The 142,787-nt window shown below is 39.2% G+C and overlaps 9 protein-coding genes and 2 long non-coding RNA genes across 18 annotated transcripts; 6 read left to right on the top strand and 5 right to left on the bottom strand.

Moving 5' to 3' along the window:
• Positions 1-1,546: 1,546 nt before the first annotated feature.
• LOC103705193 (plant UBX domain-containing protein 4-like) lies at positions 1,547-9,531 on the bottom strand. Its single transcript, XM_008788828.4, has 4 exons — positions 9,016-9,531; positions 8,231-8,516; positions 2,303-2,398; positions 1,547-2,203 (listed from the first exon to the last, which is right to left on the bottom strand). Exons 1-4 carry the CDS (start codon positions 9,453-9,455, stop codon positions 1,820-1,822), a joined length of 1,206 nt encoding a protein of 401 aa, XP_008787050.2. The 5' UTR covers positions 9,456-9,531; the 3' UTR covers positions 1,547-1,819.
• A 14,035-nt stretch (positions 9,532-23,566) lies between these two features.
• LOC103724110 lies at positions 23,567-25,582 on the top strand. Its single transcript, XR_606766.4, has 3 exons — positions 23,567-23,856; positions 24,476-24,521; positions 25,275-25,582. It is a non-coding gene; the product is annotated as an uncharacterized LOC103724110 (long non-coding RNA).
• A 7,658-nt stretch (positions 25,583-33,240) lies between these two features.
• On the top strand, positions 33,241-35,088 carry LOC103724111. Its single transcript, XM_008815267.4, has 2 exons — positions 33,241-33,530; positions 34,757-35,088. The coding sequence occupies exons 1-2, from the start codon at positions 33,313-33,315 to the stop codon at positions 34,869-34,871; spliced, it is 333 nt and encodes a 110-aa protein (XP_008813489.1). The 5' UTR covers positions 33,241-33,312; the 3' UTR covers positions 34,872-35,088.
• Positions 35,089-40,622: 5,534 nt separating this feature from the next.
• Positions 40,623-56,466, top strand: LOC103724112 (homeobox-DDT domain protein RLT3). Of its 3 annotated transcripts, none has more exons than XM_008815269.4 (19): positions 40,623-40,909; positions 42,754-42,856; positions 42,996-43,256; positions 43,348-43,578; positions 44,520-44,584; positions 45,100-45,339; positions 45,473-45,535; positions 45,790-46,006; positions 46,087-46,187; positions 47,268-47,354; positions 47,466-47,597; positions 48,444-48,584; positions 49,527-49,649; positions 49,760-50,215; positions 51,574-52,011; positions 52,123-52,743; positions 52,940-53,044; positions 53,170-53,395; positions 55,833-56,466. In XM_008815269.4, exons 2-19 carry the CDS (start codon positions 42,769-42,771, stop codon positions 55,853-55,855), a joined length of 3,618 nt encoding a protein of 1,205 aa, XP_008813491.2. In that variant the 5' UTR covers positions 40,623-40,909; positions 42,754-42,768; the 3' UTR covers positions 55,856-56,466. The 3 variants fall into 3 exon arrangements, with proteins under 3 accessions (XP_008813491.2, XP_038987285.1, XP_038987286.1); XM_039131357.1 differs by having other exon boundaries at positions 40,624-40,909; positions 42,743-42,856; XM_039131358.1 differs by lacking the exon at positions 40,623-40,909 and adding an exon at positions 42,186-42,275.
• Positions 56,467-59,660: 3,194 nt separating this feature from the next.
• On the bottom strand, positions 59,661-71,960 carry LOC103724113 (uncharacterized protein At5g50100, chloroplastic). 3 transcript variants are annotated; one of them, XM_008815271.3, is made up of 8 exons: positions 71,747-71,953; positions 68,835-68,965; positions 68,112-68,219; positions 65,952-66,008; positions 64,580-64,645; positions 62,961-63,021; positions 62,308-62,354; positions 59,661-60,102 (listed from the first exon to the last, which is right to left on the bottom strand). In XM_008815271.3, exons 1-8 carry the CDS (start codon positions 71,859-71,861, stop codon positions 60,064-60,066), a joined length of 624 nt encoding a protein of 207 aa, XP_008813493.1. In that variant the 5' UTR covers positions 71,862-71,953; the 3' UTR covers positions 59,661-60,063. The 3 variants fall into 3 exon arrangements, with proteins under 3 accessions (XP_008813493.1, XP_008813495.1, XP_038987284.1); XM_008815273.4 differs by having other exon boundaries at positions 68,835-68,958; positions 71,747-71,926; XM_039131356.1 differs by lacking the exon at positions 64,580-64,645 and having other exon boundaries at positions 71,747-71,960.
• A 3,028-nt stretch (positions 71,961-74,988) lies between these two features.
• LOC103724114 lies at positions 74,989-91,717 on the top strand. The gene is made up of 19 exons (XM_008815274.4): positions 74,989-75,089; positions 75,174-75,351; positions 75,440-75,602; positions 77,387-77,523; positions 80,105-80,208; positions 80,338-80,433; positions 81,219-81,309; positions 81,735-81,861; positions 81,948-82,147; positions 85,453-85,547; positions 85,620-85,675; positions 86,291-86,380; positions 86,492-86,591; positions 87,548-87,652; positions 87,778-87,850; positions 89,007-89,161; positions 89,254-89,311; positions 90,902-90,971; positions 91,085-91,717. Exons 1-19 carry the CDS (start codon positions 75,069-75,071, stop codon positions 91,089-91,091), a joined length of 1,926 nt encoding a protein of 641 aa, XP_008813496.2. The 5' UTR covers positions 74,989-75,068; the 3' UTR covers positions 91,092-91,717.
• A 4,460-nt stretch (positions 91,718-96,177) lies between these two features.
• Positions 96,178-96,924, bottom strand: LOC103724115 (nuclear transcription factor Y subunit B-1-like). Its single transcript, XM_039131355.1, has one exon. It carries the CDS (start codon positions 96,922-96,924, stop codon positions 96,238-96,240), a length of 687 nt encoding a protein of 228 aa, XP_038987283.1. The 3' UTR covers positions 96,178-96,237.
• Positions 96,925-100,357: 3,433 nt separating this feature from the next.
• LOC120112332 (25.3 kDa vesicle transport protein-like) lies at positions 100,358-113,102 on the bottom strand. 2 transcript variants are annotated; one of them, XM_039131354.1, is made up of 6 exons: positions 112,924-113,102; positions 107,718-107,950; positions 106,940-107,100; positions 106,695-106,841; positions 104,443-104,519; positions 100,358-101,010 (listed from the first exon to the last, which is right to left on the bottom strand). In XM_039131354.1, the coding sequence occupies exons 2-6, from the start codon at positions 107,903-107,905 to the stop codon at positions 101,008-101,010; spliced, it is 576 nt and encodes a 191-aa protein (XP_038987282.1). In that variant the 5' UTR covers positions 107,906-107,950; positions 112,924-113,102; the 3' UTR covers positions 100,358-101,007. The 2 variants fall into 2 exon arrangements, with proteins under 2 accessions (XP_038987282.1, XP_038987281.1); XM_039131353.1 differs by having other exon boundaries at positions 100,358-100,967.
• A 3,970-nt stretch (positions 113,103-117,072) lies between these two features.
• Positions 117,073-125,716, top strand: LOC103713781 (protein PECTIC ARABINOGALACTAN SYNTHESIS-RELATED). Its single transcript, XM_008800808.4, has 11 exons — positions 117,073-117,507; positions 117,870-117,920; positions 118,047-118,137; positions 119,600-119,676; positions 120,821-120,909; positions 123,084-123,203; positions 123,982-124,098; positions 124,332-124,475; positions 124,571-124,694; positions 124,806-124,997; positions 125,170-125,716. Exons 1-11 carry the CDS (start codon positions 117,181-117,183, stop codon positions 125,527-125,529), a joined length of 1,692 nt encoding a protein of 563 aa, XP_008799030.2. The 5' UTR covers positions 117,073-117,180; the 3' UTR covers positions 125,530-125,716.
• A 1,835-nt stretch (positions 125,717-127,551) lies between these two features.
• Positions 127,552-138,732, top strand: LOC103713780 (probable methyltransferase PMT9). 3 transcript variants are annotated; one of them, XM_039131352.1, is made up of 7 exons: positions 127,552-128,181; positions 128,307-128,471; positions 128,576-128,758; positions 128,870-129,464; positions 133,188-133,303; positions 133,411-133,631; positions 134,026-134,082. In XM_039131352.1, coding segments are annotated over exons 1-7 (1,557 nt in total). In that variant the 5' UTR covers positions 127,552-127,905; the 3' UTR covers positions 134,027-134,082. The 3 variants fall into 3 exon arrangements, with proteins under 3 accessions (XP_038987280.1, XP_008799028.1, XP_008799029.1); XM_008800806.4 differs by lacking the exon at positions 134,026-134,082 and adding an exon at positions 134,509-138,732 and having other exon boundaries at positions 127,573-128,181; XM_008800807.4 differs by lacking the exon at positions 134,026-134,082 and adding an exon at positions 134,509-135,236 and having other exon boundaries at positions 127,586-128,181; positions 133,191-133,303.
• Positions 138,733-141,501: 2,769 nt separating this feature from the next.
• On the bottom strand, positions 141,502-142,108 carry LOC113463160. Its single transcript, XR_003386907.2, has 2 exons — positions 141,726-142,108; positions 141,502-141,607 (listed from the first exon to the last, which is right to left on the bottom strand). It is a non-coding gene; the product is annotated as an uncharacterized LOC113463160 (long non-coding RNA).
• Positions 142,109-142,787: the final 679 nt, after the last annotated feature.

The raw sequence follows: 142,787 nt of genomic DNA, 5'->3' as shown, positions 1-142,787 counted from the left end.
ACCAATAGCCTGAGCCACCTGCCGTGACGACCTGGCAAGGAGCAGACAATCATCAGCAAAAAGCAAGTGGGAAATCGGAGAAGCCCCCACCGCCGGCCTGCAGACCTCCAACTCCTGAGTAGCCACTGCCCGCCGTAGGGATCTAGACAGTGCATCTGCACACATAATGAATAATAGGGGAGAGAGGGGACATCCCTGGCGCAGCCCCCCTGAGGACATAAAGAAGCGGGACGGCGTACCGTTCACCAAGATAGCAAAGGAGGGAGCACGAACACAACCCATCACCCAACTGATCCAAGTCTCATGAAACCCGAACTCCTGCAAAGACTGCTGCAAGAAATCCCATCTCACCTTATCATAGGCCCTCTCCATGTCAAGCTTGACCCCCATCAAGCTCCTCCTCATCGGAGCCCGACCGAGATCAAACATAAACTCTTGGGCAATAAGCACATTGTCAGATATACTCCGCCCCTCCAAAAAAGCCCCCTGCTCTGGGCTGATAAGCCTAGGAAGAACCTCTCTCAATCTGCCGACAAGGATCCTCACCGTTGCCTTGTACAAGATCGTACAAAGGCTAATCAGACGAAAATAACCCGGCTCCGAGGCATCCTGCCGCTTCGGTATCAAGGTAATGAAAATCCTCTGCCAATCTCCTGCCATCACTGCTGTGCGAAAGAACTGCTGTATAGCCGCCGTCACATCTCGCCCAACTATCATCTAATATCTCTGGAAAAACAAAGGTGGAAAGCCGTCCGGCCCTGGTCCGGCCCTAAGCTTTGATTGAGTTCAAAATATGCGACTAGCAATGCATATATTAGAGACATTTTTATCAGCTATAAACAAACATCTAACCATCAGATCTCAGTCTAATGATCTTAATGTTTCAAGCTATTATTTGTTCAAGCCTAGCCCTTCTATATGGATGACAAGCTAATAGGATTTCAGGCTCCGCCAATTCCCTTTGACAGTCTCCAAACGTGTCACTTGTGAACATCCAGCGCACATTTTGGAGCTCATTCAGCAAAGCTTGAGCTTGGCCCAACCGCAGGAGCCGAGAGCTTGTGCTTACCTGGCTTATGGGGGGGTTCCTTAGCATATATATACGTGTAGAGCGTATTCCTTTACCATATAGCTATCAATGATACCATATATGCAGGAGCTCTTTACACATTGATACCCTTACTATCAAAGTTCATCCAGCAACACTTTTAACCGTGTTAATTCATAACCGAGCCAACAAAATTCCCAGTAATCCTCTTTGAAGTTGATAGTCATGCAATCTATAAGGGAATTTACATAAATTTGGATAGGTATTTAAATTATAAACAGATAAACAGCCCAAATGTAGCATTTATAGATCACAGAATAACTGCAGAAAGGAAATTTTCAGAGGTGTGCATGTGCAAATGCAAGTTCAGGAAAACATACAAGCAAAAACACCCGTTAAAGGGGGTTCCTGTTGTGTCTTGAGCATACTCGCAACCAACATTAGTTATCCTTTGCATATAGAAGAGCAACCTGCATCCAACAATCTATTCAGCTGGTTGAACCAAACATGAGCTGGACCAAATAGGCAATCGGATACACAATCCACGGGCTTCTTGGTGAATGTATAAATTTCCCGATATTAAAAATTAACCAAGTTTACAGGTGCTAACACATGAAAGTATTTATCTTGGCACGACCAATCTGAAAGGAACAAAGAAGTTTATATCCTTCACTCTATCAAGTCCAACAATTCTAGAGAGCTTGCGATAGTTTGACGACAATTTGCAAAAATTGTCCTCAGTCCATGTCTAATGCAGCCTAGTGCATAGAGTTAGAATTTCTGAATGACAACTGAATTGGCGAGCCCTGCTTCCTCAATTGTCTTGGTATCATCAGTAAGCTGCTTGGGCGGAAAACCAACGGTCTGCAGCTGGTAGTTTCTTGCTGCTCCAGGTCTTGATGCATCAATGAATGCCCGAATATCACCTATTGTATGGTGAGTATTGAAACGTGCAACCATACGAGTGCCATCTACCAACCTTAGCTGAATAGAGGTAGATGGCAAAGAAGCGTCAACTGAAAGGCCAGCAGATGGGGAAGGAACAGTACTGGAGGCAGGAGCAGCAACTGCAGACTCAGAGACTGAATTATCCGAAGATACACTGCCTATAGTTCTTCCTACACCTTGAAATGGAGCAAGACGTCTCACAGGTTCCTGCCAATAGCAAATGAACATTATAACTTGAGATATCACTGGTGGTGACAGAATGGTGGTGATCAAAGTTTAAGTTGGTAGGGGGAGTGGGGGACCCACAGGATACTTTTCTTCCCTCCTTGCAAGATTGACATGAACAGTTGTCCTCCTATCTGCTGGTTCAAGCTCTTTAGGGCATTCAGACTTCCTGATGCTCTGCACAAAAGAAAACAATATAGGTTGCAATATCTGAGGTTTAGATTTAAGGTGATAGAAATGAAACACAACAGGTTCTTATTCAAGGAATGAAATAGTTCGTGTTTTAGTGCCTCCATACTGGACAAAAACACAGTGGATTTTTCAAAGAAACTCCTTTAGCAATTTAGAAAAATCAGGAAGGACAACATGCAACTAACAGACATGACTTTTCTTGCCACCACATTTTGCCAAAGCTAAACAAGCTGACTGTTGGAATAGTTGCAAGTGCAATGGACAGTGCACAATTAGACTTGTTTACGGGCTGGATGGCCCGCTTAGCCTGCCCGAGCATAAAGCATTTCAGACGGGCCTGAGCTTGGATTTTGAGCCCGGCAGACCAGGCTGGGCTTGAAATATGAGCCTACTTGTTAAACGTGTCAGCCTTAGGTTTAGTTCAGCCTGGCCCAAGTCTGGCCCGGCCCAGATCTTATATAATATATAATATATACTTATGTCTTAGTAATCCAAATTTGGTTACTAAAAAAGATATTAGCCGCTCTCTCTTCCATGCACCAACACTCCTTATGAACAAACCATAAACACAAGTTCACAGGCCTTACCAATCCATCTCAAATATTTAATCTTTGCAAGTTTTTTTTATATATATTTTATATTGAAAAAAAAAGATCTAGGAAGCCCATGGCCCGATCCAAAAGCCCAAGGCCCAAGTACCGGGCTCGGGACTATAAAGTAGGCCTAAAGGCCGGGCCGGGCCGGGCTTGGACCTAACTAATTTTTGTTATACATTTGGTTAAGCCCGGCCCAAGCCCGACCTAGCCTACCCATTGAACAGGTCTAACAACAACAAAACAATTGGAAGTTGTTGACATTATTAGAATGGATATCAGATTAACCATAATAAGCAAGCTTTATCACAGATATTTGGACTTTATATAATGTGTACATCTTTGCCATATGGCCCTATCAAAGATCAACTTCAGATTTCAGCTAAAGGGTCTTGAAACCAACATGATAGTATGATAGCCAATATGTTCAATAATATCAAAGATAACAAATGATAGCCTTTGATCTGTGAAGCATCTTGCTATTAAGAATAAGCCAGAATTACCACTCTCAGACCTCTCCATGGCTAACCTAGCAAATTACTTCATCACATCGAAATTTCTGTGCCACAAAATATGGTATTATAAAGCATTCAAAGTTCATTCTTTTCCTTTTTTTTTTTTTTTTTTTTTTTGCTGAAAAAAAAGGGGAAGGGGGGAGGAAGGGACAAGCCCACCCCCGCGTAGCAGCCCCGACCACTGGGCCCCCACCCCGCCAGGAGAATGTTCGATGCGGGTAGACCGAGTCGTGTGTTGGGCACCCCGACCTATTTTACTCATACCCTCCCCACCCGTGGGCCGGCTCAGTTATCCGACCCGACCCTCCGTGTGAGTACGTCACACCTGGCACCACCCAGGCTACCAGCCGACCAGTAGCGCTTCCAGACCCCGTGTCCAGGCGTGGGGCATTCGGTCCCCGAATTTAATCGACGCCCGTGCGTTTCGAACCTGGAACCACTTGGTTGGAAGCAAACGCCCCGTTCCAACTGGGCTACCACCTTGGTGGCCATTCTTTTCCTTTGATGCTAATAAATTTTCCATTTTCATTTCAATTCTTTAATAAGCAAAAATAATAGGCACCGACCGGTTGCAACCATACCAGCATTCATGCACCGGATCCCATCAGAAGAATAGGTACGGACCCTTCATAAGAAATAGACGCAACAGGATCTGGTCATAACAAATCATGAAAGATAGGACTGGCCTTAAAGCCAAAAAATAATTTTAAAAAAAATAAAGAAAACGAGGAAAAGAAAAACAGAAAGGCCATTAGGAAACTACTGCCACAGAGGAGTAAAAAGATGGCACTACTCAGAAAATTACTTAGGAGAATTGATGAAATCAATTAGGATTAAGTTTAGCTTGCCTAGAAACTCTTCTAATTCTGATTTTGTTTTCAGAAATTCTAAAAGTTTTATCAGACATGAGGTTTTTTTTGGCCATTAATTCGTTACACACAGATGCCTGGTCTACAAGGGAGGTGCTGCAAATAGCTGTAAATATGTGCTTTACTAGAGTTGCAATTGAAAGAAAGTCACTCACCTTTATCTCTATTTTGAGTAAGGGTGTGGCGGTTCCCTGAAGGATATGCCCTTTTATTTTGGATACTATTCAACTTCTACAGCATTTTGAAGAATAAAAGATCACATATCTACAGAGAAGCGAATACTGTTGCTGACTGTTAGCAACGGAGGAAGAAAGAGAGCTGCTAATGTGAATTGGACACGTATGTTTCCTGTTGATGTTGCACATTTTATGTATTTTGATATGGCATAAAGAACTGATTGCCTTAAATAGTGGTTATGGCTACCCCCTTTTAATTAAAAAAAGGGAAGATTACACTCACTTAACTTTCAGCCATTTACATAGGCAACCCCCCCCCCCCCTCTCCTTTAAAACATTTCAATTAGCCCCTTTAACTTTTAAATTGAGTCAATTTAGAGAGAGAGAGAGAGAGAGAGAGTCAATTTAGAAAGTAATCCCACTTTACTATCCTTCAGAAGGATTTAAGCGAGAGCCTCCTCAACAAATAAAAGGATATCTGAAATTGGTTCTCCATTTAGGGCCCGCATAGGTGCCCAAGTAGCAGAAAGTTCTCTACAAACTATTATTGACAATAAGAAGACTTGAACAAAATCCTGTCTACATGGATGCTAAACAAAATGCAAACCCTGAATAACATTGGGCATATAGTGCAGAATAATCCATTTCAAAACCGCTTCTGCAATCAAATCTAACATTAGGTTATAAGACATTTGAGGGCAAGAAGGAACTTGTTGTAATTTGATAGTTATTTCCAGAAAACATTTATTAAAGTTAACCATCCCTACCCTTCCCAAGTGTAGCAGCAAGTAATCTTCAATTTAATATTACAAATATTATACACAAACGAAATGACTTAATTTGGAAAACCCATCCATACATCAAGACAAGAACTTTTGAGGACCAATAAAGGAGGGCAAAAGGAGCCAAGAGATTTTCCTATTTACATCTGAACAGCAGAATTTCAAATGTCAACAACAACCTGCATCCTACAGGACCAACTCTCAACACATCAAAATAAATGGTCTTAATAACGATCACCAAGGTTGTGAACAAATATTGCAAATCATTTGCCTATTTCCTTCAGAATTGGTTTCCATCAATTTCAACTTTGGGTGGTGGGTTTTGTTTTTTTTTTTGGGGGGGGTGGGGGGGGTGGTTGCAGTTAGATCCAAGGGCCATCCTATTCACATCTCAACAACCGCAGCATCTCCATGTCATTCACAACAAGCACCCAACGGAACCAACATTTATTACAACATCACAACCCTTAATGACAATCAAGTACTAAGTTTGTCAGCAAATTATGTGAATTGTTCACAAATGCCTATTCCCTTCAGATTTGATTTGACCAGCCTCATCAATAAAAGCATCTAGAGAAAGTGCTATAAAAAAGTTGATTCCGGTTTTTTCATCTGTACATCTGAGTTAGTGAGTTGTATCTCCACGGTTTCTTGTCTAGTAAATCTTGAAAACCAATTTTGGGCTTAGTAATCAAATTATCTATTTTCAGCAAAAGATCCTACTGAATAACTAATAATTGAAATTCCCTAAGATCTATCTGTCTTCGGCACATCCAATTCTGATCATCAACTTGGAGGTATGGCTGAGTGGCTTAAGGCATTGGTTTGCTAAATCGACATACAAGAAGATTGTATCATGGGTTCGAATCCCATTTCCTCCAGCACGGAAGTGGAACATGCGGCGAAATTACATGAACCATGGACTGAAAGTTCTTCATTCCGAGCCTTGCTGTCCTACCAACTATTAAAAGTAGAAGTTAGAGTTTTTCCGCTCGTCTTGTCTTTGGTGACAAAACTTCTCTCGTCCATCTTTGTCTGTGAAAAGCATTGCCATTCTCCTCAAGATTGTCAAAGATTTCTCCTTCCCAATTCAATTCTAGTGCTTAGCGATATAGATTTCTTAGCCAATCTCTAAAAAGAAGAGCCAAAATGGAGAAGTGCTAGCCTAGAATCCAGTTGACACTTGTTTCTAACCAAAAGAAAAAAAAACACAATTTATGTAAATAGAAGTGGTTACTGGTAGGTGATCAATGACCAACAAATGTTGTTAGCCTCTAAGCCTAGAACTTGGTCACAGCTCAACCACAAAATTGATAATTAAAACCTTGCCGATACAAGCAGACAGGTTCTTAATCTATTAAAAAAAATCAAATTCAAAGTGCCAGTCGAACCCTCCACCAAGAAAAACAAGACACAATTTGATATATCATTTTTTGGTAAGAGATGATGTATCATTCTCCATGTAGGTTATTCATTTGTTGTCAATTGTTTTCAAGGATGCAGACCATTACACTCAAACACAAGCACATCACAAGTCAAATATTATGTGAAAACTCAACATTTCATACACACAAACACATGATGCTTTTGATGCATTTGGCCCTAATATGCTTCCAAATGAAAACCAATGATGGATGTCAAATAAAAATCCACACCATTGATCATGATCTGCAATGTATAAAATGCCCAGAGGCTAAGAAGTACTTTTGGAGGCTGTCTATGCATCAAGCAAGTATGAAATGAATGGTGGCAATATAGCCTGTGTACAAAAGTATATCAGAGACTATGTAATTTGCAAATCCAAAGCATTTCTCAATCTAAATATTTTAACGCATATATGAACCAAATTTCACCTCATCTAGACACACCTAGACTATAGATCAAACCGAAACACAGCATCATACCACTAAATTTGTTCATTTTTATAGATTCAACGTACGGGTAAACGATCTTAAAAAATGCACGAATTTTTATTTTTAGCTAATTTGGAAGTTGTAGATCATGATCATGGGTGTGCTAAAAAGCTAAGTCCTCATCCAACAAAGACTTACTGCATCTATTCTGAATCAAATTTAGGGATCCTCTCCTACCCTTCTGTTATAAGGCTACATACTCCAAAGTGCAAGTTTATGATAAGTTCTCTTGTCCACATACTATCCAGGATTTGTTATGCCTAGCCTTGCTCTCTATAATTGTTCAAAATACATCTAAGACCTCTTTATTTAACACACTTCTACACTTTATTTAACACAATAATCTAATCTGAATTGATTCTCCATCATTCTACACCCCACTCACTTCTTCTTCTTAACTAATCCTTCCTATAGAGATCCTGCGGAGCTTGTTATCCTTACTATTTTGCATATAAATCTACTAAGGAACTAGAACTGGAATTCATACAAAAGGTATTAGTTTCATCCCAACAACCTGATGTGTTATATTACTGATCATTTATGTAATTTATTAGAAGGTAATTCGAATTTGAAATATTAACCACCATGAAACCATAATATTGCACCAACTAAATTCTGTTAAATATGATCAGGGTGGGTACATCATGAACTTTACACAACAAGTAACATATACACAAACACAACACGCAATGAGCTGCAAACTAAAATGATGAAGAATAAAAGAAGATATTTGGTAAGGTAAGTATAAGCATAATCTAATCACGAGTTCATTATTATAATTAGAACAGTCAGCAAGCAACAATAGTTAGCACTGACAAATAGAGCAATGAAACTGCTTGTGAGTCAATAGAAACAATATATAAGCTAAAAGGCAAGTTAATGCGCAGCATTTACTCTAGGAACACGAACAATGGATGAGGAACATGCCAATATTTTGTTACCATCATATAATAGAAATAATGACAGTACCTCTAGAAAGGATGCATTCTCAGGATCATCAAATCTCCTCAGTGGACCATCATTTACAGTAAACCCATTGGTCCAGAAATAGATAGTATGAACGACATTCTGAGGCTGTTGAGGAGCCGATGGTACTGTGTCACCTGATAGTAGTCTACCTGTCCCAGTAAAACTTCTTGAGCTTGAAGACGGTTGAGGCTCAAAAGGCCCCTGCACAGCTCCCATCCGCCTAGCTTGCTCAAATATTGTATCCACATCATGATCACCTTTCGAAGGATCTTGAACAAGCATTCCACTGCACAGGAATTACATTTTTACCGAAAAGAACGTATTAATAAATGAACCAAAAGACCCATTGAAGTATGCCAAGGATCTTGGAGCAAATACCACCGATACAAGCAAAGGGCAGAAAACTTAAAAAAGAGAATGGGACTGGTAGCCAGTATCCCCATCCTAGGTCCCAGGGACGAAGAATCCAATAAAACCCTATACAACAACAAACAGCCCACTATCGTTTCAATCTTCAAATAATTCCTCTTCCATCGTCTCTTACTCTCATGTATAAGTCCAAATCAACAAAGATCAACTTTTTCACAGGAAAAACACCAATCCGGATCAATAAAGATCATTTTTTTTTTATCGGAAGTCAATAAAGATCACTTGTTAATCGGAAGAGAGGGCAAGGAGAACAGCTACCCGATTGGAAATAATATAAACGACCATGAAAATCTCAATCATATGCGAGTCTATTAAAGAGAAAAAAAAATCAGCTGAAAATTTTGATCGATCATGACCTTTTCTCGCCTCCAGTATAGTACTCCTGAGGCCCATCCGAATCGCTGTCAGATCCGGGACTAGACCGCCGGTTAAGATCCGCCAGGGTGCGGATGGACGAGCGGGCCCCGGAGGCCTTCGCCGCCGGCCTCTTTTCCCCCCGCGACCCCGTGGACCGGACGACCGGAACGGCGACCGGCGGCGGAACGTCGTTCTCCGGCACATAATCCTCATCGTCGTCATCCTCTCCGTCGGCGCCGTCTCCGTCACCGGCGGGGGGTTGGGCGGGGTGGGGATCGAAGGGGGAGGAAGGGGAGGTGTCATAGAAGGAGTGGATGGCGGAATCGACGAGCCAGTTGTGGCTCTCCAGGAAGAAGCGCGCTTCCTCCGGCGTGGCGGAGGTGACGCTGATGAACGTCTCCACCAGAGCCGTCTCCTCCGCGGTGCTGCGGCTCTCCATCTCCCTCTCTCCGACTCCAAGGGCAGGGGCTTCTATCTTTCCCTTCGTACGCCACCGAGAAAATATCTCGGGCTCGGAGGGGATTCCTTCCTTGATATGCTGTCACTAGTACTCTTTTTGAGTGGCTGGGCCAGCCCATTAAACATTTGGCACCGTTGAGCCGACTGTCCAACCTCAGTGGCCCAATTTAATAATTTTGGCCTGTGACAGAAGTAGGAACGGCCACCCCAGAAGAAGAAACGAAAAAAAGAGCTCACTTATGGAACCGTACATGGTTCGTTGTTTCATTTGGTTTGAGCTCACATTTATAATTTTTAAATAACTCATGGCTCACTATTTTTTTCTTTAATATATCAAGTTTGATCGAAAGAGGCGGCACTAGAGGTGACCATGTCATGATTTTGATGCAGGTAATTGAAGACAAATTAATAGACGATTCATCATCAATTTAGCCCTCAGCAAAATGTGAATTAGTAATAGAGTAACAAAAATTAATTTTAAATATTATTATCAAGAAAATTGGTGGTATTTTTAGCCATCCTTTTCTCAAATATTATATTTTTAGCAGATTGGAGAGCGTGACCAGGGAGATATCTGTATCTATCACCTTGGTAGGTTGTAAAGTTAATGATATGGAATAATATGTTACGTGGGAGCTAAAGTAGAGGATTCATAGCTATCTTTGCGGGCAAAGATAGTGTTGTAAAACTTCTCCAGATTGATCAGAAACATCTTGATGGGGTCCTTCTACACCATCGACGAGTAGGATTAAGATTGAAATGGTTGGTCCCTGATGGGTAGAGCAGTACATCTATCTATATATGATGTCCAATTATCACTAGCAACTAAGATGTTGTCTGCTCATAGGAAAGCTTTTATTGTGTTACTCTCATGCTAAATGCTTCCAAATTCTAACCTTGCTGGTTAGCGTGTTTATGAATTGATTTGTAAAAAACCGGTTGTTTAGAGTCTCCGCCTTCTTTCATCCATACATGTTAGTAGGCCCTGATTCTTTGGTAAGAGGAGTGCAAGACATATAAAAGCATATCCGAAGGAGATGCTATCTTAGTATTTTTATCCAGGAGCTCAATGGAAGTTGTTGGGGGAATAAGATTTTTCCCCCAAGTGACACGAATGCCCCCAAGAAGCCGCACAATCGCCGACCCTGAACAGCCAAAGTCGGCGTCCGACCTCGGAACGCCCGACCTCAAGACATCCGACCTCGAGACCTCCGACCTAGGAAAATCCTGATGCTTAAGGTCTACCCTTGTCAGCCACCTACTACGGCCGTACTCCTCCGAGGTCCAACTGAGGACCATATCCTGCCGCTGCTTCAGCATTTATTGCGCATGGCTACTGTAAACCTCCAGTTCACTCAACAATCAATGCGGATCTCCGGCTTACTCCACAATTAATGCGGATCTCCGGCCTACTCTGCAATTAATGCGGATCTCCGGCTTACTCCACATTTAATGCGTATAGCTCCTGTCATCTACGGACTCTCAGCTCTCCACGGCAAGTTAGCCCAGCAGAGTCTGGTCAACCATGATAAGTCTCTGATCTCGGCCATACCTCCGACACCAATGCAATGATTCGCCTGGTAGCGTACTCGTTCGGGTCGTACGACGCCCTCACCGCTGACATCAGCACAATGATTCGCCTGACCGTGCGCCGACCTGAGCCACATGCCGAGCCGTACTATGGCCTCGCCCTGTTACATCACAGGTAAACCGACCCCCACCTATAAAAGGGAGCCTTGGCTTCTCAGGAGGGGATTGGGAAATTCCGTGCCCTACAAACATTGTTTATCTCCTCTCTACACACTTTGCCCCCTCCCTGACTTGAGCGTCGGAGGGCCGACGCCGGAAAACCCGGCCACCGGCTTGCCTGCAGGCACCCCAGACGGTGGACGCCGCCCGCTGACGGATCGCCGTCCCGCTGTGAGGACCCCCTGCTCCCTCTCTCCGGCCACCCCAAACGGAGGACGCCGCCCGCCGACTGGTCGCCGCCCCGCAGTGGTGACCCTCAGCTCCCTCTCCCTCGACCGAAGATTGCCCCCGGGTCCAATTTCCAGCAACAATTGGCGCTAGAGGAAGGGACCGAGTAGCAGTCATGAAGTTGAGAAGTAAGGGAGCCTCCAACGTCTCCCGGCGTCCTCCGCAAAGTCCTGGACGCTCCGTCCAGAATTCTCCAACTCCGGCTGACCCAGTTCCTCAGGTCCAGTCGGAACAGTTCAATGCCTTAGTACAACAAGTCCAGGCCCTGGCCGCCGCCGTTCAGGGCCTGCGACACGAGGAAGCTTTACCAACGCTTCCCCCGCGGGCCCAGGTTCCGCCGGAATTTCCTCCCAACGGCCCGGTTCTTCCCGGCCAGAATTTACATGGCTCCTCCAGAGCTAACAACGAAGAGCGGACTTCCCCCCAGACAGAGCTACCGGGGGAAGATTTCAACAGAAGACTCCAGCCTTCTGAGGCTGAGTCAGCCCCGGACCGCCGTGAGCCGGCGCAAACCGCGGCGACGATCCCGCGGGTGGGGGAGCTCGACAGAAAGGTTGAGCACTTGGAGCGCCAAATTGCAGCGCTCCACAGTAAGAAGGCGAGGCAGGAGAGAGACTTTGAGTTCACTACCAAGTCTCCCTTCTCCTGCCAGATCGAGGATGAGCCGGTTCCCGCAAGGTTCAAAATGCCTCAGGTGGAGCCCTACAGCGGAATTACCGACCCCCTCGACCACTTGGAGAGCTATCGGGCTCTCATGGCCCTACAAGGGTCCTCGGAGGCCATACTTTGCAAAGCCTTCCCAGCAACCCTCCGAGGGACCGCTCGGCTTTGGTTTTCTGGACTGAAGCCGAACACGGTATCCTCTTTTGAGCAGCTCGGCAGGCAGTTCGCCACCAATTTTGCTGCCAGCCGGCGCCAGCGACGGACGTCAGACTCCCTCCTGGACATCAAACAGAAAGAGGGGGAGTCCCTCAAAGAGTACCTGGATCGCTTCACCGCCGCCACATGGGAGGTCCGCGAGCTCGACCAGTCGATAGCTATGTCGGCTCTGAAGACTGGGGTTCGCTCCTACCGATTCCTCTTCTCCATCGAGAAGAGCTTTCCGGCCGACTTCACTGAGATGTTGGCCCGGGCCCGAAAGTATGCCAAGGCCGAGGAGGCAGTCGCCTCTAGGCGGGGAGCAATTGAGCCCGCCTCGAAGAAGCAGAAGAAGCGTCGCGAGGAACGTGGCCGACAGAGGAGCCGATCCCCCCGCCATGAGAAGAATCTCCCCCGACTGAGGAGCCCGCCCCGTCAACAGGGGCGACCTCAGCAGAGGACACCTCCCCGACCGAGGTCCCCACTACGGCCTCGGACGCACCCAGGGAGGTACGATAACTACACACCCATCAATGCTCCCCGGGCCGAGATCCTGATGGAAATCGAGGGTCGGGACTTCTTCCGAACCCCGCCTCCTATGCGAGACACGGAAATTCCCCGTAATCCCAAGAAGTACTGTCGCTTCCACCGAGACCGTGGGCACGACACGGAGGACTGCTTCCAGCTCCGGGACGAGATAGAAGCGCTCATCCGTCGGGGAGTACTCAACTGGTTCGTGAGGAACCGACGTGAGGAAAGGAGGCCGGCGGAGAACACCATACCGTCCGAAAATCCGGACGACAACAGGCCCGTTGCCGGCACCATCAACATGATTGGGAGGGCCTCGGCAGGAACGGCCGCCTAGGGAGCACCCCCGAAGCGCCCACGCACCGATGAAGTCATCTCGTTCTCGGACGAGGACTTAGAAGGGGTTGAGACCTCTCACGACGACGCTGTGGTCATCTCAATGATTGTAAATAGGTTTGATGTAAAGCGTGTCCTAGTTGACAATGGAAGCTCAGGGGCAACTTGGACCTCGTTGAAGAGACACGAGAGGTCGCCCGGGTTCGTATGGCAAGATACCAACAGAGAACGGCCCAATACTACAACTCCAGAGTCAAGCCCAAGCTCTTCAAAGTGGGGGACCTCGTCCTCAGAAGAGCCGAGGCTTCTCAACCGACCGAGCAAGAAAAGCTCGCCCCAAATTGGGAAGGGCCGTATCAAATCGTCCGGGTACAACGACCAGGGGCGTACAAATTGAAGTCCCTGGAGGGGACTCTGATCCTGCGAAGCTGGAACTCCGAGAATCTACGAGTGTACTACCAATGAAACCCCATGGGGTTTAAGACGATCGGGACCATAGATTCAATCTCTTTTCTGCGAATGAATCGCCTATTTCAATGATTACAATTCTATTCTAATGTTGGGTCGTTTCGTGATCCTCAGATTTCTCGACTGAGATCGGGATGCCCCGAGGCTCGACCGTAGAGTCCCAAACTTCCTCGACCTCGGGAAGTATCGCAGGACGATGAGACATCGGCTTGGCGCAAGATTCCCTCGACTAAGGTCGGGATGCCCCGAGGGTCGACCGTAGAGAACCAGACTCCCTCAACCTCGGGAAGCGTCGCAGGTCGGTAGAGCGTGCCCAGACCCGCCGACCTGACGAACGATCCCTCGACTAAGGTCGGGATGCCCCGAGGGTCGACCGTAGAGTCCCAAACTCCCTCGACCTCGGGAGGCACCACAGGTCAGCAAAGCGTCCACAGACCCGCCGACCTGACGCGAGATCCCTCGACCAAGGTTGGGGCGCCCCGAGGTCCGACCATAGGGTCTCAAGCTCCCTCGACCTCGCAAAAAGCTACAAATCAATAAAGTCTCCCCAAATCCTCTCAACCTCGGCGGGTGCCGTCGGGTCCGTGAGAAGCCTGAGCCCCCTTAAAGTCAAAAATGACTCCGAAGGTCGACGAGGAAGGGAGGCAACCTACTCCGCCATGTGAAGCATAACTCTGAGAAGGCAAGAGGTACATCTAACTCGACACCCTCCTTGTCAAATTTTATCTACATACTGCTAAGCGGAATCTCATCCAACGTCGGAGTCTTATCTCGCCCCAAAGCCGGGCTTCTCCAATGGGTCGGCTTAAGACCGATCTCCTAACCACATTATGCATGCTCCGCTCATCAAGTCTCCACAATTTGTACAAAGTCTTCATAAATTAGGGCCCAACACGGCCCCCATGCGTAAACTCCGATGTTTAGCTGAGAAAGTGGTCCCGGCCGCGAGTGTACCAGCCAAACACAAATACCAAGGCAATCTTTGAAAATCCCAGCCTTGCTCACCGAAATCTCGGCAGAGTCCGAGAACGATAACTATGAAAACCTTCGGCAATAACTTGATTATTAGCCCACGTTCCCCGCGAAGGGTCCGGAGTTGAGTTCGGGAACCCGACTAGACCCTCCGAATAACGGCACGCACAGACCTAGCCCGGTCTTACTTGAGGGGCTAAGGCCCGACTCTGATGCCTTAGTAGCCTAAAGGCCAGGCATGGCAGATTCTGCGATTCTAAGATCCGAGTTATAGGACTTAGAGAAATTTTCTAGAAACCTAAGCTCGGAGCTCCCTTTGGTCGGAATGACTAAAATCCGAGAAGGCCAAGATATAACCCAGGAAAAAGGGCAACTTCGTTAAGCAGCCCGAAAACTAAAATACAAAGTTAGAGGTCGTCGAGGCGGTTAGCTAAGGCTCTAGCCTCATTCACGACAAGAAAGGGAAAGACGAGCACAGAACGACAAAAGTATTTTTTCATTGACAAAGGGCCGGAAGGCCAATTACAAAATTGGAGGTCGGCCATTCAAGAGCCGACCTCGGATACAATGAAAAAGAAAAAATACGCCAAGTCTTAAGCGGCGGCAGCAACATCCGCGGGGTCGTCCACGGTGATGACCTCGGGACCTTCAGCCAGCACAGGCTCGGGGTCTTCTCCAACTGGCTTAGCACTTCCCAGATCATGCCATCCCCCTTCCCGTTTCAAGTCAGCACCTTTCTTTCTCCCTAACTTGTCTTGCCCATGCTTCTTTAGCATCTCTATCAGGGAAGGATCCATCTTCTCCGCCTGTGCCTCCACAATCTCGTCCGCTGACATGAAAAATTACGCCCAGTCTTAAGCGGCGGCAGCAACATCCGTGGGGTCGTCTGGCACAGTGATGACCTCGGGACCTTCAGCCGGCACAGGCTCAGGGTCGGGGACAGGGGCCTCGGGTGCCGCCTCCGGGACGCCGTCCGTCTCGGCCGCCGGTGCCGCCTCCGGGACGCCGTCCGTCTCGGCCGCCCTCGTCGAAGGCTCGGCGGGATCTTGTTCATACAATCCTGCCTCGGATGTCAAAATGGCAGGAAGGTCTTCCGTGTCGGACCCATAGCCCAGGTTCATCCTTGGACGAACCGTCGAAAGGTCGAACTGGGGGCAGAACCGGGCCATCTGCTGCCGAAAGTTCTCGAAACCCCGGATAAACCCGTCCACCGTCTCCTCCTCGAGCATATCGCGGAACTCCTGCGACCCCTTAAAGAGATCCACGGCGTTCTCGGCTCGCTCGAGCGCCCTCCTCTCCCGAACCTCGAGCTGCTCGATTTCAAGGCGGGAGACTCCGTCTTCGTACTTGAGGCCCGCAACCTCGGACTGGACCTCCCCCAAGCGCGCCTCCGAAGCGCGCAAGGCCGACCTGGTCAGGGCGTGAGCAGCCCTTTCCTCCTCAAGCGCCTCCGCCGTAGAGAGGCGCCTGGCCTCGGTGGCCTCTCGCCGAGTCTCGGCCTCGGCCAATGCCGTCTCCAGCTCGGCGATCCTTTTCTTAGCCGGCTCCAACTGCCGGCTGACCCGCCGGGTCTCTTCCTGACATCCCAGGGCGATGAACACCAGGGTGTCGAGCTCGTGAACATGCTGTAAAGAAAGAGACAAAATGATCGTGAGTTAAAAACATATGGATTCGCTAATAACTTTAAGGAAATCGAGAAAAGGACTTACCCGGGCGGTGTTGCAGTAGGCACTGTCAACGACCTCTTCCAGCGAAATGTTCCGGAATTCGGCCTGGTCCGCCGGAAGCATCGCATGCCGGAACACGGCGCGTGCGACCTCAGCATCATGAATAGCTGAACTCCCCTCGGGGATAGGGGAGTCCAGCTCATCCGACTCCTCTTGAAAGTACCTTGAGGAGCTCGGCACGTCCGGCCTCGGGATCTCGGGGCCGCTTGCTTCAGGGCCCCTGGTCGGCTCGGGCCCCGAGCGTTGTGAGGAACCCGAAGCCGGGCCCTCCCGCTGGGCAATGGGGGCAAGGCAAGGAGGGGCCGCTGGGCCCGCGTCGCTGACGACCCGCGCCCGCCTCGGGTCGGCTGTGGAGGCCCCCGCCTCAAGGCCACTCGTCCCGGCCGACGTGGAAGCACCGGCCGACCTCGCCTTCTTCCGAGGCTGGGGCATGGCTCCCCCGGCCTCGGCCTCTCGCCTCCTCAGGCGGAAAAAAAGTGATGTGTTGCTGGTCGGCATATGGGAAATATCTGAAATCAAAAATTTCACTAAGTGTCAGACCAGTGGCAGTAAAAACAAAGGACAAGGAAAGAAAGTAATGTAACTACCCTTACCCTCGGGGCGCGCCGAGCTCAGACCCACGCTCACCAGGGCGTCCTCCCGTAGGAGCTCGGTCAGGTCGTAGCCCTTTCCGAGGGCTCGGAGAGAGTCCAGGGTCCTCTGCTCCCTCCCCGAGGGCTCGGAGAGCTTGTTGAGGGCCTTCAACCGAGGGTGTCCCCACCTCGGATTGAACCCCCACGGCGCCTCGGACGCGAGGAAGAAAAATTTCTCCTTCCACTCATGTATAGAGGAAGGGGCCCCGTGAAAGAGCGACATACCGCCTCGGAAGGCAAAGTATAGCCACTCCGCGTCCGCCGGGTTCTTCTTTAATAAGAAACACCGACGGAAGACGCTCACGGTAATCGGGATCCCATGCCCGAGACACAGGGAGAGGAACCCGATGATGGTTCTCCACGAGTTCGGAGCGAGCTGTGCTGGGACGAGTTGGTACTCGACCAGCAAGTTGCTCACGAACTCGTGAACAGGGAACCGTAGGCCGGCCCAAAGCGTCTCGCGGTAAACCGCGATTCGACCTGGGGGCGGCTGCGTCACCCTGTCTTCCGACCCCGCAGTTTCGAGACGAAACTCGGGCTGGAAGAAAAACCGGGAGCGAATTAACTCCAACTCCTCCCCTGATAGACTTGACCCTACCTCCTCCGGACCAAGACCCATTTCACAGGAGAGCGAAATAAAATTAAAAGCAGAGGATGAAAACTGGGAGGAAAAGAGAAGAGGAACCCTAGCAATCACAGGGTAGGGACCTACTGGACATCGCCGGAAATTGCTCCGGGCACCGACGGCGAGGTTCGGTTGAGGAAGGAAGCAAGGGAGAAAGACAACAAAAATGAGAGGCAGCCAAATAAAACCTGTGGGGCAAACTCGAGGGGTTTATATAGACCCCCTTGACGGCCCAAATCGGCAGGGTCGGTTCCCATCCCCCGACCGGATTGCGCCACGTGTCGACCTCGGAGGCCGAGGCACCGTATTCACTCCGGATCAATAAAACGAGTACGAAATCGAAGCCCTGTCCCATCGGACCTTGGGGCCTCATTATGGGTCCGCAGAATCGAATCGCCTTGAAGAACGAGCGGACGGCACCTCCGCTCCCCTCACTTAATAAGGCCCTGGGGCACGTGGAGCCCCGATGTAGCCTCCACCTCGCCGGATCCATGATCCAGTAATACGAGATCGGAAGCGTCCGACCCTAGGTCATGCCGCGTGTCCGTTTTGAACCCCGTAACGGCACACTCATTGATAAGCGGGGAGTCTCGATTACGGGATCGAGGCGCCGCCTCGTTGAGCCCGAGGACCCTCATCATGGGTCCGCCGCACGAAGCGATCTTGGCGATCCAAGAGACGCCACCCCCGTTACATCCGCTCCGAGAAACGTAAGGATACGAGCTCCACCATAAGTTCGCTGAATAAAGCAACCTCGAAACGCCCAAGGGCGCAGGTCTCGCCATAAAAACTCCGAGAAACACGAGGGCGCGGACGAGATTCGCCCCCCAACTTTAATGATAGACTTTACTTCCCACGTCCGAGCCCGCAAGCCGCTCGAACTCGGAAGTCGGGGGGTAGTGTTGGGGGAATAAGATTTTTCCCCCAAGTGACACGAATGCCCCCAAGAAGCCGCACAATCGCCGACCCTGAACAGCCAAAGTCGGCGTCCGACCTCGGAACGCCCGACCTCAAGACATCCGACCTCGAGACCTCCGACCTAGGAAAATCCTGATGCTCAAGGTCTACCCTTGTCAGCCACCTACTACGGCCGTACTCCTCCGAGGTCCAACTGAGGACCATATCCTGCCGCTGCTTCATCATTTATTGCGCATGGCTACTGTAAACCTCCGGCTTACTCCACAATTAATGCGGATCTCCGGCCTACTCTGCAATTAATGCGGATCTCCGGCTTACTCCACAATTAATGCGGATCTCCGGCCTACTCTGCAATTAATGCGGATCTCCGGCTTACTCCACATTTAATGCGTATGGCTCCTGTCATCTACGGACTCTCAGCTCTCCACGGCAAGTTAGCCCAGCAGAGTCTGGTCAACCATGATAAGTCTCTGATCTCGGCCATACCTCCGACACCAATGCAATGATTCGCCTGGTAGCGTACTGGTTCGGGTCGTACGACGCCCTCACCGCCGACATCAGCACAATGATTCGCCTGACCGTACGCCGACCTGAGCCACATGCCGAGCCGTACTATGGCCTCGCCCTGTTACATCACAGGTAAACCGACCCCCACCTATAAAAGGGAGCCTTGGCTTCTCAGGAGGGGATTGGGAAATTCCGTGCCCTACAAACACTGTTTATCTCCTCTCTACACACTTTGCCCCCTCCCTGACTTGAGCGTCGGAGGGCCGGCGCCGGAAAACCCGGCCACCGGCTTGCCAGCAGGCACCCCAGACGGTGGACGCCGCCCGCTGACGGATCGCCGCCCCGCTGTGAGGACCCCCTGCTCCCTCTCTCCGGCCACCCCAAACGGAGGACGCCGCCCGCCGACTGGTCGCCGCCCCGCAGTGGTGACCGCAGCTCCCTCTCCCTCGACCGAAGATTGCCCCCGGGTCCAATTTCCAGCAACAGAAGTATTACATGCTATGCTCGTGATCTCAACGCCGGTCATTTGATTGGAAAAAATCTAGCATGAAGAAATAAATTCTATACCATAATATCATATTTGGTCCTAAAAGTAGATAAGAGATCAGGGCAAGTCTCATAACTATTTTCTAAAAAAGAAGGTAAATCAAATACCACAGAATGATAGTATTTGGGAGGCCCAAGGGGTAATGATTGCGTCCATTCTTTGCTCCGAAATATCTGGACAATGGTGGGGACTGGAGAGGCCTTACAGGCTAAGCATGTATTCCATGAAGCTAATGAGGCTGCGAACTGGGTGGCTGTTTATATAGCCAGTCACTTCGATAGTACCCTATGGGCTGGAGATGGAGAGTTACCCCGGGCACTCCGAATTATTTTGTTTTTCAATTTTATTGAGTGTATCCATTCTCGTCACGTATGATCTATCCGCCTTAGCAAAAAAAAAAAAAAATATTTGTTTTCCTATGCTCAATTACCAAATGGTGGTATTATAAAAATATCATTTTTGATGAAAATACCCTCATTTATATTATATTAATATATTAATTAATAATATTTATTGATAATAACATATTTAATATATTAATATATCTGTTAATAAGAAAACTAATTATTAATAAATATTTATTTGTTATCAATAAATCTAACGTAAGATTTATTCATGATTAATGTAATTGTTTATATACCAAAACATACTGAAATTTATTTCTAATAAAAATATATTTTTATATATATAATTAACTTGAAAATATTTGTTAAATATAGTGGTGTTTTAATATTTAAATATATTTTAATATTTAAAATGGCTAATATTAGTGGTGTTTATGTAAGTGGGCCATAAATAGCTGACAAATAAATTTAGAAAAAATGATATTAACTAAATTATTTATTTAATAATATTGTTGCGTGTTTGACAATATTTCTTTATAAAATTACTTCCAACCATACACAGTAATTTTTTTCCAATGCTATTTTTTTAGTAATTTTTCTAGAAACCAAACATAATAAAATTTATTTTTTTATACAATTATTTTTTAAGATAAATAATTCTAAAAAATTATTAATTTTTGATACATCCTAACGAAACCAACTCTCAGCATATTTCGGCTCTAATGCTGTACGATAATCACTTATTCCTCTTTTTTTTTTGGTAAAACTGTCGCTTACATTAATCTGACGTAAGTGCAACCAACTGAGCCAAGATACAATATGTGGCATAAATAAGGCTGCAAATGAGTTGGGTCGACCCGCATAGACCCGATCCGATCCAAATTTTAAAATTTGCGGGTCCGGGTCAGGTTCTTAAATTGGATCTGATTCATTTTCTGGATCGAGACTGGATTTACCAAATGGATCCAATTCGACCTGAATGGACCTGAAGAGAGAGAGAGAGAGAAAGAGAAAGGAGGAAAAGCTCTAAGGCCTAAGGGGAGTAGGGTTCAAACGCGGAAGGATAGCAACAAGCATAGGTTCACAGAATCCAAAGGAACCTCAGCCCGTCAGGATTCTCTCTCGATCTATTACACTATTGATACCTCTGGTGTCTCGGTAGCTGGCTTTTTTTTTTTCCTTCTTTTTCTTGGTTTTTGTTTCTTTAAACTTTTGAAGGGAGAAAGTGAGGGAACGCTGAACTGAATATGGGTCATGTGCCAGTTTTCTGCAATGGTATTGGGTTTTGGAGACCAAGTTCCGTCCAATCAGTCATATAGATAAAAAATAGTGTGATATGAAATTTGGCTTAAAGACCGACTTGCTTAGTAAGTCATGAGTCATCCGTTCTGACTGAAGATCAATTGCAAGTCTTTCGAGTCATGGGTCACCCAGCACCTCATAATTATCATATGACCAAATTAGGTTTACCCAAATTTTTTCCCAAATCACAAAAAAAGTGAATCCGGTTCAAATCCGAATCCAACCTGGCTTGGACCCGAACCTGATCCGACCCGATCTTCAACCGAATTGGGTCTGGATCCAAAATTAGGACTTGAACAAAAAATTGGATCGGGTCGGGGTCACTCAGGACCCGACCCGACCCGACCTATTTACATTTTTAGGCATAAAGATGGAGGTACAATCTCAGACCATGTCCATGAGACCTTTCCGAAGTGATGGGCAGTAAAGGAAGCAACCTAATCAACTGTTCTATCCGTCTTTTAGTACACATGAGCAATGTAAAAAGAGTCACAGTCTCTCACCATCCGCCGTATATCGCTAAAAAAAGGAGGGTCGTCTATATATCGCTCAGCATACCGAGTCCAATCGATCACTATATCGCTAGGAATCGCATGTTCCTTCAGAATGCTTAAAAAGGAATAAAGTCTATTTTGTTTGATCCCAACGCTATCTAATCCACCTTCCGCCGTGTATCGCTAAAAAAAGTATGGTCGTCTACATGTCGCTCAGTACGCCGAATCCAATCGATCACCATATCGCTAAGAATCACCTGTTCCTTTAGAATGTTTAAAGAGGAATAAAGTCTATTTTGTTTGATCCCAACGCTATCTAATCCACCTTTTGCTTTCTCTAAGGTTCAAATCCCATTCATACCAAGCAATGCGGCAAAGCAATGGTCCCCAAGCTGAAAACGTCGTCCATTCAACAAGTAACATGATCAGGAAGCAATAACAGAAGTCTGCAATGCGCGAATCCCGAGGAAAGAGTCTAATAATAAAAATCGTCAAGGTTCTTCCACGCAGCAGCGGCCATGTTGAAAGCATAGTAGAAGTATGACCACTTCTTCGCATCACTTTTTTATCCAATAAATGCTTTCACATTACTTTCTTTTGCTAGTCCATGCTTTCATATTACTTTTGAGTTTATGGGGCTCATTGTTAAAGTTCGAAAAAGTTTCGTGCTAATAAAAAAATATATTAGAGTTTAGCTTTTAAAATCTGACCTTTTTGCACATTATGAGAGAGTAATGTCCATCCCATGCTAGCTCAATATTTATGTGGAGGGATTAGTTGTGTCTATAAATCTGTTTTAGTTGTTCTAAAGCTCGATCATCATGATTTTAAATCACGACCCTTAAGGAACAATCATAGGCTTTGCTGTGTATAGATTCATCAATTGCACCAGTACAAACCTGTAGGAAACTCTAATTGACAGGTTGAAACTTTGGAAGAAGGAATTGAAGAAAGAAGAAGAGCGCGTTGCTGCCACCCGTATGTGCGACATCGTGTCAAAATCCAAGCTTAGAGGGATCTTTTCAAGGGTGGTTTTTGATTGGATTGCTTTAGACTATGCGTTAATTGCTCCTCAAGGTTGGGATGCATCGAGAGCGGACAAAGGAAAACGCTTTTGACTTGCGTTAGTGGTTGGAACTTAAAGAAAGAAGCACATAGTTGTGCCGATAGGAGGTTCCCTTTTGAAAAAGCTATCAGTGGCCACGGAAGGTCTCATGCACCATCTGCTTCGCCTTATTCTCAATTAGACTAGACTGCTCCCAAAAAGCAATGTCCGAATACTAGCAAAAAAATAAAGTTTCTGCTGGTAGCGGACATACAACGCGTCGAAGAATTTGAGCTGTTCGCTTACCCGCGGCGTAGAGCCTCACTTGTCGCTTTTTGCTTGCTTACAAGTCTAGCTTACGACACATACGCTTACGTAAGAAACATGACGCAATATCCAGCATGCGTCGGTACAGAATGCAGCAAAGAGCTACGTAATGTGAGATATTTCTAGAGTCTCCGCGAGACCTCTCCCAGTAGAAAGGTTTAAATTGGAAAACATATATGATAGATATTTGTTTTCTTTCAGCTATATATATATATATAGCAATTGTATTTCGAGAAATACAGATATACAATAACTATTGTAATTAATGAAATAACAACTAAATAACAATCATCTTTCAATGGATGAGAAAAAGTTAATTATCCTTGGCTAATATACTGATAATTTCGCTAGCTCGCGTGGGATCGCTCAAGTATGAGGTCATACATCCATTTCAATTAGTATCTGATACCCCGCCTTAATAAATAGGGACGTCACTCTATACCATTCCTCATCGCGTCACCCCGCCTATAAATAGGGACCCCAAGGCGCAAGAACCCACAAGACCCTTTGCGACAAGTTCGCCCTCGTGGGCATCAACGTCGTCAAGGCCGCCTCCTTTGTCCCCGTCAAGATGACTCCCGGCTCACCGCCCGGCAGCACCGCCGGAGGTCCGCCCATCGAGACTTCTCCGGGGCCGGCGCAGGATCCCAAGGATGGCCACAGCGTTGACCGCCAGGCCGATGAGTTTATACAGAAGTTCAGGCGTCAGATCAGTCGACCCGATCCGGGTGCAGCGGATGAGGTTGTCCCTCCCCGATCCCCGGCCTCTAACAGGTGGGCTACTTATGCTCCTTAGCATGGCATATATATCAATACTACGATGAATGCGCTACGGAGGGCGGCCGCGACCTCCCCTGTTTCCTCTGTTTCGCCCCCGCGACCGCGCCCCCAGCCCCTCTCCACCGTCTCTCTCTCTCTCTCTCTCCCTCTCCCCCCTCTCACGCGCTCCCCTGTTCCGCCGCTTCTCGTGCGACTCCTCCTCTCTCTTCCACCTGACACCGCACGCCGAGACAGCCCGCCGCCGCCGCCTATCACGCCCCCCCCTCCACTCACGTCCACCGAGTCCCCTCCGACCTCTCCTCCTCTCATCGCCTTATTCTCTCAAATCCTTCTCCACCCCTCGGTGCGTGTAGTGAAGGGCTGCCATGCCCTCTTCCACCTCTCACTCACTCCTCATTCTCCCTCTCTATTGATCTGTTGCCTCTCTGATCTAGCCCTAGAAAAAGCCTCCACTCTCGCCTCGTAGACAGAATCAGGGCAAGATTCGCAGCTCATTTCCTCAATCATAATAACAATAGTTTAGAAATTTGAATTTTTTGAAATTTTATAAATTTTAAAATTATTTTAGAATATTAGCATTGATTTAGTATATGTGTGGTTTTTGGATTATTAGGATTCGAACGATTCCCGTGGGATGATTAGCTTACCTGATTTTTTTGGTAAGTAATATTTTAGCTTTATAATTTTTATTCAAGATTAATTGTGCCTGTTGTTAGTGTGATTCGTATAAAATTTGATTTATCACTGGATTTCTGTTGATTAACTGCATGATTTGAATCATCCTAATGGGTCAAGCATATAAAATTATATTTATGGTACGTTTGGTTATAAAATTCAATATGGTATTGTAAAGGAAAAGAATACTTGATTATGTATATAGTATATATACATGCATCATCCAGCTCTCAGTCTAACTTCGATATGATCTGGACTTGATTATGTTGTGATCTCACCATGATGGTAATGGTGGTGATGCCCTGCTGTGGGAATATAACTGTAGGTAATAATGGTGATACCTTGCCACAAGAGTAAGTATGGCGACCTGTAATAATACCTATATCATAGGAGTATAACTGTGGCTATAGTCATGGCTGTAGAGCTACAATGGATTGGAACTTGCTATCCAGATTTAAGTATATCAATGTAAGTATAACTGATTGTGAGAATGAACATTCTACTTGACTCTAATATATTTATCGATTCATTATATGGATATTACTGAAAAGATGAAATACATCGTTAATATGTGGATGCTAGTGAAAGTAAATATTATTTATTTACTTGTACAGATATATCATGTATGATATGATTTAAATGAGCTGCATTATTTGATATAGCTTGATCTAGTTCTATAGAGTGGATTTTGTTACTTACTGAATTGTGAAACTCATTATCTGCACTTACTTTTTCAGATCCAGGGATCAAAGATTAGGCATGTATCAGCTTCTGGGAAGGACAAATAAAGGCAAAGCCGCCGTTTCAGTTAAAATATATCAAGTTTGGTTCATCTTATATATATTAAAGTGTTGTTTGAGGGTCTTGTATAAATAACTTAAATACTCGAAGTTGACTGCTAAATTTGGATGGTGAACCGTGTTATAACTTCTGGCGTTGCGTTAATAGCTTGTTTTGATATCACTATTGTCTGTATACAAATTATATTATTATAAAGTATTGCTGAATTATATTATTAATCTCTATAAGTGCACGACGGTTGTTATGCTCTTGAATTATGATTATGATATATATCAGGATTGTGACAATATATGTATGAAAAGTCTGCGGTGTAACTTGGTGGTAGCTAGATGTTTGTTTTCTCTTCTTCTTCTTCTTCTTCTTCTTCTTCTATTTCCATTGTATTGTATTGCTGCCCAGTTACGTTGTTCTCACGGTCGTAAGTGCCAAGTTGAGATGATCTAAATGTAAAGTCTCACAGTCTGTCTATGTTCCTTTTTCACCTGGATTTGCTGCATTGTTTGCCTCCCGCGATGCACGTATGTTGTCAGTCCTTGATTTCAGCCAGATATTGACGATGTTCATCCATGGAATCTTGCTCCATCAATGGAGATGTGCAGCTCCAGCAAGAAGACTTAAACCATTCCAATCTCTGATGAGGCAGCCAGCCCCTGCATCACCACTGTCCCCTTCCAAGAACCATCACAGCTCGCTTCAACAGAGCCAGGACGAGGCAGGGCCCAGGAAACCAGAGATGTGTTAGAAATACCCGAAGGCAAAGAGGAGCCCGCATCTCCTGGTTCAGGATAACGTTGCTTCATGTATGGGTGGCAAAACTCTGATGACAACTTCAAAGCAAAGCAGAATTTTTTTTAAAAAAAAAAGTTTTCAAAATATGGCATTTAACTTATTCCCTCAAGAAGGGGGTGCATGCTTTATATGTGACGCTCGAGTTGGAGCATAGATCTATATGGAATGATAAATCTGCTTCTCAAGTATATGAACCATCAAAGAATGTGCCTCGGTTTGTTAACTGGCTGATCAGTTGATTAGCCTCTCTGGAAGAATGATTACCATCAAGAAAACATCAAAATAAGTAAAACGACTTGGATCGAATCAGATTTGCGCCGCATGCTTCTGTTCTTTGCAGATGCCACCAAATAACAATCGGAGAACGAGTTGGATCAAATCCGATTTGCGCAGCGTGCTGCATGCTGCTGTTCTTTGCAGTTGCCACCAAAAACTTCTAGCACGGATTCACATCCAAACCTCACCTTGGAGTAAATAATTGGAACCTACTATAATTGATATAGATTATCATTAACAATGTAGATCTACCATAGCAATTCGCAATCCACACCGGACTGCAGAAGTATAATCTAGTCGATTTTTCTAATAATGGAGATAGAAGATGTAAGTGGGAGTTATATTTTTATTTTTGGTGGGCAAGAGGGCGGTATATATGGATGCAGGTGAATTCCAGTAGGCAGTTTGAAAATATGGTTCTATTGAATACATGGAGTCAGTGACCTGACATGGATGCTATTGTACTTCACTGGGTTTAAGCCATTAATTGCCCGTAGGCGAATGGTAGGGTTTTGGGGTCGGGAAAAGAGGCAGGAGGAGAGAGACAGATAGCGCGAGCGGTTGCGAAGCCCTTTGGCATCTAGCATGGATGTGGTTCCCTTCGTCTTCTCCCCGTAATCCCTTCAAGAAACCCTGAACCCAGCTAGAATCCCCTCGGAGAGCGGCTTTTGAAATGCGCACGTTGCCATTGGAGAGCTCCGTGATCTTGGGGGAGCTCCGAGACCTCTTTTTTTCCAACTTAATCTGGGCAGTGAATTTCTCCAGGTGCATTCTTTATCTTGATCCTATATGACCACTGCTACTCAGTAGAGAGAGCCGGCGGGGTGGCCGGCCTGGGTGGCCGGAGGCCTGGGCATGACCACCTACACCGCCTGGTACCTCACCATCGCCTGCTACTCTGCACTTTCTCCTCCTCCTCCTCCTCCTTTGGCAGTGATAATAGTTATTTGGTTATGGCTCGTTGACTAGCTGATCTGAAGTTTGATGTGATCTTGTATTCCTCCCTGGTCTGATAACGTTGTTTTAAGTGATGTTAGTCTTTTATTTTCAATTTGAAGTGAGAAATGGTTACTGCGCTGTATAACAATCTTTTTATTGTTGATGCCATTGCTGTTATTCTTGTTTGGTTCTGCGTTTTCATGCGCCATATATCCAGGGAGATGGCCACTATAAAGCTGTTCAAAGTATTTTTTGCTAATTATGGTGTCTAGGTTGGTTGTCTAAACAATTTGGCTGATTGTCATCTGGCAGTCAATTTATGGAGTGGATTTTGTTGGGATATCATGCGATTGACTAGACAAAGAATTTTGTGGAGCATTGGTGCAGAAAGCTGTTAGTCAGATTTATTTGAAAATTTCTTGATGCTGCCCAAGTTCTATAGTGACCTTATGCTGATAATCTGAGATTCTATGAAGGAAATGAATTTATTTATGAATTTGTTTTCCGCATTGATTTTGAGACATGCTTTTTCACTAAGTCTAAAATGTTATTTATGATTTTGTAAAGTTAATTTTTATGGCTGAACTTTGTTTAGAAATCACCTGTTTAATTGCCTTGTTGCTCTTTGAATTTCTTGGGTTCATTTATACACCATTTGTGTGATAAATTTTGCTGTGTAAAATGTACACTCTTCTTATAGGCTGCAGCATCTGTTGAACAATTTTCAGTTGCTTTTGATTTATACATTATTTTGACCTTATTTGTTTTATACTCTCCTCCTGATCCTTGCAAGACTAAAAAACAAATAAAGCAAAAAAAAAAAAAAAACTCTCTCGGTGGGGATCAGGTCCCATGACCCCTTGCGTTCTCCCTCCCCGCTCCTGTTGCCTTGATCTCTCCCCTTCTCTGGCACTCTCTTTCCCTCCTGATCATAACCATGCTGGTTGGGGGAAACTGAATCCAGAATTGTTATGAATGGTTAATAAACTAAAAATTACAAAACTAGTTAATTAGCCATAGACAACAAATGCATTAAAGCAGTTACTCATCCATGGTAAAACCATAGAAGACTTAAACCACAACAACTGCTTCAGAAGAGGAATTGATGCAACAAAAGAATAAGAGACTAAAAAACTGATAAAAAATACTAATTGAAAGCATATCAAAGTGATACGTTTCCATGCAACTAATAGAATGATTTCTAGATTGTGAAAAGCAAGCCATATATTAAAAGATATATCTAAAATGATAAACGATAAATCATATCTACAAAATAAGCATCGCACGAGATCGTGATGATTTCGTAAGAAAAGGTTACAAATCTAAATCATAATAGGATGTTATCATACGTCGTAACTTGTTAATCTTCTTTTAGATTGAACTCTTTCCAGATAAGGAACAATCAGAGAATCCAATTTGACCATCCAAAGTGCAACTGCAGATGTTGTTTGCGGCATGGTCTGGAAATGTACAATGATATCATCTAAAGCCATATTAGAACCAAAAGTAGAAGCACATTCATACAACCACTCGTCCTTGACGGCACCAACAAAATCAACAAGAACCTGCCATGGATGTTTTCGAGAAAAGAACCAAAAGAAAGAATGTGTAAGCCAGAAACCTTACATAACAACAACTTCAGTAATAAAAGAATGAGAATGACACTAATTCGTAATTTTTGAAACCAAACCTGCAAAAGCTTTGGCATAGATGATGTACGTCGCAGCCGCTTGACTCAGAGCTTGTGTTCTGAACTTGTCCACGTATTAGCTAATGTTGCATCAGGCATATTCATCTGCGGAAAAACAACGAACAGAGATTTCATCAACTAGAGCTCTTAAGCTATTACTGCTTACACTGCAACCATAATCAAAATTACATGCAATTTCTTTTGAATCCTTGCAAACTACAATTGAAAATCAGAACAAGTTCCTACTTGTATGAGACAAACAAGAAGGGGGTAAATAAAGACTATAGGTCGGATTAAGGTTCACCTCAATTGCATTATTGCCGCTTTGAGTGTTTGCAATAATTAGGCTAAGGTTAATTTATGAGTTAAAAGTGCTTGGAACTCTTAACTCGGGAACCAAATTTATCTAATAACCAGGTTAAGTAGGATTGAACATTACCTGTATCTATTTATGCCAATTCAAAATTTGCTTATTTTAGTTTAGCTATCTGTCAGATTGATATATTAGATCATAAATTACCCCTCCCAATCCGTATGTCAACCTTGTAGATAAGGTAGTTCAGCTGGATCAGCAACTATTGAAAGTGAATCAGTTACCAAACATGAACGTCATGGCCTGACAAGTTTTACATTCGTATATTTTTGAAGTATAGGTTTATCACAGCAATGTAACATTCATGTTAATATTCATAATTTCATCTATATGAATGTCTTACAATTTTTTTTTTTGTTTTAAATATCTCTTCTAATGTCAATTCAGCACGTTGACCAAAACGATTCAAAAGTCATGACAGCAATTGCTTGTAATTAGGGGACCTATTAGTAATCTTCTGTTGAAGTAAATAATTCCAGTTTTCATGTTACTAGCAGAAATTCATTGCTATTTGTATGGTATTTCTGATGATTCTGTCATAATAATGGAGTCTATTTCATTCCTTAGCATCAGGTGGTCTATTTTATCCAATTATTTCATTGACAGTCTGATTTGGGTCCTGACATAAAATTAAAATATGTGGGAGAATAGATGGTGTTTTCTTCGAGAGGTAGATTTCTGCCTTTTATTTGCCATGCTTGGGGCTTGCAAATTTAGGGCATTGGTTGAAAAGTTGCTTTGGAACAAGGTTACCACTCCGATCAGGGATATCCTAGGTTGGGTGCTATACTGTGCAAGCGATTGAGAAGTTTGGTTTTTATACTTGATGGACCACTGTTTGATTGGTGATATGCCATTATTTCACTAAAGTTGCATCTGATATCAAGATCATCGGTTCATCTGTTTGGTTGAAAAATTTTGTTGTATAATAGAAAAAAAAATTTATTCTTTGGCTCTTTGGAGGACAACATAAAATTTGAAGCTAATACGGACCAGACAACATTGTGTTAAACATTTGTGCAAATGTTGTGAAATGCTGCTTGTTCGATTGCCTGCTAAGTATAATTTTGCAAGTTAAAATGATGTAGGTTGGCATGCTGGCGATTATTTTGTTGTATCTGGGACGGTAATCTTTTTTTGATGTCAATATTTTTTGAGTAATTTTTCAATCAACCAAACGTAGTAAAATTTATTTTTCTACAAAATTATATTTTTCAAATAAATTATTCTTAAAATTATTAATTTACTGCATTATCTGATGCATCCTGACGAAACGAACTCTCAGCATATTCCGGCTCTAATGCCATATGGTAATCACCTGATCCTTCAGGATAAAGAGGAATAAAGTCTACTTTGTTTGATCCCAACGCAATCTAATCCACCTTTTGCGTTCTCTTTAGGTTGAATTCCCATTCATACCAAGCAATGTGCCAAAGTAAATGATAGAAGTCGCCCATTCAACAGCTACGATGCACAAAGCACAAACAAGATCAGGAAGCAATAATAGAACTCTAAAGCATAAAAACCGTCAAGGTTCTTCCACGCAACAGCGGCCATGTTGAAAGAGAACGCATCATTATTTTATCCAATAAATGCCTTCACATTACTTTCTTGTGCTAATCCATGCTTTCATAATGCTTTTGAGTTTATGGGGCTAATTGTTAAAGTTTGATGAAGTTTTATGCTAATAAAAAAAATAATTTTAGGATGAAAAATCATTCAATTGTGTCCAGCTCTTTAAACCTTCTCATTCTTTTATGCTACCTATAAAATGTACTTCACAACAGATCGAAATAGTGTGGTCTATAAATCTGTTTTAGTTGTTCTAAAGCTGGATCGTCATGATTTTAAATCACGATCCTTAAGGTACAATCGTTAGACTTTGCTGTGAACAGATTCATCAATTGCACCAGTGCAAACCTGTAGGGAACTCTAATTGACAGGTTGAAACTTTTTTTTTTTTTTTTGGTTGCTAGAGGACAGGTTGAAACTTTGGAAGCAAGGAAGAAGAAGAGTGTTGTTGCCACCCGTATGTGCGCACATCGTGTCAAAATCGGCCCTTAGAGGGATCTTTTCAAGGGCGGTTTTTGATTGGATTGCTTTATACTATTCTTTAATTGCTCTTTAAGGTTGGGATTGCATCGTGAGCGTACAAAGGAAAAAGTCTTGGACGTGCGTTAGTGGTTGGAGCTTAAAGAAACAAGCACATAGCTGTGCCAATGGGAGGTTTCCTTTTGAAAAAGCTATCAGTGACCATGGAAGGTCTCATGCACCATCTGCTTCGCCTTATTCTCAGTCAGACTAGACTGCTCCCAAAAAGCAACGTCCGAATACTAGCAAAAAAATAAAGTTTCTGCTGGTAGCGCACATACAACGCGTCGAAGAATTTGAGCTGTTCGCATACCCGCAATAATAGAAGTCGGCAATGTGCGAATCACGAGGAAAGAGTCTAATAATAAAAACCGTCAAGGTTCTTCCACGCAACAGCGGCCATGTTGAAAGCATAGTAGAAGCATGACCACTTCTTCGCATCATTTTTTTATCCAATAAATGCTTTCACATTACTTTCTTCTGCTAGTCCATGCTTTCATATTACTTTTGAGTTTATGGGGCTCATTGTTAAAGTTCGAAAAAGTTTCGTGCTAATAAAAAAATATATTAGAGTTTAGCTTTTAAAATCTTACCTTTTTGCACATTATGAGAGAGTAATGTCCATCCCATGCTAGCTCAATATTTATGTGGAGGGATTGATTAGTTGTGGTCTATAAGTTTGTTTTAGTTGTTCTAAAGCTCGGCCATCATGATTTTAAATCATAGGCTTTGATGTGTACAGATTCATAAATTGCGCCAGTACAAACCTGTAGGGAACTCTAATTGACAGGTTGAAACTTTGGAAGGAAGAATTGAAGAAAGAAGAAGAGCGCGTTGCTGCCACCTGTATGTGCGACATCGTGTCAAAATCCAAGCTTAGAGGGATCTTTTCAAGGGTGGTTTTTGATTGGATTGCTTTAGACTATTCGTTAATTGCTCCTCAAGGTTGGGATGCATCGAGAGCGTACGAAGGAAAAAGTTTTTGACATGCGTTAGTGGTTGGAACTTAAAGAAACAAGCACATAGCTATGCCGATAGGAGGTTCCCTTTTTAAAAAGCTATCAGTGGCCATGGAAGGTCTCATGCACCATCGGCTTCGCCTTATTCTCAATTAGACTAGACTGCTCCCAAAAAGCAACGTCCGAATAAAGTTTTGCAGGTGGCGGACATACAACGCGTCGAAGAATTTGAGCTGCTGCTGTCTCTTACATGTCGCCTTTTGCTTGCTTACAAGTCTAGCTTACGACACGCACGCTTACGTAAGAAACATGACGCAATATATATCCAGCATGCGTCGGTACAGAATGCAGCAAAGGGCTACGTAATGTGAGATATTTCTAGAGTTTCTGCGAGACCTCTCCCAGTATAAAGGTTTAAATTGGAAAATATATAAATGAACAGTCATGAAAATGATTGATGTTTGTTTTCTTTCAGCTTTATATATATATGTGTGTGTATATATATATATATATATACACACACACATATATATAGCAATTGTATTTCGAGAAATATAGATATATGATAATTATTGTTTTTAACGAAATAACATCTAAATAACATTCATCTTCTCAAAAGTTAATTATCCTTGGCTAATACACTGATAATTTGGCTAGCTCGCATGGGATCGCTAAAATATGAGGTCATACGTCCATTTCAATTAGTATCTGATACCCCGCCTTAATAAACAGGGACGTCACCCTATGCCATCCCTTGTCGCATCACCCCGCCTTAATAAATAGGGACCCCAAATTCCCCCACAGGCAAGGGAACCAAGCGCAAGAGCCCACCGTCCCTTTGCGACAAGTTCGCCCTCATGGCCATCAACGTCGCCAAGGCCTCCTCCTTTGTCCGCGCCAAGATGACTCTCGGCTCACCGCCCGGCAGCACCGCCGGAGATGCGCCCATCAAGCCTTCTCCGGTGCCGGCGCAGGATGGCAACTGCATTGACCGCCGGGCCGCTGAGTTTATACGGCAGTTCAAGCATCGGATCAGTCGACCCGATCCCCCACCTCCGCCGTCGCCCTCTAAGAGGTGGGTTACTTTTGCTTCTCTCTCTCTCCCCTCTCACGCGCTCCCCTGTTTCTTCGGCTTCTCGTGTGCCCTCCCCTGTTTCTTCTCCCCCCCCCTCCTCCTCTCCACTCACGTCCACCGAGTCCCCTCCGACCTCTCCTCCTCTCATCGCCTTATTCTCTCAAATCCTTCTCCACCCCTCTGTGCGTGTAATGAAGGGCTGCCATGCCCTCTTCCACCCCTCTCACTCACTCCTCATTCTCCCTCTCTATTGATCTGTTACCTCTCTGTTCTAGCCCTAGAAAAGGCCTCCACTCTCGCCTCGCAGAGGAAATCAGGGCAAGATTAGCAGTTCATTTCCTCTATTATAATAATAACAGTTTAGAAATTAGAATTTTTTGAAATTTTATAAATTTTAAAACTATTTTAGAATATTAGCATTGATTTAGTATATGTGTGGTTTTTGGATTATTAGGCCTCGAACGATTCCTGTGGGATGATTAGCTTACCTGATTTTGTTTGGTAAGTAATATTTTAGCTTTATAATTTTTATTCAAGATTAATTGTGCCAGTTGTTACTGTGATTCGTATAAAATTTGATTTATCACTGGATTTCTGTTGATTAACTGCATGATTTGAATCATCCTAATAGGATCGAGCATATAAAATTATATTTATGGTATGTTCGGTTATAAAATTCAATATGGTATTGTAAAAGAAAATAATACTCGATTATGTATATAGTATATATACATGCATCATCCGGCTCTCAGTCTAACTGAGATATGATCCGGACTTGATTATGTTGTGATCTCACCATGATGGTAATGGTGGTGATGCCCTGCTATGGGAGTATAAATGTGGGTAATCATGGCGATATCTTGCCACAAGAGTAAGTATGGCGCCCCACCACAGGGGCAGTCCTAGTAATACCTAAATCATTTAAGAGTATAACTGCGGCTATAGTCATGGCTGTAGAGCTAACATGGATTGGAACTTGCTATCCGGATTTAAGTATATCAATGTTAGTATAACTGATTGTGAGATTGAACATTCTACTTGACTCTAATAAATATATTGATTCATTATGTGGATATTATTGAAAAGATGAAATACATCGTTAATATGTGGATGCTATTGAAAGTAAATATTATTTCCTTAGCTTGATATAGCTTGATCTAGTTCTATAGAGTGGATTTTGTTACTTACTGAATTGTAAAACTCATTATCTTCGCTTACTTTTACAGATCCAAGGATCAAAGATTAGGCATGTATCAGCTTCTCGGAAGGGCAAATAGCGGCAAAGCTGCTGTTTCAGTTAAAATAAATCTAGTTTGGATCAGCTTGTGTGTATTAAAGTAGTGTTTGAGGATCTTGTATAAATAACTCAAATACTCGAAGTTGACTTCTAAATTTGGATGGTGAACCGTGTTATAACTTCTGGCGTTGTGTAGGATATATATATATATATATAATAGCTTGTTTTGGTATCACTATTGTCTGTGTATGAATTATATCATTATCAGATATTACTGAATTTTATTATTAATCTCTATAAGTATACGGCGGTTGCTTTGCTCTTGAATTATGATTATGATATATATCAGGAGCGTCACAATGTATGTATGAAAAGTCGGCGGTGCAGGTAGATGTTTGTTTTCTCTGCTTCTTCCTCTATTTCCATTATATTGCTGCACGGTTATGTTGTTCTCACGATCATAAGTGCCAAGTTGAGATGATCTAAATGAAAAGTCTCACAGTCTGTCTGCCCATGTTCCTTTTCACTTTGATTTGCTGCATTGTTTGCCTCCCGTGATGCATTGTTTGTCGTCCTCGATATCAGCCAGATATTGATGATGTTCGCTGATGGAATCTTGCTCCATCAATGGAGATGTGCAGCTCCAGCAAGAAGACTTAAACCATTCCAATCTCTGATGAGGCAGCCAGCCCCTGCATCACCACTGTCCCCTTCCAAGAACCATCACAGCTCGCTTCAACAGAGCCAGGACGAGGCAGGGCCCAAGAAACCAGAGATGTGTTAGAAATACCCGAAGGCAAAGAGGAGCCCGCATCTCCTGGTTCAGGACAACGTTGCTTCATGTATGGGTGGCAAAACTCTGACGACAACTTCAGAGCAAAGCAGAATTTTGTTTTTGTTGTTAACTTTTCAAAATATAGCATTTAATTTATTCGCTCGAGAAGGGGGTGCATGCTTTATATAGATCTATATGGAATGATAAATCTGCTTCTCAAGTATATATATGAACCATCAATGAAAGTGCCTTGGTTTGTTACTTGGCCAATCACTTGATTGGCCTCTCTAGATATATGATTACCATCAAGAAAACATCAAAATAAGTCAAACGACTTCGATCAAATCCGATTTGCATGCTGCTGTTCTTTGCAGTTGCCACCAAATAACAATCGGAGAATGAGTCGGATCAAATCCGATTTGCACAGCATAGTGCATGCTGCTGTTCTTTGCAGCTGCCACCAATAACTTCTAACACGGATGCGCATCCAAACCTCACCTTGGAATAAATAATTGGAACCTACTATAATTGATATGGATTTTGATTAGCAATATAGATCTATCCACCGGACTGCAGAAATATAATCTAGTCGATTTTTTCTAATAATGGAGATAGAAGATGTAAGTGGGAGTTATATTTTTCTTTTTGGTGGGCAAGTGGGTGGTATATATGGATGCAGGTTAATTCCAATAAGCAGTTAGAAAATATGGTTCTATTGAATACATGGAGTCAGTGGCCTGACATGGATGCTAATATACAAGTTTGGGAATGATCTCACAAAAAATTAAGACCACATGAACTCATGCTGCACAGTAAAGCGCATGGATACTAATATAAACACCTTAATGTGTAGTAGGAGTTAATAAAGCATACATGTATCCATTGCAGCAAAAAGAAGAGAAAAAAAATCTATACAAAAATAATTTCCAATATAAACTGTTGACTCAGACAACCTTTATGCTTATTGCTTGGAAATATAACATGATAGAATCAGAGAACATGAGAACGCCAACAGCAATTTTCACTCTTTTGATTTTTCCTCCTCCAATTTCTGTAAAAAAAAAAAATGACTGGAATTAGTTAATCATCTGACTTCAAATCAACTATGAGCACAATAACAAATATGCAATGTTATAAAATCATAATACTGGTAGAAGGATGCAGTGGGCAAGAAAAGCTATGGAACACCATAAAATGTTGAAAGAATGAATCCTAGGAATATTCGATAGGAGCAATGGCAGACACCAAGCATTAATTTTATCAGTAATATTGACTCTTGCAGTGCATCCAAATCTGTAATGAGTGGATTGCAACATTTTTTTGGTCTAAACAAGATCTTTGAAGCTCTCCAGAAATTTTAACACGCCAACACAAGCCCTTATGTTTCACAAACTAGAGGCCCCATAATGCTTAAATTAAAGATAAGAAAGAAGAAGTCTAAAATCGAGCCCCTGTCGCATCTATTCTACATTTAAAGCAAGAACAACAGATAGCACCTTGCTTTAAAACATCGTGGTACACTGTGTAGGCAACCGCAAGGCAGAGAAACAACACTAATAACATGAAAAGATGTTGAGAATTGTGACAAAGAAGGTTGACGAAAACCATCCATTTCATTCTGGGAAGGCAACTATATAGCTGACGAAAAAATGGTCATCCCACCATAACCTATGAAATTTTAGGCCTCTTGACGGTATGAATTTGGCAAACACGCAACCATTGTATGTGTAATTTTGACAAATTGTGCATGTAAAAAGGAAAATGGTTATAAAACTATATTAAAGGGAACTTTCTATCAATTATGGAAGACATAATAATGACTGTATACCAAAATTTCAATTAAAACCAACATGCTTCTGCTGAAATAAATCGGTTCTGGCCCAAAGCAATCCAAAAGCAACTGCCATTTCAGGTTCCCTAATATCTTTAGCTTTCGGGTCCATTTCAAGTTACGTACAACCTCATCCGCATCGCCTTCCCTTGCTCTACTCAACCTCCACCAGATCGCCCTTGCCCGCCTTGCCGTCCTTTGCCCTGCCCTCACATGGCAGCCATAGGGGCGGAGCCTGGAATTTTTTCTTTGTTGTTCTTGGGGAGCATAAAACTCCTTTTTTGTTTTGTTTTGTTGACAAACCCTGTTCAAGCAAAGTGGATTCAAGCAAAGGTCGGGCAACATAGGTGAGATGCACAATTGCAATGGCGATGTCAGGGGAGAGTGAAGACTGCAAAAAAGATCGGGCTTGGATTTTATCACTGGAGGACAAAGAGGCATCGACTTAGAAGGCATGAACGTTACACGTGACAGAAATAAAAAAATAATAAAAAAAATCTTCTGTTGATCGGGAATTTAAGGAATTTCTTATATTTGTTAAAAAATATCTTCCCCATCCTAAAATTTCTTAGGGCTCGTTTGGTCCGCGAGAAAAGAAGGGGGAATAGTGTGATCAACGGAAAAATAATGAAATGCCTCTTGTTCGGTTGGAGTTTTCAAAGAAGAAAAACAGGAAAGTTGTATTCTCATGGAAATATGATTCCCAAATTTCATGAAAAAGTTACTTTCTCATGAGAAACATGGGAAAGTTACTTTCCCATAAGACGAGAATCACTTCATTTTTACTTTTTTCCAAAAAGACCTTTTAGCATTAGAAAAGCATTAAATACCTAATTTTTATTAAGGGCATAATAGAAATTATACATAACTTCCTAAGAAAGTGGATAGCCAACCAAACATAAGCACTTTGGAAATTTGTCACTTTTCCATGGTCAACCAAACATGCCAAAAGTACTTTCTAGGCATCCTCTTCCTAGTGATTTGTTTTGCAGGAATCATATTCCTAGGAGGAAAAATGCTTCCCACGAACCAAACGAGCCCTGAAGGAATTTGAGGATGGGGAAGAGAAAGGTGGGAGAACTCACGGATTGGGCATTATGCCAGGAGAGGCCGCGGTAGAAGTTGATGGAGAAGGTGCTGGTGAGGTAGAGCGTGGTGACGCCCAGGCCGGTGGTGAAAGCCTTGAAGGCCACGTCGCCCACACAAGTCATGCTCGCCTTCGATTCTCCCACTCCTCCTTTGTTCTTCCGGTCGCCCTGCCGCCCACTTCCCGCGCTGCCGTCAGAAAGCCGAACCGCTGACGTTGACCGGGATCTCTCGCCCATTACCGAATCTCGCACTGATGGATCGGGCGGGAGGTGGATCGATGGGCTTTTAGCTATTGGGGTAGAGCTCGCGGCAGTTTGGAAGGGTATCTCCTACGCGAGACAGAGGCTTAGGGTTGAACACATTATTCTAAAGAAAGATTCGGTCATAGTGATTGATTGAATATGGAAGGAGGGATGAAGGAAAGATGGGAGTCCTCTGCTTTCTAACATCCGATTGATGCTGAGAGACAGCAGCGCGTTCCAGGCTATGCACGTGTATCGGAATGCGAACAGAGTTGCAAACTGGGTTGCCTCTTACGCAGCGTAGCACTCTAGAGGAGTCTTGTGGCCACACCAGGGCTCTCCCTCGCTCTTGAGCCAGATTGTAGGCCTTGATTTTGTTGGCTACTCTTACATTAGAGTAGGATGAGTAGCCGTTGTACCAAAAAAAAAAAATGATATGCAGCACAAATAGTCCACAAAATATATACATAAATAGCCTACCTATTTAATATAAAGCCCAAAACTGCATGGGTTCCAACCTTAAATGGGTCAATCGATCAGGTGTGGGTTGGCGCGTTGGGTCCTGGTAAGGCATCTCTAACCAAAGTGGATTGAGTTAGCTTCAAGTCAAGCCTTATGAGCCTTGATTTATGAGATCAACCGACTAATTACCACCTCTAATTCAATCCTAAGTCACCTTAAACAACTGTCAGGATTAGCTATCATTTTCTAATGATTAAGTCTTTGCTAAGTAAAGATCATATAACAATTCGAAATCTGGAGAAAAGAAAGGAAAGACATGTGGGTAATGGATGTGGTTTCATTCATCTTCTTCCTGCAATCCCTTCAATAAACTCCGAGCCAAGCTAGAATCCTCTCATCAAGTGGCTTTAAGAATGCACACGCTGCCATTAAAGCTCCTAATCTCTGAAACTTCTATTAGAGATAGTTTTGGAGATGAATTTTTGAAATAAAAACCAACAACTCAAATATGATTTATCTATCCATTGAATCAACGAAGATAAATAGTTTTAACGGTATAATGCCATGTCTTCATTTGATCTATAATCTAGAAGTATCCAAATAAGTTAAAATTATATATATATATTATATTAGTATCTAGATTAAGATCAACGATTTATATATATAAATTCAAATGTATAACATACTTTAGCTCGCTAATTATGCTACAATTCTTTTGTGCTCGATCGATAAAAAAACAAAAAATTTCTAAAATAAATAATTTTTAGTCTTTGGGTATTTTATATACCATGGTTCATGACCAATGGTATCAATTTTCATTTCGAGAAGTGCATTATTAATTTCAATGAAATTGAATCTTAGTGCAACGATAAGATTGCTTCATTACAGTCTGAAGATCATAGGTTCACAATCTCTTCATATTCGGAGGTAAAAGTGTTAACAATTAACCTTCTCTAGACCTATATACATTTGAATATACTTTAGCATAATATATATACACTCTCTCTCTCTCTCTCTCTCTCTTTCTACATATATGAAAGTTAAAAAATGAAATTTGATAAGTACTATTTTTATTTAAAAAACGGTGCAAAAGCCTAATAAGAGCAGTTTTTCCTTGTTGTACGGTGCCTATTAAAATAGAAAAATGGTCAAATAGCGGCGGCATTTGCGAAATCAAACGATCATCTTGAGAAGGCCGAACCCACGCATATCACGAGCCGTCCGGTCTGATCGGGTTTCGGCTAACCCGACTCGACTCGCAGCACTCTTTTTCGACCCATTGAGCGGACGGAAGTCTCCCAAGGGCGACCCATATCGACCGTCCAATCGCCAAGCCCACCTGATCGAACGGCTTTTCCGAATTCAACGAGGAGGGGCCATTCCGTAGTATCCCCACGAACCCCGGGGCATCTGTTTCCCAACGCAGTAGATATTTCGCTGGGTTTAAGCCATTGCCCGTAGGCGAGTGGTAGGGTTTTGGGGTCGGGAAAAGAGGGAGGAGGAGAGAGACAGATAGCGCGAGCGGGTGCGAAGCCCTTTTCATTTCGATGTGGCCTCGTGGGTAATGGATGTGGTTCCCTTCGTCTTTTCCCCGAAATCCCTTCAAGAAACCCTAAACCCAGCTAGAATCCCCTCGGGGAGTGGCTTTAGAAATGCGCACGTTGCCATTGGAGAGCTCCGTGATATTGGGGGAGCTCCGAGACCTCTTGTTTTCAACTTAATCCGGGCAGTGAATTTCTCCAGGTGCATTTCTTTATCTTGATCCTATATGACCACTGCTTTTCTTTTTGATGGTTTTGTTAGTGGGTAGTGCGGGGCTTTAATCCAAGAATTAGGTGGATAAGGAGTTCTTTTGGACGTTGGTTTGCTCGTAGCTCACTCTGCCAGTTCTCTCGATCGGCGATTTGCTGTTTTGCGGATAAATGAATCATCTGTTTTACTAATTTCTTGGCTGTGGCATTTGGCTGCCAGTTTCGTAGAAGGTTGCAAATGATTAATTTCGTGTTGGCGCTCCGGGTACCAGTGGTAAATTTTATTTGGTGGTGGTTTTTAGGACTAGTTGATTGGAATTTGGATAAGATTTTTGTATTATTCTTTGTCCGAGAGCGTTCTTCTAAGTGATCTTAGTTTCCTGATTCCAATTTGCAGAGAGATGTGACTGATACTGTTTAACACCCTTGAACTTTTTTTTTTCTTATTTTATGTCGGCATATTCATGAAAAGCTCCGGAAGTTGTTACTCCGAAGTAGCTCATAGTGTGGACTCAAGTGCTGGTTGGCATGGCATGGCACGATATTTACCATGCCAGTGCCTTACTGGATTGTGGCACTGAGATGTCTCGGCTGCATGCCGATACTTGGAATGATGCCATGCCACTACATGCTAAGCATGCCAAGCCCTAGCATAGAATGGAAGAGCAGACTACAATCATGCCCCTGCCCAGCTCGCAGGAGAATCTTGCTGGGCTATAATTATCGGTGTGCAGGTCTGGTTTTAAGGAGATGGACAAGATAAGTTGCACTGTGATTTCTTTTAATTTGGGGGTTTAATGGAAATATGGGGTTTCAGCGATAAATCTGAGGTTTCGAATATTGGTTTTCTGTTTTACTATCTTTTTGAGTGTGGGATTTGGTTCAGTGTTTCTTTTTTTCCGATACTTCAACAATGAAACTTTGTGCTGAGTTGGATTTATGATTGCATTTTGGATGTTGGCAGTGGTAATAGTTATTTGGTTATGGCTTGTTGACTAGCTGATCTGAAGTTTGATATGATTCTGTATTCTTCCCTGGTCGGATAATGTTCTTTTAAGTTATATTAGTCTTTATTTTCCATTTGAAGTGAGAAATGGTTACTGCTGTATAACGATCTTTCTATTGTTGATGCCATTTCTGTTATTATTGTTTGGTTCTGTGTTTTGATGTGCCATATATCCAGGGAGATAGCCACTATAAAGCTGTTCAAAGTCTTTTTGCTAATTATGGTGTCCAGGTTGGTTGTCTAAATAATTTGTCTGATTGTCATCTGGCGGTCAATTTATTGAGAGGATATTGCTGGTTTATCATGCGATTGACTAGACAAAGAATTTTGTGGAGCATTGGTGCAGAAAGCTGTTAGTCAGATTTATTTGAAAATTTCTTGATGCTGCCCAAGTTCTATAGTGACCTTATGCTGATGATCTGAGATTCTATGAAGGAATTGAATTTATTTATGAATTTGTTTTCCACATTGATTTTGGCTCATGCTTTTTCACTAGCTCTAAAATGTTATTTATGATTTTGTAAAGTTAATTTTTATGGCTGAACTTTGTTTAGAAATCACCTGTTTAATTGCCTTGTTGCTCTTTGAATTTCTTGGGTTCATTTATACACCATTTGTGTGATTAATTTTGCTGTGTAAAATGTACGCTCTTCTTATAGGCTGCAGCATCTGTTGAACAATTTTCAGTTGCTTTTGATTTATACATTATTTTGACCTTATTTGTTTGGAAATAACTTTGTACATGAGATGCAGTATCTGTTTGTTTGGAACAGTTCTCCATATGTCACCATTTCTGTGTTCTAACTTCTGGTGTGGAAGATTTTCTCTAGACTTCTGCTGGGTTGATGGGCAATGATGATAACAATGCAAAGAAAGACAATGGGACAAAGAAGACACAAGCCCAACTTCAATCACTGGAAAAATTGTACTCAGGTATCAATTTGCTAGTTTGAGTGTGCTTTGCTTGTTTCTATTATCTCTTTTCTAAATGACTGCTCATTTATTTAAATATCGACAAGGATCTTATGTCTAATTGCATTCTTATTGTGTGTCCTCTTGCTCTTGAATGCAGATGAGAAATATCCAAAGCAAAAGGCAATGGAAGAGTATGCTATATCCCTTAATTTGACATATAACCAGATCCGTACATGGTTTGTTGAGAGGAGAAGGAAAGAGAAAAAGGAGAATGAAGCTCTGAGTAAATTGAAATCCATTGAATCTGTGGAACCAGAATCAGATCAATCAAATGACAATGTATTTTTTGCTGATGGTAGGCATGTCAGCCAGAAAGACAGACACTCAGCACCAATAATGCATAGGGCAAATATATCAGGTAAGGGAGAAAAAAAAGGGCCACACTTTGTTGATATCTTATGAGCTATGGAATCCAGAATCAACCTTTTTAAAGAAGAAATGCTGCGCAGGACATTCTAGCAACCAGCTTGTGAGACATAAAGACAGTCACAAGATTTCAGGACAACATATGAAGAACTCTGTTGCTGGGAGAATGCATTGTGCAGAAAAGAAACATCTTGTTCGCTTACAAGTTTTATTTTCCCAGGACTATATTTTGAAAAAAGTATTTCGCAAAGATGGTCCTCCCCTTGGAGTAGAGTTTGATCCTCCTCCTGGAAATGCTTTCAGCTATCGTACAGGTATGTCTTTCTCTGCATATTGAGCCCAGAAAATGGATTTGTTAACTGAGTCACTTTTTTTTCCCGTTTTTTCCCTTTATGGAATGATACTGTTAATAGTGGTCCTTTTTCCAAGATGGTGGTAAGTTGAACATGAAGTGACTACATTAAAGGAAGACTTTAAGCACAGCGATCTGTTGTCATCTGCTATAACAGAATTTTTAAAATTTCAATGTCTAAAGGATACTTATCTTTTAGTATGGCATGAAATTGTTTTATAATCCTTGAATTAGTATATATAAACTTGGAAAAGATCTGGATCAGATTTCATCTCTTGATGGTGTCTATTTGTAAGAAATATTAGACTTTTCCAACTTTCGTTTTCTGTTAGGATGTGGTGCGGTAGCATAGCACTTCCTCCCAGGAGGCAGAACCTTGAGTCTTTTATTCTTATCAGGACTAAGATAAAATAAAAAACAAATTATTCTATCATCATATCTTAGTCTTCCATCATCTAGGCATCTAATTTTCACAAACTGACATGTCTAAAATCTATTTCTCATGTTTGATCCCTTGTCTGTGCAATTATTGCCATCAATTTGCTCATTTACTTGTTGTTAAATATTCTATATAATATTGAGGTTTGACTACTTTAACAAAAGAAAACTTATCTGTAAGGTTTATGTCTAGGAGGCACAGATAAAAGTCGATATGCTCTCAATCATTCAATTGTAAGCATCTTTTATGATTTTTATATTTATTTCGGAGAGTGTTTCTGTTGCTTGCTTCTGTAAAGTGTATGTATTGCATCATGTTACTGTATACTTATATGTTAACTAGCAGGATAATTCAGTATAAACTACAAACCATTTAGTCAAGATTTTTTTACTTATTTTTAGTTGTAGTTCCATTTTTGTGTTTCTAACTTTATATGGTTTAATGCTTTTTTTGCATGTGGGCAGGTTCAGAAAAGGGGCAAAACCTTCAGTCTTGTTACAATAGCCAAAGAAGCCTCAAAAAGAGAAAGGTACCTGAACTATTTTCAAATGATTTGATAAGTAGCTCAGTTTCCCTTTCAAAGTTGCAAATTTTAGTCTATACATAATAGATGAGATAAGTTGTAATGTGCGAAACAGATTTTCTTAAAAGCATTCTTGGCTTGTACTTTCTTCTCTTCTTATTAGTTATATTATTTTTTTTGATGACAGTATACTTCCTTTACATTGTATTGTGCAGTCTGTCTTGATAGCAGTTAATTTTGAATATGTTCAATATCATTTTTTTAAGAGTTTTCTTTTAGTTAGATATCTATTATCTAAATTTGTAATTGTGCTCCATGGTTCACATTATCTTGGTGGGTTAAGGCTTGGTTGGTATTATTTTTCATCATCACATCAATGACGAGGAAGGGATGACCACCTTATGATGTTTACCAGATGTCTGTTAAAACCAGAATGTGCTCATCTTTTCTTTCAAGATTTGAAATGTAATCTAACTTGTGGCTTTCTTTTATTTTCTTTCATCAAATATATTCATTTCTAGGTCTTGGAGTTTCCTTTGGTGGACCCCATAACTTCCCATGAAAGAAATGTTCCTGAAAAGAAGTGTGGTCTGGGAAAAGGTTTGATGACAGTATGGCGTGCAACAAATTCAGGAAGTGGAAAGTTTCCAACTGGTATTGATTTTGTGAATGGAAGTGCAGCCTGGATGCTGTTCAAATCTAATGCTTCTTTTAAAAAAGTGATGTGTCAGGTTTCAAAAAGAATGCAGCAAAGGGGACAGGTTCAGTAAATATTTTATTCTTTAACTTTGTCTTTTTTCTCATGCTTTAAGGGATTCATTGTTGTCCTTGTAGATTTAGCCCATTCTAAGACCTTAGGTAGAGAGTTTTCTCTTATAACTTTTTATCATGCAGAGACAAAATACATCATGGAAAAAGATAAAGGAGAAGAGAAAGCTTCCCATAAGGAAAAGAAAGGTACTGTTGCCTTGAATGTTCTCTGTAATACGAATATTAAAGTAATAATGAAAGTCAAGCAGCTGATGGAAATTAGCTGGTGTGCAGCTGAAAGATAGTCTCTAGCCTGTAAATCGGCTAGAGATCATTGAAATTTTTGCATGCAGTCACAATTTTTTTGGTAAAGTAACTTAAAGATGTGTAATCAATATGCAAATCTACATCAAGACAAAATATTATGCATTCTGTTCTTCAATTTTTTGCACAATACTCAGGTACTATGTGGCAAGAATGTAGATCAGAAGAAACCTCATCCAACAGAATGCAAGCTTTCACTTGACGAACCAAAATCTTTGGAACAATCAAATGCGCTGACAGTATTAGTTGATGATGAGGAGCTGGAACTCAGGGAGTTACAGGCTGGACCAAATCCATTGAGATGTTCTGCCCATCTTGCTTCAAGTGGAAGACATGGGTGTCCGCTTTGCAAAGGTTTCTTTGCTCCCCAGATTCTGTAGGGATCTGTTTATCTTGTCAGACATACCACAATTAATATTCTTTTTTTTTCAAAGACTTGCTGACCAGGTTTCCTCCACAAAGTGTGAAAATGAAGCTGCCATTCTGCATAAGACCTTGGGATTCTTCACCAGAACTCGTTAAAAAACTGTTCAAGGTTAGGAGACTTCTCTTTTCCCTTGTTAATTGCATCTTCTGCCTGGCGCTGAAATTCATATGACTTTCACTATATGCCATGAGGAATTTCTCTGTTAACCGTGCTAGTATAACTGGAAATAAATTTGAGCCATCTTCACTTTTTACCTCAGCTTTTCTAGATATACAACAATTCCAATTGCAGCTCCCCTTCAACATCCCGCTGTAGCTTTTACCACATAATCATTAGTTTCATAGCTATGAAACCTCCTGAATGAGGGCTATTAGTACACATATTAAAACTAGTCAAATAGATACATGTGTATGCTGTCGGTGCAAATATATTTCTCACTGTTAATTTGCTAGATCTCTTGTGACTCATTATCATGTTTGCTTTTTCTTCATTTTAAGGATGATGTTTAATTTCATTCATAATCAGCTATTACCCTCCTGTTCTCGATAATATCAAATTTTTCCTACTAAATAATAAGTTTAGATGATGATTCAGAAAAATGATGCAGTCAGTGTTTAATCTTTTGCTCTGTATAATGAATATTTTCATAATTCTATACTTTTATGTAAGATAACAGAAACATGGTTAGGTATTTTGCTGCCTCTTGTGTCTGCTTCTAGAAATATGTTGGTTACTGAGACCATTCAGTTTAGCTTATGACACTTGGCTATGGATCAACAAGAAGAAAATCTAAAATAGTGAATGGATGTGGATTAGGTGCTTAGGCATGCACCCACCTGGGAACCATAAATAAAAAACTTGCAACAGATATTTGCTCTTCTTTCGGCCCTGCAATCATGATCGGCACAAATAGAACTAATTGCATTGTAACAGCATCCATGAAGAGAATATATTTTATATTTTGGCTCAGTCCTCCCCTTCTCTCTCAGTATATGTTAACCAAGCCTGGCTTGGTATGCTTTCTTCCCCATTACCTTTTCAAGTAGAAGCTTTGAGGTAGACCTTACTTACAACATACTTTGCTGCCAATAGTAGAATGGTGTTGGGATAGATCTTACCTTTGTCCTTGGAAGTTGCCATATTATTTTACCCTCGAAATGTCTTTCTGATGCGTTGTTTCTTAAGCAGGTTTTGCGTTTCTTGTATACTCATTCTGTAACAATTGAAGTATGCCCCTTTACCCTAGATGAGCTTGCTCAGGCATTCCATGACAAGGTAAAAGCCTTTTGAAGGCTAAATCTAAATTAAATATTTTTAAGAACTTACTCTTATGCACCATTTTTGCATATTGATATTGAACTGTTACTTTTCATATATGAATTCCAGGACTCCTTGTTATTAGGAAAAATTCATGTGGCTCTTCTCAAGCTGCTTCTGTTAGATGTGGAGAAGGAGATAACTGCCGGATTCATCCGCCGAGCTTTCAAGGACTGCAAATTTCTGGGGTTTCTGAACTTTGTAAGTTTACGATACTGAGTGAATGCTTCATAATTTCTTCTTGTTATTTCTCATATTGTAAAACCAGCCAGAAGTTTTTTTTTTAATTACTGATTGGCTTTTCCTTTTTCCCTTGGCATGTTATGAATTTGATCTCTTGCAATCCCAAGTTATTAACAAGTGCATGGAAATGTATGTATCACTGTTATTCTTCTTTGTTGCCCATGTCGATGAAACATAAAATTGAGATATATCGTTGTTAGCTGAGCTATGTGTCTGGAGTCTGGACCCATCAATTATTTTTTTGATATTTCTGGACATCCAATTTTTTCATAGTTATTTGGTAGATCAAGCTATAGATTTCTTTGTTTCATGTGTAAGTAATTCAGAAGGAAAATATTGAGGAACTTTCTTGACCTATATCAGGTGAAGGTGTTTCGTTTCTTAGAGATACTTTTTATGAAGGTGAACGTGGCTCAAAGTTAGGTCTAGGTTTTGTATATTTGGGCTAGCATATTTCTTCTTTCTGGTTCTTACTAAAAGAAGCATGAAGAATTTTTGAGTTGTTCCGCATTTAGATGCTGTTTAATCAGAAAATAGGTTGAAATTTGTTGCTTTCACTATATCTCTTATTACACTGTTAGAGTAATACCAATAAATCTTGTGTTATGTGACTTAGATTTTATGATTTTTTGGGCAGTATGCTCTGATGATTGGAAAACATCCAATTTTGAACACTAACTCGGTGCTTTATTCTTCTTCATTATGACTCCTCATTTCATAACTTACCAAACCCTCCATTCTTGTGCTTTTTTCTCTAGTTAAACTCTCATGTACATTTTGGTTTGGAATTTGTTTCTCATGCAGGTAAGAGAACAGGAACTTGATGTGAATTTCTGGAGTAGATCTCTCAATTCTCTTACATGGACTGAAATACTGCGACAAGTGTTGGTTGCGGCAGGTTATGGTTCTAAGCAGAATACAGCAAAGAGACAAATTTTTAGCAAGGTATTAAAAAATGACTCTTTAGCATGATGGGTGGGTATAAGGCAAAGGTTTAAGTGCTGATGCCGGTGGTTGTGCCATGTGCCAGCATTGGCCCACATATCTGTGCCAGCATAGGTGTTGTGCAGTGCCGAAACAAAAAATTTAAAAAGGATTTAATGACTTGTTTTAATCAAGAATACTTTAAAAAATTAATACTGTGCCAACTGTATTATGTGCTGGTACTGTTCCTAACATGATCTATGCTGGTTGGCACAGATCAGCATGGGCTGGCTTTTGAAACCTTTATATGAATTACTATTGTTGTTGTTGTTATTAGTACTTAATATGACCGCATATTTTCTTATTGTTGATTTTTTTTTTTTTTTGTGGGCTGAGGTATCTAATACTATCGCGTTTCTATAGCAGCAGTCTGACAGTGCTGCTTGATTTGTTATGCATGCTTGTCATTCCTTTGTTAGTGTGAGATCTTACAAATGTCAAAGCAAGAGAGTAATTTCCATGTGTCTGCAAGACAAACAAATTGTCATTTGATTAGGTTGTGGAAACAATTCAACATTACCATTGTTAAGTACCTGTTGATTTCTTCATGGATGATTGGTCATGTTCGGCAGGCTACCGAGCTATTTTAAAATTGTTTCCATTGTACAATGTGGGATAGCGCTGTGTAAATCTTAAGTGGGCTTTTAGATTACTTACATTATAATATCTACTTCTGAGCTCCAGATCATATGTTATCATTCAATATATTGTTGTTGTCTACTTGCTGGTCCTTTATAATGTATCTAACCTCTTTATCTTATTTATGTTGTCATTCTTAGTGTTACTATAAATTTTATGCCTCATCAAGTTCAGGTTAAGAAGTGCAGTTTTGTGCTGGGCTAAAATAGTCATGAATTAAAAGAAAATGCCTCATTTTTCATCTCTTATATGTTCATATTGCAGGAGAGGAACCGAATGGCTAAATATGGCCTATGTCCCCGTACACTGAAAGGAGAACTATTTACATTGTTATCTAAGCAAGGAACTGGTGGTTTAAAAGTTTCTGAGCTGGCAAGAGCTTCTCAGGTATAATCAAAAAAAGTCTATGATGCATCCTTGAAAAAATCAAATCTGCGCGATATCTGAGCATGCAAGTTTTTAATGTATTCATATGGCCTTTATTTGTTATTCTTCAGATTGTTGACCTTGACCTCCCCAACACAAAAGAAGATCTAGAACAGTTGATAAGCTCAACTCTTTCCAGTGATATCACATTGTTTGAGAAAATTGGGCCTTCAGCATATCGTCTTCGTGTGGATCCTCATGTTAAAGGAAAAGAAGACCTTCTATCGGATACCGAGGATTCAGGAAGTGTAGATGATGACTCTGTGGATGCTAGCTCCAGCAATGATGATTCTGAGGAGATTAATTCTGCTATACATGAAAGGTGGATCGTTAAGTACAAGGCTCGGCGAAAGAAAACAGGCCAAGAGGTAGCTAAATGCACTGAAATTGATGAAAGTTATTCAGGGGAAGCATGGGTTCTTGGATTGATGGAGGGTGAATACTCAGATTTAAGCATTGAAGAGAAGTTGAATGCTTTGGCAGCTCTTGTTGATCTTGTTGGTGCTGGTTCTATTGTAAGACCTGAGGTAATCAGAAGTTAGCTGACCTATCTAACCTTTCCTATTTTTGTATTTCATGTTTATTATAAAATATTGATTATCTATTTTTCTTTTATCTTCTGTTTTTTTTTACTGAGGATGTTTAGGTTTTTTTCCATATTTATCTTTAAAAAGTGCTTATTTGTTTAGTTACCCCTAAAAAACGAAAACTACATGTATTCCTCCAACAATTTGGAACTTGCATATATGCTCCTCTGAAAATATGCCAAGTTTCACACACTACACACGCACATATAGATATCCTTCCACTTAGTTTGCTTAGTTGCTTATTTACTGCTAAGAAGTAGAAGCTGTCATGAAATTTTTGACATGCTAAGAATCATATATAAATAGGGGAAAAATAGTCAATGGATAATTTAGGTTTATTTTTCACCAAGCTAAACTTATATTGAAAATGATGTAATAAAATGCAACATAATATGCAAATTTTAGACTTGTAAGGGTGTGTATATTCTTCTTTACCTCTGAAGGGTAAATATTCAAGTAGGGATTTTTGAGGGATATATATTTTAACTCTGTAACTATCTCCACTGAATATGTCTGTATATTTCCTCTTTTTTTGAGAATGTTTTGACAAGACCTTTTGTACATTCTGGAGTTGCTATTTTTTTGGCTAAACATATGCCAGCCTTTTGTTTTTTTATCTACAATTTCAACCATTCTACCCTCTCTTTTCTGAACTAATGAATTGCAGCTTACCCCAATTTTCACTCTATATTTGTTTTTTCTCCAATATTTATCTCCTCTCTGTTCATTGTCCCTATTTCCTGTCTAACCTTCATTTATTTACCTTTTATGTTATTGTGCCACCATTTTTTGATGCGCTATGTTATTGAACAAATGCATCATATTTTGTTGTTTCTATTGCATGAATTTTTCCTTCTCAAAATTTCTTCTACTAGCTTAACCCAAACAGTTGGGAAAGGCTAGATAATGATTGTGAACATTTCTTGTATTGATAAAGGAATCTGAACATTAATGCCAATAATTATCAACATTAACTGTATCATGTAACAAGTTGACCCTGTAAAAAGATATTTTAATAATGCCTTTCTTGCTCTATAAAGAGAGTTGTTCCTAGTTGCATTATTCTATTGCTTAAGCCTGAACATCGTCCTTTTAGGCGGCTCATAATTCTTGACCCAACGTGCTCTGTTTTCTTAACCTGGGAAATAAAAGTTAGATTACACCAGATAAAGAGAATTCTGTGATCCGATGAATTTAAGTTGGCAAACCCTTTTGTTTAACAGTCAGAAAAATCTTGGCTCAACTTCCCTAGAACTTGTAAAATTTTTTACAGCCATTATGTTACTCTTTCTATGCAGGAACCAATAAGAGTCATATCAGTCATTCCCAGCACACAATCTCATGGATCAGGTGCAAAAATAAAGAAATCATCGACAAATAATCATCTACTATCCCAAGCATCATGGGAGGGACCTGCCCATAATGTAGAAGAAACACACTCTTTACCAGTTTCTTGTCCAACTGATTTTTCTGCTACCTTCTTAAAGACAACTAAGCAATCCTCTGTCAATGCAAATGAATATCACCCATCGGTCTCCAGAACAAAGAACTCTGAGCCTATGGGAGAACCTGGTCAAGTTGTGCATCCATTACAGTCCATATATTTAGGATCTGATCGTAGGTACAATAGCTATTGGCTTTTTCTTGGCCCTTGTACTGCAGATGATCCAGGCCATCGAAGGGTCTATTTTGAGTCTTCTGAAGATGGTCATTGGGAGGTGATCGATACATCACAGGTTGTTCATAATCTCCTTTACATGTCAATTAAGGAAATCCATTGATTTTCTTATAACTTATTTTCTCTAAGCTAACCTGGAAGAATATTGCTGTCTTTAACTGCAATGTAGGCTCTGCATACACTGCGCTCTGTTTTAGATGGTAGAGGCACACGGGAGGCTCGCCTTTGTGCGTCTTTGGAGAAGAGGGAAACATTTCTCTGTCAAGCAATGGATGAGTATATGACTGATGAAATTAGAATCAGGCAAACCAGAAGATCTGATCCATCTGACTTAGACACGAATAGTGGAGATGGATCTTCACCTATTTCAGATATAGACAATGTTACGATTCCTACAGAATCCACAGAAAATCTATTGGCTGCATCTGGCGCCATAGTTCTTGAAGTGGGGAGGGGTGCTGAAGATAAGAAGCAAAAATGGGAACGTCTGCAGGCATTTGACAAATGGATATGGAGTTCTTTCTATTCCAGTCTTAATGCTGTAAAGTACAGTAAAAGGTCATATATGGAATCTTTAGCACGCTGTGAGAGTTGCCATGATTTGTACTGGAGAGATGAAAAACATTGTAAAATATGTCATGCTACCTTTGAGATAGATTTTGATCTTGAAGAAAGATATGCCATCCACGTTGCAACATGTAGGGAAGTAGAGGACACCAGCGGGTGTCCAAATCATAAGGTTCTGCCTTCCCAGTTGCAAGCACTCAAAGCGGCAATTCATGCAATCGAGGTGAACCTTAACCTGACTTATAGTCTTTATTTACCCCCTTGTTTGTCTCATACAAGTATGAACTTGTTCTGATTTTCAATTGTAGTTTGCAAGGATTCAAAAGAAATTACATGCGATTTTGATTATGGTTGCAGCGTAAGCAGTAATAGCTTAAGTGCTCTAGTTGATGAAATCTCTGTTCGCTGTTTTTCTACAGATGAATATGCCTGATGCAGCATTAGCTAATACATGGACAAGTTCAGCACACAAGCTTTGGGTCAAGCGGCTGCGACGCACATCATCTATGCCAGAGCTTTTGCAGGTTTGGTTTCAAAAAATACGAATTACTGTCATTTTCAATCTTTTATTACTGAAGTTGTAGTTATGTAAGGTTTCTGACATACACTTTCTTTCTTTTGGTTCTTTTCTCGAAAACATCCATGGCAGGTTCTTGTTGATTTTGTTGGTGCCATCAATGAGGAGTGGTTGTATGAATGTGCTTCTTCTTTTGGTTCTAATATGGCTTTAGATGATATCATTGTATATTTCCAGACCATGCCGCAAACAACATCTGCAGTTGCACTTTGGATGGTCAAATTGGATTCTCTGATTGCTCCTTATCTGGAAAGAGTTCAATCTAAAAGAAGATTAACAAGCATGTCGCAGTTACGACGTATGATAACATCCTACTATGATTTAGATTTGTAACCTTTTCTTACAAAATCATCATGATCTTGTGTGATGCTTATTTCGTAGATATGATTTATTGTTTATCATTTTAGATATATCTTTTGATATATGGCTTGCTTTTCACAATCTGGAAATCATTCTATTAGTTGCATGGAAATGTATCACTTTGATTTGCTTTCAATTAGTATTTTTTATCAATTTCTTTAGTGCCTTATTCTTTTGTTGCATCAATTCCTCTTCTGAAGCAGTTGTTGTGGTTAAGTCTTCTATAGTTTTACCATGGATGAGTAACTGCCTTAATGCATTTGTTGCCTATGGCTAATTAACTAGTTTTGTAACTTTTAGTTTATTAACCATTCATAACAATTCTGGAGTCAGTTTTCCCTCCGTGGGGTATTTGCCATAGTATTACTTTAGACCACATCTTTCAACTTTGGGGCTGTTTGGTTGCCTTCATCTGTGCCACAGATGCTGCATCCCAGCTGCAGGGAACAAATTTAGATGTTTGGTTGTCTGCTACGGCATTAGGTGCAGGCAATCTGAAGCCCTTTTGCGGCATCTAGACATGCAACCAAAACTGGTTGTATCCCCAAATTTAGGCTCTTAGTGTGTTTGCAGTGTTTATGCACTAATATGTCTATGCCATGCTTTTGGTTATGATCAGGAGGGAAAGAGAGTGCCAGAGCAGGGGAGAGAGGAAGGCAATGGGAGCGGGAAGGGAGAGGACAAGGGGTCATGGGACCTGATCCCCACCGAGAGTTTTTTTTTTGCGTTATTTGTTTTTTAATCTTACAAGGATCAGCCCGCGACTCTCGTGATTCCTCTCTTCTCTGGCTCCTCCTCTTCCGCTCCATCGCTCTCTTCCCTTACCGATCCTGCCAGATCTGGCGGATTGTTCCCAAGTATGTCTTAAAAGAATCAACAAATACAAGAATTTATGGTCTTTCTGGATGAAGTAGGATGTAAAATTTAAAGAGAAAAAGATGTTATTGCAAATGGAACCATAGAAAATTAGATTAAACTGATCAAATGGGAAGCTAATTGATGAGGTAATTGACCTGCATGCTACATTTCCCTAGTGCTGTTTGATAGGATTAAGATGAGGTGGATATTACTTATGAAATTGTTTATATGGAAGAAAGTTTAGAGGTTAGAGGTTATTAATTTAGTCAGACCAAACCCAATTTGCCGATTGAATTGTTGATGAAATGCGTTGAAGTGTTCAGATACCAATCTTCATTCTGTTAGACATTGATAAAGCGATAGATGAAAGTAGCAGAAATAGCATTAAAACGGGGTGAATAAAGTGGAGAGCATTCTCTTGATGATGTTATGTGATAGTTGAAAATTATAGGAAATAAAGAGAAGTGTATATGATATGAAGCAGACAATGTGTTAAAAATAGAAGAATTGGGCAGTTGAAAGGGCACTTTAGCATAATATGATGAATGGAGTGAATGCCAGTATATTGGAGAGGATTAAAACTGGGGATGGAATTCATGAGGTATGTAGTACTAGTACCAAGAGAGGACATGGCGAATAAAATGTGCTTGAGATGGTGTGCCTTCGCTATTGCAGTGCATCAACCAAAAGTACAGTTTGAGATGGGAGTCGCACATTTGAGTTTGTGACTCATACAGTGATTGAGCTCTTTCTTATTTTATTTTCTTTGTTATTTTGCACTGAGGAAGGATGTCTTGCTGTACTTGGTGCTCTCTGATTAGATATTTATACTACCCATGAAATAACAAATGGAACACCATAACTGTTGAGAACATATTGCAAAGTTATAATAATTCTACTCAACATAATTTTTTTAAGCTTGGCATTGATCCCGCTATATGCTTATACTATGAGTTGCCTAGGAAGATTTTGCAAGGTTATAACTATATGATCAGTATTCAGTAGTTTGTTTTGATTCCAAGCATGAGACACAGAAACTAGTTTAAAGAGCTATATTAATCTTGGGAGTTTCAGAAACTATATTGCAGAAGCTAGTTTGCAGAAACTAGTTTTATTTAATTGTAAGTATGAGATGCCGAAACTAGTTGAAGAACTATATTGATCTTGGGAGTTTCGGAAAATAATTTTCCTTCTGGAGTAGAAATAATTGAACATTTTCATTGGCCTTTGATGTTCTTGAGGTACAATTTCCTATCTAGCAGACATATCTGTGATTGTTCAGTGCCGGAAAAAGATAATGTTTATCATCTCTTTCAATACGCTAATTGTTTACAAAAGTTAGCAACTATCTTTAAGATGATGCATTTCATCGAACATTCTGATATTGTGTATGGGTTTCTCTGTTAGTTGTCCTAATTCCTGGCTGTATACAATCAGCTTATGATGAATATTTTTGCCCCCTAGATGCATTCTTCTCCCTCATCATTTTCTCAACATTCAAAAATTTTGTGCTGCAGGAAGCGGGGCCTGTACGAGATAGTTTGGAATCAATAAAGCTAATTTTTTTGTTAGCATCTGTGTCGAAGTCAAGAGCATTTGGGTACAAGCTAATACGAGGGATGACATTTAAAGGATTGGAAGATGTATGGCCCACATAATCTCTCTTGAACATTTTGGTCGTACTGATGATAAGAGAGATTCTCCATCAGGCTGTTGCTATGGATTTCTCAGTCCTTGAGCAAATGTTTGTAATTCACTTGGCTGCAGTTTCGATCCATATGTCACCTTTGAGGATAAGGTAGTTCAGCTGGATCAGCAACTGTTGAAAGTGAATCAGTTACCAAACATGAACGTCGTGGCCTGACAAGTTTTGCAGTCCTGTATTTTTGAAGTATAGGTTTGTCACAGCAATGAATGTCACAGTCATGTTAATATTCATAATTTCCTCCATATGAATGTCTTACAGTTTTTTTTTTTTGTTTTAAATATCTCTTCTAATGTCAATTCAGCACTTTGACCAAAACGATTCAAAAGTCATGACAGCAATTGCTTGTAATTAGGGGAGCTGTTTAGCAATCTTTTGTTGAAGTAAATAATTCCTGTTTTCATGTTATTAGGAGAAATTCATTGCTATTTGTATGGCATTTCTGATGATTCTGTTATAATAATGGAGTCTTTTTCATTCCTTGGCATCAGGTGGTCTGTTTTATCCAATTATTTCATTGACAGGCTGATTTGGGTCCTGACATAAAATTAGATTATGTGGGACAATAGATGGTGTTTTCTTCGAGAGGTAGATTTTTGCCTTTTATTTGCCATGCTTGTGGCTTGCAAATTGAGGGCATTGGTTGAAAAGTTGCTTTGGAACAAGGTTACCACTCCGATCAGTGATATCCCAGGCTGGGTGCTATACTGTGCTAGCGATTGAGAAGTTTGGTTTTTATACTTGATGGACCACTGCTTGATTGGCGATATCCAATTATGTCACTAAAATTGTATCTGATATCATGATCATCGGCTCATTTGTTTGGTTGAAAAATTTTGTTGTATAATAGGAAAAAAAAATGTTCTTTAACTCTTTGGAGGACGACATAAAATTTGAAGCTAATATGGACACGAGAACATTGTGTTAAACGTCTGTGCACCTATGTTTAATCAATCCTGCCTCTAATAATATTCGAGGTGCAAACTCTATGGAATGCTGCTTGTTTGATTGCCTGCTAAGTATCATTTTGCAAGTTTAAGATGATGTAGGTTGACATGCTGGCGATTATTTTGCAGTACCCGGGACAGGATTTGCATCAAGAGAAGTTGTAGGTGGGGCTTTCAAAGTAATAGGACTTGCCACCAAGATGACCTTGTGTCAAAATGGATCCAAGCGACAGGAAGTTGCTGGGAAAAGTTGATACTGCCCGCCTACCAAGACTCGCAAGAGATCTTGCTACCTCTAGATTCTGGGCACCCATACAACCTTTTTGAGGTGATGCAGGCCTGCAACTTCAATTATAACTGGGGAGAACTAAATATAGAATTCGCAACTCAAAATGATGCATTTCCAGCTGTAAGTGCAACTTCTGTTACAAGGTGATTCAAATTTAAAAGAAGAGAGATGATAGATAGAGAGAGTGATAGGGACTTGGCCTTTGGGAGACAGCTCGCTCACAGCAGGCCTTCATCAATGCTATACCAACTGCGCACACGTCATTCTCCCTCTCTAGTCCTTTCTCAGGAAATTGCTATCCCTCCAAACCCCACCTCCTTATTAGGCCATTCCCATTTTTTTTGTTTTCTTTTGGGAGGTTGGCTCTTTCTCTTTTATCGTTGATATTATCCGGAATAAGAACATAAAGAGACGAGCCATCCGAGTTCCAATTTATCTAGAATAATTATTGATGGCAGCCGCCATTAGGCTTTAGCTGTCCGGAATAGCGGTGATTTGATGTGATAAACCGAGCTTTACGACGTTAATAACCAGCAACTTGCATGGGGATGGTAACTTAGGTCTTAGTATCATCAAATTGCCTAGTTTGACCTAGGTCCGAGGGACGTACAAGATCGCATTGAATCAAAGCCGTCTATTTAAAAAAAAATTCTGAAGTATCAGGCTCGTCACTAGCTCTGCTAATCATATCCAATTATATTTTGGTTTGTGGTTATCATAGCCATTGAATAATCTAATGTCCTGTCATTTGTATAAATAGCTTGCTTAAATTTACACGAGCAAATATAAACCTTCCAAGATATTTCACATTAACCATCATATTATTTCTATACATGCGCTATGCAAATCTTAGGCAGTGGCATGTCTGCCTATTTAACAACTATCTGAGGTTATATTTTGTTGTGACTTGTCGGGTTTCCTATTTAACAACCCACTTGGCACCTCCTTGTTTCTTGAGATGATATGGCCAAAATTTGAAGTTTACTGAAAGAATGTAATTTATCCTTATGCAATCAATACCAGGTCCTTCTCATGATGGAGTTAACAATGTGCAAAGTTCAGCATACTGAAAACCAAGGACATGGTGCCCTATTATGGTATGATGCTGCATACAGTATGATGAGATTTCTAAGTCATTTCTGATAATAATGGTATTCAAAGTGTTGATTGTTTTTTCCCATTCAATTGGCAATCATTGGGCTGAACAATATGATTTAGGAACCTGGATTATCTTTATGCTTCAGAATTTCGTGCAGGTTTTTTTCGGACTGATCTTGCATCGTCACCACTCCATGCTTATAAAAGCTGTTGAATACTTGAATCTGCTTTGTGAATGATGATATTATCTGTGCTATTTCTGAAATCAATGGTAATACAAAGTGCCAACTTCTGCAATTCAATGAATAATATATGAAAAGTAGACTTTCATGGTGCGAAAATATGATCCCGGAATTTGGTTCATCCCTATGTTACTGAACTTTGAGCAGATTCCAGACATTAAATTCGCACCATCATGCTGTTAGGCTCAACAGATGTGAAATTTGGTTTGTCAACCTAAACTAGAGGAATCATAAACCTTCTATTGTGTCATATTTTGATGGTATTTTTCTTTTCCCGACACTCGAGCAAAAACTGTGCTAAGGGTTTCGAGACCGGCTTCATGTGGCCAAAATCAAAACTTGAAGCCAGGCCCCATTTTATAAAGGGAATAGATATACAAATCACTTCAAGTATCAAAAAGCTTAAATGGCGCTGTTTCACTTCCCCCCTCCCTGTGAAGAAAACGCAATTTGAAGAGTTTAACCTATGCTTTCTCAGCGCCCTGCAGTTCCTCAAAAGCCCCAGCCCTGCCGTCCAAAGAAAAAGACCAAGCCAGATGTGCATGTCCGTTTCTCTAGCGATTAAACCTAGCCTGTTTCCTAAACATGTAAGCTCCCTATGCCACATGGGCTTGGTGTTAACTTACAGCAATTGGTTCAACTGATGGAGATGGTTGAATTCTGAGTTGCCAAGCCAGCAATATCCAGGTTCAAGGTGCATTACTAGCACAAGGGATTGAAGGCTGTGGTAGGGCTCCCCCAGTTTAACACTTTCCCTCAATTCCACTAGGTGCACTTTGGGCATGTCCACATAAGAATAGGATTCTTGAAGGGTCAATTGAAAAATCAAAACATTGCTATCTTTTGTAGAATCCTATATTTAAGCCTAAGCTTATATTGGTGATGCAAGGCATGGGAGAATGATTTATAAATCTAGGCATCTAGAAATTTTTGAAGACAATGGAGACATGCACTGCAAACCTCCAATAATTACTGAAATTGGAGATTATTTTTTGTGTACCAACTGGATTTGAAGATATAAATCCCCTTCCATCTTGATAACAGGATTTAAAGAACAACAGTCATGAGGAAGCTGCGCTCCAGAACTTGCCTTTATTCCCATGATATTAGAAGCTGGTAAGAAAGTTTGTTTCTTCCTTTTCTCTTTTCTCATTATGCTGTTTATTGCCATGCACATGTTTTAAGAGGGACATATATGGAGTATGTCAAAAAGAGCAATGAAGACAGTAATCAGTTTTATCCTCTCTTTTTTCGCTCCTCCAGAAGAACTGTTGTTCGTGGGGCTTTCTTTCAGCTGTTCTCGATAATATGCATATACATCAGTAGTAATAGTTAAGAAATACATGACAGTTTTCGTTGCAGAATCCTACTGGTCCCCTTCTAACATATGTTCCGCAGAGAGCAATATTAGTTGCATGGTAGGACCTCTGAAATATGTCCAGATGGACTAATCAATGAAGATGAAACTCACATCTTACAGATTTTATCATCGCTGCATGCTTCAGCCTGGATGTAAGAAAAAAAAAAAAGGCAACATCAGCATGGAAAACTAATTAGTACATTGACTACATTCAAGTTCATAGAAGCCCGATGAATAAGATTATCAATGCTGCTAAAACTCGTGGAGTTAATAAGAAGTTAAAACATTAAAATAACTTCAAAAATCAAATAATTGTTTGAAAAGGAACAGTTCAAACACTGACATAAGAAGATAACAGATACCAAAATCATTTTCAGAACTCACTGGAGTTCTGATGTTTTTGGAACAAAGCTTTTCAGTTGTGTGTCAATCGTTTCTACTGGAAAATTGGTTACATAGACATCCAGAGCAGACAGGTTTGCAAAATTTGAAGGATTTGGGGCATTAATGTTAATGGACTCTCACAAATGTATGAGGTTTTTTAGTGATCCCAGCAAAAGGAGGTATATGAGCCCCTTCCACAAAAGGCTGTAGGATGGGGTAGTGGTTTTGTCTCTACTTGGAGGTTGCTTATTCTGAGTCTCCGCCGCACTGTTATCTCATTACCATTGAGCTGCACTGTAGTAGCATTGAGCTGCTTGATATAGTTGCATCTCAAACAAGGAGTGTCCTGGGTAATTGTCAGACTGCAGTTATGGGCTGTAAATTTGTAGAGTTGGATCAGGTGAGAAGGGAACATGAGCAGGTGGCCTTGCGATTATAAGCATAAGCTCAATGAAGCCCTACTCATGATGGAGGTTGTCATGCTGATGCAACAACCTGAGAAACTATTCAACTAGGAGTGTTCAGCGAAATATAGAGGATCGCATTTGAATAATAGCAGTTAAACTCAGAAGTACTGGAAGGCACTCAAGCCAAGAATACGTGGCCCATCTCTTCAGGACATTACCAAATTTTAAAGTGATGATGGAATTAGATCATCAACTGACATCTACACATTTTTAGGACTCCAGGAAGCTATTTGGTCCCTAAACCTTTGCTAGATTAGCTTATTTATTATGTTATGTCTTGCATTTAGAGGATGCACAGGCACAAGTCCTTTCCTTGGGCCTTTAGCCAATGGGAGTTTCACCTTTGCTCAATTAGCTTATTTATTATGTTATGTCTTGTATGTAGAGGATGTACAGGCACAAGTCCTTTCCTTGGGCCTTTGGCCAATGGGGTTTTCAGCTTACTATGTGGGCGGAGGTGTCTGTACATGTATGTTTTCACCCAATTTTAGGGTTTTGGGGATCATCTCTTTCTTTGAGCTTTTGAGAGGTGGCGAGACTGAAGGTTTTATATGGGAGGTTTCTTCTCATCTTTGTACTCTTCCACTATAAGAGAAGCTTCTCAATCATCTTCTCATCTTTGCTTTCTCTATTTGGTTTATTAACTCTAGATCTAGATTCTTGTCACAACTCACAACACTGTGTGACCATCTCTTCTACTAGGAAAGAAATAGATCTGGATAAATAGTTTGGGGCTTCAACAAAGACATCTTTTACATTCTACCAATCTGAGCAATAAATTTGTAATACAACTTCTGTTAGAAACATTTGAGCTATTTGTTTGGTTTTTCATTGTCCTCATAGATTAAACCATAGTTTGAAAACTTGGAACTCTGGAATATAACAGTAGTGTCAAAAAATTTTGTCATATAAGCTTAGAAAATTGGATAAATCATGACATGTTTGAGCTGTACTTATAAAAGTTAAGAATTGCTAAAATAATTAACATTCATGGAGTGCTCAATATCTTGAGATGTCATGGTATTTTTCCATTCAGATGTTACTGAAACATAGATCAGCACAAGAATAGTCAAAACAATAAAACTATTAGTTGTAGGAAAGTGGTGCTATGCTAGTGATATTTTCATGTCAGGATGCCATGATTGCTGAACTAGGAATTTTCTAACAAGTTATATCAAATGTATAGCGTAAAATATCTATTACTTTCTTTCATTTTAGTCTTGGAATCACAAAGTGCTGCATATGTCAATCCATTTCTTTTATCTGCCAGGAGCAATCTATGCATGAAAAAGACAACAAAGCTTTGGTGTGTATTGACACTGAAAGTTATTAAAAAAGGTCGATAGAAGCTATTATGTCAACAGGAAATAATTCAATTTTGGAAGTAAGTCGTTGAAGAAAACATGAACTATAATTTCTAATATATTAAGCATATTCATCAAAGATGTCATTGTTGGCATCTTTTTACTTTGTTATATTCATGAAGGTGGGTGCACTTACTCTTTTTTTCTGTCTTGATTCCAGGATGTCTTCCAATGGAGGTCGACCTATGACAAAAATAGCACATCCATGAAAAATTTACTTAATCAAATCCCTGAAAACCTTTAAAGAAAATCTAAAAATTTTTAAGTGTGACCTATATGCTTTACCCAAATAATTGAAGGTTCACTTTATGAAGCCATTTCTGCTCATCATTATTATCAACAGCTACATCCTATGTCAATGTAATTTTTTTCTTTTAAATCTAGGGTTTCGAGGCAAGGTTAGACTAACATGCTGGGTTCACAATCCAGGTCAGGCTGTTTATACAAAACGACAAAGTCAGGTACTCAGGTTTGTGTTAACCCCAATTCAATAGGAACCCAATGAGGGGATAACTGGATTTACAAAAGGACAAATCTGACTACTTAAATTACATCATTGCTATTTGAGGATCAACTCTTTGCTCCATAGGCTAATACACTGTGGCTTTAATATGCAATGGAAATGTGGCACATGAATTTATTTCCTTAAATCCTATCGATATAGTAAATTGTTTATGCTACCAATGTTACATGTTCTAGGACTTGACATAAGCAATCAATAACCAAAAGTAGAAATTAGAAATAGGACTAGCAAAATAATGGATTCATGAACTAGACAGGTGGCCGCACCTGTAATTTGCAAACGGTACTTGGCCCAAACACTGTAGATAGCATTTGCTATTCTAGCCACCTGTAAAACATGCAAAGCCACTCCACTCAAAAAACCAAAATCTTGAAAAAGGAAAGAGCAAACATGCTTTGGAAAAAAAATTGAATATTAATATATGATTAACAAAAGGCTATAATATGTTGTTCAGTTAGACCTTGAGGAGATGTTCAATAGATGTATATAACCTCTCTCTCCCACCACCCCACCACCCCCCCAACATCTCCATACAGTCCCATGAATTGTATGATGGATAAGCAATGTCATATCACAGAGAATTAGTAATGTGTAGTTCACATGTAAGCTTAACTATAAATTATACCAATGACATGATTTGGTAAAGATGAGTTTATAAAAATAAATAATGGAAAGAAAGAATGCATAAAAGTTTATGCCATCGTTTGTCTTTTAATTGTGATTATGCTGGAGAGGCCAAGGAAATTGATATGGATTAGAGAAGTCTGCTTATGATACAAGTATGGGACTATGGAGTATTGTAGTGGCTTGAAGAAGTCTTCATCATGTTCAAGCTGGTTTAAGGTCAACATCTCATGATAAGCATTAATAAGCTTTCATCACAACATTTCATACTACATGTCAGCCAAAAATGACAAAAAAAATTTCGTTCTGCTAGCAAATTTTTTCCTTCCTACAGGTGCTGGTAGTACAAGTTTTTCTAGATTATGGATTCAACAGGCAACTGCCTGTGTTTTTCCATCCCGTTCTATCCCAATTTCACAGTTGATAAGTCTCCCTGATGTAATTTCAAGAATGCTAATGGACTGCTGCATAGTGATCCTCTTAACTGGACAACAACATAATAGTTAATAAACCAGCTGGATCTGATCATAAACAAGGAAAATTCCCGAAGTCAAAGAATCTTTCTGGTATTTATACTTGACTGCTTTTCTCTAAAGTGAATGCTCTATTTCTTGTTAACCTCAAAGAGCCCTCTGATAATTTTTCTTTGTGTCCTTGGGCTCAGAGCTAGCCTAAGAAGGATCCATTCTTTACATATTTGAATATGTTGCAACCTGAATTTCCAGGAGAAGATCATCTATATTAGAATCTTCATCATGTACACCTCTTCTGACAGAGATTTTTTGGTGTTGCATTTTGACCCCTCCAGCATTGAATCTACGATCACCTTGCAGGCTATAAATATGAAATCTCAGAGTTGATTGGAAAGCTTAAAGTCTTAAACTTTTAAAATCCACTTTGTATGGCCTTAACATGCAGTTATTGCAGGCTCTGTAGATATTTAAACTGCCCTTCTGAAGGTAGAGAGAATGTTCAATAACTTTCAAGCGTTCGGTATATAAGATGGAAGTTTGATGTATAATTCTTCCAGCTTTTCCAATGCAAGACCAAAGAACAAACTCTTCAAAAGAAATAAGGGATGACACAGATCATGCCAAATCAAAAGTCATTGACCTTCCTTGCAATCTTTGATATTTAATTATGTATCCATCCTTCTTCTTATGGAAAACTTGCAATCAATGTTCATGAAATGAAGTACATATATGCAAACTTAGAATATTACTGTCAAGTTGATTGTTGTTTCTAAATATAGAAGACTTACTGGCTCATATTGTGTGATGGCATAAACCCATCCAAGATCAACTTCCTCATACAATCTTCTAAATGCCTGCAAGTATAATCAGAAAGAACCGTGTCCCTTGAGATTCATAATTCATAATTTTCTTATGTTTAAGCACATGACCACCAGAAGAGAGAAAGAGACATTTAACATTTGTCCTTATTCAATGCATTCATGCTTATTCATATAATGTCACATTTCCTTTTTCCACTATAATTGAATCATAATCTGGTTGTAACCAATAGATCTTTTGGATTAGCTCCCGTATGACATTACAGAGAAAAAGTGCGAAAGACTGTTGAACAGTCTAGTAGTTGAATATGAGATTGTCAATCTCATTTTCTAGGTTATCACTATTCTGGATGGCAATGTAAGAGATCATATTTGATAACTTCGTATGATAAACTATAAGATTCTTGCCAACACAACCACCATACATGAATTTGTTCCAAGAAGCAGCAACTTAAGGAAAAGGGTTGACATGATGGTATGATGAAGAACGGATCTAGAATTGGCTGTTCTTGTGGTGGTATCTAGGATGATTTTTTTCCCCTTAAAATTTTAATGTTATGAGCATTGTTATCTAACCAAAGTGGTACAGAAGTTCAATTGACTATCACCTGTCATAATTTGGTTTCTTCAATTTCTAATCCCTTTTAATCTCATTCCTCTTTTCATTTTTATACTTTTATCTTGTAGCCGTAGAAAATAAACTTATTTCTTTTAGACAAATCATCAATTATCTTCTATGTTATGAGGTTTAGCTTGTTATGAAGATCATCTGTAAGAGCAAAACCATTTGCGATAAATATTTTCATAAAAGGTGCATTATCTGCTATACATCATGCTCTTTTTGACGTTAGATTCAAAAAAAGATGTATTTGCATCACTTGTTATAAGCTCTATATAGCATACATGTGCATTTTCCAAAACAATAATTGTTTTTGTGTTCAAGATAACCCTTTTCTGAGAAAAATGTCTTAAAGAGAACCTAATTGGTGGAGCTATCAGTTTAATGGCTACGATTAAATATTTAGTCAAAAGTAGTAAAAGATAAATACTATCTTTGGGTGTCGAAATATTTTGTGAATATAGAAGTCTCTCACGTAAAGAAACTAAAGCAGGTAGCAGTTTGATTAAATTTCATATACATAGCAGTTTGATTAAATTTCATATACATAGTCCAAAAAGGTCACCTTCATTTCTTCATTTAAAGGAAATCAGACTAACTTCATAATGTTCACATTCTTAAAGGAGCTTAACTTGCACATAAGAAACAGGACAGTGTTCCAGTTACAAATATGAAATCCTCAGTGATAAATTAAGGCGTTAGTGCAGAATGGATTTTCCATACTTCAACATCCCTTACAACAGCTCCATCCGAAAGAATTGCATGGATTCTTCCCATTGCCTAAAAAAACAAGATAAACTTTGTCACAGAATAAACAATGAAATAAAAATACAAAATAAATATTTTATATTGAATTTTTATGTATCTTCTTAGATATAACTATGCGCATTGACTCCTCTGCAGCAAATCAATACTGTTTCCCCAAACCACCATAAGAAAAAGGAATTCAGGAGTGTAAAAAGAACTCAGTAATATATTGCAGTTTTTAAAGATTGTAACCTACTAGATGGTTGTCATGATCAAAATCTTTTTTTTGTGGAATCATGTATCAGCTGCCAAAAAGGATTAAAATCATTAATTGGTGTTATGGATTTTGGACAACATAGACCTAATACAAAAATACCACTATACATATGTGAATGTTACAAAATCAAATGCCAATAGATCAGTGACTGGGACAACCCATAACCACTGATAATATAGAGTTTAAGAAATGAATCGACTACTGTAAAAATCTATCTATAATATAAATTGAAATAGCAGCACTTCTTCTTGGCCATAAGACCTTCAACATTTTCAGGATAAAAGATCTCTCTCTTTAGATTTTCAAGGAAAGATAAGAAGAGATTCCTAATTGTACAGCATATGTAGCAATAAACAAACCACCAGACAAAGCTTTCCAATCAAACAATCTATCAAATTTTCCTTTTTGTCTGATGTTTATATGTCTAACTGTAAAATTAATGATACTCTATCACTTTAAACCTAGACAAGGAATAGCATATATACAAATTGATATATTTAGTTGAAATCAGTCATTCAGACCGAACCAAATGTACTCATAGCCAATATGAGGGAAGTGATATGAGGAACTCTATATAGTGGAAGTTACCCTCGAGAAAGGCCTAATTATCATATTTGATAGCAAGAGATCAGCAAAGAATATACAAAATCATCCTCCACTGCCTACTAATTGAATTATTAAAGTATTCAAATCTAGCTCATGGCTCATCAAGCCTGCTGTCAGAGTAACAAAATTACAATGTCACCCAGTGTAAGCCCATGTGTTATTTTAATAAGTCGCCACCATCCAGTTGCTTTGAAAACAAGCAATGGAATATACACCAACATGAGACATGCGCCCAGCATAAGCCCATGAGTTATTATAATAAGATGCCACGATGCAGTTGCTTTGAAAATACACAACAGAATATACACCAACATGAGAAATTGCACCCAAATGAATTATGCAGATAGCAAAAGAGCAACTATGAGGTAGTTACTAACTAATACCAATTTATCATCACCTTAGTAATGGTGATTTCCATATAAAGGTATTTCTTCACAATCCTAACATATAATTTGTGAGTTCAGATAACGTCTTAACAGTATAAATAAGAATATAAATAATATTCCCTCTAATCTAATGATACAACCAATTCCTACTTTTACATATTCAACTATACAATATGGATCAGCCCACCTACAACTCTAAGTGAGTCAAAGTCACCATAAGATGCAAGTAAAGAGATAATGCCAGCATGCAAAAATGCTCCATCTTTTTTCCTTAAGAAAGAAAAAAAATGCTTGCATGCAAACCCTTGGTGTGTCGCCATATCTAACAGTCAGCTATGTATATGTATGATCTAAAAGACAGTGTTGCTTTCACTATATTTGTTAAATATCAAAATACCATTGCTCTAATGGATTGTTCCTATTGATATACTTGAAATTATTAAAATATGAGTTAGCTTGAAAATACATCTGCAAATACAACATAATTAAATATGCGCACTGAATGATAATGATAGAGAACATTTTAAGTTAAGCATTATGTTTAGCCATAGTGAATAAATATAAAATAAGATTAAGACACATTACTAAAATTAACATAATGGTAATATTCAATGTGTGGGACAACAATAATATGAAGAGATAAGGACTTCAACTAGTGGTCAAAAAAGGAACTAGACTCAAGCATTTCAAATGAATCAAGTATATAATGCATTATAATTATTAATTAAGATCAACATGCATTTTCAGTAGAAGTCCCACATGGTCTCTTTTCCCTTTCTATTTAGTTGTCTTTGATATTTTTGTCCAATTATCTGTAAGCATATGGATAATCAGTGCAGCATAAAACAGGATATCAGTATGACATACAGTTTTATAGTCAAGGCCCTGGTTCTCCTCAGGGGAGTAATCCTCTGAACTTATGTCAACAAATTTTATAGCTCCATAGAGTTTATTCCTCTCCTTAAGCATGTTTACCTGCAACAAACAAAAAAAAATGGAAAAAACAAACTAATAAGCCTGTGACAGACTCAACCTTGCCTATTTAAAGATGATTGTAACAAATACATATTAAAGCACAAGATGTTAGCACAGAACCTAACATTTTTTTCGGAATTCTCTTTTATGTAAATTGGCTTTTCTTCTATGAAAGATCTCTGTTTAGAAGAATGTAAACAAAGAAATTCATGGAGAACGCCTACCAGTGCAATATAGGGCATAAGACTGTTATTCATAAGTCATAAGGTGGTGGCTCAATCACTGAAATAGCAGTGGTTTGATATGCAATTGTAAGGTCAGATTAGTAGAAAGAAAAATTTCTGTCAAGCATACAATTTTAACAAGACTGACATATTGGCAAGTTCACCAATATGTGCGTCTATGTGCACAGAGAAAATGCTAATTTGTATTGTCTGCAATAGCAGGCTAGCACAAGTTTTCCTGAAGTCATCCAAGTTGTTATTGACCATAAATATAACTGTGGTGGCATTTATTAGCAGCAGAAGAAGAAATGGTCAATTAATGTTTAAATATCTATATGTATAATGTTAAAAAGATAATATTCTTCTGTAGAAGAATTTGCATAAGGCAGACCTCACGCATACAAAGTGGGCAATCCCCATCATATAGCATTTTAATCTTCCATGGCTTAGATGTACAAGTGTCTTCCTCTGATTGTGTCACTGTTTCCAACTTGGCTTCTGAACGAACATGACATCTGAAAGCTAAATGGAATTTATTGATCAGAGTAAATACCATAACGACAGAGGAATATAACTTGTAAAAAAAAGGAGTTATAGAATTTTATTTTTTCAATATAAGGATGTGAAACAAGTTGTTACAGAGATTGATTAATGTTTGACATTTTTTTTTGACAAATAAATGTGAGAGGATATTATTACATGTGAATATCACAAAAATCACATAGATTTGACCCTTCAATCAAAATTTCTGCATCAGACAATGCTTGATAAACATGATATGACAAGCAACTTTACCTTTGACACGTAAGTGTGAAGTGTTCAAAATCAAGTTTCAATTTTTCCTACTGTTTTATCCTAATCCATGTTGACTAAGAATAATGATACAAAAACATCTATAACAGATCCATCAATTAATCATCTCATATTAACTGATATAGTTAACTTTTGGGCTTTAGCAGCATGATAAAGAACCCGGCTATGTTGGTGATAAAGTATCTGTTTAAACCAACAAAATCTTGCAGTCATGACAAATGCTTAAGAAATTTTGCAAAATTGTGAAATCAAGTTCCTCCAGAGTTTGAAAAACGAGTTCTTCCAGCCAAAACAGGAGCATCTTATCCTGGTTTATACTGCAATAGTTTATTCTGGTAAACCGCTCCCTATTCCATGAAATTCAGGTTTACTTGAGTTTAGCTATTCTAAGGGGAAGGATAGAATAATATATTCCTAGAGTAAGGGGAAATTTATTGCACCAATTTTCTAATTTTTTAGCTTATTCAATCCTAAGGTAACCAAACAGAGTTCAAACTTAACAGGTGAGCAAGAAGAAAACTGAAAAATAAGAACAACCTAATGGGGCTCTAGTGTTTAAATTCTAGTATATTTTCAATCTTGTAGGTGATGGAGTTCCAGTATCTTTATTTAATAAAGATAAAAAGAAGGAACCTTTATAGGAGTAAGATTTTCTTTTATGCAATTAAAATATTTTGTTAATATGCAAATTTACGGCTTAAAATGGGTCAGATAGAATCAGGATGTAGCTGGATTCTGATCTGGATCAGATCGGATTCGATCAGAGAAATCACCAACCGATCAGATTCAGACACAGATCTAGATACAGAAAGAGGAATTTTTCTAGATACGGATAAGGATATGATTTTTAAGTTTTCTTCTGGATTCAGAATCGCATACATGAATTGTATTTTTTTTTTTGGACTTCGATTTGGATATCCATATAGTAAGGTCTTTTTCATATTTGGATTTGGATATCTGGATACCATGGCTCTTTTTTTCTCAAATTCATATATCCAAATACTTAACATTAGTAAAGAAAAAAAACAATTAAATTTGTGCATAGGGTTTGCTCAACATTGACACAGATAATCATACATTCTTGATGAACAAAAAGAGAGATATTAATTATATAAATTCTCCATGTAAGATACTTGTCATTCTCTTAGTTCTTGTAACCATCTATGTTCCTAAATTATATAATTTAGTATCATCCTTTATCATTTCCTCATGAAAAATTGTCCTCGTCAAATTTTGCTCACAAATCCGATTTACAACTAGAGTAATGTTCAATTTAAATCTGTATGTGTTTATAACAAATATGGATATCATTAATATTTGCATTAATGTGCGATTAATATCCATATCTGTTCAAAATAAATAAGGATACAAATTTTAGTATCCATTTAATATCTGTATCCTTATTCATGTGAACTAAATAAATATGGATATGGAAAGAACGATATCCGATTTACATCCAATCCTTTTTCAGCCCTATGCAAAATGTATATGTTGCATCAGCTTAACTTCCTTGTGCCACATAGCAAACAAATCAATCAAGGGAGAGAAGGGAAATGCAATATTACTAACATGTTCAACAATTTGCCATACATGTGAACGGAAATTACACCTTCTACCTAGACTTATAATTAGAATTCTTTAACCGACATCATGTATAGACGACTTTTTTCCGGTGGATGGTTAAACTCCATCCGAGGATAGTGGGGGCATGTGTTGTATTATTATATCTGGGAAAAGAAAGAAATGGTCTGCATCTTTTCTGGCCACTTCATTTTTGATCCTACTCTAATACTCCTCATATTTCGAAAGCTAACCTATTAAGAAGAGAGGGGAAAGACATGCATGGAAATTGCATATTATGATACCACTAAGTTCTTCATCTTAATAGTGGTTATATTCTTCTAAGGAATGTTTTTAAACTGTAATAGGTTGGTTGCCACAGATCAGAAAAAGGCACATCGATCAGTTTTTCTGGTCATATACTGCCAAAATCCTCATTTGACGATTCACGAAACTAGGCTTTAAGATCAAAGTCAATTTCTTTACTTGTTCACTTTAGGGCGACTAGGAATGAGGAAAGCAGGAGCTATCAAAACTAAAATCCCAAATTGCAGAGAAAAGGGCTCTAGAGAAGAGGGGTTCCGTGCCTTAGGGAAAGAACAGTTGCGGGCTAACAAAGACGGTAAGGCTTCGCTAACTATCGAATCTACAGCCTCCTAACTCGCTACATCCTCGACAAGCAGCGAGAATGCTAGGCGGCACTTCGGGAGCCCTCATTCGTGATGGATGCTAGGTGGAAACGGTTGAAAAGGCCGACCTGTGTTCACGGCCTGAACCAGAACTCGATCCTTGGATTTATGACCTGACACCATATGCATGCTCGCCATACTTTCCAGAGCGTCTGAGGAAGATGAAGGAAGTAATGCTAGGCATTCATCTCAATCTTATAAAAAGAGAAAAGGAGAGCATCAGAGGATTGCAATCCGTTACCACGAAGGGAATGGGAAGGGGGGCGTGATGAGATTGTGAACGGAGAGCTGGACGCCGAAGAAGCCAAGATCAGAGGACGGAGAGGCAGGCGAGGAAGAATTGCTCTGCACGCCATTTCTTTCCTTCCTTCCTTCTTTCTTTCTTTCTTTCTTTCTTTTTCTATCGGCGTTTTGGCAATTTGTTTCCCGTGAGATCTTGGTGCGTTTTCGTATAACAGGAGGAGCGGAGGGCTAGGCCTGGACGCGGGCGTGGAACGCAATCAGCCACCGGGTCGGTAATTGGTTGGGAGGGAACGAATTCGTGTCAAGCCAACGACCTCCAGTAGCTCCTCGACTGAGACGTTATCGACGCCGTTCCCTCCGTAGCTTCGACCATTTCTTTTGCTGTCTGGTTTTGTTTTAACAAAAAATTAATATGAGGAACGTAGCCCCTATTTGGTTGAAAGTAATCTGGTATTAAAATATAAATTCTATATTAAATTATCATATTTAATACTAAAAATGGATAAATAGAATGGTAAAATAAATGATGAACCCTATAAACGCAATTTATTTTTTCTGAATTATTGAGTGGAGATAAGTTAAAAATATACAAAAAATACCCTCACTTATATTATATTATTTTTATATTAATTATATTAATATATTATAAATATACTGATATATTGATTAATAATATTATTAATTATCAATAAATTTAAAATAAGATTTGTTAATAATTATATCATGCCCTCGATTCGAGATCGCGGGCTAGGAGTTGCATTAATCGTCATATACTCATAGAGAACTTGCTCGACAAGCATGCAAGACATCTCATCATGATACCATCATAGCATAAACAATAAATTTAAATAATCAATATTCAAATTTTAATTTAAATAACTAGAATCAAATTTTTAATATCTTACAGAATCAGCAATAGGTAAAAGATTTTACATCAAACTCTAGTCAAATCTTGATCTAAATTAAAGATATCAAATTTCGTCTCTAGTCACCTTTTCGATTATAACCGCATGCGATCTTAGTTCTGCAAAAATAGTAAGATATGGAATAATGAGCTATACAGCCCAGTAAGCAATGAACACTCTAATCAGATTAATCAAGCAATAGATTTAATACTTACTTATAGGAAATAAACATATGGAATTCATTAATTCAAAACTCAATGTCCGTATGCAACATTATCAAAACATTATGCATGCTAAATTCAATCTTTCTCAAAATCAAATTATGTTCATAAATACAAATTCTTTCAAATCATCAAGTTTATCTTGATAACCTTAAGCTCTGACAACATTTTTCTATGGTAGGGTCGTAATACTGCGTATCTTTTTACGGTGTGTCGTCCATCATCTTGTGGCATCTACGCATCATCTTACAGCAAAGTTCTTCGGGACCATATATCTGTTTGCGGTATATCGCGCATCTTCTTACAATACAAACCTTTTAGGACAAATCAAATGCTAATATACTAGTCCTTATTGGCAGAGTTCTTAACATTAAGAGTTCAAAACAATGATGCAGTTCATGTCTCAGCTAAACAAGAATACAAGAAATCATATGATATTGAAATCAATCGAACCAGATCAATATTTACAGCCATGCATCATCACAATATTTCAAAATAAAGCATATTCAGTAATAAAATACCGTTCATCAAATTTATGCATCGTAAATAGTACGATTCAATTTTATTAATATAATAATCTCATAATTTATTGATAAATCTAAGAAAATTGTTATATTATTTAACTTGGGAGTGAAACCAAATTATAAATCCAACTAATTTCGAAAATCACTTTCAAAATCTTAGACTCCAGCAAGCGCTCAACTAAAATCTGGCGAGCATTGTGAGCTAAGGCTGTTAGATGCTAAGAGGAGAATAGAAAGGAACCAACGGTGGTCTAGCGATGGTAATCGACAAAATTTGTTGGCGATGATGCGAAAAGGGGTATGGGGTCTTTAAATAGTCAATGGAGGTTAGGTTTCCTAGCTCCTGTAGGAAATCAAGATGAAGAAAGAATCTGCCTCTTATTCGAAGTCGAACAAGACTCCATTTTTTTTTCTTTTTCATCTCCTACTCCAAGTCTTACATTTGGGCTTGTCAAGTGGACTAGACCTAGTTACTTATTAGTTAGGCTAGGTATTACAAATTAATATATTTATTTATGTACCAAAACATACTAAATTTTATTTATAACAAGACATATATATTTTGATATATGTATAATTAATTTAAAAAATTTATTAATTTATGTAAATATATTCTAATATTCAATATAGCTAATGTTGACAACATTTATATAAGTGATCCATAAATGCCCAACAAATGGACCGAAAAAAAATATTATTATTTGAATTATTTATTCAAGAGCATTGTTGAAAATTTGGCAATATTTTTATGTAAAATAATTTTTTCGATGCTACTTATTTAGAGTAATTTTTCTACCAACTAATTATGATAAAATTTATTCTTCTTCATAATTATTTTTTAAGATAAATAATTTTTACCAATCCTCTCCAACCTAACGAACCCTTAGTCAATTTTTATTATTTGAGCACTTGCGTTTCTCCTATTAGAAAACCGGTGCAATGAGAGAAGTCATGGATCGCTGCATTGTGTGAGAGGAAGTACTGTAGTCTGTAGATTGTGGAGTCGGTATCTTCTCCATTCAAAGCGCAAAAAAAATAGACCGAAGAGATCGACCTTTACCACCAAGGTGGTAGCCCAGTTGGAACGGAGTGTTTGCTTCCAACCAAGTGGTTCCAGGTTCGAAACGTGCGGGCGTCGATTAAATTCGGAGACCGGATGCCCCATGCCTGGACACGGGGTCTGGAAGCGCTACTGGTCGGCTGGTAGCCTGGGTGGTGCCAGGTGTGACGTACTCACACGGAGGGTCGGGTCGGATAACTGAGCCGGCCCACGGGTGGGGAGGGTATGAGTAAAATAGGTCGGGGTGCCCAACACACGACTCGGTCTACCCGCATCGAACATTCTCCTGGCGGGGTGGGGGCCCAGTGGTCGGGGCTGCTACGCGGGGGTGGGCTTGTCCCTTCCTCCCTCCTTCTCCTCTTTTTTCAGCAAAAAAAAAAAAAAAAAAAAAAAAGAGATCGACCTTTATCATGAATAGGGAAAAATTCTTCGTTTTATTTTTATTTCAATCATAAAGGAGACATAATTCCATCTCCTACAAATACTTCCCGTTCACCATTCGGAGTCGGATCCGGATGTAAGAGATCCGATCCGTTCGTAGCCCGTCCTGCTCGCAAAAATCCTCACTTCTTGACCCCCAAAGCCCTCGTCCATTCGCAGTGCTACTGGGATGTCCTCCTCCGCTTCCATGGTGAATTCTTCCCTCCTCTCTTCGATTCTTCCTCCAAGAAAAGCTCTGATCTTTTTTTTTTTTCTTCCCCTTTTAATTCCTCAGGTGTCCGCTGGTCCCTCTCTGGACGACTGCTTGAAGCTTCTGAGAGGAGAGCGGGACGAGCAGAAGCTCGCCGGTCTCCTCCTCGCCACCAAGTTCTGTCAGGGGGACGACAACGCCTCCATTCTCGAGGTTTATCAAGCCGTCGGCCCTCGATTCCTCGACCGTCTTCTGCTCACTGGTAAATTTTCGCAAATCTTTTGTTTTTTCTCCGGACTTATATTTTTGATTTCTTCGAGTGACTCGTTGGTTTACGGATTCAATTAAAGGAATGGGCAAAGCAACCGGGGGTGTTAAGGGTGGCGAGGATCGGGAAGCTTATTTGCGGCTTGCTCTTACTGTTCTTGCGGGGTTTTGTCGGGTAACAGAGATTGCTTCATCAGAGGAAATGGTCTCTAAAGTTCCTCTTGTGGCGGAAATCGTATCAAAATCGTAAGTTTATTTGATCTCTTCTCTTGTCTCAGCGGGAAACTGATTATTTTGGAAAAAAAATTTCTGATCTTTGAGGATTTAGACCTGACTTCAGTGCTTAGATTTTGTTCGTAAATGTTGTGCTGTACAACTTGTAGTGCTAAACTGTATGTCAAGATGATTGCCCTAATGCAATCATCCTTGGCTGTTATTATGTTTAGAGTCAGTTATGCCACATTCTGGTGAGTAGTGACTTTCCACTTTTGTTTAGAATTTTTCAACCTTTTTCATAGTTCCACACCAATCTTTCTCTTTCTTTGTATGACTAGACTAGTAGACTATGTAATATGTAAGAACATATTTGCCTGATTCTATAAGGTGCAATTTTAAAAATAATTGTCATTAAGGTAGGCTTATATGATATGTTTATTCTATTTCTTGGAAGTTAAACGAATGCTTGACTTTATTATCAAATGCTGCATAACTTAAATGAATTTGTAAAAGAAAAGTGCAAGTTTGTTCGGGCAAGGAGCTTGCTTGAGCTTCTGTTAGCTCGTTCATATTCCTGACCACTTTTCTTCTAGAAAAAGCAAACATAGACTAGCCTTAATTTCTTTGTACTATGGTGTAGGCATGCGTCGAACAAATAAACATGCTTTTTAACAATTTATCTCTAGAAATATAGGACCATAAATCAGTATAGATATCTGTGCTGATTGATGTTTAACATGTGCATTGCATAATTTGAAGTAAAAACTGATCATACGGACTACCATTACATAGGTATATTTTTGCCCACGAAAAGAAGCTCAAATTTCGTCGTGGAAACTATAAAGAGGCATCAAATATTTTTACAATGTAATACATCATATGTTTTGCCTGCACTCTGCAACTATCATACAGAACTCGTATGATGGAAGTATTGCAAGAAGCTAAAGTAATGTGTTACTTGAAGCCTTTGGTCCCATACAGAAAATGGTTCTTTTATTTTTGCTGCCTCTGATTTACAAATCAGATTCTGCACACTTCAGTTACCTGGACACTTCATTTTTTGGTTTTTGAAAGTGTTGACACATTTGGACACTTGGACATGACATGAAATGTCTTGGCACTGCACCTTAAGGTATTCTGCTTACATTAGCAAGAAGTGTTAAACACTTGTCACCATGTTTTTTGGAGTACCGTGAAAAAGATTTTTAGTTTCATGTGTTGGACCTTAAAACAAAGTGGCAGAATGCTTTTAACACAAAGTTATCACATCTATTTATTAATTTAGGTGTCTTAACACAAGCAACATAAACTATGCCCAAAGAATTCTTAAACAACTTACCTCAAGAATCCTTGACATTATATGTTGATGATTTGCATGTGTAAATATATGTGTATTTATGTAAATATCTTTGTGTGTTAGGACCCAATGCTTAGACTTTTGGAGGCTGCTTTTTTATCTTGTGGGCACTTGGAAAACTGATTAACACTCAGTGAAAAGGAAAATCAATAAGGTGGTTATCCAAAACCATCTTAAATAGAAATTAGGCTATTCCAAACAGTGAGATTAAGTGGACACAAACTTGTACGACTATGTACACTTCAAGATTCACCAGTACATGCTAGTATGTGACTATATGAGCTTAGATGGAAGGCATATGATAATCTATATGTTCTGTCAAAAGTATCAAACCCAGTTTTCCCCCTTAGCAATTTAACTTGAATTTATATTTTGCTACCATAATTCTAGTCTTTATTTAATTATACTTCTTCTGCTTATTACTTTGTATGGAAACTTGTTTTGGCTTTTTATCCAGGTCAGACCCATCAATTTTTGAGGAATGCTATGAATATCTATTGTTGGTTGCAACAGCTTCAGAAAACAGTATCACAAAATTTTATGAGCCTAGAGTAATGGACATGCTAGCTCCACATATCTCTACTTTGACTGATGGTATTTACCAAAACTTATGTTTTCCTTTCTTATTTTTTGTCGTTGGGGTGAAAGGGCCTTGCGAAGTTCATATCATAGTGTTTTCGCTGCTGAGTTAAACATTATCATGGTCAAGTGAAAGTAATAATTAACTTATACAAAGATGTACGTGCTGGAGAGAAATATTCTCTAAATGTAAGTCTTTATACATTGACTGTCTTAGTTCTGTCTTGTACAAAGCAAAGCATTATGAAACTCAAGTTCTCTATTATAAAACTCCCTTTAGTTCTGCTGAGTTAAACATAATCATGGTTAAATGAAAGTGATAATTAACTTATACAAAGATATACGTGGTGGAGAGAAATATTCTCTAAAAGTAAGTCTTTATACAGTGACTGTCCTAGTTCTGTCTTGTACAAAGCAAAACATCATGAAATTCAAGTTCTCTATTATAAAACTCCCTTTATTTACTTTCACATATTTCATTGCTTCTTCTAGTACATTTTCATAATTTTTTTTTGGTTCTTGATAATTGATAGAATGCTAAAGCAAGTGTTGCATTGATAGAGGGTTTGGGACGTTCCTATGTGATCTTGGTTTGTAGAGGCTAAACATAGCTGCATAATTAGAGATTATGCAACCTGAGTTGATCAATTTTTTTTCTTGGTTTTTTTTTTTTTTTTGAGAAGCAACTTGTACCAATCATGTGCTGATAGTTTACCGTGTTTGTTTTATTGCAACACTTTGATTTGTTATATTGGATACAACCTCATTGACAAAACAGTTCGCTTAATAAATTCTTATTTAATTACTCCTCAACATTTGCAATTTTTTCTCAAATTTTCTGACTTGATAGACAACTTGATTTTAAGAATTTTTGGTGACTTGTGCTAATAATTTTCTGCAAATATTCAGATGACAACTTTAAAGCTTGGCTGAATGTTGTTTATCCATCAAGACATTTATATTATTCTTTAATTTTTAACATTTTCCAACTTTTTCCTTATCAATTTTTGGATCTTAAAGTTTTGATGATAGAAAGGGCTATTGTGCCGGAATTGGTTGCCTGGTGGCACGGGTCGGTACGCTCCCGTGCCGTTCTGTGCCGGGCCCGTATCACCATAGTAGGGAGGGTGGGAGAAAGAAAAAGAGAAAGAGAGAAGAGGAGGGAGAGAGGAGGGTGGTAGAGGCCGGCAAAGCCCCTCTGGGGCTCTTGTTTCGAATGAAACAGGGGAACTGTAAGTGGAGTCCCTCCTCCGCCTCCTCTACAGGGCCGACCTCCTCGGCACGGCTCGTCGGCCCTCTACAGGCCAGTCTCCACCTTCTTCTCTTTTCCTTTCTTTCCCTCTCCCTCCCTCCTCTGCTCTCTCTCTTTTTCTCTCTTTCGTTCTCCTTCTCCCGCTCCATCGCCGATTTTTTATTTTGGTTGCCGGAACTGTCCCGATCTGCCACTGGTACGGCTCGGTATGCCTCGTACTGGGTGGTTCAGGACAGTTCCGCCGACCATGGCTGATAGTAAACTAATCATGACCATAAATTTATTTTTTGGATGGCAATGAAATTGAAATTAGATTCATTAAGTTTTCTATAAGGTAGATATGCTAGCATATGCAGTCAAACATTTTGTTTTAGTTGTTGTAGTTGCAAATGTTGGTTGGTGGTTAATCTAGCATTGATTTCATGGATATTATGACTGTAATGCATAATTTTGGCTCCATTTCATTGCCTTCCTACCAAGATCTGAGGTCGAAATGCTCTCCGCACATTTCTTATATTTTGGAAACAAGGGATTTCTGTTGCTTTATTTGTTCCTGATTTTTGTCTTATTTGGTGGGTTATGCACTTAAAACGATGATCTCAAGAAGACAGTGAGGCAATAATGAAAATCATATTAATTGCATTGTGGAACTTTTTAATTGGTATCTGTTATGTCCATTGATTAAGTTTGCTTGGCATAGGGGTGGAAAAGATCAAACTACTGGAATTGTTGAACCAATCACTATATTGAATACAGTAATCTGGAGATGAAGTTATTAATGTGGATCATATGAAGTGAGGTCACACTTGTTTAACAGTTCTGTTTAATGTTTTTTGCGCATAACTGCTATGACATTAGTGCAGTATATAGGTTAAAGAAACTTGTTGCTTATAGAATTGAAAGTTTGAAAGTGTTGTTTAATGGTTTTATGTAGTGATATTGTCCATTCTAACTCAAAATGCTTATGCATTTGTCAGCTCATGTTTTATGAGAGGGCTTATTTCCTATTTGACTATTGCCATTCATAATGGATATTTATTTCTAAAACTTGCAAATAGTTGTTAAATGAGGGCAAAGATGCTATACTTGATTGGTTTTAGTCAACTGTGGGTCCAACTATGGTTGACCATGGTTATATGGTTCCATGATAGTTCCAAATACTAAGTTTTAAGTTGCATGCAAATTTAGTCTGTAACATCAGAACTAGGTGCTAGAAACTAATCTGTTCTTTGTGCTTTCCTTGTTGCTCGAACGGTGGGTAGCCCTACTTGACCTAATGCTCCTCTTTTATATACCATACAGTGAGTAACGTTGCATTTCTTAAATTTTTTTTTATTTCCGAAGGTTCTCGGTCTTTGGAGCTTGCCATGCGACTGCTGCAGTTGGTTGTCAATAAGCTATCTGTGGACATGTTGAATACTGAAAACCTAACAGGCATCTCATGCATGGTACGCATGATCATATGTAAAAATTCTTTTTATCTGCTTAATTTTTTGAATGATCTTTAATTCTGTTGTTTCTTATCAAATATATATAAAAATCTATATCTGTAGTTGACAATTTATTTTGTGATTCAGGTGGCTTCTATTGCCAAACAATTTGCTGTCCTGCAAAATGCTTTCAAATTTGATGCGTTGCACCTACTCACTACTCTTTTGTCCTCAAATAACACTGTATGTTGATTTGCAAGTGATCTTTTTGGATATAATTTACAGATTATACATTTGGAATTCATACTTCTGCTGTGTACGACAAGCCATATTCTGTTTTCTAGTTCTGTGATAATTCACTTTCTTTTTTACCTGGGAAGTTTAACATCTAGCTATTCAGATCTGATAAGTTTTGCACGTTACATGCAACTGTGAAAATTTTGGAGTGTTTCAATAAGTAGTGCACTTTGTTGCATCTAGTGATTTGTATTTCTCATTTTGCTTTGGTGTAGAAGAATTAAAAAGTTGAGGAAAATAGAAAAATGAAGATCATGTATTGCATCATTCTGGCCTTTACTATTGCAATGTGAGTCATGTTGCTAATTTGGTTCTGTTATAGGATAATGGAAAACAAAATCACAGAAAATCAAAGATATTTTCCATTTGGTGTGAACTTCTATTTCGGATATTATGCATTTGATTTGATCTGACTGGATCGAAGGACCATCTGTCTATCTGTAAACGTATTTGTTTTAAATGTTATTGTTGTTTTAATCAAGTGAGAGGCCTAAATCTAACTGCAAGCTGCTGCTACTTGTCAGTTGTCTTCTGACATAGGAAGACTTCCTTTCTTGTTCATAATTTTCTCCTTGAAACATATTACTAGGGTACCTTGCCTTAATGTTTCATTTCAACACAACCGCGTTGCTATATTTTGTCATCCATCTACTATCAACTCAGTTATCTCGCATATCTAGTGCTGTCATATGATTGTCTAATTGTATTGCATTGGGTTGTTGTTTATGAAGCTACTTCATGGTGCTCTAAGGTCGACGGAAAGCAAAATTTGGGCAGCTCAAATACGTATTGGTATTATGACGGTCCTTCAAAACCGTGTTGGTATGTTACATGCCTAGCCCAAGTTCCATGTTTGGAATGAAACTTAATTAGCAGAGGAACAACTATTCTTTTTTTTTTTTAAGCACAGAGATAACCATTCATTTGACATTATATATTATTGGGGGTCCAGTCTTTTTTATACTGTCATATAAAACTGTTCTTTCCATCAATGGAGGTGTTAATTTTTTTTACTGCAACAAAATGTAATTTGTAATTCTTATATATGGTATTACTTATCTAAAGAAGGTTGTATGGGTCATTTGAATGTTCTGCTGAAAACTTTAAGAAGAAAAAATTCCAAAATAGAAGACCATAGGTCTAGTGAGCAATGATTTCTTTAACAAAACATATGAAATAGAAATTGATTGTCATTTTTGCAAAAAGGGTGCATTGTTGGTCACTTGATATTATTTTCTAATGTGTAGTGTCTGCTGAAAAGCTTCAGGCGCTTCTTCTGGCTGAGTCCATGATGTCTATAGTTGGTGAAAACTGGCTGCTGGAATGCAGTAAATTGAATGAAAATGGTGACCAGGATCCTTTGCCAGTTGACAAGTAAACACTACTTATGGTTTCTTGAGCAGACCTTTTGCACTGGTTATTTAATTACTTCATATTTTATTATTTTATCTTGTTTATAGGTTTTTGTTACTTGTACTTGAGTCTTCACGGATTGAAGTCGCTGTTCTTCTCAATGAACTTGCCTACTTGAAATATGAAGCTTCTAAAAGTTCTTCAAATACTGCTGAAACCATTGTCCAGAAGCAGAGAAATCTGGCTATATCATTTTCATTGATAGAGAAGATCATTAAACTAATTTCAAATATTTGTGGGGCAGAAGGTATATTTTATAAATATTTTTTAGCAAGCTTGTTGTCCATATTGTGGCTTTATATTGTTATTGTCAAAAGCAAAATTATGTTCTGTAAATTGGGGTTTGTCGGTGACATAAACCCTGTAGTTCAATTGGTCAATTATGGCTTACCACATGCCTTATACCTTATTAGTAGTTTCTCTTAATGCGCAGGCTCATGACAGATATGTGTTTGTGTGTCCTTGTATAAAAGCACCTTTATATTGAAAAGGTTCCAGTTATCTGGTGTAGTAGTCAAAGCATTTCTCATGTTTCATCATGTAACTAGTACAAATGATTTTAATTAGGCCATGTATTATCCAGTTTTGGGTAAAATATTGCAATTTATTTCATGAAAACATAAATTTCTTTATGTTTCTTTAAAGGAGAGTAAGTTTAACACAGTGATGTGTTAAGTAAAGAAGATTTACATGAACATAGTTTGCATGTATTCTTCATTCACACCCATTGTCTTAATCATAGATATATTTTAACTAGCATTCTCTTCGGCATGACAATACTTTAACTAGCAATACTCTTTAATTATGTGTTCACAGTTCTGTAGTTTATCTTTTCCTGACTTGTGACTAGCAAGGTAAATGCAGTTGCAGTCTGACATTGACATTTACATGTTGTTAGATGGTGTTTTTGTATCAGATTCCTCAAGCTAATGATATACAAATCTTGCAATGTACTCTCATACTTCCACAGGCACCAGTTTGTTATGAGTTATAGTTTCACCAAGCAATATGATGATATATACGTAACTTTTTATTTTTTAAAAAATTATCTTCTTTTTGTTTAATCTTGTTTGATAGTTTTAGCACATAACTCCAGAGCTAAAGACTCAAAGGTCCCAAAACAACACAAATGTGCTCTCATACTTCCACAGGCATTAGCTTGTCATCTGTTTTATTTTTACCAAAAAATATGATGATATATATTAAATTTTTAAATATTTTCAAAGATCTCTTTTTTTTTTTTGTATTTAATCTTTCTTGATAGTTTTAGTGCATAACACAAAGCTAAATAGTCAAGGATCCCAAATTGTACAATATATTATGAATGATGTCTCCCATATTTTTCTTGACTTCCAATGCCTAAACTCAGTCTAGTTGAGGTTGACTGGAACAAAGTTATGAACATTAAATGTAATTCCAACTATATATGGTATGTTGGTTGAGTGGGTGATAGAGTGCTCGCAGGGGTATGCTTGCTTTTCAGATTTTGGTAAGTAGACTATAAGTCATAGAAAGGTAAAATAAAACTAGTATATCTAATGCATTTGTACGTGCATGTGTTATGGATGGGTGGTTGCTTGCATCAATGCGAGTTATCATAAGTTATGCTTTAGCACTTGATTTTAACAAACAACGAAAAGTTTATCCTCATATGTTATGAGGGTTCATTGGGTTGACGAACCGTTGACCACTTGGGTGATATATAGGCCTTAGAAACCTAGGTAATTGTAACTTGGATCATCATATGCATGAAATGCCGTACCGCCCTGTACTGCTTGATACGGGGTGTATCATACCGTACGTGGTAGGAATTGGTACAAAACTCAAGTTTAGGTTGGTACATGTCTTGTACCGAGGTGTATCGAGGTGTACCAAAGCATACCAATTCGTATCGAGATAAAAAGTAAGAAAAATGGTTAGAGGGTTGGTTCGGTATGGGTGCATATCGTACAATACCGGCATGTACTATACCAAACCGATAAGGTATCCGTACAATATCCGATATTGAGATTGTAGACCTTGATCGTATGGTCATATAGATCCTTATCCATTTTAAATTATATATATTCAACAAATGTAAACATGCGATCATATATAACTATAACTATAACTATATATATCATGGTTTGTCGTACCGGTCCGTACCGGCCGGTATGGGCCGATCCATACCGGCCGGTATGGGCCGGTCCGTACCGGCCGGCCTGGGACCGGTACCGGATCAGCGTAGAATCCAGTACTGATAGTTTATTGTTGGAGAACCGGTACGGACCAGTACGGAGCCGGTACGGACCGGTTCGGGCCGCCACCGGTACGCCGGACCTTGATATATATATATATATATGCATGTTAAAAGGTGTCCCAGTGCATGAGGCTCCCGCCATTCTAGGGTCTAAGGAGGGTTAGGTGTACGCGACCTTACTCTTGCATGCCGAAAGGCTGTTTCCATGTTCCAAGCTCAAATAGAGCAACCTTATTATTGCGCCAAGGCTCACCCTTAGTATAAAAAATGTTCAAGATATGTATACATGTTATTACACATAAATATGTATATGCATATGAATATATATACACAAGCGCGCATAAGTGTGTATAAACTATACGGTATCCTGTTGCAGTTTCATCATATACGATTCATGGATGCTAATGAAAATAGTTAAATTCAAGTGTTAAAGAAGGGACCATAAAACATTTTTCATTGAAAACCTGGACCTGGTTGCCAGATTTTATCAAGAAAAGTGACTAAGAAATCTCGGTAATGTCTATCACTTGAGCTAATACAATCATGATACATGTTATTGCTTCTGTTATGCTATATAGTTTGGTAAAATCTTTGTAAACTTCTGTATATCTTCAAATTATTGCTGATTGGTTATGTTCATTGGATATGCCTTAAGGCATATATTAAGATGTTAATCTATGGAAACAGTCCAAAAATCTAATAAAATTAATCGACTGGTTTAATCAAAAAATAATTAAACAACTGAAAGTAGGTTAGGTCCATTGCATAGTTTCTCTTGGCTTGATGACTATTCTTGCAGGGGTTCGCAAAGAAAGAAGGTACTACTGCTCCAAAATGTATAGTAGATACTAGACAACCCTAACATTTGTGTTATTTACTTGATAAGCACAATAGCAATACTATGATAGATCCTAAGTTAGAAATGAGAATTGATAGATAGTTTGTGTAAGGTGCAATTTTGATTCCGTAAACCTTTCATGCCATATGGAGGTTGCACAACATAATGCTTTCATATGTCCAATGAATGTGGTTAAGCATAGATGATGAACATTCCATTGATGCACAACTGTGTCTGTTTGGGAGGGAAACACAAGAAACAGCTTCAAAAATATGTCTGGAAAATATGTGTCTGAGACTCTGAGTAGTTCCTGTAATCATTCTATCCCTCTGTGCTCATTTTCTGGTAGATTTTACTCTTAGCCATGTTCACATGATATATGTATTAAAAATTGTTTTTTTTTTTTTTTGATTCAGTTGAATTCTTTGGTGAATATTTTTCCTAGAATTCTTAGAAGTTGTACAATTTTTTTCAGGTCACCCTATCATCAATGAAAGGACCTTGACGAAGGCGATTGCTGGACTCAATGAGACAATAAATTTAGTACTTGATTTTTTACAAGATTCCAAGGTAATTATTTTGACCTTGCTAGACATTTTTAACATTATATTATAAGTTCTTAAATTGGTTGTTCCATTGTAGGATCACGGACAGAGAAAAGGAGATGATCTTTTAGCTGCAGTACGAATAATTGGAAGGTGCGATAGACTTGCTATGTGATCCACTAATTCCATCTTGCAGCTTAAACATTTGGACTGTTCAACTAGATATGTATATTTCTAGTCGCTTCAGTTTCAGCTTCTTGCATGAATAAAATAATCATTACAAAATTTTCTCCTTATGTCTATTCTGCTGTTGGTCAGAGGCATCATTATCTTCCTGTGAGCACTATAGTTTAAGCAATCATAAACAGAATGCATGTTAAACATACAATTTCCACTTTATAGCAATATCCAGGTAAGGCTAGTAGAGTTTGTTTTCTTGAAAATGCATGCAATAGTTCAAACTTCAAACCCTATTCCGAAATGCTCCATTGTTGCCATTTGGTTACAGCTGCTTTATTTGTGCATACTGATTTCTGTGTTGTGATCATTCTGTTTTGATCTTATTTTGGTTGGGGTGTTTTTTTTCCCCTTTACTGATCTGTGCTTATGTGACCATGTTTAATCCTACATTGCACCAGACATTTAATATATTGTGGACTGTTTCTTCAATGGAATTGGATATTAAGTTCCTTTATGTATTAATCTCTGTCACAATAGGCGATCTTTAGAATTGTGAAATAGGTTTCCTGATCATCATATCCATTCCAGTTATCTTGCAGAAACACCCTTGGCATGCAAGGAAAAGACTCGGGATCTCTTAGGATATATTCTCTCAATTGAAGGTGAAAATGAATCAAGGTTTCTCACACAGTCTCTGACTATAATGTGGTTGAGCAATGGCTAACATTTTTCTTTCCCTATTAAGTAATTCAATGCTGATGGTTCCTTTGCATTACTACTAAATAACAGCCCCTTTTACTCCATCTGCTTCTTGCTTCCAATGTTGTGTCAAATAACCATGGAGGTTGATGGATGCAAGGCCTTGGCTTCATTTGAAGGACATATTGCTGTAAGCTTGTCTATGCATATTTTTATTGATAATATTTGAAATTTTATTTTTCTCTGTAAACCGACCTTGTATGAGCCAAGACAATATGCAAGTAACCTTTGTTATATTTTAGTTTCTCTGTTCTTTTTGTATTTTGTTATGTCGTTACTGCAAGCTGGCTTGGTTGTGATTTGTGAACTTATTGATAAAGTTATTTGTTTGTACAGATGATATTCTGGTTATATATGAATCATTCTGTGAGGATTGCTATCTTCTTAGCAAATGCTTTGTTCTTACCCTTTGAGCTGCCAGGAATGCTTGTTGTTATCAATGTAGGATTTGGTGGCAAGGACTGTGATTATCATTATACAATTTCTACCCTCTGTTTTATTTTTATGTGATGTTCAATGGTCTGTGCTCTGTAAAATGTATACCTTGTCAGAGTTTTCTGCAGAGTGCAGACAATATTGAGCTTGTATAAGCAAAAACGTCTTGCAAATATTATATGTTTGCACTAACATGTCATTCATAATATCCATTCACAAATAAGTGCCTGAATATGCAATAAAGATTATCATTCAGTTACTAAACATGAACTTAAAAAACGAGCATGATATTATAGGTTTGTAGAATTGGGTATATGGGTTCCCTTATGGTTGTCTAATATTATATAAGAAAAAAATGCATATATGGTGTGTTATATTTCTTTATAGTGCAGTAGGTAATATCATTCAAATATCTTGCTGTAACTTCATGTACCCATACAATGGTAATGCATAGTATATTGTATATGTTCTTTAAAGCTAGCCATATTTTTATATTGATTTATTAGTAAAAGCTCTACAGATTGTGATACTAATATCTAATCCATTTATATGCCTACCATTATAGACCTAGAGAAATGCATGGCATCATAGAATATAATTCATTAATATAAGCATTTGTGAAGAAAACAAGTACTGATTCTGGCTTAGCAGGTGGTAGAATGCCTTGTGAAAATGATTGGAAGATATGGAACGATGGTGGAGGATAATGGTCCAATATTCCTGGCATGTGATACAATCCTGAACTTTCTACTTAACGTAAGTTGTATCACTCTGTCAAACAGTTCTGATTTTTATCCGGGGGTTTGTAATAATTCCAATGTCACATATGCTCTGTTATAATTTATAACAAAGGATTTTTTTTTTTTTTTTTTTTGATGCAGAGAAATGAACTTCAGGTTAAACTGGAGGGTTCTCAATTCATCCATCTGTTAAAAGCATTAGCCTTGTGGACTGGTACTTTCTCCTCATTCCTCGTTTCTGGCTTCACAAGACCAGTGGTACCAAAAATTAGTTAGAAATGAGAAGTTGCTCGAGTGCTGCATTGCTTTGTCAAACCATTCTTTAGAAGCAAAGATACAAACCTTAATGTACAAGCATTATATTTCATCCATATGGTTAGGTTTACAAATCAAAGTATGATTCCTAATGCTTATGAAGATAATGAGATCAGCTCTTAACTAGAAGTTAATGCTATGCTTAAAATTGTAGTGAAACTTCAATATAGGTTTGGGCCAGAGAACTAAGGCTAGTTGATGAACTGGAAACTTACTCAATTGGTTAAGTTGTTTAATCCCCAAACAACTAGGGATCCATCCTTGAGCTTTACCCTAAACTTGTAGAAAGTAATAATGAATAGAGAAGCTGAGGACTCAGAAGTAAAAATAGAAGCATATGCATCAACATATCAAGCCACATTCACCTATATGATGTTAGCTTTGTGATTCTACATTGCCTTTCCATCATATTATTACATCTGATGTATCTGGAGATTTCCATCTCCTCGTTGATGTCGCTTGTAATCATCAGTTTGAGCCACATCTTAGATTGTTATGACCTTTGTTTCTTGAATGTCTAGTTGAATGAGTTTGTTGGCCATCATTTGTAATCATTTTTGTGACCAATAAACCTTCTCATCCATTAGAAACTGTTGCCAATCACAATGTAGTGTAATCTTCTGTATGCGCTGAAGATATATTGAAGTAATTCTTAAAGAAAGTCTGGACAGGAAAACATGCTGCCATGGATCCCTGATGTGTGCTATGTTGGTATTTACTAGGGGAATAAGAAAATACACTTGCTCCATTTGTGCTTATGTGAATATTTTAACAACACTAGTATGTTGACTGGCTTTCTTCTAATAATTTAGTTATCAATGTAACTGTTGTAACTATGTCTTTAAAATTGTTACAAGTAGCCTTGTTTAAATGATGCAATACTTGATTATATTTAAACAAGCAGTTACTAAGAAGATTTCTGCTTTTGATGTTGAAAAATGCATATGCTTGCAAGTTGGCTTAAATTTGGAACTTGGATTTACTTTCTTCGTTTTTTCCTCTTCAACACACATTATACACTAACAATATTTTTATCCTTCCAAACATAACCACAGAGAGTAGCAATGATCCATTCATTGACATGATGGCTTCAAGCATCTGCGCTTTGGTATTTGACTTAACATCAGAGGAATCTCTTTTAAACAGTCCCGGATTTGACAGAAGTAGCATCGATATTTTATCTCGGCTCCTTGTAAGATGTTTGAATGAGGTTGTTCTTATTCCTTTGCTAATTTTTTATTTTACATCTTGATGTTTAGCCAGTGTTCACAGCTGCTTACTTATTCTACTTAATGCAATCAGGGGGAGACAAGCAACAATGCAGAGGACCAAGTAGACCTCCATCAGATAATTACTGCAGGTTCAAAGAAACTGCTGTCTTTGCCTATTAGCTGGATTTCTTTTTAAAAATTACAAATCTTTATTTTCTGTTATATCTAGGGTTGGAGGCCAGCCAATCTAGGACTGAGCAAATCCAAAATTTTCAATTAGCTTGTCCCCAAACAATATAAAATCAGGCCCATAGGCCACCCATCTCTGACCCTGGTTACTGTAGAGCCTTTATTATCAGACTCAAAACATTGAACTAGGTTTTAACTGGGTTGATGGGAGATACCACTTTCTCTTGATTTTTCTTGTCATCCAATGAGATATGAATTTTCTTGTGGTACTTATCTATTCCATTGTAAGAATTCATTACTACTGTTGGTAGTTAAAAATATCTTGGGAAATTAGCAGGCACCTGGTTGCAACCAATTGTTGGGTTTTTTCAGTTTTTCAGTTAAATAAATTTTAACTGAAGTCAACCTGCATTCTTGTATGAATTGATGGTTGCCTTGTGACACGTGCTCCTACCATCTATGTACCCCTTTCAATTGACCCATGGTGACCACTGTCACTCTGTTTCTGCTCTCTTTCGTCCTCTCCCACCTTTCTCTCCCTCTGATCCCGCTTCCTTCTTCCACGTGCAATTTTGCTGCTCGATCAATCTGCCATTGCTGCCAATGTGCTTGGATGGGGCACTGATGTTCTGCTGATCTGCTTAACTATGGCACTGATTTGTTGCTAGTCTGCTGCACCACTATGTTAAAGTTTAAACTATCATTCTATGGCTGCGAGTGTACTCCACTGCTCTATTGATCCATTGTTGCTGCACCACCAGTGTTCTGGTCCACCACTGTGTTATTCTTACTTGGCATTTGCATATCGACCTCACCAACAAACTCCTGTTGGGCTGCATTCTTTTCCCCTAAAATCAGCCTCGTCTCTCCTCTCTCCTCCCTCTGCCTCTAGCAGAACCTTCTGGTAAAGTTGGCGTTTCTGATCTCAAACTCTCTCAAAACTGGTCAGTAGCACCTGCAGGGGCAAGGAATGGCCGGTTTTGGATCCCATTCCATGACTTTCTTTCTCCATCCCATCCTCTCATTCGACGCCTAAGCCCTCCTCTGCCACTATATCCGGACAGCAGCAACTATCCATCAGCACTGCTCCTGCCTGCATCTGTGCGCAGTGTGCACTTGTGCACACATTATGACCCTTCTCCACAGGACACAGGTTGTGAGATGGAGATGAACATGGTTCTCTCCTAACAGCAAAATACCCCTTGACTTCCACATATTTGCATTATTGCCCTGGATGCCTAACCTAACATCAACACCAAAAATAACCGGCCTTGCTTTGCCCATACTGCCGTCTATTTTGTATTGGACAACCAGTATTATGATCCTAGAAGGATGTATAGGACTCGAGGAGTGCATATGTGGCTGATGGAGAATTTTGGTCATTCCTTCACTAACATAGCCTTCATTATCTGACTCAAAATGTTGATCTTGGTGCAGACTGGGTTTGATGGAGAATACTGCATTGAATGGGTTTTGCTTGTAATCCTTTGGGATATTAGTTCAAATAATATAATTGTATTTCAGTTTTTTTTTTCTTTGTTCACTTGCAGGGTACCATCGGTGGGCTGATCGGTTCCCACATGTTAGAAATACTTTTGAGCATGTGAAGAACACTCGAAGGTTTTGATATGTTTTCACTTTGAGAGACGTCAATTTGGCTGTTCAGAGGAGAGGAGGATAAATTTGATAGCCACTCTTTCACCCTATTGTTCTGGTAAATGTACTTTTTTCAGATGTTGATGCAGTAGATTGTGCATGGCTCTGGTCATTTCCCGAGGCTTCAGTGGGGTTCCAATGTCTCCTGATGGCACTTTAACAGCAATGAGAAAGCCATGTTTGTCGGCGGCCCGTGCCTGCTTGTTTGAGGTTGTCATTGTATTCTATATATTGAGGTTGACTGCCATCAATTATCTTTTACATTGTACTTCAACATCTAAACGCAAATTATGTAGCACAAAAGCCAAACATACGCCGCTGAAGATGAAGTCATATCTGCTGAAAATTGCTTTTGTGGACTGGTGGATCTGTGGCAGTAGCTGTAACAATTGCAGCTTGATTAATAACTATGGTTTATAATGACCTTGCATATACAAAAAAAAAGAGGATGAGGCTTGGCCAGGCTGGCTGAGGTATCAAACTTGTACCAACTTTTGCCAAAAATCGTGGTGTAATATAGCTCTTAGAAGATATTCTTATGAATAAGGAAATTCACAGCCTTTGTTTAAGTAGCAATGATTATTGAATATCATGCAGGATGAACGTAACAGTTGCTTGTAGATTGTCATGTTGTTGCTTGTTACTGTTGTTTCGTAATGGGAATTTGAGGTCTTGCACCAATAAATTGGATTGTTGCTGCTCTTATTTTTTATTCAAATTTGTCGACTATAACAAGCCATAGCATACATGTAATCATTATAACTTCGAAGCATTTTTCTCTAAGTTTGGCAGGTAATGTCAGATCATCAGTTGGCTAACTCCTTGGATTTTTGAGATGTGTGCCCTGTGAGCTGGCTGCCTGATGTACCAAAGGTGCTATTGCGAAAGACACACTAGCATCAAAAATTGTTGTGGGTTCAAACGAAACAAATTTGACAGCTTTTGTTAACTTGTTTTAGGTGCAACTTGTGCTTCATCATCTTGTTCTCAAAGTACTTAATATCGGCCTTCGGGTCTCTGTTTGCTAATTAATAATGCATCTGAGCTTTGCAGGTTAAAATGCTGACAAGCAAGCCTTGTATTTTTGCATACTAATGGTCATCCTAACAAATTGCAGATGTTTCTGTCTGATTTGAACCATCTCCACGTTTAATCAGCAAACCATGGAACTGAAGATTTTTACCCTCTCTAGTTCTTATTTCTTGTTCCTTATTTCAAACATAAGCAAGGCAAGCTCGATCTGGCTTCATATATAAATGAATAGCGGAGACCGTGGTTAATGATGGGTGATGGCAGAGTTTGTTGGTCTCGGTGGCTATGGTAGAGATCACCAGTGATGATAGGTGGTGGTAGAGCTTATTGATGGTGGAAGACGGTGATAGAGATCGTTAGGGTGGTGCATATTGCCGGCGGTAGTGGCTAGTGGTGGATATTGCCGGCGATGGAGGGTAGTGTTGGAGATTCTCGATGATGGGGGATGGACATCGAGATTAGAGGTAGTGGTGAGCGGCGATGGATGATGGTGAGGACTGCTAGAGGTGGCAGACCGCGGTGGAGTGGCAGTTGGTGATTGGTGGTGCAAATGGCAGGATAAAAAGTGTGCTTTTTTTCCTTTCTCCCTTTATTATTTTTGAATCTTTTTCTCTTCATAATTTTATGTCACATACGCCGGATCATTTTATCCCTTTCCCTCTATATTCTAAGGTTAAAGTAGGCTGACATGGTGGGGGCACTTTGGTCCAGAAAAAGTGAAAATAGTCATGTTCGCAAAGCAACCTCAGTTGATACTGCCAAAAGTGAAAAGGGTTAGCCCTAGGCTTGGAAATGGAAGCTAAATATATGTGTGTAAGTTCATTTGTTTATTTATTTATTTTTGTTCTTCTAATAAATTTTGGTATACGTACTTTAATTTTGAAGCACTTCACTTGTTCCTCTCCCGATGTATAAAAGCTTAACTACATGAATTTATATATTCAATATGAAAGTCATTAGAGTGGCATGGAGGGCTTAACACGCATTACACAGATGGAGTAGATACATGAAGACAAGAATGGAAGGTCGGAATTTGGACTGTAGGGTTTTTAATTTAAGGCTAGATTTGGATTACAAGGATGGAAGGTCAGAATAGATATCATCTTCCATTCCCGTCCATTTTCGTAACTCACTTGGACTTGGTATTTTTAGTTCTAATTAATTGATGTTGAATTTTTAGAAAATGGAATAAAATCATGTTCTGCGAGGTTACCACTAAAGTTGACTATGTGCTTGAGTAATGGTGGAAAAAATATATTCCTACATGTTAAATTTATTAGCATAAACTATATATTCAAAATATAATGTATCAATATTATCTATTGAATAAGATAATACTTTATAAAATATAATATATTAGATTATTTATATCCGTGATTAGGGCTGTTCACGAGCCGAGCCGAGCCCGAGCCTGGGAGAGCTCGGCTCGGCTCGTTTCACAGAAGCTCGGGCTCGGGTTCGGGCTCGAGCTCGGTAACGAGCTCTATATTGGGCTCGAGCTCGGGCTCGCTTGGCAAAGCAAAGGCTCGGGCTTGAGCTCGTAAAGCTCGTTTCAATTACAAGCTCCAGAACGAGCTCGAGCTCGGGCTCGTAATCGGACTCGAGCTCGGGCTCGGACTTGATAACAGGCTATTTTTCTCTATGTGGTCAGATTTTTATGAATTATAGTGCTGAAATAAAATTTTTCAGTGGGAGACTAGAGCTCGTTTGGGCTCGTGAGCTGCTCGGGCTCGGGCTCGGGTGTAAACGAGCCTCATATTGGGCTCGGGCTCGGGCTCGTTTGACTAACGAGCCAAGCCCGAGCCGGGCTTTTACCGAGCCAAGCCCGAGCCGAGCCCGAGCAGCTCGGCTCATTAACAGCCCTATCCGTGATAGCTCTCATGTGCAATACACATGTGAAACTCTAGTTTAAACAAAAAGAAAGAATATACTCCTTTCTACAGGTGTTTTCCCTCCATACTTTACATCATTTCCTAACTAAATCATAGGTATTGGGACTTCCTCTCACATGCATTGAATATGCCATATCCTATTTTGCATCATGAAAACCTCTATTTTTCTCCCACACATGCACACGCATGGACATGTGCCCGCATGCGTGACCACGTGTGCACACATTGGGTATAGACAAATATACTTTCCTAAGATTATGTGAAGCATTTTAATCAATACTTTTGGAGTAATCCTGAAGTCTTATTATCAGAAATTATCATATCATGTAAAATCTTTAGCTTCATACTGTATGAATGCCCTTCTAAGAATATCATGTAAAACTTATGATCATTATACATCTTGATTTGATGACATTTTCTAAGTTCTCTATTTATTGTCATAATAGCATGTATCAATAAATTCAATATATCAAAGATATTATCTCACTTTTTTCTCAAAAATGTATTATTGACTTTTTGCTGTCACTTTATATAATATTTAATAGCTATGTTGCATGTTTTCAAAAAAAATTGACAGGAATTTGTTTGAGATGGAGGAGGAAACTAAATTATTATCATCATATAATGGTAGCTAACAACTGTAAAAGATAATAGTTAATTACTTTTCCAAAATTACAAATTCTAGTTTGTCCATGTGGTGTGATAATATTATCAGTTGAGCAGGCTCCATAACAAGTACTAGATTGGAAATGCAGTGAAAAGAAATACGGCGACTTTGTAGCATGTTGCATAAGATTGTAAGTTTGATAGAGAGGTACCGTTAGATTTGTCTGAATTTGAAGTTAAGCAGTGCATTGAAATCTTTGTGCATAACCTTTATTGCATTCACAATGCATACTCTATCAACATTATTTTTGATTTCCATATTTGAGATTTGTTGCATGAGTTGTGGTGGCTTGCAGTGGTGCCACATGTATTTCCACTTCCGATTTCTCTTCCCCTAAAGTGTAAAAAGTTCTTTTCCTCTTATATGCTCTTATCATTTATAAATTTAATGTAAGAATGTATCCAAAGAAACTTGTAATTTCTCAAAAATGACTATGATTTAAATTAAACAAAACGAGAATAATAGCTAGAATCTTTACTAAATCTGTTTTAAATTCATCTCTCTGCCTGTTCTTGGTTTGCAACTCTACTTTCTCTCTCCCCTGATTACTTACTTTCTTCCCTTATTGTTGTTGTTGACCCATGTTCAGTTTTTTATGTTTCAATATAACAGAATCATGATCTTAATGAATTCCATAAGTTAAGATCTTTTGCATTTTCTGAAAAAAAACAGGAATGAGCAAAAGATCAGTCTCATCAAAAACAGCCATGTATAAGTTTAAAACTTATGCAAATAAATATTAATGTAATGGTGCATAGGCGACATAAATATATTAAGGCTGGCTGTGGATTATGATTTTGCTTGTTGGTTGATTTTCCAGCACACTCAGATACCATCTGCCTGATAGCCAGTGAGAAAATTCAGTGTTAGATTTTTTTTTTTGTTAAAGAAATAGGTCTGTCCGCATTCAATTATCACACTTGTGCTTAGATGCTGTTTGCGAGAAAGGCAATTAGTTGGAATATCAAGTGTGATAAGGCGACAATGCGTGATAAGTTGAGAAAGACAGTCAATTGAAAATAAAATAAAAGTAAGAGAAGCATGGTGTGTCTGTAAGTAAGACTAGGAAACGCAGGCGTCTCCCTTAACTCAATATTTCTCCATCGACTTACTGAACTTTTCTTAGAAAAAAAAAACAAACAAAAAAAAAAAAAAAGAGATTGGGGGATCATAGCCATTCTCTACAATGCAAAACACGTATCAAGTTTTTTATATTTGCAGAGCACAATAAGCCAAAAAGAAAAAGCCACTTTCGCTTAAGTGACCAGAACAGATAACCGATTAAGAAGAGATCAGACAAAGGACTCGCAAGCACACATGCCATCTTTGTTCCTCGCAACAACTTATGCTGCAAGTACTTCGAGATGCTGGTTTATTACCGAAGTCGAAACTTAACATTCTCCACTCATAACCCTTGATAAAAGAACAATGCCACACTCCCTACTAATTACTAGCCTCCCTATCCCTTCACAACCAAACGCCAAGAACCACGTACACCTTTCTCCACTCCAAGTACATCATCAAATCCGAGCTCATCCAACCTTCTCTTTTCTGGGACCAAGACCAATTCATCCCTCCCTCCGCTTAGATGCCTCCTACATGCTACCGTTACATTCCGGGACGTATATACTAGCTAGTTTTACTGCTTGTAGGGAGCATAGGAATGGTTGAAGCCAGGCATCGGTGGATCCTGCTGGGATGTGCTTGCCCCTGACCCATCTCCGCCACCATACATCCCATAGTAATAGCCGCCTGCACCGTCACCATAGAGATGGTTGAGGTGAGGGGGGCCAGAAGGTGGTGGGACAACAAAGCTCGGAGGTGGCGGCGGCGGCGGCGGCGCAAAGAGTGGCGGGGCCCCGACGACATCGGCGGATGGGTTGGGGCTGCGATGTTTGATGATAGGCAAGGGCTCCCCACGGATGGAGCCGCGGTGGTCGCCTTCGAGCTCACGGTAGCGCTGGAGGTAGAGGCTGAGAGGCTCGATGTAGTCGTCGAAGCCGAGCTTGCTCATGGCCCAGAGGACATCCTCCGCGGTGATGGTCTTGCGCTGCTCCCGCTGGCACCGCTCGTTGGCCTCGCTGGTGATGAAGCTGATGTACTCCGACACGCATTCCTGGATCGTCTCCTTGGCATCATCAGAGATCTTGGCATGGGTTGGCAGCACCTTCCGCATGATACGGATCACGTTGGCAATTGGCATGAACCTGTCCTGCTCCCGTACTGCACACTGGCCTGCGGCCGCCGCCGCCGCCGCCGCCGCCGGGTTCCCATCAGTTGAGCCACCATAATTTGCGTGGTCTCCGCCAGTACCCGAGCCAGCCATTCTAGTTTAATTATCACTGGTAGTGAGTGCACGTTATAGAACTAACTAACAAGAGATCGTATTGGGAACATACACAGAAACTGAAGTTTGAGAGGAGAGACCATGAGAGGGAGGACAAGGGATCCGTTTCTCATTGAAATATATAATAATATCGTGGACCTTCCATGAAAATATGTACCAAATGACCGGCAATTTGAACTATTTCCGGCGAACGACGTGTATGCCGAGACTGGTTCGAACTCGAGCAAGAATTTAGGGCATGACAAGCCCTCTTAAAGTGAGATGTTGCATATAATTTTTTTTTCCTTCTACATTAAGTCTGAGCTAATCCCCACAATCGCCGTGCCTGGGCTAGTTCAAAGTTCGGAAGTTATCGATATATTACATATAACCCGCAGCAGTGGATACATATCAAATATACTTAAGTTTGGACTGGTCACAACGTTTCAATTGCCGGGAATAGTTCAAACTTAGAACAGAACTATATTGCAAATAAACTCCATATATACATGGCTCGCATTTTACTTTCTGATGGAAACAAAAAAACGGAAGAAAAAAAAATCCCTCCTTTTGTGCGTGAAGGGAACAAAATTTAACCCTTTCGGATTTAGAGTCATTAAGCAAACTACTTCCATGGAGCAAACCACACCATTAGCCATTCTTTAATGTAACTAGTGGTGGAAATGGTAGAGAAAGAAAAGAAGAGATCCTTGATGAGAAGGAGAGGGGGAAGAAGATGAGGAGGGCAGTGGTGGGGATGGTTGGGTGACGACGGCCATTGTAGGGAGGGAAGGGGGGAGACATAGAGAGAGATAGAGATAGAGAGAGAGAGAGAGAGAGAGAGAGGAGGTGGTGGCGTCCGGCCATACCTCGCCGGAGTCGGTGGCTTAGCGATGGCAACGACGGGGCAGGAGGTGAGACGCGTGCCCTAGCAGCCTTGAAAAGCTAGTGTGAGACGAGAGGTGGAAGCCCGAACTATAAAGCCTAGCAGACAACGACAAAAAAAAACACACCTCGTCTTCTCTTTTTTTTCGTACATAAAAACACACCTCGTTACCATAAGAAGTCCTCGAGAACAGACAATCTTTAAACACTTGGACGATTTCAACGACTCTGATCTCGTGATACTGGCGAAGACCGCGCATCAATAGACGTGCCAGAATGAAACAAGTCATGCAGAGAGTTTGGTATTCTGGCGCTGGACTAAAGTGGTGATATGCAGCATCAGCATACACGAGAAGTTATCGTGTAGTAGACTAACATGCATGACGAAGCTGGCGCGAATGGTTCAATGTGCTTCGACCACATGGAGGAGTCATGTGGCATATTATCCAGGAGAAAGCATGGGCATCAATATTCACACACGATGCTACTGTGTGGTAGACTGGTATGCATGGTATGGGAAACCTCCCTCGTTACCATAAGCCCTCGAAAAGAACGATTTATAAACACTTGGAAAGGTACGGGTTCGCCGGACTAAGCGGCATGCAGTCGACCGAGTCCGCCTAATAAGAGATTGCCATGTAAGTCAACCACGGGCATCAAAATTCAAAACGTGAAGACATACCAAACTGTTCCTTCTATTTCCTAAGAAAAATAACCATTAAAAAAAGACAGAGGGCAAGTTGCAGAAAATTGAATTCAACTTGTTGGAACGGAGATGGCACATTTTCGCTAAATTCATGCTATATCTCTAATGTTACGGCACAAATTTGACAACGCCAACACCTTTGGGGCTTGTTTGATCCAGAAATACTTTTGACCCGGGGAAGTTTCGGTTGATTAGGATCATCCCAAATCCAAGACATGAGAAAATTTATAGGTCAGATCAACTGAAACTTTGTTATCCCCCTTGATCTCTTTCTCTTTCTTCTCTTCCACTTGCTCGCCAGCTAGATTCGCTCCTTTTGGCTCTTCTCCAGCCAAATGTGCAGCCCATCGGTCTAGATCTCTCCATTTTTTGTAAAATGGTTGAGGATATTCCATTAATAATGCCAAAAGGGGTGAAGGGGATAGGTATTTGTTGTTCAAGTTGATTAGGAGATGCGGAAATAGCTAGAACTGAATTCAGATTTTGACTATGATTAGGCCCTGCAGTGGTAGACCTGATGAACTGAGCCTACTACAGAACATTGATTCTCTCTCCTAACCACTCTATTCTATCTATATTATTAGAACACCAATCCAATAAAGAACAGTCTAAACTATCAGAATCGTCGGTTCCCCATGAACTCTCCCTTGCTCCCCTTCACTCTGCCTCGCTCTCTAATTCCATCACAGGCTCTCGATTTACACCCAGGCCTCCTAGTGTCCTGAACTCACAACTCAAAAGCTTAAACTGTTAAAAAAATGCTGATAAATACTGATTCAGGCTAATAAACCCATATCGTATCTTTGTTTATTAGTCGACATGGGACTCCGACAATCTTTACCATCCAATCTCACGGCCTGTTGGCTCCTCCTCAAGAAAGAAGGATCCACCCACCCAAGTCTTACTCAATCAAAGGATCGCTCAATCAGGAACCTTTATAAAGTGATAATGCACAATAAACCTGACTCTAATATTACTTGTCATGAACTCACAATTTAAAAACTTAAAAGTTGTTGAAAAAAGAACAGGCTTAGACTAGTAAACCTCTGAAATACCTCTTTTATTAGCCAATATAGAACTGACACTAAGCTGCCGTCGACTAGATTCGATACATACTAGACCACTGAGCACTCCTGGAGCCTCATTCTGTAGATCATGCAAATTGTGAAAGAGGGGGTGAAAAAGACTGAGGAGACTGCACCATTAGAAGCGGGATATTGGTTGGTACCCACCAAGGCAACGTGGCTGCCCGAGCACCCAACTAGTGCCTAGGGAGATACATAGGGGCTGCTGTGTCTCCCTCTCTCTCTCTTGCCTTGTTCATTGATTTATTGAACATTAACCAATTTTTTTCTTTAAGGCATATATTCCCCAAGAGAAAGAAGCTGAGTCTATTTATAATATGTTCTAGTAGATAATAACCGATGCTTTGACCTGTTCTTTCTTAAGAAACTTTAAATACTTTAAATCACTTGATAGAAAATTACCAAGTAAAACTAAAGCAATAAGATGAAAGATTTCATCATTGTATAACTGACTACAACAGGAAAGACTATGCACCATGATAAAAATAGTTACAAACAAATAATTTAATCATCAGAAATCTTTAGTGACAAAAGAAATCATCAGAACATTCATCATGGAAAGTACATCGCTAAATGTATATGCTGATGAAACATGTCTTATCACTGAATATATACTTCTGGTAATAAAAATATATTGATCACCAAAAGCAAAACATTTAGCATCAATAGTTTGTCACAAGAAATTGAAAATTTCAGTTACAATATAACATTTTTCATCATCAAAGATTAATATTTGATGACATAGACGAACTCATCATTAAAACTGATAATCATTGATAAATATTCTAAACATAAGCAGATTCGAGCAATGAACAGACAGCCAACTAACAAAAATTTGACAATTACATGAGCTTAGAGTTCATACAGACCCTCTTGTGGCCCATGCTTCATGATAGCTTTACGTTCATCAAGGTTCTTCAATCATATAACCAGGACAATTAAATCCTGGTGCTATTCATAAGGTTAAGCCTTTCCTCATCAGTTTATATGGAGGAGGCTGCCTTCATAAAGGAAGACCACAAGCAATTATCTTTAATTTTTCTGGAAAAACATGTCATTTGAATAACTAGTACTCTCTCTACTAATATATGCAGCGCTTAATCACATCATCCGATTTGTTTCCTTTCTACTCTAATGGCAGGTGAAAAGAATAGCACCCAGGTGTGTTTCTTGTCTAGCGGTTCTTGCAAAATAACATCTAAACATTGGTATAATCAAGCTGGCAATGTATACATTTGTATATGATGAACAAAAATCACAATTGACTCTTTCAATACATGGAATCACCATATCTTCTTTCTGACCCAAAAAAGAAGCATGACAACTCCAAGCACAACAGCAACTGGAGCCCACTTCCGAATCAAAGCCTGGTGCATGAATCACGATCCCAGATCAGCTATAGATTTATCACTAGTGAGAGAAAAAACAGAGAAAAAAAGGAGAAGATATAAGCACATAGCATGCTTATGCCTATCTGGTCCCTTGCTACCAACCCATGCGTCACTGCTATTCTACATAATGCATGTTAAATAGATGATAATATTGATAATAAAATAACTATAAATACTTCGTTTAGAAGAATACTTACAAATTATTATCTTCAAAAATGAAGACATGATGCCTATTGGGGAAAAGAAACAAATTGGAGAAGTGTATGCATAGCAATCAATGGACGTGCCAACAACCCATTATGTATTGAAGCAATGCGATTCTATCACTACCGAAAATGATAACAATACTCAATGGCCAACAATGTTCTGCGTGTGCATGAGGAGAATCAAGTTTCCATCCAAAACTTATCGAAAAAATAAAAGAAAAGAAAAAAGAGAATCCTATCACCTACACTGGCATGCATACAACTAGGTAAATACCGGGGTTGCCGCATAAGAAGCAACAGGGTTCCAATGAGTACCATAAGTACGAAGCACTTTAGAATTAAATCAAGGAACGGATGCTAGAAGGTTGCATGCATAAGGTTTCTCCTGAGAACTCCTTAGACCCTCTCCTAGGAGAGTCTTCTAATACACTAGTAGGCTTGTGGGCAATATTCAGGTAATTCTGAATTAATTTGCTTAAGACAGATGGAGCAGAAAAATATTGATTATAACAACACTATTTGTTGATACCCGATTGCAGTGTCTAACATTTTTACTAATAATCTGTTACTCTACATCTGACTTTGACTTGGAAGCTTTTTGTGTCATCCGAATATTTGCACAATACATAGCAGCAAACTTATAGTAACATCAATTTGCAATCTCGTCTCAGTTCTAGGTCACCCATTGGTCCATTGCTGTCTGATTGAACTTGTAACTCGACAAATTTTTCACTTCCGTTCTTTCAATTAAAAGCTAACAGATACTAGAGGCAAAATCACTATGAACTTGGCATCAAAAGCTGAACCACAGTAATTATATCTTAGTTCCATTTGTATAATATGGTGAACTCTCTATTAGCTGTCTTATGTTTACTGTGACATAAAGCTATAGTCTCTCAGAGTCCACTTAGGAAAAAGATCTTTCTATGCATAGAATCCTTAGGATCACAACATATAAGCTACTCAAGTTTTTGAAGACCAACCAAACATCCTTCAGCCTCAGATGTACTACATTCAACCTGATTTCTCGCAGCACAAAGTAATGTCCAGCATACTTTTGAACAGGCCAAAAAAGAGACTGCAGATATAGTGGAATATGTAACTTCTAACACTTCAAATCCTGATTCCTGACATCATAGGAACTTTTAACACTAAAAGGCATTGATAAGATGAACAAGCAAAGAAAAATTGGAAAACTTCATTAAATGAATTGCCCCAGGATCATGCCACAGTTTGGTCAATCAAAGCCACTGATAAGTGGAAATCACATAAGCCTGCTGCATCTTTGAATCACAAATCACTAAATTAAGATAACAAATATTTTTCCAGATAATACTCCAACTCCCTTGCAGGTTCTCATTCTCCATGTACTTTGGATAGAGAAAAGAGAAGTATGCAATCAAACACCGATATATATTACATCTTGTTCTCACTCTCATTCTTTCCTAGACTTCTGTTTGTCCCTGACACACGGAATGATTGATTAGATATAAGATGTTTTGCATCCCTAAACTTCATCTGTCCACATCCATCCTAAAACCTAACCCCATATTGGTAGGACAAGACTTGTTGGTTGGCAAGGATAATCTTGTAGATCAGCATCAAAATGTCCACCTCTCTATCTTAAGAGTGAAATGGTTTCTTCTGGAAATTTCCCATATACTCAATTTTGAACATCTTAATTAGGGCACAGAGGACCTCATCATGTAGGCGGTCAAGCCTTGTATGCACAGCATATTAGTACCTCATCATGTAGGCAGTCAAGCCTTGTATGCACAGCATAAACTATGTAAATCATATTTTATTTGGGGGTCCTTGGGCTATGTTACAGACTTTATTTGAACTGAAGGAGCTCTACATAAATAAGAACTTTAGGATGCCTAAGTGACTAAATAGCAAACTCAATCATAAACTAATGACATGGGACAGCAATATAAATCATAAAGTAATTAAAGGCAAACTGTTAACATGATATTTAGTTCAATCCACAAATTCTAAGAGTATATTCAAACATCCAAAAATAACATGCAATAATTCTTAGATTGTTTTCTTCTAGAAATTCTCAAAAGTTAAACATATTCTAGAACTACTGAAAAGGAGGTATAATTCGCTCTCAGAACTGAGATGCAGTTCCAAATAGACAAATTTGATCTGAATTCAAAAATATTATCATATTGCAATTTAATCTCTCCCCTTGATCAGACTGCATATTACAGAAAACAGTGTTCTAGGATTCCAGCTCAGATTAGAGTCTTTTCTTTTTCAGTGATATAGTCCAAAGTCTCAAAGGAAGAAATTTTTCCTGTGTTCATCAAAACTTTTGATTTAAAAACATAAGGGCACATATATTTGCTTCAAGACTCGATGGAAGAATTTTGTAAAATTACAATAAGCCCCTTTTGTGGTTCTTCAGAGCATCCATCAATCATTTCGGCATAGAGTTATTTGGGAGAATCAAAGTTCGTGTATCTAAAGGCCAATGTGATCACCAATAATTCTACATATTCTTTTGAATTATTGGAGCGTAGGATTCCAGACCCTAATAGTCCACACTCCAAGCATAAAGATTTCACAATGAACACAAAATTTATCGCTTAGAGAATTTTCTATCTCCAGTCTTGACTTCCAGAAATAGACTTTTAATTCATGTAACATTTATTTAATACTTCTTTGCTCAAGAATGTATGAAGAAACTTCATGCTTATTAATATTAAATATGTTTATGTAAATATGTAATTTTCCCCAAGATGTCCTTTCAAATTAACCAATTATTACTTCTCACTCGTTGTTGTTAAAATAAGTTGTGTTTGTTTAACAGAGAGAATCAATTAGCTAGTGGTGAAGACTTCTCAAATTCTAGCTTTTCCAATAGTGGTGGCATGCTTTGGTGGATTGGAAAACTGAAAATCAATCATGTCAGTGACAGGTTGGTAATGGTTTATGGTGAATCTTGGCTCTCTTTTGGAGTGGAATGCTATCTGAGTTTAATGAGATATATGAGAAGTGTCATCATTTGGTTGAGGGAGCACCCTTTTTTTCAATTTTCGGGTGGATCGGGGAAGGGGAGAATGGTTGTTGTTGGTGTGAATATTTGAAAGTTGTTCTACCATCACGGTATTTTGAACTAATTTAGTTTGATAAACCTTAAACACAATGATATAGCCCAAGTACTTCGCACAAAATACTAGAATATATATAAATTCACGGTAGATAGAGATGTAGATGTATAATCATGTTAATTTTACCTGCCGATTTAGATCTCTTGCCTTGTCTGCATAGATGCGAGATTCAGATGTCAGCCGGGTTGACAGTTCACTGACCTCTGCATGGACAAATCGTTAATAGATATTAACAAAAAATGCTTAATGTTTACTATATATTAAGTCAACCCTCTCTGAAACTTAAGAAATAAAGAGTTTCTGCTTTCTGAAAAAATAACAATAATATGCTAAGGGTATTCTAAAATGGAAAATGCATGGCTAAATTTCCTTAACCCCCTAAAGGTAATTCAATATTATCTTATATTATTTCTATTTTAATGACTTGAATAAATAATGTAATTAAGTGAATCATGTTTTTGAAATAGAAAACTATTATCCTGATTTCAGGGTACACTAACATGTGAGATTTCCTCACCATATCACGGAGAGAAGTATCATCTAAGATACTATCATACTATAGGAGGCCATCACAGAATCCTACTAAAAGGGAGGAGCTGTTTAACTACAGCTCATATTTGCACAATGTTATCAAGCGCTGTTTTGGAGTACTAAAAGCTCAAGTTCGAGTTTGGTGTCATGACAAAGTAGACCTTGTTCACGTTTACTTTAGAATCCAAAGTAAAGGTGTACACATATATGTCAGGTGCGTATGGCATAATTAGAACTATTGATTTTTTATGAATTTCAAAGCAAAAGGCAAGTTTACATAAGAAATTATGCAATTAATTAATGGCTTTGGGAGAAGCTACAAAAACTGTTTCATTTTTATTGTTAATAAGATGAGGCGCAAGGGTGCAGGAGGCCCTGATTGACTCAGATTCAACTCAAAAACAACAGGAACTACATTTAGGTTTATCAAAATATGAATCAGAGCTATCAAAAACCAACTATAACTAATCAAAATTGCTCCAAAGTCTAAGCTAGATACACAAAATACCAACTCAACCAACACCAAGTCCAGTTGAACCAGCCAAATCATGATCATGTGCATAGATTGAGTTCTGATTCAAGTTTGAACCCCATAAATATCATCTAAAGCAGGTCTAGAGTAACCTTAAACCCTCCCGCTAACTCATTTTGCAAAAAAAAAAAAAAAAAAAAATCCAATAAACATGACCCAGAGAAAAAAATGTTACTAAAACATGTATATTTCTAAGAGGTGGTCTCTTAAATAATTCCATGAATCAGAGGAACTACATTTAGGTTTATCAAAATATGAATCAGAGCTCTCAAAAACCAACTATAACTAATCAAAATTGCTCCAAAGTCTAAGCTAGATACGCAAAATACCAACTCAACCAACACCAAGTCCAGTTGAACCAGCCAAATCATGATCATGTGCCTAGATTGAGTTCTGATTCAAGTTTGAACCCCATAAATATCATCTAAAGCAGGTCTAGAGTAACCTTAAACCCTCCCGCTAACTCATTTTGCAAAAAAAAAAAAAAAAAAAAAAATCCAATAAACATGACCCAGAGAAAAAAGTGTTACTAAAACATGTATATTTCTAAGAGGTGGTCTCTTAAATAATTCCATGGATGTGTACGTAGAATTAGTTTGTTACATGAACAAAGTAACACCAAATACACCCCTAAAAAGTATTTCTGTAAGGTCTACAAAAAACTATTTCAATTTATGTAAAGCAAGTTGTTAGGATATCTTACATAAATAGCTGACAAATCTTACAGTGTCAAAAGTGGTAAGGGAAAAAAAAGTAATTTATTTTCATAAGAACCAAATCGAGTTATCAGGATATCCCGTATAAGGAGTTGAGAAATCTTACAATGTCAAAAGTGATAAGAAATACAAGAATTATGGAACTTGCTGGCTGTAATGTTTTGATTTTCTTTGAAAGATTAATATATGAGGTTTTTCTTGTGATCAAGCAACCAAAGAAGTATACTCAGATCTAGAATGCAAGTTAAAACTTTGATCTTCTCTTGAAAAACAATATAGTAAATAGCTTACATAAATTGCTTAGCTTAAATAAATTGCCTTACTGTGAGATTGCCGATAGATATACTGTATAGAAGCAGAAAGTGTCAAGAAATGAATCAGTTTAAAAAGAAAAAATGTATAGTATGTTATGAATGCAATGCCACATCCGTCAATGGATAATATACATGCATGGTATGTTACGAATGCAATGCCACATCCGCCCATGGATAATATGTTTAAATCCTATTGCACATTTACTTATGACCAACTAAAACTCACTAATTTAACAAAATGACTATATGTAGAGCAATAAAGAAACAAAAGGATTTCAAACTCACGATCAAGTTTTTCACCAACACCAAGTACTTCTTGAACATTGCGAGTCATTATTTGGTGGACCTCATAAAGTTCATCATTCAGCTTTGCAAGGTTACGCTGGGTACGAGTATCCAAGTACAATTTCTTGGTCTTCTGTATGAATGTATCTTCATAGAAAAATATAAAGAAACAATAAAGCAGCTGAAATAATGAAAAATTAAACATGCGAACGAACAACGGGTGAGTGCAAATGAACAGAACATACCAAACTTGATAAAAGCATACGGCCTTGCTGCTGTTTCAATTTGATTCCCATTGACTCTCTCAAACTCGTTTTTGAGGTCTTCTAGGTATTGAAAAGCAAGTTTTTTGGGGTAAGAACGATCGCACATTGTCAAATAACAAACACGACCTTCAATGATATAGCTGTGCAGGTAGTCAAGGTAACAGTGAAACATGACATAACATTATGTGGCAAAAACAAGTGATATATAACCATCATATTGAGTATAAATCAATCAGGCTGCTCAGCAGTTCGAATAGAAAACTGAAGTTAGCAGTACCATTCATGAGGAATATACTAAAGGTCCAGCACTTCTTACGGCAAAGCTTTTTCGATGTGCCATAGAACTTCTACAGGCATGAAGATATTGAAAAGGATCAAAGGTTCTCATAATGCTATCTTTCCATCTCAAGTAATATACTCATTCAAAAAGAAAAAAATACATGAAGAGTGTCTGATTCCCAACTCACGTAAGTCTTTGGGGTAGAAAATTTAGCAATCAGAAAGAACTTATCTTTTCGCTAAAAAATTTAGAAATTTGAAAGAAGCTAAAATTACAATGGAAACATGTTTCTTAGGATAACAGAAAACATAATTCAACCAATAACAACACTCCAAAAGGAAATGACTTCAATTTTAAACAAGTTGCAAATCAACAGGATCCAATCACACAAACAGAAAATTTAGTACTATCATCCATAAATAGTGTACATATCCATTAGATGGTGTAAAACAATGAAATGCACACATCAGAGGATACTGAAAAAAGTAAGGACCAGTCTCAATTGACATTCTTGAAGCCTCATGCTGTCCTTTAGACAGGTTCTTAAACAAAAGCTTTGCTTGCTGTTTGTAGAATTCAACATCTTTCTGATCACGGCCATCATCCAACCCTTCTGCTAATGGAAGCCCATCAGTAACGCGTGCTATCATTGTCAGCTTCACCATCTTATCTTAAACTAAGAACTGAAGCAACTGTTCTTTCAAAACCACCTGGATAAATAGGAGCAGACATTGACAAGTTTAGAATCTGGATGTAACAGTTGATTAATATTGCCGCTCTGAAACTGATACAAGTGTCAAAACAAGAGATTCTTACTTCATAGCACAAATCTAGGCAAAATTGAGCAAATAAGACATGTTAATTTGATAGCACCAACTCATTTACTTGTTGCAGGGATGGTAATCTAAGATAGCATCATGAGTTCTCAGGGGCTAGAAACTCTGATTTGCATGACTGTGCATTAGTGTCCCAGGACCTAAAAAACAAGACGGTGATTGCCATGCATGAATTGCAAAATTCAGAAGCAGTCTAAGCTTGCCATTGAGGGGATGGGCCTGCCATTGAGAAATGACAAAATTATTGAAATAAAGTAATCAAAAATGTGTGTATAGCTCATCCCGTCAAATTTCATGTGCTTGGGTTAATAATGACAGGTTTATGACAGTCGTTGTGATCATATTATGACAGTCTTGGGAATATACTTGAACATGCTGATTTGTTACATTATACCAATAATGAAGGTTTAGTATACCTCGTTGTCTAACACAATAAGAAGTAAGTCAGCCCTATTCCATCCAAACGGCCTTTTTTGGGGGGAGAGAGGGGGGGAGCAATTGCTTATCCTCTGACAAGAAATAAACACTTTGTCAGATAGCAAAGATTGCCGAAACGGGTGGTTCAACCTGTACCGAACCGAACCGATGCTAAGTTGGAATATTCAAAAAGTGTTTTCAATTTGGTTATAATAATCCTCCCCTCTGCGTGATTTAACGATTCAAGAGCCTTTGAGGCTCTCTCTCTTCCCTCACTCAAGGTCCACAGTCGGCCAGCATTGATGATGGCCTTCCTCTTCCGCATTGACGTCTCCTCTTGCTCGATCAACGTGCCATAGAACATATGGTCCTCATCCTCGTTTATCTCCGCCCCTTCAAGAACCCTAGCCTCAGATGGAAACCCTAATCCTCTTCATCTTCCACATTGACACCTGCACCAGCCCCACTGCCAAGCTCCCCATAGTCAGATCCCTCGTCTGCTACTTCCGCCAAGGCCACACCAAGCAGGCCTCCTCCTTACCTGATCCCACCCCCCTCCCTCCATCTCCACCTCTAGGAGCTGGCGCCCCCACTTCTTCCTTTGCTGCTTCGACGTTGTGAAGTCCACGCCGATAAGATTCCCCCACCCCCTCTCTACCCCCCCTCTCCTTCCTCCCTCCCTCTCCCTCTCCCCTTCTTCCTCTCCACCTCCCTCCTTGTTTTGATACGCCCCAGAACAGCATGATATGAACCCATACCATACCAAATCGGTCACCAACCGGTACGAGCCTAGTACCGGTTCAGCAAATGTTAGTTAGACAATATAGAAAATTACATGTGGAGGGGAAGTTGTTTGTCCACCTAAATAGGAGAATCTTATTCTCCCTAATTGCCATTTTGCCCTTATTCGCTCTTGTGTTTGTAATAAAATCCAAATCTTTCATGAAATTTAATGCATTTTGTTCTCTCTCAACTTATGCTTTCAACCAAACACCAAAATCCCCTATTTGGTGGAATATGCCTTATCCCTCTACAATCTATGGTAAAACGGTATAACTTGTCCTTATCCGTCCAAATTTTATTCTGCATCTAAACACAACCTAATATATTCCAAGGTTGTCAAATCAGTTAGGCAGTCCTAGGCATTGACCCCTTCAAAGGCGTAAGAAGGAAATTAGATGGTTAGATGAGTGCTTGAGTAAAAAAATCTTAAAAATTAATAAAAGTCATGTTTTCGTATATAGTCATATATAGTTCATAAAATGCACATCAAAGAACAACATATTGATTAATGTGAGGTTGCCCTTTTCTTTTCTAAAGAAGAAAGGAGGGAGACTCATTTGCACTATAATTACCTAGGTCCACATGCTTAGGGACGCACAACCCAAGACTTCAACCTAGAACCTATGATTGCTAAGCAGAAGGGTCTGACCTCTAGGGCAAGCCCCAATTCACAAGATTGTCAACTACCTAAGTTATGAAATAATAAAATCTTTATTTAAGTACTTATGCTTTACTTAATGATTTTCCTGTTAAGTAATTTAAAGAATTTGAAGCTTCTTAAAACATAACAGGTTAAAGCATTAATTAGTATCTATGAGCACATCTTATAAATGGACTCAACTTCTTTCTCTATTGGAATAAATTCTTTTGACTTGAAAAATTATCAAAAAATTAATGCATCCAATAAACCAATTAACGTGGCATTATATATCCCTGCCCAAAAGGGAAGGGGTTGATAATAGTGAATGAGGAGCCCAGCTAAGACAAAGGTAGCCCTTAGGCACCCGCATAGGCAATCCAATGTAGGCACCTTGGTTGCGGCTTGTACTGGCCTTTCTATATTCCCACCTATTGTTGTGCTTAAATATTTGCTGCAATATTTCAAGCACCCATATCCACACAATGTGGTTTTAGCGAACCATATCACATCCCAAAAACAAGTTATCAAATCCAATGTCCATAGATATTGCAGGTTTTAGTCAACCATTTCATATCCCAAAAACAAGTTGTTGAATCCAACTTTGAGAGATATTGCAGTACAATCTATACTAATAAAAGACAAAAGTTAACCATAATGTCTCTCAATGATGAAGGATTTGTTTTACTATTTACTGAAAAGAAGTTGATTTACAAACTACAAGTTTTTGGGCCCTAAAATTATTCAACTTGAGGCTCCATCATCAGTAAACAATAGTACCAGCAATTAATTTGATGTCCTGTCTCAGATTCACAAGGTTCACTCCCTAGGAGCAGCATTCTTTGATCAGGATTGCCAAATGGTTTCAGCCACACAACTCTCACTACGCATAGTTAGAAGAAAAATGAAGCATAGAAGGTAAGGCAGGATAGTTGAATGAGGAGCCGAAGAAAGGATGTAAAAACCTAGGATTATGCTCAGATCATAGACCAATCTTCAAATAGGTGGGCTGAACTTTAGTGAAAGGAGCTTTAGCATAAAGCCCCAAGAATTCTGATCTGCTATATTGTTGATGATTAGGCTTACTAGATTAGATCCTCGCACAAAGAACAGGCAAGTTCAACTAGAATATCTTCTCCCATAATGTGAGCGGATTAAAATACTTGTACCAGGTTGATTAAAATTTCTTTTACCAGGTTGATTAAAATTTCTTTGATGATGAAGAAAAAGATGTCACCTAGATGATGCTTGCAAAGTTTGATTTCTGACCAAGTTTCGATACTAGATTTTAGGTTATGATATCATGAATGTCTATAAAAAAGATGGTTTTCAGTACCGCAATGTGTCGGTCTGCATCGTGCATACCAAGCCATACTAATGGGAAACTGATACTCAATATGACCCCGTATAGAGTGTCAGTACCCATAATAAGACCATACCAATACTGTGCCAGTTAGGTACCAATAAAGGTATCATTACCAATAAAACTTGATTTAATAAACTTCCAAGACTTAATTCTTAATTTTTTTATTTTGTAGCCTAGCCTTAGATCTTTTAAGCATAAGTACTGTTAGAGCAAAGGTAGACAACTGCTTGTTGATGTGCATGTTATCTACCATCTTGATGCTGATCAAATTTATCTTATTAGCAAACATTCTAGTTAGTTACCTGGCCTAGTGGACAGAATTTTAAAGAAATAACTTTTTCAAAGGTAACCATATGTTATCCTCGATGCCTCAACAAAGAAAAAAAATCTAAGGTTCCTAACTTTCCAAATTTATTGCCACATTGCATGTCGAATAACACTCATGTTTATTCCTTTCCTCCTAATAAAGGTTTTCAGAATCAAATCATCTTAACACTTGCTCTAAAAATTATCTTATGAAAGGCATCAATCCACAATTTAATGGTTATAAGGGGAATTTAACATAACTTGTTGATATGGATAGGAAACTAATAAAAGCTAAATGAACTTCCATTTCTTTTCTTGGGGAAATTTTGTACATTACCTTCTATTTTTACATATTATGTTTTCATTGCTTTCTTTGCATCTTCTATTTTCGATTAGCTTCAAAAGTACAAATGGGTATAGAGATGACAGCAAAGGTACTCTTCCATTTACTAGAACAACGTGAGAGAAGATGAGAAAAAATAATGAGCTACAATAAAAATTACAAGATAAATTATGCAATTAGAGTTGCAAGGTTTCCGGTCAACAAAAATCTATGCCGCCATCACTTTCCATCATATATCATTTCAAAAGCATCAGGAAATACTCCTTAGGCTAGCGAGGCTAGACCTTACCTTCACAAATCAGTAGGGTAATATATGTAAGTCATTACTACAGTTTTTGTAATCATAATTACGATCATCTGCCACTCTTGGAAAAGACGATCGCACAAGGAGGGGAAGAAAAGAAAGAGAAAATCTATCGCACTCTGTTGAAGTTACAGATGTGAATTTCTAAATCTTCGTTTCTAGATTACAGTCCAGAAAATTGAAAGCCCTATGAACCCATCATCCTCATTCATAAACAAATGACGTCTAGATCATTTGGTTTTCCCATTCATCCATATATCTTAGATAGCAGCTATAGGAAAAGAAAACAAGCAAAGAAAAGAAATTTGCGTCAAGAAGCCATGTCGAAGCAAGCCAATACCAAACTTCTAAGAATAATCATAAGTCGAACTGCCAACGAATTACCATCAGCTGTCCAAATTCGAATCCTATCACGCTTCTTTTTTTGATAAATAACGCCAAGAAACATAAGGAAACGAAATCGCCAAACCCTAGATCTATTACCCTCACCCAGATGAAAAATGAATCCATAAAGAAACATAAGACGGCCCCAGACCAATACATCAATCGATCAACAGAAGCAGAACTGTCGGAATCGAGAGATCTCGGGAAATCCAAAGCCGATGGTGAATCACATGAACATCAGCCCGTGCTTGAAAAACGCATGGAAAAAGATGAGGATTGGGAGGCGATCGCGGGAATCAATCGTTACCTGCGATCTCGGCGTGCAACGAAGGTCGACTGGGCGTATGAGTTTCGTTGAGATCGGGAAATGGCGGGCCTCGAACTCTCCTCGACGAAGTTATCGGCCAGGGAGTAGGAGAGGGAGGGAGAGGGAGAGGAGAAGCAGCGGCTGGAGAAAATAAATGGGAGCGGCGTTTGGGGGCTGAAATAAGTTGTGCCGGGTTAAATTAGTTGGGATATGGTATACAGTGGTGCTAAAATTCCTGCAATAATTACTCACCATGAGAAGGTAAAAATCCTTAAATAAATCGCACCGGTATACCATATTCCGGACAACCGCCCGCCCCGGCAGAGGTACAACCAATCATGCAATTTAGAACGGGCTCCGCCAAGCCAATACCAAAGGAATAGTAACAAAGCATCCTGGCGAATATCAGGTGCCCATTTTGATGACAGAATAAAAGGTATCAGACGAGAATTTATTGGCAATTAGTAAGCTATCAAACTCATTTCCCAAAGAATTCTTGTCTTCATGCCCAATTTTGAGTACGAGTCAAATTAGAATCGATCCTATAGTAGTTGGGGGTTGTTCAATCCATCCGCCGACGCATAGCTTGTCATACCTACTTTCTACATCCAAAACAATCCTAAATTAGGAATTTATTATAGGTGAAGTGATTTGATTATCAATTAAATTCTAGAGATACTCGGTGAGTTCTCATCATTGTATGGGTCTTGGAGCATTGTAAGTAACCCTGTAACTCTCTCTTTTAACAAAAATAAAGATTATTGAATTTTGAAGCTCTTTGCAAGTGTTACTTTAGTGTTGTGGCTCTACCATGCTATAGTGCAACTCTGTGTCAACTTTTATGCGACCTAAAAGATCCCTTTCATCTGATGTGATTTGCAAGGCCATATCAAATGCAGGTATGTAGCAGCCCAGAACCTCACTCAAAAAAAGCTAGCTATAAGATATTTTTTGGATTCTTTGGTCCTCTATAAATACCTACCTAAGGCATAGCAGATAAGGCCATAAGTTCTCTTGCTTGTAAACATCCCTATCTCTTTTGTAGCTTTATTAGAGAACTTTGTTTGCCCCGGTGCATACACTTTGACTTCACATAGTGTCAGGATCAAGCGCTACCATTACACCAAAATCTGCAGGTGTTAGTGAAGGCGCAACTTTATTTCCTTAAACTAGCGCAGGAGCCCATAGCGCTACGAGTCGACTCCGACCAAGCCTCGCCCGATTCCGGACTCCGACAGGGCCTCGCCAGTGGGTTTAAGGACCCCCTAGTGGTATAACCCACCCTACTCCTCCAGCGCATCCACGTTGGCAGGCGGTAGGACTGACTCGGCCATTTAGGCCTCCGCCAACGTTGACTCGGCCCCTCAGGCCTCCGCCAACAATCCCCCCTTCTAACGTGATGCCTGAGTTTCGAACTCGAGACCTATGGCTCTGATACCAATTATCAGGATCAAGCGCTACCATTACACCAAAATCCGCAGGTATTAGTGAAGGCGCAATTTTATTTCTTTAAACTAGCGCAGGGGCCTATAGCGCCACGAGTCGACTCCGACCAAGCCTCGTCTGACTCCGGACTCCGACAGGGCGTCGCCAGTGGGTTCAGGGACCTCCTAGTGGTATAACCCACCCTACTCCTCCAGCGCATCCACGTTGGCAGGCGACAGGATTAACTCGGCCCTTCAAGCCTCTGCCAACATTGACTCGGCCCCTCAGGCCTCCGCCAACACATAGCTAGATCCCCATTTATATCCTATATTCTCCTTTCTCTCAACTCATCTCAAAGTTCATGATTGTATCTCTTTTTATGATCAAAATTGAATTTTGATACCTAATTTGATTGTAACAACTCAGGACCTTAACCAAAAATGCTATCTACACCTTGTTATTTAGATTCCTTAGCCCTATATAAATATCAAAATATATTCAATATATAACTGATATGGGACTAAACTAGCATCAAAAGAACCAAGTCTCAAAAATATCCAAATCCTTAATTGTGTTGCTAAACATGTTTCTTGACTATTAGATCTAGGAAACTAGTTCGCGAGCAATTATTGTCCAAGTTTTGTTCTCCTAGTTATTTGATTGAGAATTGGTCGCATTCACATATGGTGTAGATAAGTACCATTCATATCTATATTTTTTATTATCCAAATCCAAATGCAACTCCTTCTATGCATATTGATGCACTAATGATCTACTTCATGGCTGGCTCCTGTTCTATGAGATGAAGAAGTAAGGATGTAATTTGGACAGTTTGCTCGTCGAGAGATTGAATGTTGTGGCCTATTGGGTAGGTCACTATCAGAGACAAAGTTCTTGTCATTAACTATGTTCGAAGTTGCTTGACAATATTGAGATAGAATCATTAGTCCTTAGAAGTAAAATCAATAATCTCTATCTTCAAACGAAGATAGGGTTCTGATCACGAGAGAGAAGTTGTGGGTGATGGATAAAAAAATATTTCGATGAATATGGACATAGTTAACATGTTGCTTTCCTTTTCCCTTTTTTGTTCGTTATTGGAAACTAGGTGGGAGCTAAGTTAAAAGGAGTTTCTTCCCTAAATAAAATAGGGCCTTAAAGTTTTCAAGAGATTGAGAGAGGGAGCCTAAGTTAAAAGAATATCTTTCTTCCCTGCATATCTTATTGCCTTTAGGTTTTGCAACCATCTCTTTTAATGCTCGTCAAATTTTCATAATTATCAGTAGTCCACTAATATAATCGAAGGTAATAAAAATATGCAACCAAAGCTTAATCCCTATATTCTATTGATGATATTAGTAGTTAACAATTTTATGAAATATATATCATTTAACAAACTTGCATGCTATTTGCAGCATGATAATCTTGTTTGAGTTATGCATTCAAATACTAGTCATTCGTAGTGTATTTTCTTCGAGGATTTTTGGGCAAAATCCTTTAAATTTATTTATTCATGTGGTGTATTTGCATTAACGTTTTAGTGGGAAACTCTTTTGCCAAGTTTGATGTCATGAACTTTTCTAATTATGCAGGCCTAGGATAAAGTATTATTCTTGAATCAAGCTAGGTATGCCACTAAAATATATCTATGTCACTGGTTGTGTGAAGTACTTACGAACCAGCATCAGAAAATGTATCATAGTGTGGTCTGGTAGACTACAATATCTTATATTTACTAGGTTTGATATATCATAGAAAGTCGTGATGCCAAATAAGGAAACAATTTTTCTCTTTTAGCGTTTTAAGAGGATCTTAGAGCAAGGTTCATGTGATTGAAGGATTTATGTTCTTTTGGACATTTTATAGATTTTCTAATGCTACTTTTATGAGGATGTATTGAGTTGCCATATGGAACAATTGATTACCAAGAGATGGGGAGCGGGTGGGGATAATTGATGGAGGGTTGGACGTAGATACCATTTAACAACTCTTAGCGCATTAAACTTGTTATCTAAGTTGCAAAAACAGTGAACTCAACCCTTTCATAAATAAATTGAAAGAATTTGAGAGGAGATAGGAAAGAAAGTAAGAAACGTTGTTTGGTTAGGAGATAAAAAGGAGCGAAGAGGTCGAATATCCTTTATTTAGATAGTTAAGAAAAGAAACAAAGAGGTTTCTCTCCTAAATTATTTTCATCTTGTTAAAAATGAATACATTTATTTTTTTCTTTTCTTTCTCTTCTCTCAATCTTCGAATTCTCTACCCTTCTCTTGTTTGCTTTTCCTTTTTTTTTCCTCTCCTCAGGGGAAGTATTTCTGCACTCCAACTTTCAGAGAAAATAGTTATCTTTCGCATGACATGTAGACTGTAGCTTGTTCTGTATACAATGCATGGTTAAGCATTATATCCTTCATATTTCTTGTAAAACTCATTAATCATAGTTTGAGGCTCCGTCACCGCAGAATGGCTTCAAGGGCGCGAAGAGAATTTAGTTTTTCAAACAATGATTTTTTGCCTAAGATCCGGATATTCAAGCCGATCCCCACCTGATGGTACCAACCAAGATGGCGTGTTTACGGTTGGACCCAAATGCGTGGGGCGTCCCGTGGAGGGGCATCCGCGCGAGCCCCTGCAGTCTCTCAGCCGTCCGATCTCAATCATGCCATCTCTTCTTCCGGTGTATACTCGGCCGTACAACTACAGCAGATCAGCATGGGGGAGGGGGAAGGGGAGGGGGAGAGACGAGTTTGCTAGTAGTCGGTGAATGCTAGAAATAGTTGGAGACTCGAAGGATTCGGGCGTTGGGGGCGGGCCCCTCAAGAGTAGTGCGAGATGGCGGAGCTGCGGCACTCGGCGTCCATGGGCGCCCGCGCGGTCTCCTCCCCCGCCCACCGCGACGACCCCACCCACCCCTTCGCCGCCGCCCTTGACGCCGGCGATGGTGGCGCCGCCCCGGTTCGCTCCTCCTCCCGCGGTCGCGATCGGGACAAAGACCCCCACCACCACAGAGCCTTCGCCTCCGCCCTCCTACACCTTCCCCCTCCCCTCCGATCCCTTCTCTCACTCGAGGACCCCAGGCTCGCCTACTGGATCCTCGCGTTCCTCGCCTTCCTTCTCTTTGCCGGGATCCTCTTGCTCTCTTCCCTCTGGAGCCGCCTGGTGAGCCCCTCTCTCTCTTGACTTGATTTGTCACCTAAATCTGGATAATTCCTGGCGGAAAACACGATGAGAAGTAGGGATAGAAAAAGTTGGAGTTGTTGAACCCCAATTCAATACAAAATTTTACATTGGTTAGATTGGATAATTAATGGAGTTCGTTGGTGTACTGACATTATGCGTTGGGAGACTTTATCGAGCCGTTTTTGCACTTCCTTGCTCGATCTGGATTTCTTGTTTCTCTAGTTGTTTCGGAAATTATTGGTGCGGCCACTGGGCCCTTGTGCAGTTGTGCAGTTCATGTTGAGTGTTAGAATTCACTTCAATTACTTGTGTTGTTAATTATTTTCTCGCTTTTGTTGTAGAATGCGCCTTACCTATGCTATAAGGATGGGATTGCTCTTCGCTGCCCCCGAGTGAGTTTTAATGAGCTATACTTGGAGATGTTTCACCTCTTGTGATTGGGTTCCACAAACAGATTTAGCCCTTCTTTCACCATGTATTTGTCTGTGTCTAATTTCTAAAATTTTATTTTGTAACAGGTGAAAGAGCCTCCATCGCTCTGGGAGAATCCCTATTCTTCTACTACTTCATGGAAACCTTGTGCTGAGCGCCGCGAGAATGGGATTTCAGGCAAGTTCAGAGTCATACCAAACAACAACACACCCCGCACCCCCTTGCCCCCCCTTTTCTTCCAATTTCATCTTCATTCTGCAAATTTCATCTTCATTCTTCCAACGTAGATATCATTGCATAGATTATATTAAGATTCGAAACTTGGTCCATATTGATTTTTACCTCTCCGATTGAGTTTCACTTTTGGCAGTCCTAGCACTTTCAATTGATTTGGCCCTAGTTTCAGTACTTTTTGTTGAAACTGTAATAAAATATCAACCAGAATTAGGAAAGAAAAAAGAGAGAAAAATAATAAATCAAAATAAGAAATTTCAGGTCAAAAATGTTGTTACATTTTTTCTTTCTGTTCTGAAAAATGAGGATGTATGGGTAATGAGTTTTGAAGTTTAGGCTATCCATTATTGTGCCAAAGAATATGCTTCCTTCTTAATTTCTTTAAACTCAATGCTGCAATGCTTCCAAATCTTCTATGATATTGCAAAATCTGTCTTTGATGTGGAAAAAAAAAAGAACATTCTAACATTTAAAAACGAACTGACCTCCCAAAGAAGGGCACAGGTATCTCATATGTCCACTGAATTTGTCTTTATAAGTTAGTCTTGGTTGAAACTTCAAAAGCGACCATGTTCTCGGATCAGTTTTGGAGTTCTTGGTGAAACTTCAACAAATTACATGGATCCCTCAGGTGCAAAACTGCTGGAGGCAGCTGCCTTTATCCATTCTAGTGCAAGGGCAATCTTACGAATACTAGGAACGAATAGTACTAGCAACATTATAAATTTGAAGGATTAATGGCCAAGAGAAGTTAAGATCTAAATATTCAGTCCTGGGCAAAAATAAGCTTGAATCTAACATAGTATGCACTGATTTTGTTGGATGTAACCACTTGAGTTAAAGCTGATTCTGATATGATATTGTAAGTAATTAACTGTGAATTTTAAATATTTTTTATTTGTTTCAGTACATCTGCCTAGGATCTGCCTAAATGCTTGCCTTTTGGTTAAGCACTATGTTGCTCTCTGGTTGCCTTCATTCTGCAATCGCCTTTTCAATTGCCGTATATAGCATGTTAATTTGCAAATGCGTATGCATGCATGTTGCTGTTATATCAAGTTATATATATACGGTATACACCCACATAAAACACCCCATTGTGCCTTTAAGTTGCTAGCTTGTGTCCGGCAAGTTGTTGTGTCTTTTCCTTTGTTTTTCAGTATGTGTGTTATTTTTCAGCTGGTCTTTGGAAGTTGCTAATGAAACCAAATTTACTGCTTCACAAGTATGTATCAGTGAAAGGAAGTGATTTGGGATCATTTGTTTTTTTGTCAATAAGTCAATATGGTACTTTCTGTCTCGTCATATCATAGACTATAAGTTTGCAATACATGTCCGGTACTTGCATTTGGTTTTCTGTGTATGTACGATATCTTGGCATTTAGTGATATATTGTCCTTCGCAGATCTTCCTCCCGAGAATGAAACCACTGGCTATATATTCATTCATGCAGAGGGCGGCTTGAACCAGCAACGTATAGCTGTATGTGTGCATTATGTTGACTTACATATTTTGGTGACTTTTCGGTTTTCTCTAAGTTGATAATCTACAGTTGCTTGTGGCAATGTGTACAATGTCCTCGAGCTTTTTGCCAACTGAAGTAGCTTGTCTTTTTATTCTGGTTTCTTCAGCTTTGGTTGAGGAAGGCTAATGAAACCAATTGATCAAGCATGCAAGTTTTGTATAGAACACTGCAGTATATGGCCAAATCACATTCATTTGCTTTCCTAATACTATATATCTTGCTGTTTAATGAATTCATGCTTACATCAGTATTTCATTAGAGTATCCCACCATATGTTCGGTTCAGGCAGCTTAGAATTGGACAATGTTTTAGTTCTGACATCCAGCAGTTACAGTAAGGTCCTGATTGCAACACAATTTTAGTTATTTTCATAAAGATGAAGAATGAGAGGGCATTTGTCACTGGTGAGTTATAGCTAAATTATAGCCCACTATGAGATTAATAGGCTTATATATGGTCCGCTAACACCTTTAAGACTAAAATTATGAAGAATCACTTCATCACCATGTCTTGAAAACATGAAGACAGACTATTTTAACACAATAATTGGGATGATGGTTTGAGTTGTTTTCAGCTTGAAATTATGACTTGCCATTGGATTCATGTCTTCTTTATAGCTTCCCAATTTCATACCCTAGTTGTCTCTAATACATGCAGTTGGATTGTTCTTACATCTTTTGAATTTGCTGAGAATGTGACAATTTCCTGTATCATTTGATCATGGAAACAACTAACATTAGGTGTTCAAACTGTGCGAGAGTTTTATTAAATTAAAGAATGTCACTTCAGTAAGTAATGTTCTTGGATGCCATGCAAGAAAGTGCAAGAAAGTTTTGAATATTATTTTAGGAGGTTGGAGATACATCATCATTTGATGGCACACTTGTTAGGTCATGTCATTTTATGCTTTTCTGATGGGTTCGGCTGAACAGTAATTTCAGTTGCATTTCATTTGCTTCATTCCATTGAACACTTGACTCTGAAAAATGTTTGCAGTATTCTAATTAAACCAATGTCGTCTAAACCCTGGTTTTTGCCTTTTATGTTAAACATTGATTTTTGGGAAACTGTCTAGTGTTCTAATACCTGGTTTCTGTGCAGATATGCAATGCTGTTGCTGTTGCCAAAATAATGAATGCAACTCTTATTTTGCCAGTCTTGAAGCAAGATCAAATCTGGAAAGATCAGACGTGAGATTTTTTTTGATATATTTTTATCTCTGTCACTCCTGCAATAATGCACTTGCAATTTGTGTTTTTGTTGGACTCTGTTATCTGGTATTAATGCATTTTCTAATTTAGTGAAGGAAAAAAATACATCTTCGTTTGATCATCAGGGTATTTTTAAGCTATGTCACTGATACTACTAGAATGAGTTAGACATTGGAAAGTGAAACAGGAAACTAATAACTTTTAATAGAATAGAAAAGGAAGAAGAATGTTAAGGGTTAAACCAATTCTGATGGCTGTTGCAATTCAGGTCGATTCATGACCACAATTCTATGGTCAGAATTCTTACATATGGCAAACTTCTGCTATCTTCAATATCTGGATACCATGGTCCCCTAAAATCTCCCACAAAGTAGTAATCTGAATGTGAGCTTATGTCATCGTAACCTGCATACTTAACACAATTCCACCTTCTACACACCAATGATATGGAAGCCCTAAGGCAATGTGGTTATACATATGCTTGGGGCCCAATCCATCTCAAGTGAGTTGGTAAGCTATTGTTTGCTTGGTCTTCGAGAGCTACTTGGGTTATAAGTTCTTTTATTTCATTATCTGATTATATCATGCATGATTATCTGGAATTTCTTTGTTTGCTTTAGTTTCCTAAAACAGGGGTAAAGACGTTGTCTAGCGATTTTGAGGATTTTCATTTACCATCATAAGATTTATTAAGTTGTTTTGCAAGGGTGGTTGTAGGAAATTTAGTACATCCTTTCTTTCTTTCTTTCTTTCTTTCTTTTTTCTTGATAAGGTATATGTTTTATTTAATATATTACCATGTTGTTGTGTTTTATCTAGCTTGTGTTGGCTTATAATATTGACCCTCATAGGTCAATGCAGTTCCTATATCAAATTTTGCTTTTCTTCCTTCGTTGTCTAAACCAGCTTGAGGTCTAAGGACCTGCTGCTCTCAGTTGGTGAGTGCTTACACTTTTAGCCAATAAGTTAGGTTTTTTTTTTTTTTCCTGTCAACAAGACATTTAGGTTTCATGTCGAGCTGCTCTCTCGCTTGGAGGTGCCATGACTAGGAACTCTACTCCAGATGATTGAAGGTTGACTTTACATTGAAAATTGATTGTACATATTTACACACCAACACTTGAGAAAATAGGCCACCTTACTACTAAAATGATGGCTAGCATGAATGTGTTGGATTTATGGAAATGTGAGCTCCATGGCCCTCCTTGACATTTTATATTATTAAATCATGATGTCATTACTACTACAGTCAACTTTTAAAATTGTATGTGAAGGTTGTAATGTCCACAAGACTTATAATCAAGTTTGTTTCCGAGAGGACTCAAGTCATGAACAAAGCAAACACAACCAAAAACACGAGGAGAAATAGGAAAGACAGGGGTGAGTCAGGTTTCAACACTTAAATAGACAACATTTTAGCGAGGTTTTATCAAGCCTAAGTACGGAGCAATTAGTCCAAATGTTATTCATTATATTAGTACATCTGAGCATAATTTTTCACACATCTATAAGATATAATCATGGCCTACTGTCATATTTTCTGATGTTTTTGTGTCAGATTCTTCTAGACACCTAGATGTTTGATGCCTACATCACTTGTCCATGTAACTTTTTTCAGTCGGTAGCACTCATATCTTGTCTAGCAAAATGCAAGCACCTCGAGGAATTTTTGAGTTGAGACCTCGATTGATGATCTTCTTCACTAGGAAACCATTGCGAGACCTAGTTAGCATCAAATACAACTTGCAAAACATGAAACCGTCTGGTCATTTGAGCAGGTTTTACAAGTCTCTAATAAAGGTGATAATCATTGCAGACACTCTTCCAATCCATTATCACTTTGTGTGGCATATTTTTAAAACTTGGACGACATCCTCGCATAATGTATTCCATCAGTTGCTCACCAAGGTAACATGCCCTGCAACAAGAAGCACCCATAACAGTAAATCAACAAGACAAACATAATTAAGTTATAGTTACCCTTTTATCAGGTTTATTAATCTTAGGTTCTGGTTGCGTGCTGAATGCTGATGGTTCTTTTGTAATTGATTACATTTTCTTTCTTTACACATGTGGTCGTCATTTTCATTTATGCTGTCAGTCATCCATAAATAGGTTTCTAATGCTTAGATTTTTTATATGTAACTGTGCAGGAAGTTTGAAGATATATTTGATGTCGACCATTTTATTGAATACTTGAAGGATGATGTGCGTATTGTACGAGAAATTCCTGACTGGTTTACAGAAAAAGCAGAGCTTTTCACCAGTATAAGGTCTTATGCCTTATTATCTTTTATGTGTTGATTTTCTTTACAGAAGGTTTTTTACTTTCTAACTGAAAAGTTATTTAGTAGTACCCCAAAAAATCATATATATCGAATGAATCCCTCATTTTTTATTATATAACTTTTGCAAGTGAACATAACATATTATATCTCAAAACTCAAATTATACACTACTCCTCAATTTTAAGCGAAAAGTAATACTGGCGATCAATGTCGTAATACATAATAACAAATAAATGAACTCTGTGTGTTATAATATTTAACTCGGTATGATATAACATATAGCAGCAGTAGTTATCAATGAGCCAGATCTAAGGAGGGTGAGGGCATGGCAATTCTGCTAATATCCTTCTCTTTGTACCTCCTCTACTGTGCTTGATGAAGTATACTCAGACTCAAGATGTGCATCAAGCTGACCATCCTCACTTGAGAGCAGATAAAAAAGAACAGGATAACCAAAACTCTCAATAATCACTCCTGCACAAAATAGCTCCGTTCTTGCTTGTTCGTACTGCTTGTGGTTACATTTGATTTCTAAACCTTGCTAAATATAGTCCAAATCGGGACGGTTGGTAACAGAGTTATTCTCTAAAGGTCACTTGGAGGTCAATTTTTTGGTTCTTGTTTTCTCAAGATGATGCATTTTCCCTTCTTATAGGGTCATTTTGGTTACATTAGATACATACAGTGGGTGAATCCTGTATAGCAGTGGCACATATTTTAGTTAGGTTTTTATGATGCTGAACTGGTAAGGTCTTCATGGCAGGCGAACAGTGAAAAACATCCCAAAGTATGCATCTGCACAGTTCTATATCGACAATGTGCTTCCAAGGATCAAAGAGAAGAAGATAATGGCTCTAAAGCCTTTTGTTGATAGGTTGGGGTAAGTCATCTATGCTGACAGAGATCCGATGTTCCATGTTTGATGCCATTTTTTATTACCTTACATGCCTGCACTTGTTACAACTAGACCCTTCAGCATCCAATAATGTTGAATGATGTGCAATTTCCTTTTAAGTACATTGTTGTCTGCTACCATGCTGCTTTGCACAGTGGTATTCTTCTGATCACATTCCTGTCCAATTACAATAGATTGACATGTCTACAACTTTACAGGTATGATAATGTTCCACCTGAGATAAACAGGCTCAGGTGCAGGGTCAACTATCATGCCTTAAAATTTTTACCTGAGATTGAAGAAATGGCTGATAAATTGGCGGCAAGGATGAGGAATCGTACTGGCAGTTTAAATCCATACATGTAAACCATAACTTAGATTGTCTAGCATATGCTGCAACTTGTTTGATCTACAGGCTGTTATCGTTAATGTAAATATCTTGCTCTGTTCCTTATAGGGCACTTCATCTGAGATTTGAGAAGGGAATGGTGGGCCTTTCCTTCTGTGATTTTGTTGGAACAAGAGAGGAGAAAGCTATGATGGCATCATATAGACAGAAGGAGTGGCCAAGGCGGTATAAGGTGATTGAGAATTTTAAAATTTTAATAGGAAGGCGTGCTGGCCTTGCAGCTTAATTGAATAGAGGAAGAGAAAAAATCTGATTACTGGCTTGTTATTGTAATCATATGCAGAATGGGTCTCATCTTTGGCAGCTAGCACTGCAGAAGCGAAAGGAAGGACGCTGCCCTCTTGAGCCTGGAGAGGTGGCTGTTATCCTTCGGGCAATGGGATATCCTAAAGAGACACAGATATATGTTGCCTCTGGACAAGTGTATGGTGGAAAGAACAGGATGGCTCCTCTGAGAAATATGTTCCCCAACCTGGTAAGACCTTTTTCCTTGCAACTGTTATATTTGGTCGACTCTTGTAGAACAAAAACTCGTAGGACGGTATTTCTGGCTATGTTCAACAGGAAGGTCCCTGCTTTTCTGCATGATTGTCTTGCTTGTTCCATCAATTATTTTTTATAGCTTCCCCCTTTTTGGGTATTGGCAGGTTACCAAGGAGGAATTAGCAAACAAAGAGGAATTGGACCATTTCAGGAAGCATGTAACGAGCTTAGCTGCCCTGGATTTCTTAGTCTGCCTGAAATCAGATGTCTTTGTTATGACCCATGGTGGTAATTTTGCCAAGCTGATAATTGGCGCTCGTCGGTACACGGGTCACCGGCTCAAGTCCATAAAGCCAGACAAGGGGCTAATGTCCAAATCATTTGGGGACCCCTTCATGGGCTGGGCAGCCTTTGTGGAGGACGTAGTGATCTCGCACCAGACACGGACTGGTCTTCCAGAGGAAACATTCCCAAACTATGATATATGGGAGAACCCTCTAACTCCCTGTATGTGTAAGGCATGAGCCAGAATTGCTGCTGCTGGTGATTATGTTGTTACATCCTAGTTGTGATTACTTGTAGGTGTTTTTACTTTGTTTTCTTGTTTCTGTTCTCTACTTGTTGGCCTTTGCCATGTCTACCTTTTTCGATCAATTTTCACTTCCAAGTTTAGTTTGCAGGGAAGAACCTTTGGACTCTGTCCTCCTGTCAGGCGACTGATGCATCACTTCTTTGTTTTTGATAATCAGCACCTTGACAATGATCGCTTACTTTACGTTCTAATTTATCTTACCTTTAGCAGGAGTTATGCAACAAATTTCCTCTGAGCTGGATGTTTGCTCGCCCTCCATTTTGCAAGGGTTTCGGCTGGATTTATGTAATCAGAGAAGCGTGGTGATTTATACAATTTATGATCTAACCCATCATCTTGCCGAACACCAAAGGATGATACGATCCAAAGAAAGCGCTGGATGGTAATCTCATTTGTTTAGCGGACATATGAAATATGGTACATTATAATGCGAATTCTCAATTGAAACTGAAACAAAGTTCTAATCCAACCTTTTATATCAAAAAAAGTATATGTTAAATCAATTTTTGTTTTTGCTCTCTTGCACTTTCAGCTGTTTAAGATACAAGGTTTAAAGTGAGAGCCATTATGACCATGACAATGATCATTGTTTACTGCAATAATGGTCATTATGATGATGGTTGTAATGACGTCCAGTTATGTTATATACATCATAACTATTAAATAGTACAAATATAAATAACAATTGGTTATTTGACTAATACATCACGATATCGTTCATCCTTGCTCTCTAAACCTTTCACTTTGGTAGGATGATCATATTTTCGAAAATGGGCAATCAAGTAAAAGACTATGTAGCTAATAAAGGGCTTGGATCACTTCACCTGTGGGCTGGAAGACTATGTAGCTAATAAAGGGCTTGGATCACTTCACCTGTGGGCTGGTTCGCGGATATTGCTAACGACTTGTGATGCAAGGCATTGTCACATGCTAATGGGCTATTGTTGTTTTTCTATTCGATCATCTATTTTTAATTAATGAAAAACGTTTGACCTTTTAATATTTTACTCATAGAGCTGGCCATGCCTAAAGTCCTTTTTTCCATTTAGATTGCACGGTTGTCCACCGAATTGTTGTCATGCACTGCCGGCCGTGTATGGTCACGTCGATGATTGATGCATGAACAACCGACACTTGAACGCAACAGCATAATAAATAGCCAAAGACAAGTGCGATGTCTGCACACTCACGGGCTGGCATGGCAGCATTAGGTTGGTAGCGCAGCTAAACAACCGGCAAAATTGCAGGAATTATGGACAAAAAAAAAAATAATAACGAAACCTACGAACTAGGCAATATATATATATATAAAATAAATTACATTTTTTTTAAAAAATTTATGTTTATTGCACTCATATTTAATACTTTTTACAATCTATACTTAAATCTAATTAAACTAGTGAATGTTAATAAAATTATTTATTTTATATAAAAAAATAAAATTGTTAAAAATATATATATATTTTTTATTCTTAAATCATCCTTATGAAAATATTTTAATTATTTTTTAAACATGGGGTATTTGGATTTTTTTATGATTAACGATTTGATTATTTTTTTGTGAAGTTATGAGTTAGAGTATTAGATAAAAATTAATTTTATGATAAATTTTGTAAATTATTGCATGCAGCTCTAATTTATCTTATAATTTTTTTTGCCATATATATATATATATATATAATATAAAATTTTGGTCGGTTTTTTTTTAAAGGAAACACCATTTGATGGCCCTTGGCGGCGTAGGCTATTGGATTTCCTCTGTTTTTCTGTCGACACCTATATTCCATGACCTACGAGATCGAACCCCTCGCCCTCACCCTGTTTCCTCTTTTGGCCTGAATCCCTCCGCCACTTCCTCTACTAGATCTCCTCCACTCCCACTCCTCCGCCCGCCGCTCGCCGCCTGTCCCCATGATGCGGGCTTCGGGAGCTCTCAGGCACAGGCGACGGACCGCGTCGCGGTTGCTCGACACCGTCCCGTTCCGAATAAGAGCCGGGGCACTGGGAGAATGGGAGGGATGGGGCCAACTGCACCTAACCCCATTCTTTCCTCCCTCTAGATCGTAGTTGCACGAATCACGGAGCGGATGAAGATCCGAGTGCCGAAGCTAGTGGTCTTTACCCGAACCCATCTCACGAGTCACGACGGCCCATTGATTCCCTTTCCCCTGTCCCTCTCTCTATTGCTTTCCGCGTTTCCATCAAATCTCACTCCCCTTCTTCTTCTTCTTTTGTCATTCCCCAACTCGAACCCTCTGGTATCGGCTGGATCCAAGAGGCTGACCCACACGCACACTGAGAGGAGGGGATGAAGCCTCCGCAGCAGCAGAGGGGCAACGTCGAGGGCGTTCTCCTGAGTCGGAAGCTCTTCTCCTCTCTCCTTATCGCTCTCATCGTCTCCCTCGGCGTCGTCTGCCTCTACTATGGCACCTCCTTCGCCCCCGGCCTTCGCCGCCGCGGCCACCACCCAGCCGACGGCTCCGACCCTGTCTTCCGGGGCTTCATCGCCGCCGCCTCTGACGAGGACGATGACCCTCCGTCGTTCTCCGGAGATGCCGCCGACCTCGTCGTCAAGTCCTTTCCCGTACTCTCCTCCTCCCTGCTCACGTCAAAGATCTCATCTTTTTCATGATTCCATCTCTTTCTGTTATCAAAATCGAAATCTTGATGCCATTTTCCGGTGGGTTTGGGTCGAAAAATAAAAATTAGGTCTGCGACATGAGATTCTCTGAGCTGATACCTTGCCTGGATCGGAATCTCATCTACCAGCTCAAACTGAAGCTCAATTTGAGTCTGATGGAGCACTACGAGCGCCACTGCCCTCCCCCGTCTCGCCGCTACAACTGCCTTATCCCTCCTCCCATTGGCTACAAGGTGAGTGCTCCATTTCTCGATTCCTCCTCTTCCCTTCGATTCTTTTCGTTCTTGTTTGCTCACCCCCTCTGCTTCCCGAAACCTGATCTTTATGTGCCGAAAAGACTGCGATAGGATGGCCAGCCAGCCGGGATGAGGTGTGGAAGGTGAACGTGCCCCACACTCACCTTGCTGGCGAGAAGTCTGATCAGAGGTGGATGGTGGTCAATGGCGACAAGATCAACTTCCCTGGTGGCGGGACACACTTCCACTTCGGGGCTGGCAGGTACATCGCCCACATTGCACAGGTATGAGACGGCCTCGCCCGGTCTTAAAGTTTCCTCCTTTTTGCTCTGTTCTTTGTGTTCGCTGTAAGAATCACGACGCACATGATTAAACTCTTCTGTTTGAAACTGCAGATGCTCAAGTTCCCAAATGATAACCTCAGCGATGGAGGGAACATTCGGACTGCCCTCGATGTTGGTTGTGGGGTTGCAAGCTTCGGCGCGTACCTTCTTTCTCATAACATCATTGCAATGTCTCTTGCACCCAACGACGTCCACGAGAACCAGATTCAGTTTGCACTTGAGAGGGGGATACCTTCGATGCTCGGTGTGCTGGGCACCAAACGGCTGCCATACCCGAGTCGCTCATTTGAACTAGCACACTGCTCTAGGTGCAGGATCGATTGGCTTCAGAGAGATGGGATCCTGTTGCTGGAACTGGATAGGGTGTTGAGGCCTGGGGGTTACTTTGTGTACTCTTCGCCGGAGGCTTATGCTACAGATGAGAAGAATAGAAGGATATGGAGAGCAATGAGTGATCTCGTTCAGAGGATGTGCTGGAGGATAGCTTCGAAGAAAAATCAGACTGTGATATGGGCCAAGCCTTTGACTAATGGGTGCTACTCAAGGAGAGATCCTGGGACCATACCTCCTTTGTGTAGCTCTGACAACGACCCTGATGCAGCTTGGCATGTGCCCATGAAGCCATGCATCACGCCATACTCTAAGAGTAAGTAGAGTAGTTATGTGGTATAACTTGATAGTTTTCCTAAAATATCTCTCAATCTTACAACATAAATTGATTATCATGAAAACATTATCTTGTCAGCAACTGACAGATGGTACACCCTCATGGGCTTCTAGTTGTGCCACTGACTTTAACCCAAGAGTTCATGCTGATCATTGACAGATTCAAAAATCCGATTCAAATTATATCTGCATTTCAGCAGAGTTTTTATGTTAAGGAATGCCTTGTTACACATAAGCATCAAGTGTTTGATCTTCAAATAACTTTCTCTAGAAAGCATGCATTATCAGTGACAACAAGGTAGCATGACTGGAGTAGTGCAGTTTTTGATCAGATAATATATTATTGCTCTTGGTAGAGGGCTAATATCACGTTGAAACCCAGAAATTGAAATATTTCAAACTTCATTGCTATTGACTCTTTTATTCTCGTCTTCATTAATGAGAACCATGTCGTGAATATGCTTGGGTAAGTTATATATCCTCTTCTACATATTTGTAATTAACACGTGGTTGGAATGCAATATCTATATAATATATGTGATAGAAACTTGTGTCTGGTTTGCTTCAGATCACTGTATGTCATTTCAACTCTATCAACCAAGACCTTAGATAAATCTTCGACGTGTACATGCCTCATAATCTTCTTCTTTGTGCAAACAATTCTAAAGCGCAAACTTTATCATAGATTGCCTGGCAATTGCTGTCATGGATTAGAGTATTGGTAGCTGCAAATGCCATGCCATTCTGAGTTATGCTTGGTCATGTGCCAAGACTTATTTAGATTTTTTTTTTTTTTTTTTTTTTTTGGGGGGGGGGGTGGGTATTCAGGATTGGAAGTGTAAGCTTAATCATTAATCCCACATATTATATAGCAGACTGATATCTGCTAATGTTTTACTGGTTGAGGTGTCGGCAATAGAGAAAACCCAAACAATAAGGTTTTATTGAGTGCACAGAAGAAAGCTTTATGACTTGCATCAACAATGGATAAAGAGATGAAGACCCCATCAGCAGGATGTATAGCATGCAATGAAGTTCAAAGTAGGAAAAAGTTTGCATTTGTGTAGGAGGACCATAAAAAAAGAAGGAAAATACAAGAATTTACATTTGAAATTGTCAGAACAGATCCGGAAAGGCTCATGTTGGCGAAGTGACAGTGCTTAGTAGGGCACAATGCAAAAATGACTTGCTTCCACATGTAGGTTTGATTAGGCGTATTTGTCATTTTTTTTGGTAAGAGTGTACTGGTCATGATTATGGTGATTCTTGCATCAATGTGATATTTCCACTTATTACCACAACTTGTTACTTCAAATGGTTTCATTATTTTCTTAACAGAATTTCTCCTGAAGGTAATTCCATCTTCCTAATTTCTCACCTGCATGCCCTTTTGTCTAGGTGTCCTATACTATCCTCTGTATTCAAACTATAAACATATGGATGTACTCCAAATTATTGTTATTTTATTTTACTTTAATGATTAATCAGTGAGGAACAATAAGGAAGGATTCCAGATTTGGATAAAGCACAAAATATTTGTCCTACTTTGCAGTCTAAATTTGCTGGCAATGTATGATGATGAGCTTGCAGTGTCAAATATTGATGATTAAAGCAAAAATGAAATCAGTAGCTCTAAGCAAAGAAAACTTTGATACTTCATGGATTTCACTTGAAGTTGAATTGACTTAGAAATAATAATTGAGTGGATGGTGATTTCGCGTATATCAGACATTGAAATAAATAGTATGGACTAAAAGAGTCAAAGGAATGAGGAAGGAGAATGCAGAACATCGAATGGATATGATTTGTGTGGTCATTATACATGTTGGTTTCTGTTGCTCAGGTATGCAGTTGTGTCGGGTGTGGCTGTTTCTACAGAGTAGAAAGTAAGGATGCAACATTCTAGCTGTCCCTCGTGTAAAGCACATAACTGACTGTTGTGAACTGCATGATATTACTTTATGTGAATATGTAAAAGATTAATTGGATGTCTTAGCTATGTCCATATGTGCCAATTTCAGAGTTGGTAAGTCTCTAAATGTCGATGCTAGAGACGTAATGCAGTTTCCATATACACCCAATAAAGTAAAGTAGGGCTTTGTACCTGCCCCTCCTTTTCTCAGAAAAAGGGGAAAAAGAGAAAAGATGTCTTAGCTGTCCTTTTTGTCACGATCTGTTACATTTCACTCATCTCTTTCAAGTAGAGAGTGCCCTACCTCCACCAGGACTTCAACAACAAAAAATACTAAATTCCCATCAGAATTCATTTCTGATGGCTTTCATTGGCTCATTGCTCTTTTTGTATTCTTGCATGCATCAAGTTGCTCTTGGACACTTCCAGGCAGACTTTGATAGAAACGGATGGTTAAGCTGCAAATTAAGCTAAACCAAACAAGTATGCTTGTTGGTTAAGGTTAGTTGCTTGAGGAGTAATCAAATTTGTAAAAACATGCTAAGCTCCTCTGGTGAAGCTCTTATTCGCCAAAACTAGATTTGCCTTTAGAGTTGTTTTATACATAGAATGGGTACAGTTGTCTTGATTTCTGAGATTTTGTATGAATTTAGTTCCTCATGTTTATAAAAACTTCTTCGTCTTGCTCTTTATAGTTTTGCCTGGTGGTGTGGACCAGCTGCATAGGTTGACTACTTATCCTGTATGTTATCATTCTTAGGCCCCGTTTGGCAAAGCTTTTGGAGGGCCAGAAAGCACTTTTTGGCCCTCCAAAAGCACTTTTGGATGATATAGTGGTGTTTAGTAAAAAATCAAAAAATTATTTTGGCTTTGCCAGAAAGTTGAAAATGTCTATTTAGAAAAAGCTCGATTTTGGAGCTTCTTCCCAAAAGTGCTTTCTGACCAATGTCAAAAAGCTATTTTGGTTTTAATAAAATTTTTCAGATGACTAAAATACTCGCCAACTAATCTCATGATTACATCTTATATTATATCATATCATATCATAATATATTATTATACTATAAATATAATATAATATAATAATTAATTAGTAATCTGTTATATTATATCATATTATTACATTATAATAGTATAATATATTATATTATTATAGTAATACATAATTATAATATAATATATTCTTAGATTTTATTATAAGCATAATATAACATATTATTACAATCATAATTTTATATTATTATTATAATAATAATAGTTATATTATGATAATATAAGATAATATGATTATAATAATATTATATTACATTGTAGTAATATTGTACTATTATTATGCTATAGTATTTAATATTATATTACACTATATTATAATAATAATATAAATAACAATAATAATAATTTAATATGTGATAATATGTAATATTATATTGTATTATACTCTACTATGCAACGCTATGCAATATTCTTTATTGTCATTTTATTATACCAAAAGCACTTTCTCATTACCAAAGATATATTAAAGTTTCGCAGCACTTTAGAAATATAGTTATCAAACAACAAATAGCTTTTTATAAAAACTCTACTTTCAAAAGCTCTACTTTCTGAAAGCTCTGCTTTTAAAAGCTCGAAAAGCTCTATTATCAGCAGCAATCCCAAACAGGGCCCAACTCATCAACACTCTAATGCCATCATACTGAGTACTTGTTGAAATTTTTTGGGGAAAACTTTGTGATGGTTGTTCCATTCCTACCATTTCTAATGTTATGAAATATATATTTTTTTAATTTGGAGAAGAGGTGAATAGAGCAAAAGGCAGTGAGCTGGTTCCATGGCCACAGAGGCTTACAACACCGCCACCTCGGTTGGAGGAACTTGGTATCAGTTCTGAGAATTTTATTGAAGACAATGTAAGTCCAGGATGATTTAATGCTACAATTGTTTGTTTGTGTTTTTAAAATAATTCATGAACCATCACTTTTCATTTTCTGATCCTGATTTTCATCATTTTATGCAGGAAATATGGCATTGGAGAGTAATGCAGTATTGGAAGCAGATGAACTCTCAGATAGCAAAGGATTCTTTTAGAAATGTAATGGATATGAGGGCAAACCTTGGTGGATTTGCAGCATCCCTTGCAAATAAAGATGTGTGGGTCATGAACGTTGTTCCTGTCAATGAATCTAGCAAACTGAAAGTCATCTATGATCGAGGTTTACTTGGGACTCTTCATGACTGGTATGCATTTGTGCATGAAAGAAAAATGATCTAATAACATATTTTATATTGTTCTATGTCAAAATAAACATATTTATATGGTAGTTATTGTCCCAAAACCTGATAAATTAGCTGAAATTTTTAATTACCTGATAAAACCTGATGATTTTCTAAGAAACTAAATTGTGAGTCTATATGCAATCACAATGTCTTGAAGCAACACTGATGAACACTCACACAGAGAAGCATCAATTCTACAAATGCAAAATTAAGGATATGTAATTTTGATCATGGTCTACTAGAGTTTAAAATGCCTAAAAACAAGAAATTGACTTTTGAAGATCTGAGACCTATAGGTTTCAGTATAGGTAGAATCAAGTTTTTGTGCTCTGATGAATGGCTTCTCTTTACTCAGATTCCTTCAATATGACTGGGGGAAAAAAAAAGAAATCTAAGCTGATGACAAGTTTGCTCAAATGGTCTGGTTTTTTTCATCATTTTGTTCGTCTTACTTAATATTTTGATTATGGTAACAACATTCGATATTCTTCTTCATATTGTATAGGAATACACAGACACAAGCAAATGTTAATATTTTCATCAATGAAAAGAAAATTCAAAACATCTGGAAGTACTTGACCGTAGTGGTGTTATTTCTGTTCAAAAGAACGAGGGAAGTATCCAGACATGAATTATGCTTCTAGACATGTTTCCTTGTATCTATCAAATTAGTTCTATAAATAATTCCTGTCTGGGCATTTTCAACTTCATGCCATGTGCAATTCTCAAATGCTTGTGTGGTTTTCCCAGTTATTAAATTTGAGAATTGAAGTTCTCATTTGTGTATTTTGTTAGTGCATGCCATTTCTAATTATGATTTCTTGTTATCCAAATGCAGGTGTGAGTCCTTTTCTACATACCCACGTACCTATGATCTTCTTCATGCCTGGCTTCTGTTCTCTGAGATAGAGAAACAAGGTTGTAATTTGGAGGATCTTCTCATTGAGATGGACCGGATGCTGCGTCCTTCTGGCTTCATCATTATCAGAGACAAAGTTCCTGTAATAAATTATGTTCGGATGTTCTTGACATCATTGAAATGGGATCTCTGGTCGTCGGAGGTGGAACCAAAAGTTGATGCTCTGTCTTCAGGTGAAGAAAGGGTTCTGATTGTGAGGAAGAAGTTGTGGAAGGAGGGTGATTAAATATTGTAGTGTCTAAGACATAGTCAACATGTTGCTTTCCTTCTTTTTTTTTTTTCCCTTGTTCATGTTCAGGGACTGGGTGGGAGGCCAAGTTACGCGAAGCGCTTTCTTATATATCTTACGGCCTTAAGGTTTTCCAGAGACTGAGTGGCTGCCTAAGTTTGAAAAGGGCCTTGCTTCCCTATATATCTTACAGCCTTAAGGTTTTGTAACCGTTGCTGCATTGCTCAAGTGTATAATATTACTTTGCAGTGCTTGTCAACTTCTCATAATTATCTGTAGTGTAGTAATATAATGAATGTAACAAAAAGTGTAACCAAAACTCAATTCCTTATCTTCCATTGGTGATATTGTAGCAGTTGAAAGTTTATGTACTATTTATCATTCAACAAAATAGACATGTCTGTTTTCTGTTATGAAAGTCGTATATCGCGGCAAGATAATCATGTTTGAGTTTTACACTTCAAATACTGCTTATTCTTGTTGTTTTTTCTTTGTTGTTCTTTTAGTAAAAGATTTGTGTTCAAACTTCAAACAAATGCATCGAAAGTTATTTGTTCCTGTATTGTATTTGCATCAGCTTTGCAGTAGGAAATTCTTTTAGAGTTTTTTATGCCATCTGTTACGAGGATTGGGTGAGTTCCTGTGTCAGACTATGGGCTATGGCACACTATTCTGATGAAAGGAAATGCAAAGACGGAGCCCACAGCTGCATGTTCCAACGTAAGGACGGGGTGGTGCACTTGCTTCTGCTTCTATGCGTGAGCCTTTCTCTTGATTCACTATTGCAAGCTTCTCCTGGTCATACTAGAGAAGATGAAGGTCTGGGTTCATTGGCAAGTAGGAAATTACGAGTGAATTGATTCACAAGAATTGGGAGCGATGGGACGAGCAATTGATTCACAAATGTATTCTCTTCTTGATGCTGAATTTATTACAAAATTCTTTGTAGCACTCATCTTCTTCAAGATCATATTATACGGCATTCCGTCTCTTGTAGGCAAATTTTCGGTTCAAAGTGTTTATCATGTATCATGAAATTCAGAGAGTTCGGCTAACAATTCATCAAATAAACTTTTTATTTTTAGAAAAAAAAATTCATCAACCATATTATTCTAAGCACGGCTGGCAGCTCAGGAAGGAAAACCTTTCGCGGGATGCGTCTTCGTGGAAGGGTGCAGATTTTTGTGAAGACGCTCATGGGCAAGACAAATACGCCCACGAGATGGAGAGTTTCGATACTATAGACGATGGGAAGGCAAAGATACAGGACAAGAAGGACATCCCACCAAATCAGAAGCATTCATTAATGCCGGAAAGCAACTTGAGGATAGTTTCGCTGGCCCTTCACTCTGTCCTCCATCTTTGTGGTGGTAGTGCAAACTAGAGCTTTATGCTTCCTATCAAGTACAGTATGTTTTGTCTGGCTGCTTTTGTGTTGTACTCTGTTATGGTCCAATCCTATGACCTTTTTATGCTAGATAAATATAGCCTTTATGTCTATCTATACTCTGAGATGTTGTCATTGAGTTTATTTTGTTATCCAGGCCATGCATTCTTAACAGGGAAACATTTTGATAGAATAAACTAGTTTGTAGTTTTACTTTTGCTAATGAACTAGCTTGATGCTATTGCTGTGGTGTCAGTGGCTGTGAGATTCCAAACGTGAATTTGTTATTTAAGATGTTATTTTTATAACTGCAACATGGAGTGCTTCTGTTTAGCTATTCCTTTTTACTAGGCTGCCTCTTTTCCGAAAAGCTGCATCTTTTGGGTCAATAATCAATTTTTTTTAATCGTATTATAGTTTTTTTTTTCCCCATGTTTCCCCGAGGTGTTGGAAATTTCATTCTTGTTGCAAACTATTGCTTCTTATTTTTGCCAAAGAAGACTTTCCGGTCTTCTGATTTCATACTTTTTCTGCAAGAATTTTCTTTAGGACTTAAAAAAGATAGCTTGCCTTGCGGTTCCAATATTTGTTCTGTCCATCTACTTGCCCTGGATGCTTTTGGACATTCTCAGGATTCATGCCTCTCTAATTTGATCGACTTGACATTACCAAACCATCCTGAGGTGTAATTGCTCCAAACTGAAGCATTTGGTTGCCCGAACATGTCCGTTCGTCTCTCTCTGTTTGCTGTTATGAAACTTGTTTCCTGGTAATCGCCATGGCAGACTTCACTGTGAATTGTTAGGGCCAGTCTATTTTATTTACTATCTTCAACTTGCCATCCGTATCTCCATGAAAGCCATCATATTAACATGTGCCCTTCCTTTGGGTGCCCACTTACCGAGTTGGCAATGTACAGTGCCTTCACTTTCTTCGATTGGCTTTGAGTCGGGTTTTGGGCGTGGTCGTGGCTCATGTTCAAGTTTGGTTTTTGGCTTAAATGAGTTAAATCTCTCTCTCTATTGATGTTTCTCCTTCTCTTGCTCTCACTCAATTTATTTATTTATTTATGGGTTACAAGTGCTTTATCTCTTTAGCGAATCACAATCATCATGCATGCTGAGGAGATTGATAGTTTTTTTTTTTTTTTTTGCTAAAGCAGGAGATTGATAGTTTCGCCCAACAAAATGGCCACCTAATCATGACTCTATGATTTTTCGATCTTGCGATCCACGTTAGGTTAAAACTTTGATTAATACTTATTTACTCGGTCCAATTAAAAAATCTTCGACCCAAACCCAAATTCAAATCAGATTGGGTTAGATCTTCAGATCGGATCAATTATTACCGCCTCTAATCTCGATAGAAAACAGTTTTTGACGATGCAGCTGCGATGAATTTCAACTATAAATCCTTCAAAACAACAATATCAACTACAAGAGACCTCTTCGATCGCTTCGTCTTCATATTCTAAATTCATTTTCCGGTCTTGAGATTGTTGTATTTTGACAAGAATAATCTCAGACATCCTTGCAACAGCACAGGATAATATGAAGTTTTATATTAATTTTGCTTAATTGTAGAATTCCCTTTGTGCGATAATATAATAAAACATAAAATAAAATCAATAAAAGATACAGAAATAATAAATCTTTCGTCCGGTGTCGTCGGACCGCTGCGCCCCTCCGTGGTCCGCAATCGAACGTCCTTCGGCTAGATCGCACCCTCGTCGCGTCGAGGTTGCGGCATCAGCGGGGCAGCTCTCCGACGTTCTCCTCCACCACGTCCGGTTGCCGGCTCCTCCTCGCGCCTTCCTCTCCCCCTCCCCTTTCCCTCTTCACCATCCCCATCCCGTTTTGGCGGCGAGAAAGGCGGAGGCTGAGGATGCCCTTTCATGGTGGCATCTTTAGGTATGGGTGGTATCGGACGTCGACGGCGCTGAAGGCCTCGGTCGGACCCTCTCCGGTCGGCTCCGGACGTGCCGGTGCCCGGACGAGAACGGCATCGGGGTTGCTCTAGGGCTCGAATCGAGGCTTTCGGTTCTTGCGATCAGCTTCCGAGCCCTGGCCTGCTTTTTATAGGCAATTTCTTGAATGATGCATTCAATGGTGGATGGTTCGAGACACTCGCACGCATTCAACACCAAGGTTTCAGGCAGCCACGACTCACGCGGCCGTGCATGCATTCCCCTGGATACGCCCCATGCTGCAGCCGCCAAAAGTGAGTCATTCTCGAACATTCCGGTGGTGGTGATAATGATGCGCAGCTAAATTGGATAGATATGAATTGGATACAGTAGAATCTCCTGGATGCTGATTTCATATGCTTGTTAAATTGTACATACGCTGCTTTTATGTGGAAAGGAGCTGGCGATGGTTTAGCAAATCTTTTTTGAGATTTTTAACCGGGCATTTGCTGCTAAGAGTTGACCAAATTGTTTGTGCTTCATAGAGTTTATGGAAATGATGCCCGTAGAAATTGTTTGTGGTCCTCTCATATATTGCTATTTATAAATTAGTAAACAAGACATCATTAGGGTGACAAGAAATTTTTTCCCCCTTTTTTTCTGTGGATACTTATCTACCATCCTCTTAAATCCACAAATAGATCTGCCATCCACTTTTAGTTTAAAACCTTTTTTTGTTTCTTTTTTTAGGGTGGGGGGAATGTGTCTGTGCGTGTGTAACAGTTGGGAAAAGATCCTGAATTATAAATCACTGCTCTTTGTTCTGCTCGTGAACTTAGGGGAATTGGGCGTCACTTCGTTTGTAGAAGAACTACTGAATAGAGACGACTAGACAATTTTATGAAAAATTAATGTAGTTGTTTCATAGAAGTTGAACCTCCAATACTTAAACATCAAGAAGAAAGACCTCAAGAAAGGTATGAGATTATGATCGCAAGAACATTGATAATGATGATGATGATGATAGCTCTGATTGGACCCTCTTTGGCGGGGACCAATTATGGATGATGTTTGGGCATTCGGCTTCTAGGTCTAATGGCCGGTGCCAAGGCCTCTGGTTCTTGGTTGTGCTTTCAAACCCTCGATTGATTTTTATAGGCATTTCTCAATGATGCATTTATTATTGAATGTGAAGGTTCGAGAATCTAGGTGAACGCATGTTCGCGTATGTGCAGATTTATGGTTGTGCAGCTATCAAAAAAAGAGTCATTCTCGAACATTCGAGGGGTGGTATTAATTGCGCGTAGTTAAATTGGGCAGGTATGAATTCAATGTGGTCGTACTCATCGTTGTCGTTCTTAATTTTTGTTCAGTTCTAAGAATACTACGTGCATATAGAGAGGAGCTGGTCGATTGTTTAGTTAATCTTGGAGGTTTGTCAACAGTGTATGTGCTAGTAATAGTTGATTAACTATCTAGGGTTTGTGAAATATGTAGCAGTTATCATTTATGGGACTTGCAAATAGAAAATACGATTTGCTTTAATTGATCGAACTGTTACTCCATACACAGAGTACCGGTACTTATCTTGGTATGCTATTGTATCAGTACACGGTATGCGCTTCAATTTTGTTATGTCGTTAGGTGTAGTATGCATCGCCGCAGCCTAGTCCATACATAGCATACTGGTAAGGTACTAGAATGGCTGGTATTGATACTTCAGCCCTCAATAATCGGATCTTCTAATGTAACAACATCACTTGAGCCATCCAAGGCATCACTAAAACAGTCCTTCCATCTGTCTAAGATATTCTTGAAATAAATCGATCTTCTATAATAGTTAGAGATGCCACCAGCCTTGTTGGATATATTATGAGCCTATTATACATTTTACATGCAGGTGGATCTTTTGCAATGCGAGCCTTGAAATGATTTCATGAAATCAATTCCATTAAGTTACAGATCCTTAAGGAAGCAGCAGATATAACAATCTTACTATATCTGAGTAGTCAAGATTGCTCTCGCAATCTCAGGGATCAAATTCTAAACCTAAGCTCTAATTTCTGCTTGTTTCATCATGACACTGCATCTGATTCTTTTTCTTCGTTTTCTTCTTAACACTGTAGTATCTCATGCATTATGCAGTAGTACAATATCAAGGAGAGGACAATGCTTGTTTCTTTCCTTGAGAAGAGTAAAGGAAGAGCCATTCTTTAATTGTTTGGTCGGTTCGAGTTAAACCACTCCAAGTGATGTTTTTTATTTCCTTTTTGTTTTTCCTTTTTTCCTTATTTTTGAGGAGCTAAATTTAACTTATCCTTGTAGGTTTTTATGTTTCTTCCGAACTCGGCCAATGGATACTTATCGGCAAATTCATGCTTATCTGACAAAAAGAGGACAAATTTTTTTATTGTCAGGCTTTTCTTCGGGTGACATCTCGTAGGAATACGTAGCTAAACGACTGTTCGTCCACACGTATCTAATCACAAGTACCACGATCGGCCCGTGGTCAACCCTTATAGATCCATACTGCAATGTTTCCTAGTTCACATAGGTTATAAGCTGAATTCGCACTGATACCATTTGTTACAACATAGGATCTATATAAAATGGCTAGTCGGAAGATATCATTTATTTCATATAAATATTTAAAATTTAGCTATTGGATAATTGATACAGGATTAAATATATGCCGCATAGTTTTTACTGTATATGCATGTGCTTGGTTATTAGCTGGCGCTTCATTTCTTATTTATTAAAGGGAAAAGGATAAAGAACGTTTTCCCCCACCTCTATTGCTTATTTATGTTTTTCCCTTTCTTATTTCCTAAGCGAATAGGCAAAGAGCACTCGTTACTTAATTAATGCAGAACAATAAAAATGGTGAAATTTCTTATCTACAACTTAGGTATCAACTCACAACAACTTATTATTATATTCCCTGCGAGCGCTGAAGTCGGTGGTCGTACGATGCTGGCCCTAGCATCTCGCCCGGCCCACGTCACCAATAATATATCTACAGAATAAATAAATAAAAGTATATGGATAAGACCGTCCGACGCCCAAGCGCACACATATCGTGCAAGAACCATGCGGTCGCATCAAACGTCGAGCCTTTCAGGACCCCAGTTTAGAAAAAAAAAAAGAAGAGAAAAGAACAAATTTACTGGTGAAGTGATTTGGATCCTTTTATCTTTCTAAAACTGGATTTAGTAATATTACTTGATTTAATCCTTGGGACACTGCTCTTGAATCGATGAAGATTGCAAGAAAGTATCAAGCAGATCTTCCCAACCGTAATATTAATCACCTACGAGGTATCACCGATTCCTAAAAACATGATCCTGATGTTCTGAAAATATAAAAGAGAGAGAGAGAGAGAGAAGCAGATACATACAATCAAACTTCTTTGTTTATTCGTTCACACGATAACAAGAGCGCAGAGCTTTCCATCTTTTACAGGCTTTGAGAAAGATTTAGAACCACGGGGAGAGGGCTGATCACAGATGAAGTTTCATGGCGAGCCAGAAAAGCAAGAAGAAAAGAAGCCATATAAACAAAGAAGAGGACAGAGTGGAGGGAATTTGGTAAAGAAGAGAAGGAAAGTTGCTCACCTAAGCAGTCTCCAGGGGCTTGGAAATAATTGAGCTGGTGGTGGACTTGGCACTTGAAGGCACGGAATTGGAGCGGCGCATCCGGGTTGACGAGAGCGAGCGGTGGAACCGGCAGCGGAACGAGCCCTCATGCTTCGTCGGAGAGCAGAGGCATTGACCGCCGCCGCCGCCGCCGCCCCTCGGCGAAGTCAGGGACTTGGTGTCGATTTCCTTCTTGTTTCCTTCGGTCTTTTCGGTTGAGGAGGCCACCGCGGTACCGCTGGAATCCATCTCTCCCGGAGCCGGTCGGCGCGGTAAAGGCTGTAGAATTCTCCTTTTCTCCTTGTTGCTCTCTTTTTGGGTCCTTATATGGAAAGGTGTTCTAGATTGGAAATTCCTATCCTTGTTATTTTCTAAAATAACAATTAGTGGGCATCTTTGGGATATAGTTCGATTATTTATTTATTGGGTACTTATCCTTTTTTTTGGTTGGGATCTAGAAGAATTAAATCCAAAAGATATTTAGGGAAGCACCTGTCACTCAAGGCTGGCAACTTAATTATAATCCACTCTTAAGTATCTGAAAAATGATACTATTAGTCTGTTTATTTCTCAGAAAATTCTACTAAATGTTTTTTCTTAAGTAACCAGACGTTTTTATTCATGTTATTGCTAAGTATATGCATTTGTACAGTATTGAGTTTACGTATGTGTGTTGTGGTTCAAACCTAGATCGAGGGTGACCATGCCATGCTAGAGGAGAGAGCCGCCGAGGTGTCAGGAAAGAGGGCAAGATCCGCCACCCACATGCCGGAGTACATGCACAAAGCCTCACCGGTGTTTCCGGTGAGGACCCTCTGACGATTAAGTTGGGGAGGTGTATATTTGGTTTTTCTCAAAAAAGGGTCTTCTTGGTGTTACTTGGCGGGGCTATTTATAGTCTCCGTAGAGAGGCCCAGGTGATGGAGGCATTGTTCGCCTTCATCATGAGAAGAAATGGTTCTGAGTCGGATGGCGCGCAGCTAGAGCTAGCCGGTGGCGTGCAGTGCCTCCGGTTCCTGAGAATGGTAAGAGACGTAGCAG

This window comes from Phoenix dactylifera, chromosome 11 (assembly GCF_009389715.1).
Source record: "Phoenix dactylifera cultivar Barhee BC4 chromosome 11, palm_55x_up_171113_PBpolish2nd_filt_p, whole genome shotgun sequence".
NCBI lineage: Eukaryota > Viridiplantae > Streptophyta > Magnoliopsida > Arecales > Arecaceae > Phoenix > Phoenix dactylifera.
The sequence above is the reverse complement of the archived record's forward strand: the minus strand, read 5'-3'. Positions and strand labels throughout refer to the sequence as shown.

What these genes read in the sequence shown, in the direction of transcription:
- LOC120112332 (XM_039131353.1), bottom strand. Translation starts at nt 107,905, where the DNA reads ATGGTGAAGCTGACAATGATAGCACGCGTTACTGATGGGCTTCCATTA. An exon ending in TGTTGGTGAAAAACTTGATC is followed by an intron (nt 104,520 to 106,694) that starts GTGAGTTTGAAA and finishes TTGTCCATGCAG; the next exon opens with AGGTCAGTGAACTGTCAACC. An exon ending in CAAGAGATCTAAATCGGCAG is followed by an intron (nt 100,968 to 104,442) that starts GTAAAATTAACA and finishes TTCATGCACCAG; the next exon opens with GCTTTGATTCGGAAGTGGGC.
- LOC103713781 (XM_008800808.4), top strand. Translation starts at nt 117,181, where the DNA reads ATGGCGGAGCTGCGGCACTCGGCGTCCATGGGCGCCCGCGCGGTCTCC. An exon ending in CTTCCCTCTGGAGCCGCCTG is followed by an intron (nt 117,508 to 117,869) that starts GTGAGCCCCTCT and finishes CTTTTGTTGTAG; the next exon opens with AATGCGCCTTACCTATGCTA. An exon ending in CCTTTTGTTGATAGGTTGGG is followed by an intron (nt 124,099 to 124,331) that starts GTAAGTCATCTA and finishes ACAACTTTACAG; the next exon opens with GTATGATAATGTTCCACCTG.
- LOC103724114 (XM_008815274.4), top strand. Translation starts at nt 75,069, where the DNA reads ATGTCCTCCTCCGCTTCCATG. An exon ending in TGTCCTCCTCCGCTTCCATG is followed by an intron (nt 75,090 to 75,173) that starts GTGAATTCTTCC and finishes TTAATTCCTCAG; the next exon opens with GTGTCCGCTGGTCCCTCTCT. An exon ending in ATTTTTTACAAGATTCCAAG is followed by an intron (nt 85,548 to 85,619) that starts GTAATTATTTTG and finishes GTTCCATTGTAG; the next exon opens with GATCACGGACAGAGAAAAGG.
- LOC103724115 (XM_039131355.1), bottom strand. Translation starts at nt 96,924, where the DNA reads ATGGCTGGCTCGGGTACTGGCGGAGACCACGCAAATTATGGTGGCTCA.
- LOC103724113 (XM_008815271.3), bottom strand. Translation starts at nt 71,861, where the DNA reads ATGGCGTGCAGAGCAATTCTTCCTCGCCTGCCTCTCCGTCCTCTGATC. An exon ending in GTACCGTTTGCAAATTACAG is followed by an intron (nt 62,355 to 62,960) that starts GTGCGGCCACCT and finishes TTTTTGTCATAG; the next exon opens with GTCGACCTCCATTGGAAGAC. An exon ending in AATCAAGACAGAAAAAAAGA is followed by an intron (nt 60,103 to 62,307) that starts GTAAGTGCACCC and finishes TCTTACATCCAG; the next exon opens with GCTGAAGCATGCAGCGATGA.
- LOC103713780 (XM_008800806.4), top strand. Translation starts at nt 127,906, where the DNA reads ATGAAGCCTCCGCAGCAGCAGAGGGGCAACGTCGAGGGCGTTCTCCTG. An exon ending in TCGTCGTCAAGTCCTTTCCC is followed by an intron (nt 128,182 to 128,306) that starts GTACTCTCCTCC and finishes AATAAAAATTAG; the next exon opens with GTCTGCGACATGAGATTCTC. An exon ending in ACATCGCCCACATTGCACAG is followed by an intron (nt 128,759 to 128,869) that starts GTATGAGACGGC and finishes TTGAAACTGCAG; the next exon opens with ATGCTCAAGTTCCCAAATGA.
- LOC103724112 (XM_008815269.4), top strand. Translation starts at nt 42,769, where the DNA reads ATGGGCAATGATGATAACAATGCAAAGAAAGACAATGGGACAAAGAAG. An exon ending in GCATAGGGCAAATATATCAG is followed by an intron (nt 43,257 to 43,347) that starts GTAAGGGAGAAA and finishes AATGCTGCGCAG; the next exon opens with GACATTCTAGCAACCAGCTT. An exon ending in GAATGCAGCAAAGGGGACAG is followed by an intron (nt 45,340 to 45,472) that starts GTTCAGTAAATA and finishes TTTATCATGCAG; the next exon opens with AGACAAAATACATCATGGAA.
- LOC103724111 (XM_008815267.4), top strand. Translation starts at nt 33,313, where the DNA reads ATGGCCATCAACGTCGCCAAGGCCTCCTCCTTTGTCCGCGCCAAGATG. An exon ending in CCGCCGTCGCCCTCTAAGAG is followed by an intron (nt 33,531 to 34,756) that starts GTGGGTTACTTT and finishes TTACTTTTACAG; the next exon opens with ATCCAAGGATCAAAGATTAG.
- LOC103705193 (XM_008788828.4), bottom strand. Translation starts at nt 9,455, where the DNA reads ATGGAGAGCCGCAGCACCGCGGAGGAGACGGCTCTGGTGGAGACGTTC. An exon ending in TATACTGGAGGCGAGAAAAG is followed by an intron (nt 8,517 to 9,015) that starts GTCATGATCGAT and finishes ATTCCTGTGCAG; the next exon opens with TGGAATGCTTGTTCAAGATC. An exon ending in AGAATGCATCCTTTCTAGAG is followed by an intron (nt 2,399 to 8,230) that starts GTACTGTCATTA and finishes TCTTTTGTGCAG; the next exon opens with AGCATCAGGAAGTCTGAATG.